At 36.1% G+C, this 129,800-nt stretch overlaps 1 protein-coding gene across 4 annotated transcripts; it reads right to left on the reverse strand.

Moving 5' to 3' along the window:
- Window positions 1-5,322: 5,322 nt before the first annotated feature.
- LOC129943464 (TBC1 domain family member 4) lies at window positions 5,323-114,799 on the reverse strand. Of its 4 annotated transcripts, XM_056052937.1 has the most exons (11): window positions 114,632-114,799; window positions 92,364-92,822; window positions 27,568-27,843; window positions 27,020-27,498; window positions 26,793-26,918; window positions 18,490-19,374; window positions 18,285-18,430; window positions 17,629-18,221; window positions 17,140-17,562; window positions 9,176-9,322; window positions 5,323-9,112 (listed from the first exon to the last, which is right to left on the reverse strand). In XM_056052937.1, exons 1-11 carry the CDS (start codon window positions 114,749-114,751, stop codon window positions 8,252-8,254), a joined length of 4,515 nt encoding a protein of 1,504 aa, XP_055908912.1. In that variant the 5' UTR covers window positions 114,752-114,799; the 3' UTR covers window positions 5,323-8,251. The 4 variants fall into 4 exon arrangements, with proteins under 4 accessions (XP_055908912.1, XP_055908913.1, XP_055908915.1 ...); XM_056052938.1 differs by lacking the exon at window positions 26,793-26,918; XM_056052940.1 differs by lacking the exons at window positions 92,364-92,822; window positions 114,632-114,799 and adding an exon at window positions 62,386-63,115.
- Between the last annotated feature and the right edge of the window lie 15,001 nt (window positions 114,800-129,800).

Raw genomic sequence — 129,800 nt, forward strand, 5'->3', positions numbered from 1 at the left:
AAATTTTTCAAAAACCACCCACAGTTTTGACTTGATTTAAAATCTGGCTAATAGAACAGAATCCTAAACGGGATGACATAGACCCCCCCTCCCATAGTAAAAAATGCTGATTTTTAACCGTTCTTAAGAAATTCGTTATAATATCTTGTCACCATAGTTATCGTACTCTTGCCGTTAAGTGTGAATTATGACTTATAATTTAATATTCAACACTTCTTGGAGATTTGCAATTTTTTTAAAAACTTATTTGAAAAAAGTTTGAAAAAGAGGCTGGGATGCGACCCACACTGATAACTTCCCATCCCGTCTGTCGATTTGTCTTGCTTGAAAGTTTGTAGGTTTTCGTGTTGGTTTACAAAAGTTGTTGGTTAAATTATTCTTAAAAATTTTAAAATTACTAACAAAATTTTTCATATAGGTACAATTGTTTAGTTTGATAATCTTAATTAGATTTTTAGTCGAAAAAAGAATGTTTACTAATTTTAGTAGTATTTCTGAAATTTTTAAAAATTGGATGAATGAAGTTAATTTGAGAGATATCAAGAACCGACCATTAATTTTAACCAAATTTGTGCACGATTTCTTGTAGATTTTTTTTTTAATGAAAAACGGACTGTTTGATTTTAATAAAAAAATCTACTGAATATAGAAAACAATATTTTCTTTGGAATCAAAAAAGTTGAAGACAATATTTTTAATTTTTGAAAAGATATTTGAGTCGAAAGTAAATTTTTACCAAGTTTTATTAATTTTTTTGTACAGGTTTTTATTTTTTGTAAAAAAAAAACTGTCAATTAAATTTTTCTTGAAATTTTACCAAACGTTAAAAACTTTATTTTTCGTGGCATAAAATTTTTTTGAAGATAAAATTATTTTGTCTTAGTAAAATTTTCGAGGTGACAAATTTTTTTTTTCAGTGACACCTACGTCCGTGTATCAGACTTGGTACATTTTGGAATACGATTTGGAAATATTCATGCGCTCTTAATTTTGTTTAAGAAATAAAATGAATCGCCAATAAGTCCCATGTATCATTTTTGATACATAGTACCCGTGGCATGATGGTTAGTGCGTTGTGGAAATCAAGGGCACCCGGCTAACTATAGGGGTTGCCCTAGGGTCCAAGAAATGAAGAAAAAACAGGCCAGCCAAAAAGCCGAAAGAAGTCGAACAGTTCGACAGGCTCCGATACAAAAATTCGTAGATCCCAAATTTTCCTACGCCCAAATGGTGTCAGGGAATGGGAACACGAGACAGGCTCCACCAACGGTTGCCCCAAAGGCCCCTGTGCCTAAGGCACCAGAGGTACAGCCTGACATTGTAGCCTTGTTGTTGAGCATTCAAGGTCAACTAACAGGACTGCAAAGTCAGATAAAGGAGCAAGGCAAAAGGGTAGATCATCTCTACTCTTTGTTGCCTGGCCTGGCGCAATTAAGACCATAATGGGCGCGCTGCCGGAGACGCGCCTAAAAGTCCTAGCTGTGAATGTAAATTCACTGATTAGGATTGAACGAAGAGCCAATATGTTCCAATTGTTGACAGACTACAGTCCCGATGTGTTTATGGCTAGCGAAACTAAGCTAAACCACAAACACAAATTGACTCATAAAAATTACAATATCGTAAGAAGAGACCGGCCCGACTCCACTCAAGGGGGCGTTGTCGCTCTCTTTATACGAAAAGACATTAATTATAAAGTCATATACAACAATGAATTGCGAAAGCTCAAGACGCTAGAAGTTTGCGTTGTATGCATCTCTCTCTCTCAAGGGAAGCGAATGTATATGATTGCGGCTTATGCGGCTGGAGCTCCGCAGGTCACTTACTTTGCATCAGAACTCGAGATTGTTTTTAGAGAACTTAAACTGAGCTTGGAAGAAAACTATTTCATCTTGGCCGGTGATTTGAACGCAAAACATGAAGATTGGGGAAATCAACATAGTAATCCCAGAGGTAATCATCTTTTTAATTTGATGAATCTTTACAGCGTTGAATATGGCGTCGACCTGCTGGCTACTGAAAGGCCATCGTATCCAAGAAGCGGCTAATTTCTGGACCTTTTGCTGTACGACACCAGACTGACAGTTACAGACAAAGTGGGTAATCACCCGCGAAACTGCTTACAGACAGTCGAGTACGACAGTGATCACTGCGGACTGGCTGCTGTAATGCAGATTCCGAACGAACGCGTGGAGTTGGAGGAATACGTTGCAACGTACTCTTACAATTACAGTAAGATGCGTTGGCCTCGTTTCACCAACGCCTTAGCGAGAGAACTTCGTTCGAGTGACATAGCCCCACCAAACAACAGAAACCTGACAAATACAGAAATTGACCAACACATACAACAGATGGACGAAACAATAAAACGAACGATGGAACGGACAATCCCAAAGTACAAAGAACGGGACCAAATGGACGCTTACAGAAACGCGACAATTGACGCACTACGTACGCACAAAAGTGGCTTACTGACAAGACTCAAAAACTTGCACAGACGACTTACAGACCCACGCGACTTGTAGGTTAGAACACTGAAATCGTCAAAAAAATGTCAATCTGTTAATTAAGGAGAACTACAGGTTATCAATTAACAAGTACTGGGACCGCAAGATCCGGTCAGTTAATTCGAGTGACCCTAGTATGTTCCCCAAAATCAACAAGATATTTAGGAAAAAAAACGATAATGACCTTCCGTGTCTTAAACTCCAAAGAACTGAAGAGAACAGAGACGTACTCAGGACAGCGCAAATAGATCCAGAGGAAGCCATCTTTGACGATGACTTTTACATAATTGAAGATCCGAAGGAAAAAGTGGAGGCGGTGGGAGCTGCTTTCCAGCAAGTGTACAAGGTGAATGTTAGCATTCACCCCAACCACGACCTGGAAAACAGAGCCCTACTTAATCACTTTTACCTCCGTAATGATATCACACATTGGCGATCTGAGAACCGCGGTTTCATGCGGTTCAATGACGATTCCTTGGCAAATGCCATAATCGCCGAGCAAACGGGACCAAGTCCCTTGTTAGTGACGAAGGTTGAGCTTCAACTCATCTTCAATTCAATAAAAAATAAAAACTCAGCAGGTGTCGATGGTATATCCAACGTTGTACTAAGACATTTACCGATGGAAGCAATTGACATTTACACCACGCTCTTCAATAATGCACTGAATTATGCATATTATCCAGTGCATTGGAAGACCGCTGTGGTTCATCCTCTCCCGAAAAAGGGAAAGGACAACTACAACCCGTCAAATCTTCGGTCGATAAGTCTTCTTCCGAGCATCAGCAAAGTTTTCGAAAAAATTTACACCAGCGGTCTGATAGGTAGTCTTACAAAGGCAATTGCGTACGACGACGATCTAATTGCGTACAGAACGGCACGAAAGGTTGAGGTTATTGGAATTCTCTTGCAGCGTGATTTCGACAAGATTCAGCGATATTGCGACGACTGGAAACTGAAAATAATTGTCCAGAATCAGAGACAATTCTGTTCCGGACTCCTTTGGCTAGGGCCACGAGGGATACGTGTAAGAATTGGCGCAAGATGGTCATCGTTGATTTTCACGGGCAGCCATTAGCGAGCAAAAGTGTAGTGAAGTACCTCGGTATCTGGTTAGATCAGTATTTATATTTCGACAGACATATAAATGCTGCTCTGACCAGGGCCAGAGGAGCCTTCGCTCTGACGAAACGGCTTTTTTTTAGCAGTCGGCTTGACCCCAGAGTGAAGGTAATTTGCTACATGGCCCTCATACGGCCAATGATCGTGTATGGTTGTCTTGTGTGGTTCAACGTTGCCCCTTCCCAGATGGAGAAGTTTCGGGTGTTCGAGCGGCAGTGTTTACGACGCTGTACCGGCTTATATCGAACAGCCGAATCTTCTTATGTGCATTACTATTCCAACGAGGATAGAATCAACAGAATTGACAATTTCGTGATAAAACTCGTTCGAGGTCACATTGCAAGATGTCTTCGACCAACAATTTAATTTTCGGGGCGTTCTATCCGAACCACGAGTATTTTGAAAGTGCACGCTTGAGCGGCACGGAGTTCCGCTAATCTACCACTACAGACGAAGAACCGTGAATGTATAACTCGTTTACAATCGGGACGTTATGGCACACGACAGAACAGAGTTCCTTCGGTACAGTAGGACTGTTTCTTAATGGGACCGAATTGATAGGGTAAAGCAGTTGAAACCATTTTTGGTGGCTTCAATCGGGAATTAATAGTGCGTAGTCGCGAGGGAGTTTTAAGCGTTGGTCGGCTTATGGAAAACAAATAGTTAGATTTGCTGCTGTGGTTGTTCTAGCTTTAAGTAGTTTATAGGTAGAATAGGTAGTTTAAGGCAGCTTTAAGTTTTATATTAAGGACCTTATTTTAAGTAGTTTTTAAATAAAAATAAAAAAGGACCTTGATATAATTTTTTCTTAAAATTTTCTAATAAATACAAAATAAATAAAACTTAAATTAAAGTAAAATAGATCTTACGGCCAAAAGGCATGAGGAGTTAGTGTTATAGTTAAGCTTAGAGTGTCCGTATGGGACCATTAAGTTAGTTGTAAGTTATGGATAATTAGGCTTGTTTTATGAATTTTGTCTAGCTTTAAGATAGGTTTAAGAATGAACTAATAAAAATGAATTTAAAAAAAAAAAGAAAAAAAAAGTGCTTTCGACTGTCATGCCAAAGGTCTTGGGTTCGATCCCTGCCCATGCCATCTAAAGTCTTTTCACGTTTACTGCCTCTTGCGAGGAATTGACAAATTCTCCACGAGTAACTCTTTTCATGAAAAAGTGCTTTCTGAAATAAGCCGTTCGGATTCGGCATATAAACTGTAGGTCCCCTCCATTCCTAACAACATTACTCGCACATAGGAATGGTTGAGAGTTTTAAGTCACTAGGCCCTACTTCTCAGCAGACTGTTGCGCCACCCAATTTGTTTATTTTTATTAAATGCGATGGGGCAGTTAACCCAAGGCTTCACAACGTATTTAAAAACGATTTCATAGAGTTTACCATTTTATAGATAGTTACCGTTATTTTTTTAACTGAATCATTATTTAAATAATAAAAAAATTACATATTTGTTAAAGTCAATTAAGTTCGATTTATTTTTCTTATTTTCTTTTAAGCAACTTATATTATATGTTTTTTTGAATCTTTAAACTTTTTAAGTTGTAAGTTTGGAAATTAAATTTAAAAAAAAAATAAAAATTAAAAAAAAACTAATTAAACAAAATGAAAAGAATTAACATAATCTCTAGAAACTATTAAGAACTACAACAAAATTTTGTAACTTCATCACATTTGATAACTTTATAGTACACATACACTTAAAATTATTTATTTTGTAATTAACATAATTTATAATTTAAATTTGATATTAAACAAATCGTAGATTAATAAATAAAATATTAATATCATTAAAATTAAAATTAAACAAAAAAGGAAATATCGCAAAAAGCCATATTTGGTTTTATCTGTATGTTTGTTTTGTTTTGTATTTTTAAATGTTTGTTGCTTAAGATTTTATAGACTCTAAAACATGATCTTCAAGATGTTTGACTGAACGTTATTTTCTTTATTGTCCGTACCAATTAATGTATAGTTTTTTTTTGGTATTGTTGTTATCATTACATTATCCGCAGTACTTCAAGTTCAAATTGTTCTAGCAATATGTTTTAGTTTCCATACTAAGCTTATAAGAATCCTTTTACTAACAATAAGAACCAGTTAAAAGCTAAAGATTAAGATTATTTGGAACAATATTTTTGAAACTATAATGTTCTGGGTAACACACTGTAAGGTAAGAGTTTTTATTGTATTTGATTTTGCTTTTGTGTATTAAGTGTTTTATTTGTGCAAAGTGGAAGGAAAACAAAATTAATTGATCTGCAAATGATTGGAATAATAAAAAGTTAATATTATCGAAAAAGAAAACAGACGAAGTCATTCAATAAATTAAAGACGGCAAAATAAAATTGATGATTCTGTAATATTTTAATTAACTTAGTTGTTAAATGAAGTCATAGAATAGAATTCTATTCAAAGGCTCATTTAAAAAAACATAATAGCCAGCGGAAAAGTTTTATATTTGTTTATAAAAAAGATATGCCATTCATAATGTACTACTAACGAGAAAATAGATTTTTTTTTTTTTAATTCACCATAACTAAAGCTACAGCAGACGGAATATAAAAGCCGCACATATTCGCGGTTCTGACAAAAGTTTAAAAAGTACGTGACAAAAGTTTAAAAAATAGCGCAAATAAGGATGTATAGACGATGTGTGGAATCTGTCCCAAATACCGCACAATTGTTTGCGTAAATTTGCTCGCATATTAAGTTACACCAATGAGTGCGCAAATCTTACGGCCATTGTGTGTCGTGTTCAAGCGATATGTGGAAAATCCGGACATTACCCATTTCCGATCATATGAAGGTTTGCGAGAGTATAATAGATTTTTTGACATTGTGATTTGTCTTTAGTGTCGGTAGTTATTGGTTTTGGGTGAATCCATTTCTCGAAGTAAGGGAACTTTATGATTTAGAGGCGCACCTACTCAAGAACTTACTATGGGAGGACGGTGAAGACTATAAGAATTATCTTAGTATGTCGGTCGACAGCTTTGAAGCTGTTCTGTGCCTAGTAAAGATAACTTTGAGTTAATGAATTTGGCCACTCGGCAACAATTTAAACGAAATTTAATTTTAATTTCAAAAAGACTGTGGAAAATGGACGCTCACCACTACATACAACACTAACGTCACATTTGATGACAGGATTTTGATCCGCTCGAAAAATCTAAAATGCGATTGGCCGATCAAGAAAAAAAAAACTTTGGAACAATGCGGAACAACCTAGAACAACTTTCCAAAATTGGAAAATCGAAAAAAGGGGGGCTAACTTCACGCACTCCTGGTTTTCAACGGACTGTTGAGGCACCTAATTTATTTATAATTGCTTTGTTACTTCCATTATTACCGATTACTTTTGGCTCGAGTTGCAAGCTATGGACTTTGATGAGAGGATGGTGCCACAAGTCACACAGCACACCTTTATTGTAGAGTAACTTTGATAATCGTGGTTATCCCAAGAAATGGTCCAATCGATTGGCCGGCCCGTGATTTCGTGTGTTTTAACACTTCTAAACTATTTTCTGTCATTAGTTTATGCCAAAAAGTCCACGTTGTAAAAGCTGAGAGCATACATTGAACATAAGATTCCGGGCTTTTCGCCCGAAATTTCTTATCAAGTAATCGAAAAAGAAATCGAGTTTAATTCACAAAAGTTGATTGCACTTAAGGTCGCTTATAAAGTTAAGTTTAGAAACAAAGTTATTCTGTTTTTGCGGTTTCGCCGCCTTGCCGAAAATCGACGGCAAACCATTTGCGCGAGTGTGGAGCCTGTCACAAAAGGGTGTTCAGAAAATATGCGTCGATAGTCGAAAAAGACTTTAAAAACCGTGAGAACCGAAAACTTTTTCTGTTTTTATATGCCGTCTTCTTGTAGTTTAAGTTGCATTTTAATGTTATGCGCTCGATGTACCAAAGTATAAAAATGCATAAACTTTCTAGTTGCATAAACAATTTGTTTGAACTTTTCAATTAATTATCCTTTATGAAGTTTCTGTATACTTTAGCTTATTTTTGGTAAAAAGGTTATTGATCAAATTATAAGCTTTTCAATAAAATTCAAGTGTAAACGTCTTTTCTAAGTGAGACTCGATTTTATTGATAATTGTTGAAAGTATCTTGATTCATTTAAAAAAAAAATAAAGAAAAAAGTTAAAACCTTTTTGTTTCTAACATTCAATATTAACGCTTGGGTGACGAATTGCAGCCAATTACTACAAACGAAAAATGATAAGTGAAACATATTAATATAATAATATACCGTGGATGTACGTTTTTCTCCCTCCTCTCTTACACTATACAAAAATTAGCACTTCTATGAATTTCGGTGAAAAGCGGGGCGGAATAATCTATGTGTATTCTGTATTGATTTGGTATGGCAATTTAAGATATAAATTTATAATAGGTACATATTTTGATTTGTTTTCTTTTTCTTTTTACTCTTGTCTACAATTTTAAAGTGTATGGATGTTTTGTTTATGTTGTTAATATCATTTTTTTTTGTTGAAATTTTTAACTACTCAAAAACGCGTTGAGTATTTTTAATTTTTTTAAAAAGACTCGCTGTGGAATATTCCCTGAAAGAGTTTTGTTAAAAATCAAAACCGTTAGCTTTGACTTGGTGCTCCTGGTTCAGATCTTGTACTAGAACCATTTGCTTGCGGCGGCGGTGGCGGCGGAGATGTCATTGAGATCGGCTTAAAATGATGTACGGGGCGGAAACTTTTAAGCTGTGTTGTGCCATTAAACCGAACATTAACATCTCCCACCATGCTAAGTGGATGCATTTCTTCGATTTTCATTCCAACATCTTGACGATTGATCAAAGGCGACTTTTGACCAGAACTATTGCTGATGCATATTGATGGTGGTGGACTTATGGGTGTGCCAACACCACTGTCTACCTCAATTGGACTTTTTAAATTACTCACAACACGATCGACATGAGTAGGTAACTTCAGTTCATCGTATCTACTGTGTACCTCAGTAGTCATGTTGTTATCAATAAGTCGATTAGGTCTTTGTTGTTGCTGTTGTTGTTGATTTTGATTGCTGTTTTGATTTAATGAAGCTCCTCCAGCGCGTTGTTGCCTTAGATGTTCATAAGTGTTCTCAAAGAATGGTGTCTTCTTTTTGACAGGTGAGGAACCTTCTTCACGTTCATTGAGTTCTTCGAGAACTTTAAGTGGGAATCCCAAATGACTATTAACCGAAATGGATTTGTTTATTTTGCGGTCTGAAAAGTATGGTCTTCGGCGTTGCTTCTCAATGTCTTCCAATTGTTGTATTATTCTACGAACATCACTTGGCAGATCTAAATCCAGATCATGCTCCACAACATGACCAATAAATCGTCCTAATGTTTGGATTGTCAATTCTAAAGTTTGAACTTGTGACTGGAGTGTAGTAATTTGTGTTTGTTGTGAAGCACGAGTTTTTTCCAGCTGAGCGATACTGGATTGAGCGAACTGATTAAAAGAAAAAGTTTAATAAACAAAAATCAAGGATTTTATAAACGTATAATTTTTTACCTGTAATTGTGTTTCTAAATGTTGGCTTTGAGCTTTTTCGCGATTAAGCATCTCTAGATGATGTTTTGTGGTTGTTATTTCTTCCTGGAGGACGTTGTATTCAACTTTGTATTCAGTAAGTTGCTTACTGATGTCCATGGTAAATATCTAAAAATAGACAAATAAAATAAGATATTTTTTAAAATGATCCTTTTCTTTATTATATAACAGTAACAATGTATTTAATATTTGGGTACTGATGAGAGTGTAAACAGCCATCCACCTTTAAATCAAAATAGATATATACAGTGGTGCTAGAAACATTCCGGATTTTGTTGGTCAAGTTTATTAAGCCATGTTTTACTACCCAAGAATGTACACATTTTTTTTATATTTTCTATAATGTAATAAGATCATACAAGAATTAAAACAAGCTAAAAAAATCCACACAATAAATGATGGTAACAAAAAATTAAATAAATTCAGAAATTGGTCTGCTAAAAACTAACCGGATTTTTGTCACTAGATCTTAAAAATTAATATTTTGATGAGGCATTGACATGATTAAATTGTCGATTATTAGGTTTTTTTTTAGATAAGATTGGTTTTTATTTTAATAACGTAAATTAAAATTTTTTATAAAGTTTACAAACAAAAAACAAAAAGCATGGCTTTACTGCCATCTGCCTAGTTGACAAATCATAAAAAAGATAACATAGCTCAATAATATATTTAAAAACTTTCATTCATAATTCTACTTCTATAGAGAAGAGCTAGCCTGCAAGATAGATATAATTTTTAACTTCCATATTGTTAGTTAAGAGTATAACTTGATTTTGCGTCAATATTTCGCTACCAAAAGCATACCTTCTTATTTCTTTAAGAACTGGACATCTTCCAACAAAGAGTTAAACATCCTTCCTTTCCTTTAAATTGCACAGTGGGCATATAATTGGTATGTCATCTCTATAAGGTCTAAAATTCAGCTGCATAACTCCTCTCAATTTAACCATCATTGAAATTTCGACAATGCTATTATCGTCCCTAAAATAATTCCTCTCTCCCAATTTGTGATTTAGCTGACAGTAGAGATGTCTGTACATAGATCCTGTGGCGTCATTCATAGTATTTCTCTCGTTGTTTTATGTCCACTGAGGAAATGAGCTGGTATAAAGAAGCTTTTAAATCATCCTGACTATTACACAAAAAGTTAAGTTCCATTCCTCATTCTCTGACCAAATTTATCCAATCAGCACACCAACTTGTTTTGGTTCGTATTACTTGAAGCGGTGCTATCATCGGAAGTCTATTATTGCTCATCTTCATAACTCTTAAGATGTAATCGACTTGCATTTTTAGGGTTTCTATAAACATAGGTGATAATCCTGATTCCAACATAATAACATAGTTTGGTGTATTTGATGGCAGTCTAAAAATTCGCTTAATAAAGTATCGGAGAAGTTTCTCAACTGTTTCGTATTGCTTCGTTCCCCAAGTTTATAAAGCGTAAAACATGACAGACTCAGATACCGCTTCAAATATCTTAATTTTGTTGCTATGTGCTATACTTTTGTTAGAAAAACATATTTTCCAAGTTGTAATGATTGGCCCTTTAGCCTTAACTAGTTTCTCTCTTAGATGAACTTTCATGCTCAAATTTTTCGTTAAGTGAGCTCCAATTTATTTTAGTTCCGTGACAACTTTAATGACCTCTCCATTATAGAATCATTTTTCTTTCGCTAAATTGCGGCCTCCTCCTCGTTTAAAAATCAAAATTTTGGACTTATTAAGATTCACCATCAAACTCCGAAGCTGGCAATATTGATACAGGCGATTTATCAGTAACTGCAATGATTCAGGTAATGCTGCCAAAAGAACAATGTCGTCCGCAAACAGCAATGGTTTTGTTATTTGTCCGGTGAAGTCTATGCCACCTGGTAAGAGGCCTGTGAGATCTTCAATAAACAAGGCGAACAGACTCGGACTCAATGTACAGCCTTGTCTGACTCCCGATTGTGTTTTAAACCCTCTCGACAACTCTTCTCCATTTCATACCCTAGCAATTGTATATGCATATGGATTTTGTATAACTCTTCCGAACTTCCATGACATTCCGTTTCTATACGGCTTGTAGATCATATCAATTCAGATTTAAAGTCAACGAAAAACGTATACTATATAATGGATTAAAAACTTTTTCCCGTTCAGCTGCTTTGCATTGTTCTAAAACTCCTTTTCGCTTTTACAAGACGCTAATCTCTTGGATGCAGCTTCGAAGAATGCTGCCTTCTTTAGCTTACATACTGCCTTGAAAGATCTATTAGCCAACAAATATTGATTTTTGAAGTAGCCATCATTTGAATATCTGTATGCTCTAAGCCAGCTAAACGATAACTCCCTTGCCTTTCTACAGTCTACATGAAACCATGGCTCTATGAAGTTCTCCTGGGCTTTGCTGTTGGCAGCTACAGTTGGATACAACTCCTTGATTATTTTATCCAGCTTGGATAGATCACAATTTCTTTGACCCAGCAGTGAGATATCAAGCCTTACTTGATATTTAATCTCCTTTGTCGGTTTCCATTTCAGTTTCGTTAGGGAGTGTATTACCTTGGCTTCTTGAGCTTCTCTGGAAATCAGTGCGAACGTTATGATCATTGGAAAGTGGTCTGAATACGGTACAGTCTCTATTTTAATGTCAATCATATGCTCATTCCATTCGTTGCCTACGAGACTATAGTCTATCACAAAGTTTCCCTGACCACTGACAAAAGTTAATTGACCTTCCATATCTGACAAGCTTGTACCATTTTGTATTCTCAACCTGTACGAGTTACACAGGTCAATAAGCTTTAAGCCTCTTGCGTTGCAGACTAAATCCCTCGATTTACTCTCGATTCCCAGTACACTATTCTCATTTCCAGCTTGACTTCCAGTTCTTGCATTCATGTCCCCCACAGCAAGCATCAATAGCGCTATTTTCAAATCCTCTTCTGAAGAAAGGATGGTATTTTAAAAATGGGGAGGAGGTGTCACTAAGAACGGTTGATAAAATCCTGCTAGACTGTTGTACTCTGGTGATACCAATGGCATTGCAAATTTATTCGTAAATTTGGGTTATTGACACATGCGTTAGGTTAGGTTAAGTGGCTGTCCGTGATAAAGTAGGACACACTTAGAAATGGATACCTGGAAGTTTTTTTTTCCCAATTGAGGCTTTGAAATAGTGTAGTCTATGTACTTTGGTACAGAACCATAGAGGTTCAAAATGATGGAGTGTCCCACATTGTTGTTGGTCCATTGAGATGAGGCGTTGAGTCTTATAGCTGTACTCGCTGCCACTTGTTTGCTAAAAATGTCGAGGGGTGTCAGATGGAGGAGAGTGTCTAAAGCTGCTGAGGGTGTGGTTCTCAATAGACACAGGTACAGACAATGTTAGAGAATTCATTTGAAGTCAGCTGCTGTTTGAACGTAAATTTAGAACCAGGCAATGTAAAGGTTCAGATGATGCAAGGGTAATGCACGTTTCTAGTGTCTGATTGTCCAGCTGCCAAAAAATTACCTTTCATTTAAAACTTTATTAGAATTCAAGTCTACTTATGTCAAAATGTCAGCAGATCATAATTTCTGATTCTCAACACAATTTTATTTAAAGGTTTATGTAAAAGGGCTTCTTGTCATATTGGAATGAATAAGGACTTTTTCTTTACAAAACAAAATTGAACTTATGAGGAATTTGTAACTTGTGTAAGGAGTTTTCTTTTGTAGATAAAAATGTTGTTGGTACTTTCTACACGTAGAAAAAAATTCAAGTAAAGTCCCATGTTAAATGGCTGCCAGCCTTTGAAAGGGTTACCAATTTAAAATATGAAAAAAAAAAATTCAAAGCATTAAGTATATGTAGGTACTACAAATGCAATGAGAACTACACCAACTGCAGCCCCAGAGACTTTGCTCTCGCTAGCTCCTCTCGATATATTCGTGAAAGAACTGGCGGCCAAAAGCTCATTACGTCTAATTCAGTGTAATAACTTTTGACATAGACATTGGCACTTAGACAGACTATTTAAGGCCGTACATAGATTTTAACCCAGTAGCAGTAGTAACAGAAATTCATAAAAGGAATGACTGGATAGAAAACGGGGCAAACAAAAATGATGTATGTCTTTACGGATGGTTCCCAAACGGAGGAGGGATTAGTGCCTGTATCTTTTAACGTAAGCTTCCAAATTACTCCAATGTCTTTCAAGCAGAAGTACTGGCGGTTTCTGTTGCCAAGAAGCAATCAAGGCAATATCTGACACTGTCACAAAGTTAAGATTGGGAGCTTCGTTCACTCAGCGAAACCAACACGGTTAACCTCTGTTAGGTCCTCAGTTCAAGCAATATAGTATCAATGATATACAGGCAAACAGAGCAGGTAAATTGACAAATCCACCAAAGTTTCGTTAGACAGTATCTTGCAGGCGATGTTTAAAAGGCTGATGCCTCTGTAGTTAGCGCAGAAAAGGTGGTCAACTTTCTTATGGATCGTGCAGATAGTGCTTAAATTCCAATCGTCGGGAATGCTTTCTTCCGACCAGATTTTGGTTATGTGTTGGTGCATGCTCCTTACCAGATCAGCTCCCACGTGCTTGAAAAGCTCCGACTATAAACCGTCATCACTGGGAACTTTGTTTAACTTGAGCCTGGTGATTGCAACTCTCATTCAGGTCGGGTGGGTGGAACTCTAGGTCATCAACCAATTGAATTTGTCGGAGGTGCTCGGGATCGTGGGCTTCATTGCCATTGAGTAGCTAGTATAAATGATCTTTCACTACAGTATTTCCCTACTTATCTTTGCAGGCTCCAGGGCGGATAGTGAATCCCGTAGTTTGCCTATTGACTCGTCTATAAAAACTCTGCACCTGTTTCCTATTAAAGCATCCTTAGATTTCCTCGACTCCACGCTGCTCATGGGAATTTTTCTTTCTTATGAGCAAGAGATTCTCATCTCTTCTTTTATTGACAAAGTGCTGAAGGGAGATCCGTGTCCTTCTTTGCTGCCACAGTCTGTATGCCTCCGTTTTGGCTTTGTTTGCCTGAGATAACTCGAATTCAAACCCGAGGTTCCTTGGTGGCAGTTGTGAGAACCCTAGCACTTCTTACGCAGTATTCCTCATTGCCTATTAGCAAAGCTGCCAGAGGGTCTCCGGACACATCTCATTCGTAGTCGGGTTCGTTCTTTGCAAACTCTAAGGATATTTTGCAAAGGCATTACTTCCTGCTGCAGTTTTCCAATGTTGAATCTTCTCCTCGTGGTTGATGTTAGCCTAATAGCTTCCATGGATATTCGCACGTGCAGTTTTGCACCAACTAAATAGTGATCGGAATCTACGAGTATGTTGCGTGCGAACGCTAAGTATGCTAGGAAGTGTCTTCCGTCGATAACAACATAATCGATTTGGTTGCAGTTTGATCGTCGGAGGACCACCAAGTGGATATCAGGACGGGGGAATCTAGTGCTACTCAGCACCATGTTTTTTTCGGCTAGGTAGTTGATAAGTGAATTCAACTTTGATTAAATATTTTAATTAAGACATTGAAAGTCTTTCCAATACACCTATCATATGTTACTTTTTTTACGATGTTTTTCAATAAGTAGTGCCTTTTTTGCTGGTCGGAACGCTATGATAAATTTAGATCCCCACAGATGTTTTTTTAGGACGCAAAAGGGTCCTTAAGAACAAAATTCTTTATGCGCCTATCTGTTTTAGCTTTTGTTTGGCGAGGGCGTCCACCACGATGATCTGCTGCTACTGATTTTCCGCTTCTAATCTTCTTAATAATGTCATAAACCGTTGAAGTTGGAATTTTCAGCATTTCAGCAATTACATTTTTTTTTGTACCGGCTTGATACTTTTCTAACACTTTATAACAAATAGCGCTTGTGTGACGTGTTTTAGCCATTTTATTAATCGATTTAATTTCTATTTAGACAGCTCACAACCTGCTTAGTTTTTTAAAATTAATTATGTTATCCAAATGACAAGAAAAACCGTTACCTAAACATTAAGACCCGAAGTTTTATATAAAATCCGGTTAGTTTTGAGCAGGGATGTTATGGGGTAAAGTTATATACAGTGTCGAGCATAAGTCATGGTACTCAAAGTGCCATGTCATTAAATGCTTTGAAAGAAAAGAAAACTTAAGGACTTAATTTTCATGCATCAAGTTATTTATTATGATAAAACCTTATTCTTTGTTTTACCAATAGAAAAAATTCAAAAACAAATTGTATTTTCTAGCAAAAAATAATAAAACCTTGAAATCTATGAAAAAAGTAGTGGAAAAGTCTAGGTACTTCTGCACTTTACTTGTTTTAAATGTTTAAATTTGTAACGGTCCTGTTGGCTTTGTTTTTTTTTTTTACATGAAGCTTGTAATATGACATGTGTGTGTCAATCAGTACAAAGCGATCGGTCGTGTAGGTTAAGGTTAAAGAAATTTTGTTTTTTAAAACCAAAAAAGCGATAGTTAGAAAAGAATTAACGGTAAATGAGCGTCAAATTATTATTAATTGCCATGAGCAAGTTAAAAGTTATGCGGATATTAATAAAATAGTTGGACGACCCAAATCTACCATACAAAATGTGATTAACCGTTACAATAAAGAAAACCGAATCGAAAATAAAGTCAGGTCTGGTCGTCCGCGCAAGCTTACAGAAAGATATGAACGAAAAATCGCGAGTATAATAAAAAAAGATCCATTCAAAAGTGCTCCAAAGATTGCTACCGATATACAGATTAGTTTAAATGAAACAGTTTCTCCGTGGACAGTTGCAAGATCGCTCCAGAGATCTGGGTTTAAGTCGTGCACACCTCGTAAAAAGCAGTTCGTAAGTGAAATAAATAAAAAGAAAAGACTGGAATTTGCAAAGGATTATAAAAATAAATAAAATGAATTTTGGGACAACGTAATATACTCCGATGAGTCGAAATTCAACATTTTTGGTTCAGATGGGAGGATTATAGTATGGAGAAAACAAGGCGAAGCCTTGAATCCTAAAAACATAATTAAAAATGTGGAACACGGTGACGGTGGTGTAATGGTATAGGGGGTATGTCATCCAGTGGTGTCGGAAATTTGACAATAATTGATGGAATTATGAATAAGGCAGTTTATTTAAACATCTTAAAACAAAACTTACAACAAAGTGCAGAGAAACTTGGGATCGTAGACACATATTACTTCCAACAGGATAACGAGCATACGGCTACAAATGTAAAGTTGTGGTTCTCCTACAACACGCCCCACATGCTAGTTACACCCCCCAAATCTTAACCCAATCGAACATTTATGGGATGTCTTAGAGAAACGACTTCGAAAACACAATATAACGAGCAAAACCCACCTTAAAGAGCTCCCGGTATCAGAATGGCAATTAATAGGGTCAGATGTCACGCGAAAACTTGTGAACTCTATGCCAAATCGTTTAAAAGAGGTTATTTGGCTCAAAGGTTTTCCCACAAAATATTAGGTAATTATATTCTTAACATAAAACATTCGAAACCGAATTAAATTCTTTTGTCCTTCTAGGGTACCAAGACTTTTGCACTATTGTTGTTAGGAACTAATACTTTTATTTTAACTTTTTTGAGATCCTTGAAGGATATTTTTCTGTTTTTCTTGTGTTAATTTGTTAAATAAACTTAAACTAGAATAAATCAAAACATAAATTGAAAATTGTGTCTTCATATCATTTACACAACTCATTTTTCAAGAATACCCACACGGGTACCAAGACTTTTGCTCGACACTGTATTTTATATTTTTTTTACCACCAGATCATTATTTATAACTTAAATATAAAGTATATCAATATTTTTTTGAAATAAATAAAAACAACAAATTCAGTTTGGCTTTTCCTAGTTGATATTAAGAAAGGCGTTATAAAAAAAAAGTGCGGAATATTTCTAGCTTCACTGTACATATTTACACATACCATTCTCATTATTTGTTCCATTGTATCGGCTGTCATCTTGGGAACGACATTCTTTAAATAATCCATTATTTCTTCGAAACCATCTCGTGCCAATAGTTCATCCTTGTGAACACTTAATAGTGCAACAGCAAATTTGAAAATAACTTCAGATGATTCTAAGAAAAGCAAATCAAAAACTCTTGCCACAAATCCCAATGGAAACTGTGAACTGAAAACCGTAAGTATCCATGGAGCTGCGTATAAAGTTGGTGAGACATCATTTTTATCAAGCCATTCATATAGATCTGGCATATGATCTTTGACCAATCTTGATAATTGATACAATTGTAGTTGGAATTTTTTCATATCGGGCAAGTACTTGGTGCGCATTTGTCTACGGAACATAAGATGCTTAAGTAATTGGAACGCATCTGCCTCATCGCACTAAAAAGAGAAACAAAAAATGTAAATGTTAGACTTTATAATATAAATAAATTATAAAATACTTACATGTAAAAGTAATACACCACAAATAAATCCTAGACCTTGGCAATAACCCAATTCTGGATCCAGGATGGAATATGCTTTAAGTAGATTAAAGAGCGACAGTTGACCCACTCCTAAGGGGTCCTTATAGTACTTATGATTGGGAAATGTGCGGCCTAAGTCAATAAATATGGCATGCTGATGCTCTGTGAGATTTTTCAGCAGCGTGTGATAGGGTGTGTTGAAGTTCGGAAACTTCTTTGTATCCACAGGTGCGGTATTCATGGAATGCTGCTCAGCGAGGAAAGTCCAGACATCACCACGTTTTGAACGTGGTACTCCTGTCTTAATGGCTTGCATTAGAACTCTGGGATCTTTTTTATTTGTGATCTTAACTGAATCTCTTTCGATAATCATTTCCCAGCGTTCGATAAGTTGTTTGTCGCATGGCACAATCTCTTCGTAGTCTAATTTAATTTTTTTGATTTCATTTTCATTTTGTCGTGCTTGAAGCATGGCGTTTTCATTTTCCATGCGATTCAGAAGGATTGTCTGACGAATGGCTGTGCGCCAGAGCTCTCGTAATTCTTCTTTGGTACGTTTTCCACTTTTTTGTTCTAAATTATCAATAATAATGTGAATTACTTGAATAGAAAAGCAAAAAATATTTATATACTTACGTATTACTCTCATTGGGGACAAGAACTCAGCTTGAGGATCACCTTCATTAGCTTTTGAAGGAGTAACGACACTATTCAAAATCGCTTGCCGCCATGAACCTTGATGGTTAGAACTTTCCTTTGGGTTGTTGCCCACTTTTCGGAAGCTATAATATTATAATGAATGTAAGTTTTCATAACTTTTAAAAGTAACAACTGAACTTACATATCCATCATTGGTGACTTAAGCTGCTCTGCGTTGGGTTTATTGGGACTTATCGAACCCAGTGTATTCGATCTTGAACGGAATCCCTCTGGTGGTGATTCGCTGGGCTCTTCCTTTGACTCTTTAATGTGGAAATCTCGCAAATTGTGCGGAATATTTATATCATCTTTACTGGCCTTTCTTTTGAGTAAATGGTCGAAAGAACTCGTTAGAGAACGCTTTGCTTTCATAAATATTGTACTCCCACCCAAATACTGATTCAAGAATTCTGAACGATTTTCTGCTGTATCATGGACGTGTCTTTGCTGCCGTGACTCACAATGTGCCCTTAGTAACATCATGAGAAATTGATTTTGCTCTCCTAAACTAGAGCTTGTTTTTTCAGAGCCATAATATTTGGCCCATATAGTGTCCTGTTCGTCGTCACTCAGCGATTCTATTCGACGAAAGATGGCGTTCTGTGTTTTCTTTTCGCTCAGACCTTCTACATCGGAACAAAGTTTATGATACCATAACATTGGACAGTGTTCGCATGAGAACACTTGACTAGCTTCTTTTTTCTTTTGTTCGGAACAAGTTATAAACGCTTGAGATATAGCAGCTACAATATCATCACACACGTGATCGGATTGACATTTAAAAACGTAGCCGATGTAACCATCGTTGTGGCCTTCACGACATATGATGCCGAAGTGATCGGCATGTTTGTTACCTTGGGCGCAGCTAGCCACATCTTTGAAGTCCTTATAGAGTAGAACTTGTTTGCGATCTGGCGAGATTAAACGGAGATCGGATCGCCCAACTAAAAAGACCATAGTGCGATTTTGTTCAACATAAGGTGGTATACAGCCGTAAGAAGCTGAACGGTCTCGTTGTTTGGGAATACTGTAAATAGAGTTAAGTTAGTAATTTTTAAGAAAATAAAAACAAACAAAAAAAAAACAGGGGGGATAGTGAACATTGAGTTAGAGAGGAATTTGGAAACACAAAAGTAAAACAATATTTATCTATGGTATACAAAATTCGCCTCCTTATTCAAAATACTGTTTTTTGGTGAAATTAACTTAAAGTATACTTTCCTCAGCAGTTACATCGTAGAAGTGGAACAAGAATTTTTGATTCAGGGAGAGTAAGTGTCAAAAACTTGGACTATACAACGGTGAAATAGAGGATTAATTGTTTGGGATAAATCAGCCTTCTTGTAGGATCAGCTTATGAAACTCATAATGACCAAAAATTTAAACAAATTTTTAAATTGGTATCGGTTCTAGCGGTAATATATTAACATATGTCAAAACATTTTCTTCACACAAATACATATTTCGAAGCAAGTGATTTTTAGTAATGATTTAGTATTGGATTTACAACTTTCGGTGTTTTATATAATGATCACATATGTTTTTCTGAAATATGTATGTTTCGACTTTGAAATAAGTTTGGGAAGTTTGTTACTTTCGGGGTTACCAGAACATTTAAGATCCATGATTATGGCAATGGAAAGTAGTGATTTAAAAAAAACTGGCTATGCAATTAAAACAAAATTACTTCAAGATTACAAATATTAGAATAAAGATGCAGGTGCAAGCGGCGGAAGTGCTGCAGCTCTGTATAGCAACAGAGGTAAGAAACATGACCATAGACAACGTCGTTTGTACGTTACATATATAACAAAGAAAGTCATGTTGCTTAATTTTGCAAAAACAAATCGAAAATAAATAATTCGAAAAATGGTGGTAAGGGTTCAAGCTGGTTCCTCAGTTCATTTATAGCTCAATGATGATGAAACGGACTGGTTTTTATGCTATCTTAATAAGTTAAGTCATTGGAAGAGGAAATGTTCCTTTACAAGCGTTTTTGAACGAAAAATATTACGAAGTTACAGAATGTTTTATTGGTGCCAGAAATATGTGCAAATTTATTGTCTGTTAGCCACTTGACAAAGAATGGCTTGACTGTCAATTTGTATAATTCAAAATGAGGTTCAGCTAAGGTAGTTCATATTATGTATAACCTTGATATAAGTAAGGATCATAAGATTTTTCAAGCTACAAAGACCGATTTATGGCATAAACCTTTAGGTCATACATATCAAGAAGATCTTCAAACATTGTATTTTGTGTCTTTTCGGTAAACAATCTTAGATTCCTTATCAAAATTCAAGAAGTTCTATGAACGATGTACTACAAATAGAACATTCAGATGTTTGCGGTCCTATGGAACGAGATTCAATTGGTGGTTCAAAGTATTATGTAATTTTTGTTGATGATTTCTCATCAAAAGTATTTGTTTACATTATGAAAATAAAATCAGAAGTTTTTAAATATTTTAAAATTTTCAAAAATGTTTCTGAAAATCAAACTGGAAAAAATATTAAAATATTAAGAACCGATAATGGCTTGGGATATTGCAATGCTGATATGAAAAAAGTTTGCGAAGGAAATGGCATTGTTCACCAAACTTCATCTCCGTACAACCATTAACGGAATGGGAAAGCTCAACGCATGAATAGATGCTTATGTGAGATGGGTCGTACCATGATGGCAGATGCAAATTTAAAGAAATTTTACTGGGCAGACGCTATATGCACTGCTGCGTATTTACTTAATAGAATTCCAAGAAAGAAGATAAATTATAAGATGCCAGAAGAAATTTGGAGTGGCGTAGATAAGAATTTGTCGAATTTGCGCGTTTTTGGATGAATTGCTGAATTGAATTGGTTTAAACGCCCAAATAAAAACGCAAGAAATGGGATTTTAAATCCACAAAGTGTATTATGGTGGGATATTCCGAAACAACTAAAGCCTATAGATTATATGAACCAATCAAGAGACAGCTACTAATTAGTCGTAATGTTACTTTTATAGAAAATGAAATGTATTTCCCAGCAACAGAAAAATTTGAACCATTGAACCAAGAACAAACTGCAAAAATTTCAAGATTTCTTAGGAAATTGTTATGAAAAAGAAGGACATCTTGATTCTCTTAGATAAGATTCAACCAATACATCAAACCCAGATGATATGCCACCTCAACCTGAAGAAATACCAGGATCAAGAGAAAATAAAGAAATAATTATTCGTCGTTCTGAAAGAATTCGAAACCAAACAAAAAGGATTAAATGTGTTAGTTTTGTGTCTGATAACGTTCACTGTGTCAATGACCCAGAAAACTATTATGAAGCCATGAACAGTAAAAATGCAAACAAATGGTCAGAAGCAGCAAAAGATGAAGTTAATCAATTGGAAGAACAAGACATGGACTATAGCAGGAAAGAAAGGCTCTAACAACAAAATGGATTTTTAAGACCAAGCGAGATGAAAAAGTTGAAACATCAAGATCCAAGCAAGACTTGTAGCACGAGGATGTGGACAACGTAGTGGAGTGGATTATCAAGAAACGTATTCATTATTAGATTATGACTCGAAGCGTTATCTTTTATCATTAGCACTGGACAAAGACTTACATATTGATCACTTAGATGCAGTAACAGCTTTTTTGCAAGGTGATCTTGAAGAGGAAATTTATTTAAAAGCTCCAGAGGGTCTCGATATACCAGAAGGTAAAGTCTTACAAATTCACAAGCCAATTTACGGACTTAAACAATCGTCAAGAACGTGGAACAAGAAGTTAAATGAACTGAAGTCAATGTTTTATGCTTTTAACGACGGTTCTAAAGATTTTTTAATTTTTATGGTATACGTAGATGACATTTTTATACCTTTGAAATATAAAGTTTTAAGAAATAAATAAAATAGTACAACATCTTCCAAAAAATTTAAAATTGAAAGTGCTTGGACCAGCAATGTCTTTTTTGGGACTACATTTAGAATACGGTTTTAAGAAAAAAATATCAATGAATCAAAAAAAAAATACATTTTAAAAATGCTTGAACATTTTAGCATGCAATCATGTAATCCAGTTAGTACATCCTTAGATTCTAATGTGAAATTGAGCAAAGAACAAAGCCTATCAACAAAAGAAGAAAAAGAAATGTCTAAAATTCCCTACCAAGAGTTTTCCGAAGATTGTTGTTTGCTGCACAGTTAACTAGTCCAGATATATGTTATGCAGTAAACCTACTCAGTTGTTTCAACAATAACCCCGGACATGAACATTGAAAGGCAGCTAAACGTGTGTTGCGATACCTTAAAGGAACAACTGACTACAAATAAAACTGTTTCAAGTCAGCAGAATTTAATGTAAAAGGTTTCTGTGATGCTGAATATGCCAATGATCCAGATGAGAGCAAGTCAATCGCAGGTTACGTGATTCTCAATCAAGGTGGAGCAATTTCTTGGGGATCTAAAAAGCAAACAACTATACAGCATTATCGACTTGCGAAGCTGAGTATATGACTATTAGGACCCTCAGTGCAATAAGCGTTGTGGTAAAGAGGTCTTGAAGAACAAAAATATTTAATACAAACCTAACTGCAACCAACATTTTTTGTGATAATCGAGGAGCGATTGATCATGCCATGAATGAAGCTTATAGACAATGTACAAATCACATTCAAGTTCGTTATCATTTTGGAAGAGAAGCAATTATTACTAAGCATATCACTTCAAGAACAATAGATACAAACAATATGATTGCATCCATTTTTACTAAACTTTTACCTCTTGCAAAGAATATTAAATTTTCGAAATTAATGGGGATTATTTAGATTTTATCAAATAAAGTTTTAGTGGGAATCTTGCAAATGAAAAATACTTTATATAAAATCTACTGTTCTAATTATATATGATCACGTATGTTTTTCTGAAATATGTATGTTTTGACTTTGAAATAAAATAATTTTTTGTTACTGTTTTTGGTCAACGTATATACATACATACGAAGAACTTGTTTAATTTAAAAAAGGAAAACTCTGGAAATATTCTTCAAGGAGACGAATATTTCATCAATTATTTAACTCTTGTCATTTACGATAATATAATGAACTAGATGAGCATATGTACATATATATTTTTTAAGTGCATTCCAAAAATTATATCCTAAAGCATAAGTAGCAGCGTGTTTAAATCTTTTACATAGCTGTTCAAAACTTACATACATACATACATACATACATATGTAAAAAGTAATCTTAATTATAAATGTGTAAAATGTTTTTAATTTGTTTAAAGTTTATTTTTGACAATAATAGAAATCAAAATCATAGTTTATTAGACAAGTATTTGATTGCGTAATTTTTTTTTTATTTATTTATCTACAAGCCATTTGCTTAACAATCGACAATATAACTATATAATAACAACTAACTAACTAATTATAATAACAATATAAATTTATACGATAATTCAATTTTAAATTTATGTCGAGATAAATAAAAATCAAAAATAACACATACTTTATTGAACGAGGAAATTGCTCGTGATATTGGTTCATTTTTTCCATAATTTTAAACAACTTGTTCTGAACTGCCTAGATGGTATATAAATGGAAATCTGAGAAAGCAAAAACGGACTTTTTATATGATAGCAAAGTATATCTCTCACAAACATTACATCATGAATTTTTCTTCTAGATTCTAGCTTTATAGTCTGGACTAAAATTCCAACGCATTTTACGAAACACAAATTTAGTAAACCACTTTGGACCTGTTCAATCAATCAATGAACTCTATAGCATGGGTTCCCAAATCACATCAGCATATTCGATTGTTGACCTAACTAGTGAGGTATAAAGGGTTAGTAAAATATAAGGATCCGTAAAATCCTTACTATTCCTTTTAATGAAACCAACTAGGGTGTTCGCCTTAGCCACAATGAAATCTATATGCTTTTTTGGAGACAGGAAAGTACAATTTTAAATCATCAGCAAATAGCAGATAGTTACAATTTTGTATTATTTCAACTATATCATTAATATATATTAGGAAAAGTAAAGGGCCAAGATGACTCCCTTGCGGAACGCCGGAGATACATTTTGTACTTCTCGAAACACACATTATAAACGTAAGACTGATGAACGTCTTTAAATTTCAAATTTCAGCTTATTACATTCATATTTACAGGATTTTCTTTCCCGGTTTTCTTTGTTTTTTTTTGCTTCTTTGTTCTACACACTTAGACCAATAGTTGGTCCGTTGTGAAAGCATGTTCTTTTATAACCAATTGGTGCTAGCTATAAAGCGTTTGAGACATTGTAGTAGAAGTCTTCGTCTCCGTGATAGGGCAGGATATGAACGTATTAGGCATGATAACGTCTCCCTTTTACTTTTGCAGTTTCTGCAAAAATTGTTTGCAGCAGCTGCAAGTAGAAAAGCTTATCTTTCTATTAGGCAGTGTCCTGTAAAGCCACCTTAAATGAAGTTATTATTTACAAACAGAAATGAGTTAGTTAGTCAACAGACAAGAGAATCGTCAGTTGTGAGAACGGAATAAGTCCACTTTTTGACACATCTTCTAAGCCAAAAAAAACAAAAAAAATTATTTTGGTTGTCGAAGTTACAGGGGATGAAAAAATGCATAAGAAGCACATAAGAAGTACATTTTTGAGTTGTAGATTTCTTCAAGATTTTCTCGGAATCATTTCACAGCTTTGACAGGTTACTATGAAAACGTTTTAAAATTTTAAAAGTTCTGTTAATGAAATGTAAGATTTTACCTCTTTTAAGGCGAAGTTGCGTTGTGTGACAAAAAAGTCATAAAGATAATGGGGTCATTAGGAAAACCCACGAAAGCAAATAAAAAAAGGTATGTTTTTTTAAACTGTGCGAAAAAGTGTCCGGATCGCGAAAAAATTGTGGTAAAATGTGACGTTATTTTTTCATCAATATTTAGTTTGTTTTTTAATATTAGAGAGTAAACTATTTACAGTTTTTGAAAAACAGTAATTTTTGCTTTTTACATAAATATATTTTTAAAGGTTTTAAAGGTATGTAAGTGTAACATTTAAGCGGTGACGTGGATTTTTTCTAACGAAATTTTCTTTTAGGAAAAAAAATTTAATTTCTACCAGAAATGTCTTGTGACTCCAGCAACAGCAATGTACCATCTACAAGTAAGAGAAAGCGAGGAATAAGGAGAAAACATTTATATTAGCAAAGCGTTAGAACTGGAAGGGTAATTGATGGAAAATCTAATACGGGCCCTCATTGTTCTTGCAAGCTAAGTTTTACGAGAAACATAGACACAGAACAAAGAAAAGAAATACTGCAGAACTTTTACAATAGTCGGCCAAAGAATGAGCAGGACACATATCTTATGGGACTTATATAATGCATGCCAGTGGATCGAAAACGGCCTCGTTCAGGTACCGAAAACCCAGCAACACGACAACATTCCTTTGGTTACAACATAATGGTGTCAAATATTGTTAAAACAAGAATATGCAGACAAGCGTTCTCCATTTTGTTTTTGCCCTTTGTACTATGAACTTAGAGTAGAGGTTTGTGAGGTAAAGGTATGAATTTGAAATTCATGACACTTGGAAAACTAACTACATAGTTGCCTTTGTTAAAATGTATGTCCAAAGAACAAAGTTGACTGCACATCAAGTTACTTATGTTGTCAGAATTTTATTAATATTTGCCCTCAATATGTTCAATTGTTTTAGTTCAAATGTTTCAAAAAGGAACGATAGGTTTATAGGTCTTAGATCTTTAAGGTTAACATGGAAAGGTTTGTATGCTTTGTGTATAAAAACAACTTTGACTTCTCTTCTTGATAATGGAATGTGACACATATTGAAACTAATATTCAAGAAGTTGGTGAGAATAGGTATAAGAATATTAGAATTTTTCTAAAGTTCTACTGGAATTATTCCATTTGAACCTGTGTAGATCGAAGCTGACAAAGCTAGGGTCAGTGTTGCTAACAGAAAGAGAGCTTAAGGAATTTGAATGGCCTTAACCAATTTTCTTTTTGATTTGTGATTGGTACACTACTTTCAAATTTATAAAAGGGTAAATTCATTTCTGATTCTCTTATTTTTCAGATCACTTGTTGAAAATTAAGACCAAGTAAAATTATGGCACTTTTCTGAATAGACCTGTTATCTATTTGTAAAGTAAAAATATGGACTGCTCTTATATTTGTATAAAGAACATATTTATGAATTTCAAAACAGTGATTAGAAAAATATTTTAGTTTAGTTAAAAAAAAAAAACTTATTTAAAAGTGAGCTGAAATTATTATTTTTGAAATAATAAATGTGTTTCTCGACAAACGTCTAAAAAGAATCAAATGCTAAGCATTGAAAATGGTACAAATTAAATAACTTAAAAAAAGCAAACACAACTAATTCATGCAAAAGGAACACACACAAATTTTACAAACAATATTGTCGTTACTCACTTATCCAAAGTCAAATATTGTTCTGGTAGAATTGGAGCCGTTAAAGGCTGAGTTGGAAGTTTATTAACTACTACTACACCACAACCATCACCATCACCACCACCATCGACTTCATCACTACTATTACTTTTTGTTCCAAATATAAATAAGATAATGTTGTTAATATTTATTTTTGCTTTATAATCAAAGTTATTAGTGCCAAAGAAGGCTTAAAAATGTAAACTTACTCTTTTTTAACTGGAAGAACCAGCTGACTATGTCCTCGGGTTAATTTCCTTGGTGATTTATTTTCTTTGTCTTCTTCAATTTTAATTTTCACACCTTCCAAAACCTCAGCTTCGATTTCTACACTACTCTTCAATTCGTTTCCATCACTCTTAACCGAACCCTCATCGGAGGCTTCTTCTTGTGAATCATTTTCACTATTACCCGTTGATGGGGGTTCCTCTTTGGTTACCTCAAATGATCCCTCGTTGCTATTCAGCGACATCTTTCGACTTGTGCCCAGCTGCACGAGGCGGGATCTTTGAGCATCGTACGCTTTAAATTTTGGCAAAGCATCATCGATAAATGTAAACGGGACACGTTTGTGCGAAACTCGGATCTTGCCAACGTACATGACCTCAAAGAAGTGCGTATGATTTGGAGAGATGTCGCCGAGCAGCGAGAGATTAGCTTGAGCCGACGTACTTGTTGGAATGTGAACCTGAATATTAAGAAAAAAGTTATATATTAATATTAGAAAAGTTTTATTTTGGGAATATCGTTTTCTTACTGTTCCAGCTGAATTGCTCAAACCGTGGGTATAACTTTTAGATGATGTCATTTTTGATGACACCAAGTTAGGACTAGCGTCATGTGGAGCATTACGAACAGCTTCGGATAGCTTGAGATTTGTAGCTGGCGTTGAGTGTAGACCATTGCCAAGAGCTTTTTGTAAACTCTGATCACTTCCAGAACCTGAATTTGCTACCAAGGTCTGGGGTATGCTACCGACGGAACCGCCTAATGTGTGCGCTGGATCGCGCATTTGATGCATCAGTTCCGCCATCTAAAAAGAAACAACAAAAAAATAAAGTATGAAAAATACTATAATTTATCGGACTTTTGTCAAAAGTTTGTTTATTAAGGCCAAAATAAAAAAAAGCTCAAACCATTAGCAAGTTATTGTTAAATAAAATATTACATTCTTATTAGTCAAAGACTGCAAAAAATGGTATCCCGTTCAATAATTTTATTGATTTATAATTTATACTTTGAATACCAATAAATGGAAAATATAACCAAGTCGCCTATTTTTGGGGCAAGGCTTCTCATGTTTCCTTATCTTCTACGCGCTTAACCCTTTTGTCATCTAAAACAAGATTGTTTTTAAAGGCAGAATTTATATTTTTAAAGCTTTTAAGAATTGACAATGATTTGCAATTTCTTCGCTCTACAAAAAATAAACACTTAGTAACATAAATAAAAAGATTAACTAATAAATGCTAGAGTCTTGTGCCCCCGTTAAACCGAACAATATGTGTTCATACTCATCGAGTTGCAAAATATTTCGTTTGGAATTATTTTTGTATCCGAAATATTGTGATAAAACATATAAAAATAAATCAAAAATTATTGCGAAAGAATTAAGTGTTTATGGGGTGTTTCGAAATAACATACACTCCGTGTCAACTAAATACGCACACACATTTTGAAGGTACTTTGTACATCTGTGGCAAAAGTAAAAGTCGGCGTTAAAGCAAGTCGTTTAACTTTTTTAGGAGTAATACAAAATTCTCGACATTTTTAACGAAATACACTTAAGAAAAAACCGATAATAGTTTATCGAAATATTAATAAGGCGGAAAAGCAAGGGTATCACGAAGTTTTTTCAGACGAAAAGTTGGGTGTAAAAAGTTGTTTAAAGCTTTATCATAGCCGTGAGATGTTGTAAGGATATGAATACCCTTATAATGATTAAACTAAGTGGAACAGGATTAGAAAGGAAATTGAAATGACTGGGAAATCCTGAGTATTTTAAAGCATTCCACATTCCTGCAGTGCGACCGAAAAACGAATCTCTGTACTTTACGTCAAAAATTGAGCTTAAGGTTAAAATGATGAGTATTCCTAGAAGTACGGGTATTAAGGTTGAATTGTTTGAATGGAGAAGTGCAACCGGCTATTTTACTAGAGCATTGTTTATAAAAACAACAATAAAAGAATGGTGGGCGTGAGGCCTTGCGGCGGTGTTCAAGAGAAGCAAATGTCTCGGTAAGAAAACGATCTTCAAACATTTTTAGATTTCTATCTAAAAGATTTAAGTCAGTTATTGGGGCACCAGCCCAAATGTGAAAATTGCATCGGAGTTTTGAACGAATAAAAGCTTTGCAAATTATGGCCAGATCAAAAGGAGTAAACAACTTCTTGCATCGTCTGATAAAACCTTACTAAAAAATGCTACACTTTCACAAACAACTTATTCAAACAATTTAGAAATGCAAGGAAGCTTTGCAATGGGCCTGTAGTTTTTTATATCCACCTTGTTACCTTTCTTGAAAATTGGTGTTAGAAATTACTTCTTCCATATACTTAGAAATTTGCCTATTTTTTGAATAAGAACAAAAGGGTACAAACAAAAGGGTAAGAACAAAAGTACTCTGTAGCACGGTGACTACAGCTAATTTGCGAAGATGAGTGAAAATGATGAAAATATATTTCATCAAATTTTTGAGGGCTATTAGCGAATGACTCACGGAAATTCGTTGCGATAGCGTTACAGATATCAACAGTTTTATCTAACGAAAGGTTCTTGTAAGTGAAGTTAACTGGATAGCCATCTGATTTTTTCTTTAAGTTTACAAGTTTCCAAAATTTTTGAGGTGCCCATATCAGTAACATAACAAGTGTATACAAAATTAGAAAGAGACTTAAATTCATTAAAGAATTCAACATAAACAGAGAAGTTGATTGGAGACAGAGTTTTGAGATAAGTTTCCCATGCCTTATTTCTTTTGTTACGAAGTATACGCAATTCTTTCGTGTACCAAGAGTGGTTAAAGTTAGTATTTCTTGATTTCTTAAAGGTAGAATTTTTCTAAACAATTGTTAAGGATTTTTTAAAACTGCTTTGCCAATATTAGAAAATGCTAAAATATTAATAATTCCAGAAATGGTTAAATCTTCAGACAAAAACTGGAAAAAAGCTGTTCTGAAGTCAAAATTATACAAGCAATCAAAGGAATTACTGTGTTCAGTAAGGAGATTACTTAAGTCAAGAAAAATGTCCAAGGGGGGTGATATTTATCAATGTTAGTAATTCCTGATCTAGATTCTAGAACAAGAGTGCTAATAGCGTCAGAAGAAAGTACTAAATCAAGAATTCGTTTTTATGAGTTTTTAATACAGCTTGTTTGCTGTAAGTCAGAAAGAAGCATTTTATCGAGAAAAGATAGTTCCAATTGTGTAGAAGAAGGAGAGGCTTCAAGGCAGGATTCGTCTTCGGATGGAATCCAGTCACCTAGAAGTAACATAGGTGTCAGCGCAGGACAAACTGATAACAAATCCTAATGCTAAGTAGAATTCGCTATAAACAGACTCTAAGATTATTGAAGGAATATAAACGTTTAAAATGAAAAAAGTCTTAGCCTGTACCAAATTGGTAATTCAAATGGAACATATTTTGATTTACCAATATGACGATCATTTCTGTAAACTTCGAACTCTTGGCTGAAAAGTTCTGTTTCGGAAAAGCTTGAATTAAGCCAAGTTTCTGTCAAAACGAATATGTCATGTGAAAATGATTTGGATTTGAGAAAAATATCTAGCAGTCTTACTACGAAGTCCCCTTACATTTTAGTAGAAGAGGGCAAGCCTGTTGAGTTTTTTGGCTTGGTTTTCAAAGAAACACCTCGTTATTGACTTTTGCGACAGGAAGAGCGTCGGAGACAAAACGAAGCCCTGAGGCACACCAGAGTTTATTTTGTGGATTTCTATTAGATGCGAACCCGTCTAATACTACTTAAATTGAACGGTCCGAAAGGTAATTTCTAACCCAACAAAGAAAAGATGCATCAATATCAAAAGCACGCAATTTCGATAAGAGAGCTTGATTCCAAACTCTATCTTATTTTCTACAAAACGATGTAAGGATTTGTTCCATTGTTCTGTGAGAAAAAACATGAGATCACGATTTGCAAGCATTAAAGAAAACCTCTTCAAAACAAAAGGAGGTATACTATCCGGGCTTTAAGTACCCTACTGTAGGAGTACGAGAGAAGATATGCCACCAAAATTGAATTATCAAGCAACTGTATTGCCCAGAATTGGCTTTATCTATTGAGCTTCTGAAAATGCAAATGGATGTAATGTGAGACCATGTATAGTAACCCTTCTAGAAGCTTACAACACACACTTCTCGCCACATGAATAGGACACCCCTTAGGTTGTTTTGTCTATCGTCCATAGTTCCCAAACAAACATGCTAGAGACCTACGTTTTTTTTTTTTATCTTAAGATCAGTTAATTGTTTTTATTTCACCTGAAAAAAGACTTAATGCTAAGGATTTAAGCATTAATGAAAAATTATTGATCAAAAACAGGAAAACTGCGAGGTCCAAATTTCGCACCACTTGAATAGGATACTTTAACTAAAAACCATATTAGATGATTACTATTCTTTTTATTACGAACGTTACTTTAATTGGAGGTAACTGGAGTATTTTATTTAACAAACAAAAATGTTTTAATAGTGTGTTACGCCACCTTTCTGCACCAAACCTTCACACATCCTGTTTGGAAGGGATGCATTCAAACTGTCCAAATAATTTAGCGAAATCGAGCTCCAAACCAATCCGATGGCTTGGGTTAGTTCGGATATAGTTGAATATTATTTTCCCGATCCATATACTTGACGTGTCATCCCCAAACATTTTCTATGATATTCAAGTCCGGTGAGTAAGGCGGCCAGCTTAAAAGCTCCACATTCTGGCTCTGTATGTATGATTTAACTACCCGGGCTGTATGCATTGGCGCATTATCATGTTGATAAATCCAGAGCAGAGGTCCAAAAAGGGTTTAAAAGTATGGAAAGGCCTCTTTCAATATACCACTGTAAGACAACGCAGTCATTGTTGTTGACACAAAATGTACTTTGCAGGTGCCATAATAGGAAATAGCTCCCCAAACCATTACACTCCAACTCTGCTATCCAATCCGACCAGAGAAGGAGTTTCTTTGCGGAGGTCATGCAAATAGTAGCTATATCCATCGGGACCTTCCAAATTAATTTGTTTTTCGTCGGAGAAGACCACTCGAAAAACTGAGGCTTTGCTTCTTTCAAACTGGGTTAAGGGGTGGTTTCTTCTTGATTTTAAGTCTTTTTATGTGTTTAACTTCGAAATAACACGACGCATGGTTGTTAGACTTGCTTTTTACACCACATTTTTCCTGATTTTTGCCAAAGAGTCGTGAGAATTTGACGTTTTTCTGAACCTGCGTCCTTATATGCTTTGATTTGTCCTTTTTCCGCCTCGGTCAACACATTTTTGTTCGACCCATTTTACGTTTTTTTTTTTAAATTAAATAATCGAAATTTACAACGATCAACGAAAAATACAACTCCGCGTGACAAAGATAACGATTAAACTAAATGCATGGCCTATTCAAGTGGCGCTTAAATATTGATTTAATTTAGACGAAAGTTAACAGTAGAAAAAAAATATATCGGCTTTTTTCCAGAACTTGCAATTTGTCAAAGAGAAAGAAGAAAAGAATTGCAAAAAACTAACGGGCAAAGTAGCATTATTTTATCATTTCCCTTTTGAGTTATAAGCAAAGTAAATGATGAGTGTACAGTACATAGGTCATATTACAATATTTGAATGTAAAATCCTGCTTCAATTACAAAAGAGCGGAGGTCTTTTAAAGGTAAGTGTTTTCAGTTTCACTAATTAAAAAAATATATTTACATAGTAAATTTCATGTTAGAATCAACGTATGCTTACAAACAAGTTTAATGCTTAAATGATGCTCACTCTATAAACATTAATATATTGACATGGTTTGCCCCCTAAATTTTATTTTCAAGGCCGTTGTGTTGGTCATTTAATACAAAAATCATCTAAACCTCGCTGATCTCTCTGTTATGTGTATTCATTCTATCAATAAATTCTACACAAATAACAGGTATAGCACCCCTTGGTCTTCATTTATTACCATAAGTTTTGTGTGTTTTTCTTAGCTTAGCTTCGTATATACAAAAACGACCTTAAGATTATACACGTTTGATCCATCAGAATTAAATATGGGCTTTTTAATAAAATTTAAATATTCGACTCACCCATAATTAACCTCGAAATCGTTATAAATAAGACCTAGAATTTAACTATAAACAAACAATAATTAAAATTAACTACAACTTTAACATTCTTAAGCTTAAAGTTGTAAGTGATTAACCCCTTTTTTTCCGGCTTCCTGGATAGTAATTTTATCATTGAAAGATTAAATTAGAAAAATTAAGTATTTATTTTTTAACCTAATTCTGTTTACATTTAAACGGAAAAGAAATACATTTCTCTGACAGTCTTGTCTTCACGTCGTAGTTGTCAGGTTCAAGATCTTATTTATTTTTAATTCGTAAATTTTTTGTTTGATGAAATGAAAGGTCTGCCAAAAAATTATAATACTCATAACTTTCATTTGTTTATTTACGTTTCACTTGTTGACTTGAAAGATTGCCATTTTGAGTTTAGTTTGAGAAGCGATTGATTATTGAAAATTGAATGTTGGTAACATTTAACCCTAATTAGTAGGCCCATTAGTATGTGGCTCCAATATTAAGTTGTGACTGGTTTAATTTAGTTATATTTGCACGTTGTTGCAGTCACTAAAATACAGGTTGATCGACTGTGTAGCAATGACCTTACAACGTTGATTGGTTGGTTGTTTGGGAGCATCACACCGTTCTATCGTTAACGGTGGCGTGCCGTAGCACAGTGGACCGTTTCATACATGCAAAATTAAAAAAATCCAAAATTGCTTGAATGAATATCATAATAAATAAATACATTTTATTTTTGTTTTTAGTCTAACTTAATTAAAATTATAAACTAAACCCAAAAATACTATTTTACTTAAATAAAATTAAAATTTAAACAATATTTTCCACACTACACATTCGCGTAGTACGGCTTAAGAACAAATATCTCTATTTGACAGTACGGCCGAAGTTGAGCTCGAGGGTATACTGATGTTTAGGCGAAGTAAATGAACTAACGATGATATTATCACCGACATCGTTTATGTTTTCGTTCCGCAAGAGGTTGCTGATGACCTACATACCGAGAATACTAAGATAAGATGTTCAGATGCCATCCATGGATAATCAGCTTTATCGCTACGAGACAGCACTGAATATTTTTTACTTACTTACTTAAGGTGGCGTACAGTCCGGGCGGACCTGGGCCTCGACCAACATGCGTCTCTAGCCAGCTCGGTCCCTAGCTAGCTATCTCCAGTTTCACACGCCAAGTTGGTTGAGGTCTTCACTCACCTGCGTGCGCCACCTGAGTGAGGGTCTTCCTCTACTGCGCCGTCCCTCGGGATTGGATTCGAAGACCTTCCGGGCTAGAGCGTTGATGTCCATTCGCTCTACATGACCTAGGCATCTAAGCCGTTTGACCTTAATTCTGCTAATTAGGTCAGTGTCGCTGTACAGCCCGTACAGGTCGTCGTTCTCCATCTACGCATACGACACCAAAAATCACCCGAATAATTTTTCTCTCGAAGCATCTTAAAACGTTCTCATCTTTCTTTGACAGGGTCTAGGCCTCAGGGCCATAAATGAGAACCGGAATGATGAGAAGCAGCGATTTGCGATTTCTTCGTTTGATTTCCGCGCTGGTGTCGTTGTCTGTGTTTATAGCGGTGCCTAGGTAGACAAAGTCCTTAACTACCTCAAAGTTATAGCTGTCCATGGTGACGTTTTTCCCAAAAAGTCGTTATTCAATGTTCTTTTTTGATGACAGCATATATTTGGTCTTGCCCTCGTTGACCACTAAACCCATCTTCTTCATCCGTCGCAATGCTCAAAAACGCTCCACTGACATCACGCTTTGATCTTCCAATTATGTCAATATCATCTGCGTATCCGAGTAATTGGATGGACCTTTGGAAGATTGTGCCTCTATTGTTGACGGTTGAGTTTTGCACAATTCTTTCCAGAACGATATTAAAGAAGTCACATGACAGTGCATCGCCTTGTCTAAAACCTTTTTTGACATCAAATGCATCGGTGAGATCTTTTCCCACCTTGATGAGCTGCGTGCATTCTCCATCGTCATTCTGCACAAACGGACAATTTTGACAGGGATGCTAAAACAAGCCATTGCTCTGTAGAGCTCTTCCCGATGGATGCTGTCATACCCGGCTTTAAAATCGATAAAGAGATAGTGGGTAACGATTTGTATGCCTCTTGTTTCGCCGCGTCTCTTACCGGCATTCGTCGTCAAACCAGGCACTTCAGGAGCGACATCTCTGATGTCTGTAAGGCAATGTTGCCACTGGTTTTCAATGCTTAATGCAGGCAGCATAGGACTCCTTAAGACGTTGAAGTAATCCGTATCCGAGGCTTGTTGATGCTTCACAACTAAGGTATTTTTTACGTGGCCAGGAAGTCACCCCGACGGCACAACCGACAACCTGGAGGGCTAGATATTTAGTATTACTCCAAGGACCGGGAGCCGAATAAAACCACTCCTTATAGGCCTGGGCTCCAAATAAGATGTAGATGCCCTATAAGGTGTTCACTAAGTAGTACAACCTTACGAGAATTCCTCCGCTGCCATCTGGATAAGGAGAGGTGCCTTAGTGGAAACACCTCTCCCCCCTCTCTGGTTTGAGTTTTCGAAGCATTAAACTCTACGCAGTTTTTTGTAACCATTGTACAATGCTGTTTAGGCCGGAATTTAATGAGCTTATCATATTTTTGTGTGCGGTAGTTTCACATCCGAAGAAGTAGGCTTAGATGAGATAAAATAAATTGAGAAAGAGTGTTGGAGATAGAACAGAGCTCTGGGTCACACCAGCATTTATTTTGTGGTTTTCAGACTTGAACTTATCTAATAAACGGTGATTTTTTAAGAGCTTGAGAACTTTAAAAAAAAAAAACGCATCAAATTTGCAAAATCTCATCGATTCTTTATTTGAAACGTTAGATTGGTCCATGACATTTACTTTTTGAAGATAATTTCATTTAAATGTTGACCGCGGCTGCGTCTTAGGTGGTCCATTCGGAAAGTCTAATTTTGGGTAACTTTTTCGAGCATTTCGGCCGGAATAGCCCGAATATCTTTGGAAATTTTGTCTTCCAAAGATGGAATAGTTGCTGGCTTATTTGTGTAGACTTTAGACTTGACGTAGCCCCACAAAAAATAGTCTAAAGGCGTCAAATCGCATCTTGATCTTGGTGGCCAACTTACCGGCCCATTCCTTGAGATGAATTGTTCTCCACATGTCAACCAAGTTCAGTTCTTCCATTTTTGGCAACAAAAAGTTTGTTAGCATTGAACGATAGCGATCGCCATTCACCGTAACGTTGCGTCCAACAGCATCTTTGAAAAAATACGGTCCAATGATTACACCAGCGTACAAACCACACCAAACAGTGCATTTTTCGGGATGCATGGGCAGTTCTTGAACGGCTTCTGGTTGCTCTTCACTCCAAATGCGGCAATTTTGCTTATTTACGTAGCCATTCAACCAGAAATGAGCCTCATCGCTGAACAAAACTTGTCGATAAAAAAGCGGATCTTCTGCCAACTTTTCTAGGGCCCATTCACTGAAAATTAGACGAGCTGTATTTTATATGGTTTTACACCAAGATCTTTGCGTAAAATCTTCCATGTGGTCGAATAACACAAACCCAATTGCTGCGAACGGCGACGAATCGACATTTCACGGTCTTCAGCAACACTCTCAGAAACAGACGCAATATTCTCTTCTGTACGCACTGTACGCATTCGTGTGGTTGGTTTAATGTCCAATAAAGTAAACTGAGTGCGAAACTTGGTCACAATCGCATTAATTGTTTGCTCACTTGGTCGATTATGTAGACCATAAATCGGACGTAAAGCGCGAAACACATTTCGAACCGAACACTGATTTTGGTAATAAAATTCAATGATTTGCAAGCGTTGCTCGTTAGTAAGTCTATTCATGATGAAATGTCAAAGCATACTGAGCATCTTTCTCTTTGACACCATGTCTGAAATCCCGCGTGATCTGTCAAATACTAATGCATGAAAATCCTAACCTCAAAAAAATCACCCTTTAATACTTTTATTTATCGATCCGAAAGGTAATTACTAAACCAATAAAGGCGGGATTCATGAAAACCGAAAGCATGCATTTTCGATAAGAGAGCCTGATGCCAAACCCTATGAAATGCTTTTGAAATATCAAGAGCAATAATCTTACTTTCTCCAAAACGATCTAAAGATTTGCTCCACTGTTCGGTGAAATGTACCATAAGATCACCAGTGGTCCTATTGCTGCTAAGAAGCTTTCAATCTTTGCGATATTTATTGATCTGATATTTAATCAGCGTTTCCATGACCTTAGAGAGAAGGAACGTAAGTTCAGTCGGTCGGTTATTAGAGGTTGAGGAAGATTTGTATTTTTTGGACATGGGCTGGAAAAATCCTGTTTTCCATTCTCTCGAAACGAGACCTGTAGAGCAGGACAGGTGAAAAAGCTTACGCAGTGGTTGTGAACGTTGAAGAACACCTCTTCAGAATAAAAGCGGGGATACTATATGGATCAGTGGATTTATGTGTGTTAGGATCTCTAAGGATTCTTGCGACAGTACATGTACTTGGTAAACTATTGCTAATGCAAGATGCTGCAAATATCAGGTGGTATAAAATCACCACAAGCCAGAACACGAAAAGTATCTGGTCTGCACTAGATACAAAGAGCTGAAGGTGCTTGATATCTCTAAGAAGAGCGCATATAAGCGATCATTGCTATAACCGTGAAATCCGGCTAGGCGTATTCTCAAATGACTTTTGCAGGGGCTGTATGGATGAGGAACTGTAGGAAACTGCTCGTCTGTACATGTCCTGTTCTAGCCCAAAACGCAAGACTTACCCACGAGAATTCTTCTATAACGATCTAAATTATATTAAGATAAGCTGTCTTTCACGTTTCGTAAGGAACTTATTGAGCTTAGAAGAAGGCCTTAAGTTCCATGTGGTATCACAATGGTTTAAGCGTGTAGTACTCCATCATGGACAGCCACATTAACCTAAAGTAAGCATTCATATCACAATGGTTTAAGCGTGTAGTACTCCATCATGGACAGCCACATTAACCTAAAGTAAGCATTCAAATTGTATCTGTTATTACATACTTTTGCACTTTTAAGTAGTTACTTATAATAAAAATGTTATTTATGACTTCGATGCCCTTATATTTCCAAAATTGTTCTTGGCAAAATTATCTTACTTGGACTTTTCTAGTGAGTGGAAAGTTGTTGTATTATAAAACTACACCAACTTTACAAAAATTATATTTACATTTTTTACATCAACGACTTATAAAACGGTCCACTGTGTCGTTGTCGGTCACGATGATGGTTAATTAATGTTGTTTTTTTCTTTAATTCATTACAATAATATTAATTACAGCAAAACGAAGAGTAGCTACATAGTGTATTTATTATAATTATATTATTGTTGCAATTAGATTTCGTTTAGACTATAGAGTTAAACACGATTATGATATACATTTATATAACATGTTTGTATATAAAATCGATTATGAAAATGGTTAGAAGCTGCTTATTAGTATTTATTATCAATCATTATTAAAGGTATATGTCATCAGTCATAGGTGTCTGATGACAGTGACATTAAAAATTACATAACAAGAACATGTCTCTTCTCTGATAACATTATAAATACGCATAATATCTATAATATCAAGATTTCCAATTGCAACTTGACCATTTTGAATTTAATTTTCGAACGCACCCTTTCACTATAATCATCGAACTGTCATTATCAATTTATTCAGAAAACTCAACATTTTCCATCATGCTAAAGTACACTCACGGGTAATGTCTGCATATTATAAACATTGGGCAGGTTCAGACGACATAAGGGACTTGAAAGTTAGGCAAGTTTCAAGTATCTGATTGGCCAGCTGACTAAAATTGACCTTCCAATTAAGGCCAATTTATTGGAAAGTTGACTGGAAAGTTAGTGAAGAAAAGTCTCCCTAACTATTAAGTCAAGTCCACTTCTATCAAAATGACAGTTGATTATGTATTTTTTATTCAACTGAAAGCTGAACTTCAAATAACTTCATCCATATTTTTTTCGTCGTTGATAATTTTCGTCAAGTTACTGTGAATGACGACCATTTTAGCGCCATGATTAGACCCTTGTTGGGGAAGATATGGACTTGGGAGACATGTGCTTTCATCGGAATGGTGCCACACAACACATCTTGCAGTCGATTTATTGAAGATATGGACCAACTGACTAGACGTCTTCTTCGTACGGTTTAACGTATTTAGACTGTTTCTCCGTTTGGGCTGCGTTAAGTCATTGGTTTATGCGAATAAGCCCACGATATTGAAAGGCCTCAGAGCCAATGTTGAACAAAAAAATGGCGGGCGTAATGTGAGGAGGAGTCATCGAAAATTGCTTCCAACGAATGGACTGCTGTAAACGTGCCAGCGGTTGCCATATGAACGAAGTCGGGTTCTAATCCATAATTGTTGATAGTACTTTAAGTCAATAATTAAATTTTTGAAATATGTAAAATTGTTTGCGTTTTATAAAAAAAAAGGGCAAACCATTTTCAGCAACAAATTTTATTAACAGAGCAAGGAAATTCTTGTTCTTGATATTGACCTGCAGTTGTTGGAAAACGAAAGAAATTGGTTGAATTACAGAAAATATTATCAGCAATACAAAGTCAGATTTTAATGGAATCTAGCATTCTATAATTCCGTGTTTTCAACTCCCAGAAATGCATACTTGATTTTGAAGGTATGTTTGATTCTATTGGGTCTGATGAAACATTTGAATTAAAAAGCATTCGCCGATTAATGAAATCTGAATCTGAAGGTGAATTATTTCTGCGAGTTGATAGTTCAACCACGGATTAAGAGTTCCATATAAATTTCTTTGCAAAACTCTTGCCACAACTTTAGGTTGATCGAATGATGAAAATAACAATTGCTTCTGCCAATACAAGTAGTAAAAAAAAAATTGGGTGACGCAACAGTCCGTTGAGCACTAGGGCCTAGTTACAACCTCAACCGTTTCTGTGTGCGAATACTGTTGTCAGGGATGGAGGGGACCTACAGTTTAAAGACGAATTTTTAGAAAATTTGCGTACAATTTCCTGTAGATTTTATTTTTTTTATGAAAAAGCGGACTGTTGGATTTTTATAAAAAAAGCTACTGAATATCGAAAACAATATTTTCTGTGAAATAAAAAAGTTTGAAGACAATATTTTTAATTTTTGAAGAGCTATTTGAGTCGTTAGTAAATTTTTAACAACTTTTAGTATTATTTTGTTTTTAGGTTTTTATTTTTTGTGAGAAAACTGTCAAAAAGATTTTTCTAAAAGATAAAAGTAGTTGGAAGCCATAATCTCAAATTTTTAAAAAGATATTTGAGTCGAAAATCAATTTTTAACAACTTTGAGTAATATGTTTATTTAGGTTGTTATTTTTTGTAAAAAAACTGTCAATTCGATTTTTCTCAAAATGTTACTGAATATTGACAACAATATTTTTTTAAAAGATAAAAGTAGTTTAAAGCCAATATCTACAATTTTTGGAAAGATATTTGAGTCGAGAATCAATTTTTACTAACTTTTGTTAAATTTTATTTTAAGCTTTTTTATTTTTCAATTTTTACCAACTTTTGTTAAATTTTGTTTTAAGTTTTTATGTTTTGCAAAAAATACTGTCAATTTGATTTTTCCCAAAATTTTATTGAATATTGACAACAATATCTTTTAAAAGATAAAAGTAGTTTAAAACCAATATCTCAAAGTTTTGAGAAGATATTTGAGTCGAAAATCAATTTTATACATTTTTTTGTTTAGGTTTTTATTTTTTTTTTGTAAAAAAACTGTCAATTCGATTTTTCTCAAAATTTTACCAGATGTTAAAAAAACGTTATTTTTGTGGCACAAAATTGTTTCGAAGATGAAATCAGTTTTTATTCATACGATTTTCGAAGTGAACAAATTTTTTATTTCAGTTTTCTTTTATTTATTGTTTATTGTTAATTGGATTTTTTCCAAAAATATGTTGGTTTGGTATCACGTAACAATATATTATATACAATTTAATTTAAATCTCGTTTTTGGTTCCTAAGATATTTAGGCTTAACCAAAATGTTCACCTTTTTTTAAACCGCTATGGTAAAAAACCGCCGACGCAATTTTCTTGAGAGCCCTTTCTGCATCTTTCTGCCTTATTATTATCTGTATAAAAAAATTATTTGAAGTCGATATCTCTTCTGATTCTTGAGCTATGGTCAACGAAAAAAAAGTCGCGAACGAACGGACACACGCACGCACAGACATCTTTCTAAAAATATTTTATTTCGACTCTAGGGACCTTCGTCCCTCCGAGAAATGTCAAAATGTTCAATTTGGCAAATCGGACCCATTACAATAACTTCCTATGGGAAGTTAATAAAATTAGGTAGCGAAACAGTCTATTGAGAACAAGGTCCTATTGCCTTACCAGTCTCAACAATTCCTGTGTGCAAGTAATGGCCTGCAGTTTTAAGCCGAAACCGAAAAACTAATTTGAGAAAGAATTACTTTTGGAGGATTGGTCAATTCGTGCAAGAGGTTTTACCTGTGATTGAACCAAGTATTATTATGATGTTGAATTCAGTCACAAAAGTTATCATTGCATTAAAATACCTAAAAGCGTTTTCGAGTTTTATCAAATCAATCAATAAAAAAAGTTTTCAAGAATTTTTTTGCAAAAGTCAATATTAAAAACTATAAACAATGGGAAGTTTATGTTTTTTTTTTTAATCATTTGCCGACCCTTTTACAAACGCTATAACAATGCTGCATTGATAAAGCATTGTTCTGTTTCCAATATTATAAAAATCGAAGTTCAAAACCTTCATTAGCCCATTAAATATGTAGATATAAATTGGCACACCCAATTGCATCGCATACCTATTTTATACGAATACAATTTTCTAAATATAAACAAAAGCATGGCACTCATCGTTCCATACAATGAATGTTCATTGAAGTACAAGTCTTTGTACACATGTACATATATTCTTTTCACCAAATAATGTCATCAACAGAAGTCGTAATGTAAAATGTATAGATGGTATGTACTCGTATAGACAAGATACAATAATTTTATATCTATACCTAAAGATATATTTGGGCATCTTGAAATAATGGGAAGACATTACTTAATCGATTTGCATGCACCTTTTATTGTATCTACATTTCGACATTTAAATTTAAAATAAAGAAAACAAAGAAAAACTAACAAAATATTTTATGTACATAAACAATATATTACACATGCACCTGCCCTAGTAGCCAACAGATTTCTTGACAATTTCTTTAATGTGAGTGTTACCAAATTATTTATCATTCAATAACCAAGTGATCATAGAATCATCCAAATGCAATTGAAAATAGTGCACACGATTGGGTCGCGTGTAAAATGATTTTTCTTCGGTTGATAAACATTTCAAAAATTGTGAAAGGAGAAACATTTTAAAATAAAAAACCTACAAAAATTGAAATGAAGTCTGAGTTCAACATCTTGTTTGGAAGGCTATTCTAAATTTGTAGATACATTATTGAAGGAGTTGGATGGCTACAATGGGAAGTCTGTCAAAAAATAAAAAAAAACTTTCAGCTGTTCACAAGAACCTAACAAACTTGCAATCTTTAAAAACGATATAGTTTTCAGTTTATTTAAATAGTAAAATCAAATTTTAAAAAGAGGCTGGGATGGGACCCACACTGATAACTTCCCATCACGTCTGTCGATTTGTCTTGCTTAAAAGTTTGTAGGTTTTCCTGTTGGGTTAAAAATGTTGTTAGTTGAATTATTCTTACAAATTTTTAAATCATCAACAACATTTTTCATATAAAGAAATAGTTTAGTTTGAAAATCTAGTTTTCTTAAATAGATTTTTAGACGAAAACAAATGTTTACCAATTTAAGTAGCTTTTCTTCTATTTTTTGTAGATTTTATTTTTATATAAAAAAACGGACTGTTGGATTCTTATAAAAAAAATTATTAAATATCGAAAAGAATTTTTTTTGTGAGATAAAATATGTTTCAAGCCAATATTTTTAATTATTGAAAAGCTATTTGAGTCGAAAGTAAATTTTTACCATGTTTTATTATTGTTTTTTTTTTAAACTGTTTTTTTGTGAGGTTCTTATTTTTTGTAAAAAAACTGTCAATTCGATTTTTCTCAAATTTTTTCAAAATGTTAAAAACAATATTTCCTATAAGTTAAAAGATGTTTAAGTCGAATAAATTTTTACCAACTTTTGTTAAATTTTCTTTTAAGTTTTTATTTTTGTAAAAATAATTGTCCATTCGATTTTTTTAAAATTTTACCGATGTTGAGTACAATATTTTTTAAAAGGTTAAAGTAGTTTAAAACCAATATCTCAAAAATTTGAAAAAAAACGCGAACGAATAAGTTGAGTGCTTAGTACATTTATTAATGATTTTTTGACTTAAGTAATTTTTTTAAAACAACTTTTAGAATTTTTCATTTACTAAGTTTTCTAAGAAGTTCTTAGGTCGTTTGTCTGTAGGAAAATATCTTAAGTTAACATAAACGATTTTACTTTTTTGTTTATTAATATCAAATATAAAAAGAACTTTATATATTTTACTAAAATCATATATGCTTTAAAATAAATCGACACATAAGACGACGTTGTTTTACCTTTTGAAAAACCCTACGAATTAAACTTAAGCTATTTTCCAAAAGGTCACAACTTTTTTGTTTTAAAAGATTTATCAACGAGGGTAAAAAAAACTAGTTTGTGGACAGAATACATTAGGTAAGGTTAAATTAAAGAAGTCAGTCTAAAATGTTTTACTCTTCTTAGGCTTACATCTTGTAAAAGATGCGTGACAGCAGCAAGTAATTGCTCAAATTACTATGTGATGTTATCTAGAGTTTTGCCTATTACGGTACTCTTTATTGACAGTTTATGAAACAAGCCTCTTCGTTGGAAGATTTAGACTTTGAAGTTGTAGTCGAGAAATAATTTGTTCACACAAAAATGATGGATTTTATAAATATTGAACAATTTTTTGAATTTTTGGAGCTGTGCCCATCCACTTTACAGACGATTTTTCGGAAAGTTCTTGGGGTTGGGGCTTACTAAATCCAACTCGTGCAAGAATTGAAGCCGATCCCGATTTTTAGAAGAAAATTTAGCTCAGCGAAGAATTTTTTTTTGGTTGAAAAGGTACGTTAATAAACTAAACTGTCGTATTTGGAGTGTTCATAATCCCTAGGCGCTCGCTCTGTGATCTTCTCAAAACAAAAACATTGTTTGGTGTGGCCTATGTACTGAGGGAATCATTGGTTCACATTTATTCAAAAATGAAGCCAACCATAATGTAACAGTCAATGGGGATTGGGAAAAGCTATAGAGCTATGATGACTTTTTTCCGGTCTGAATGCGAGCGATGTTGATGTGGACGACTAATTGTTCCAACAAAACGGCTGGCGCTACCTGCCATACAACCAAAGAGACAATCAAATAATTAAAGAAATCTTTTGGCAAGCGTATTATTCCCGTGGTCGTTGGCAAACGGCCCAAATTTCACCAAAAATTGGTCTCTCAGATAGAATGTCGTTGGCCATTCATAGTCGACTCTCTGGACTGTTATTTACAGTTAGCGAGTTGGAAGGAACGCTTGAGATGAAAAGCAGCCGGCTCGGAAGGTATTCCAGTGGAAGTAAGAAAGAAAGTATCGTTATTTGATGAAGAAAACTACCGTTTTAAATGCAATTTAAACGCTATTAATAGAGCATGAGCGTCTTGTTAGTTGCATTGAGACCGGAAACATTCTAAAGGAGTTTCAGGTTGGATTTATACCAGGATATTCAGCCATAGATAAAATTTGTATATTCAGGAGTTTGGCAGAGAATTTCTTGGAAAAAGCTGTATGTATTTATATCGATTTAGAAAAGCTGTATGTATTTATATCGATTTGTATCAGCTCTTGATACAATCGATCGAGCATCGAGGTGCACTATTTCTATGAGCTGTATAGTCTTGGGTTATCATTGAAGTTTGGTCGCGTTCCCGAAAACTTATGTAACCAGGCGGCAGTATGGCTAGGTGACTGGTTCGTAAGCTCATCGGGATTGCGACAAAGTTGTACATTAAACCCTACTTTGATTGCATTATTCATAGACCTGCTTGGTGAGGTGGATTTCAAAGGGATGCGGATTAAGGCACTGCTTTTCTCAGATTATAAAGTCATATTTGCGCGTTCTACATAAACTCGGTAGCTCATGATTAACAGAGTTTATTGTATTGCCAGCAATGGAATTTAATAGTTAATATCGATAAATCGAAGGTTAGGGATATTAAAGTGGTGGTGGACGTAATGCATCCATCAAACGAAAAATTAATATTGAATGTGTTCGTGACTACAAATACCTTGGCTTACTGTTAATATTTTAATGTATTTTAATTTTTTTTATTATATTTGAATTTCAATATGGAAAAACACGCAAGATACAATTATAAGTTTATTAAATGATTTCAATGATTCCAAGATTTCTGATTTCTTTTGAACCCTCTTAGAATTAAGTTTGTATTGTTGGGGGGTTTTACATTAGAGAGGATCAGCAGACGACATAAGCAAACTTAAATTTAAGGCAAGTTACTAGTATGTCCAGTACCCGTGGGATGATGTTTAGTGCGTTGGACTGTCATGCAAGGGGCCTTGGGTTGATCCCTGCCTGTTCCACCTTAATTTAAAAAAAAAATAATTTTCGCGGGTATTGCCTCTTGCGAGGAATTGACAAATCCTTCAAGAGTATTTCTTGTCATGAAAAAGTGCTTTCTCAAATTAGCCGTTCGGATTCGGCCTAAAATTGTAGGTTCCTTCCATTCCTGACAACAGAAATCGCACACAGGAATGGTTGAGAGATGTAAGTCACTAGGCCCTGGTTCCCAACGGACTGTTGCGCCACCAATTTATTTATTTATTAACTAGTATGTGCTTGGCCAACTGTCAAAAAATGTCCTTCCAATTAAGGCAACTTCATTGGAAAGTTGACTGGAAAGTTAGTCAAGAAAAATCTCGCTTAAGGCTCAACTATAATAGGCATAAGCTAGCATATGCGCGCATAAGTAAACGTGCGAATACAAAGAATCTCAATACGAGTGAACATAATGGAGTCTAGCTCCGTTTCGTTCAATTTTTCTCAGTTTCGTTAACTTAAGGACACTTAAGCAAGAGCGATCCCAGTCGCTCGCCGCATAAGTAAAATCTGACATTTAGATACGTGAGCAAAATTGCATTATGGCTATGCAGTAATTTCGCAAACTTAAGTGAATTATCGTTGGGTTTTTGACATATGCTTATGTTTGCTTATGCCTATTATAGTTGGGCCTTTACTATTGAGTCCAGTACATTTATGTCAAAACGACAGCTGATAATGTTTTATCATTCAACTGAAAACTGAACTTTATTGCATTGTAATTTATTTATTTTTTTGCACAATTCTATTTAATGTTTTCTGTAAAGGAATTCCTTGCCAAATTGGAAAATGAATAAGTAATATTTATTTACAATACAAAATACAATACGATGGAAGTGTAACTTGTCCAATAGGCTTTTCACACCAAACCGAAAACACGGTTTTTGGCGAAATTATCGGTTTTCGCCGATAACCTACATCGAAAACTCAAGTTTTTCCATAAATTTTTGGCAAACCAAAATTTTTCGTTAACCACAAGTTTTATATAAAACCTCTCGAAAACTAGTTGCAATTCAAAATTGAACTAAACAAACAAACCTTTCGAAAAATTCAGCGCTCAAATTAATGTAACCAAAACAGTTGATGGCTGCTGTCAAAACAAATATTTCATTTTGAAATAAATTTGATTCTGGTAAGTAATATTATTTACACATTTTCGTTACAAAATAAGAATCATTGCTTTTTGGTTTTTAGTGACAGAATATGGAAAATTTGCCGAAATCGAGACTATTTCCGGCACTCCCGGTTCTTTTATGATCCTCCAAAGTTTCAAACGCTCTTTGTTAAGCTAGGAACCGGAATTCATTTTGGCTATTGGCCGGACGACCCCAAGGAAGAGGAAGAGTTGCTCATAGTTCGTAATGACGTTTCCAAGGATGCGTCCCCGAACTCGTCGCTTTCTCTTACTACCTGGAAAAAGACTTTGCGGTAACTCCGCTCAATCACAAGGGTTTGGAAAGAATTGAAAAAGGCGATAAATTAATTTGTGGAGGAGAATAACTATGAAATAAAATTTCTGGTGGAGGCTCAGTCGCAGCGAGCTAGGAAAATTTTAGCCAAAACATTCCACAATGTGGGAATCGTTGTTCCAGTGAATAAAACCACAACAGTGGGCTATCGCCCCTTAATGGACAGCGATTCTAACATCAAGAAGATCCTCAGTGCTTTGATCTTTCTGCTCCGGCTATAAGGCCCTACACGAAATCGTTCAGAATATTCTCAACCCCGCCTTTAAGTTGCTCGAACGGCTACAGTAAATGGCGATTCTGAAGGCACATTTGGCCAATAGAAGCAATAGTCATAAGCTCAGTATTTTGGATTGAATTGTTGTGAAAGAAGAAGAAATGTTTTAAACAAAATTAATTTTTATTGTAAAGATTTGTTTTTTGTTAGTTCGATAGTAAATTTTCTACACAAATAGCTTCTCCTTAGTGAATTGTTCGGACCGGTTGAACTGAACAAGAAGCAGCCAAGCGAGCTTGTAGTTCTTGTTGGTGCATGTCGTGAGCCCATTCCACCCGTCCCCAGAACTTCAGTTGAAACTCTTCTTCGAGCCGAGCTAGTATTACAGCCTTCCATGCGCTGATATGCCGCTCTATCACAGCACTAAAGGGTGTCGTTGGCAAAAAAAAATCCTTATTAGAATGTTTGCACTTCAAGAATTTTCAAACAATTGAATCTTGAGAGAAGTCATACCATATAGAACATCTTTACTGTTTGAAAGGAAGTACTTGGATATTTTCATTTTATCCGCATCCGAGACGGTTTGTGGACACATACTTGGAGTTTTTTATATGTTCGTATCGAACCGTTTGTTAAACCACTCAATGACGGGATACCTATAGTTCTTTTGGAGCTCGTATAGATCTTTGTCTTCCTGGAAATCAACTTGACAAGAACCTCCATAAGACTTAAGTTTTTATCTTGCATTTCTAGATCGTTTAGTTCATTGCAGAGTTTATCGAAAGTTCTGCGGCTCGTTTTGAAATGTTGTTTGAAATACTCATCATCGTTTACTAACATTTCACAAATAGTTTGAGAAGAACAAAACTTTTTACCCACATATTTTTTCATCAATACAAAATTTGACATTTAATTGTCAAATGAAAGCGTGTAAACGTTCGGTGTGAACGAACGAACCCAAAACCGGGTTTTCGGCAAAAAGTTTTCGAAAACCCGGTTTCGGGTTTGGTGTGAAAAGGCTGTAAGGAGTGTTTTGTAAACTGTAATGTTTTCGGTGATCTCTACACTACCAGCTGAAGGTAGGGGTTAGAAAAGTAAAGTTTCCAGTTTGACATTTAAATAAACTACTACTTTATTGTCCAATTATGATATTATTATCTGTAACAGTGCTGGTTCTAAGGTTATCAAAAGTTTAATTATTGTCAAAATCTACAAATCGGACCTATACAAATATTTTTAAATTTGAAGCTAAAAATAATAATGTTATATTAGAGTTATTTGATATCCTTGAAATTGAAAAATTTTCAATCTATTCAATATTGTATGTACCATGCACAAATGTACCTATCCACAAGTCAAAAAAACTACACATCCAAATCCCAACCAGACAAACTAGCGTCGTCGTGGACTCTTCGCTGCGAACAAAAATGTTCTTTGTCATCTTTTTGGCATTAGATTAATAGCATTTGGGTTAAGAGTTTAACCCGCTATTTCTTTTTGTCTGAACTTATATATGTACATACATATTTATGCACATTTTCTAAAAATTTAATTTTCGAAAATAGAATATACATACATTTGTATATAACTTAACAAATCACGTTTTGAACAGCTGATTTTCTCCAAATAAATATGACGTAGCATTTTTTAGAAATTTTCAATTACGTCATTGTTACAAAAATAATAAAAATGTATAATACAAAATAAATTAAAAACAAAATACAAAGTAAAATTGTTAATTTCGAAAAAAAGAGAGAACCATTTCGTTTAGTCGAAATAAATCATTAACCAGCGCGTGTTTGTTTGAGTAAAATATTTGCCAGCATAATGGAAATTTACGTTAAGTAGTTTCTGATTTTCAAATTGTATCTGTCAGATACGACCTAGGCCACCCGGTTATAATTTTATGATTTCAAACCAAGCGCCTGTTCGCCGCATGAGTAAATATCTATTATTATTAGTATTAAGAACCTCTTAAATATAAGCAACAATACAAAGAACTTTATTTTTAAAATATCAAAAAGCAAATATCCATTAAAAATAACGACACAACAACAAAGAAAATACTATTTCAGATTAAATAAAACAAAATTTGTTTGTTGTTTGTTTAAGATCGAAACTTTTTATTGATTTGTTTATTTAAATTAAATCAATGTCACATAAGTCTTAAATTTTTGTTTGTAACTTATTTTGAAGGTATGCATATTGTAGTTGAATTTTTTCGTAATCGTGTAAGTTACAATATTTATTTTAAATGATAAAAAGTTGTTTTGAAAAAAAAATCTATAGTGAACGTGTTCAATTTCTAGGTCACGTATAGTTGAACAAACAAAATAAAAAGAGAATTGTAAGAATGTAAGCACGCAGTTTATTGGACGCATCCCAAAACAACACAAATATAAATGTATTACACAAAAAACAAGTTGTTGTTTTGCAGTAATTTTAAAAACAATTCATGAAAATACAATCATATTAAATATACTTTGTATAAGTTTAGAATCTTATTGACCTTGAGTATTTTTTTTATTACAGTAACAGTAAATATTTGAAAAATTTAAATTCATAATTTTGTTAATTTCCATTTCATTAATTAATTCCAACAACAATTGGACTTTTATTTATTGATGTTTTATTTTTTCGGATAACGATTTGTCTACAAGAACTATAAAAACAAAAAAATTGTATTTTTAGTTTCTTTGTCAAAATTATAGAAGTGTTGTTTATTTGTGACACATAGCAACTACAGATATAGCCAACGTTTTAGTTGATGATCTGGATTGTCCAATATCTTTGTCTGAACTCGATTCTTCACTCCATTAGATTAAAAACAATAAAGCTCCTGGCAAAGATGAAATTCCAGTAGAGTTCTACACAGTTCAACTCAAGAATTGACTTGTATCATACCTTAACAGATTATATAGCGATTCTTATGTGCCACACAAACTAAACAAAGCAGTTATTTTTGCAATTCACAAGAGCGGTAATGTCACTTTACCGGAAAACTACAGAGGAATTTTTATTTTAAGCACTTTGAGAAAGATTCTTACTTCGATTCCATACGAATGGCTTACCAAATGGTTCGAAGAAAAAACCTTTTAATTTTAAGTATGTTCCAAGCTGGCTTTCGGTCGGGCTTCTCAACCATGGATCAAATATTTGCTTTGACAAGCCTTGCTAGAAAATCCATTGATAAAAAAAAAAACTATACGATTGTTTCGTAGATTTTAAGGTTTGAAACAACTGCAGGTGTTCCACAGGGCTGTATTCTAAGCACATTACTTTTTGCTTTGTTTGTTGACGACATTTGTGATATACTTCCAGGAGGGATATCGTTTGCTGATATACAAATTAAAGTTCTGTTATATGTTGATGACTTAGTACTACTCCCGATTTGCTTCTTGTTTTATTATTCCGTTTTAAACGTAAGCATTTGTAAGTAAGTTTAATAATTTATTTGAAATAAACTGAATTACAAGTCCTCACTTTGTTTTAAGACCTTTAAAAGAGATATGGGAATGAAAAAAAAACTCTAAATTTTAGAAATGAAGAAAACTTGTCATCTTAGAAAATTTCAAATAAGCTTAATTGCTCCAAAACGATGGTTTTCAATGCCATAAAATATGTTGAAAACCACAAAACCACTGAATTCGTGGCACAACGGAGAAAAACCATCGACGCCCACGTTGGGTTAATTGTTTGGTGAAGACCCAAATGCACTTTCAGCACGCTCTATTAGAGAACGATAGTGTGAGAGCCAACTATATGGAAGATCGGCCAGAAAAAAGCACTGCTTTCATTGAAAAATCAAAAGGCTAGGTTAGCTTTTGCCAGAGAACATGAGAACTGGACCATCTGACAGTGGAAAAAAATGTTGTGGAGTGACGAAACGAAGATCAATAGAGTCGGTTCCGATTGAAACAATATGTTCTACGACCAAAAAAGGAAGCATTCAACCCTAAGTACACAACTGTCACCCTTAAACATGGAGGTTAAAGTATCATGCTATGGGGTTGCAAACCGTCCGTTATATCGCATAGAAGGTATAATGAATGCCCAAAGCTACATAAACACCCTTGAAGACGTTTTTCTGCCCTATGCAGATGGGGAATTGCCCGTGACGTGGAAATTTATGCAGGGCAATGACCCTAAGCGATGTTCAAATGGTAGACATGTGCATTCAAGAGGACACAACCGTCCACAGGTTTTTTCTCAATACTCAAATTTGTCTATCAACTCCTACCCTCACCTCCCACCGGTGAACATCGGGTGCCTAGTACATCAACTGGAGATTGGGTTCTAACAATAGGGGAAAGTTGTTGTGGGCAGCAAACGACAGAGAGGGGAGATGTGTTTTTACTAAGGCACCTCTCCTTATCCAGGCGGCAGAACTTTCCGAGGGGCCAACATTGACTGGGACCATTAACTCGTTGTAGCCAAGGTACGGCTACGGATATCCTGATCCAAGCCAAAACAAGAAAGTACTGTGAGAAGATTCGACGTTAGACGGCTACAATCGCAAGAGACTGCCATGTCCTTTTCCGACCGAGTCTCTAATAATCTCTAAAGGAGTCCTTTGCTGCCTGCATTAAGCATTCAAAACCAGTGGCAACATTGCCTTGCAGCTATCAGAGATGCCGCCTCTGAAGTGCTAGGTTTCGAACGGCCAACACAGCGAAACCCTGGTTTGACGAATGGACGAAGGTTCACAAATTTTACCAAAAGGTAACAAAAACCTTCCAAGGGTACCAGCTACAAACCAAAAGCCTGTAAGGACGATCAGGGTTCGTAGTAGAACCGCATTCGATGCTGAGAATATGGAAAGACCACTTCTCAAAATTATATAACGGCGATGAAGAACCGAATTCCGCTTTAAGGGAGATAGAACCACTCAACCTAGGCGACGCAGATCAACAATTTCGCCTACCCGACCTCGACGAAGTGAAGATAAAGATAGCTACTCGTATATCTGAACTTAAGTCAAACAAAGCTGTTGGAACTGAAGCAGCAGGCAATGACTTGGTAGGGAGACGGCAACAACTCATCTGCAAAATATGGTCGGAAGAAAGTATGCCCGATGAGTTTAATCTCAGCATAGTTTGCCGGATACATAAAAAAGAGACCCTCTAAATTGAGCCAAGTAAAGATCAGCCTCTTTAACATTGCATATAAGATCCTTTCTGCCGTATTATGTGAACGTCTGAAGCCGTTCGTCAACAACCTGATAGGTCCTTATCAGTGTGCTTCAGACCAGGAAAGTCCACTATAGACCAAATATTCACACTACGGCAGATCTTGGAAAAAACTCAGGAGCTTCAAACCGATACCCACCATCTATTTATCAATTTAAAAGCCGCGTATGACAACATCCATCGGGAAAAGCTCTAGTTTTGGCATCCCCGTCAAACTTATCCGTTAGTGCAGAATGATGCAGAATTCACGCTGCTCTATCAAGGTCGGAAAAGATCTCACCGATGCATTTGATGTCAAAAAGATTTTAGACAAGGCGATGCACTGTCATGCGACTTCTTCAATATCTTTCTGGAAAGGCACAATCTTCTAAAGGTCCATCAAATTACTCGGATACGCAGATGATATTGGCATAATTGGAAGATCAAAGCGTGATGTCAGTGGAGCGTTTTTGAGCAATGCCATGGAAGCGAAGTAGATGGGTTTAGTGGTCAATGAGGGCAAGACCAAGTACATGCTATCATCAAAAGGCAATTGAGAAGTAAAGTCCTCTCTCGAGCATCTAAAATCACCATCTATAAGACACTCATCATCCCGGTTCTCAATTCTGGCACTGAGGCTTGGACCCTGCCAAAGAAAGATGAGAGCGTCGAGAGAAAAATTCTTCGGGTGATTTTTGGTCCTGTACGCATAAATGGAGAATGGAGGAGAAGATATATCGACGAACTGTACGGGCTGTACAGCGACACTGACCTAGTTAGCAGAATTAAAGTCCAACGGCTTAGATGGCTAGGTCATGTAAAGCGAATGGACATCAACGCTCCAGCCCGGAAGGTCTTCGAATCCAATCATGAGGGACGGCGCAGTAGAGGAAGACCGCGACTCAGGTGGCGCACCCAGGTGGGTGAAGACCTCAACTAACTTGGCGTGCGAAACTGGAGACAGCTAGCTAGGGACCGAGCTGGCTGGAGACGCATGTTAGTTGAGGCGGTGTTAGGCAGTTATAAAAAATAAAGGTTTCCCAACAAAAAATTGAAATAAGACTTCAAATTTGAACTAAAAATTAATTGTTCCTAATTAGTTCGCCAGGTAATTTTGTATTTTTTTTTCAAAACTTTTTGAATTTAATTTTATATTTTTTATTATTTTTTTTAATTAATTAATATATATACTAATATATAAATGTCAGAAAAAAGATTAAAACTTTTAACAGCGAAGAATTTTAATAAAAATTTGGAGTACACAAAATGTTTAAAATCGTTCTTAATTAGTTATTTAATAAGCTCTAAATAACTCCGTACTTTCAATTATTCAGAAGCAAATTAAAAAAAGTTAAATTCTTTGGTTGCCTCCAAATAGCTCACCAACCTGCTCAGCAAGCGAATTCAAAACTTAATTTTACCTGTGGTGATACCAAATAAGTATGATTTTGAAAAAAAAATCATAAAACGGTTTTTGTAACTGGTATTTGGTAAAATTTTAAGAAAAATCGAAGTAATGGTTTTTTACCAAAAATATCGAATATCTGGTTAAAATTAGAGTTATTGCCTTAAAACTAATTTCATCTTTTTAAAAGTGCTTTAATAAATACTAATGGACATTTTTCAGTGAATCTAGAAAATTTGGACAGTAAATCCGAAAGTAATTGTATTTTTTTTAGAACAAATTTAGGAAAGATATTACGATAGAATTTATTGATTCACTATTCTTAGTTTAGTCATCACTGTATAATCCATTTTCGTTTGATTCATATTAAAATGTTTAAATTTTACTCTGCTATAACGTTTTTCAACTTCTGTCTTTCTTATTTTTTAATATAAATAAAAAAGTGATCGTTTTTATTTAGCACACCATTTAGATTGACTGCCCCAATTTTGCATTAAAAAATAGTCCGAAAATCGATTTAGATGTTCTCTCTCTGTTGTTTTTAGAATTCCTCTTTGATTTTTGTTTTTCTTTGTATTCAAATACAATTTAGAAGAAATATTTCAAGGTTCAATTTTAAGATCAATAAACTATAATATTCAAATAGTTATTCGATTTTAAAACATTCAAAATGTAAACATTGACGCAGTCACTGCATAGCATATTCAAGGTGGTATGCATTTTAACGCTTCCTGTTTTCGTTAGTTGAACACACCCCTTTTCGGAAGTACTAATTTAAATTTTTAGTTTATTTTTATTAATTTGAAACAAGAGCTTTTTTTGTATATTTTTATAAAGAGTGTTTTTTTGTTTATGTGTGGTTTTCAAGAAGAAATTAAATTCGTATATTACAAGAAGACGAAATAATGCGCTCACCAAAATTGTGTTTCAATTAATGTATTTCCTCGATGAGTGGCGTGAACGGAACCATTTGCTTAAATTGTTCATTACTAAGTCTATTTCTTATTAAATGGAAAATCACAATGCGCATAAATTAAGTGACAGCTGTCAAAAAGACCAACTCCGAAAAAAATTGGCTGCGTTCAATCTCAGACAGATAGGGTATCCGGATACCTTTTTGTTAATGTTTGACGTGTAAAATAACAGCTGATCAAACACAGCTGGAATTTCAAAAAAGGAATCCAAAGGTATCCAAGAATTTCTGGGGTATGTAGGTATATCTGACAGAACAGCTGATTCAACACATGGTTTAATTTCAAGAAACTTGAAAATTGATTTCAGCTTTTTGTATTTGCTGGTAAATAAAAAGATACAAAATGTTAGCTGGTAGGTACAGAGGATTTTCTGTACATAATAGACGATGAAGAAGCTATTTGCCTCCGAATTTTAGAAGATAATTGTGATATATTTTTTGAACTTCAAAATTAACTTATTTTGTTTTCGTTTTGTAGATGACCAATTTGCTAGGTCTTGTGTCCAGTCTAATATTCACCATTTGGAAGCTGTAACTAGAATACAAAGATTTATTCTTTGCAAAAAATGTATACAATTTAATGTTAAAGAATATGTTGTGCTTTAACTTAGCCTTCAAAGTCCGGTTTTCGGTTGTCTTTACCATTTTTAAAGTTGCATATTTCTAAAACTTAATGTGATACAAAAATCATATTTAAGGCCAGAATCAAATTCAGGACAATATTACTCTTTAAAAAGTATTGTTTCAAGTCGCAATATTTATGTTGGTCGGACATGGTCAGTTTGTTTGTAAGCCAATTTAAAAAAAAAATTCAAGATTGGTCTGAAAAATGTAATGTATGTAAAAAATACAATTTTAGTAACGATTAAACTGGCTTTATATTCTAATCCGACGACATGTTTTGTTAATAAATACGTTTAGTTGTAAAATAAACAAAAACATTCCATTCATAATAAATTTATTTAATTCTTGAATAATTAAAAATTTAATAATTTTATGTGCATATGGACACACAAAATGTTACCACATATTTTAAATCAGAGATTCTTGACATTGATTTTTAATACAATTTAAATAAATTATGTTTTTCGGTGGTATACAAATTTTTTGTGAAATGATTAAACATTAATGGATAAACTTGTTTTTAAAGATTCTAGTATTTTCTTCAGCTAAATACAGTGGAACTTCCATCAGTCGAATTCTCAAAATGAAAGAAAAAAATGTGAGTTATAGAAAAACAAAAGTTTTTTCGTTTCGTGAAGTTTCAACATTTTTTTTTTGTTTTTCTCTGTTGTTCAATACGGTGGAAAGTGCACTTGGCGTTAACCCATATTTTATGGCTACGATTTTCTTTTTGACACCACTCTCAACCTCATTTATGAATTTCAGCTTTTGTTTAAAAGGAAGATGATTTAATTTTCTTGCTGAAATTTTGAATTCGTGAATTGCTGCTTTTTCAACTAAAATAAAATAAACAAAACTAGGAACTTTTGCGCATAAAAGCTAGTTAACCCGTTCAAGACCGAATTTCAAATGAAAAACACATAAACTCTGAATAGCCATCCCTCTTCTTCAAAAAAAAAAATACAGAAATTAATCACAGTAGACTCAAGTATTTTTCAAAAATTTGAAACAAAGGGGGTTTCCCAAATAAGAGCAAGGAATTTAGAATGTATATACTAAACAAATGTCTAAAAGAACTATAGTAGCCTTAGTAAATTTCGAAAAAGGGGTTAAATTAAGTGGGATCTCCCCATAGGAGAAAAAGTTCGAGTTAAAGAGACTATTTGGCATCAAACAGAATCTAAAAAATTCGATTTATAGAGATTGGAGTGCAAAATTCATGAAAATAAGGTTGAAAAATCATAGTTTTCAATAAAATTTTGAGTTATAGAGAAATTCGACTTAAGGAAGTTTGACTGTAAGTGTCAAGCGATTACTTAAAATTTGTTTGTTTTTTTGTTTTGTTGTGTCATTGCTCATAAAATTAGATAAACCTTAAGATACTAACCACCTAATTTTGTTCTTGAATGTTTTGAAGACTAAAAGTTTTAGGTCTAAATTTTGCATGACTTGTCTTTCAACGTCATAACTTTTTTTAACAATTCACTTTGGAACACAAACTAACGGTTGGTATACATATATCTGGAAAATTGTCAGACCTACAATTTTAAGAGATAAGTAAACATACAACGTAATTGCCGACTTATTGTAAGACAATAAAAAAAGAGGCTACAAAATTTGTCATCCGTGCCAGTGGGTTGTACTGTACCTTTTCTGCCGAGTTCATCTGCCTTACAATTTCTTGGAATGTCTCTATGGCCTGGCCCGGTGAATATTAAACTTATGTTCCATCTGCATTAGAGATGGTCGACAGATATCGACTGTTTTTAGTTTGTAGTCACAGAGTTCTAGAGATTTCTTGTCTATTGCGTTTTCAATTTAATTTTTTGTCTAAAATAAGACCCAGGTACTTAGACTCGTCTGAGAACTTTAATTGTATACATTTAATATAGGGAGGGTTAACATTTGGAAATTTGTTTTTCGAAAATAGGACTAAATCGGTTTTATGTGGGTGGACACTGAACACCCAGTCCACGACGATCAGCCCAAATCATTAGTTTATCTACGGCACTTTATAAGAGTTTTTTTAGGGTATAACTTATTTTCCTAAAAAAAATCATTTGCACTTATTGTTTGCCTTATCCTTGGGAAAAATCTGATTTATTCTTACTTTTTTTGGCCCCGAAAAAAACGCATGAAAATAATTGTATCTATATCTTGAATTATAAACTTCGTTTATTCTTTTAACAAATGGAAATATTATAAACTTTAAATACATGTGATCATTTCCCTTACATCACAGCAAAAATCGGTACAATCGTTTCATGAGGTCCATTTGTACCCCAGAATGTTTTCGATACATTTTTTTCGACATCGAGCTCAACCTTACAAACTTTAACCTGTTCCCTAAGTGTCAATAACAGAAAGCAGTATCGACCAGTCCATGTTCAAAATCAAAACAAAGAGAGGCTGGGATGCGACCCACACTGATAGCTTCCCATTGCGTCTGTCGATTTGTCTTACTTCAAAGTTTATATGTAGGTTTTCATGGTGGGTTAGTGTAGTTTTAAAATCGAGTTTTGTTAAATAGATTTTTAGTCGAAAACAATTTTTTACCAATTTAAGTAGCATGCCTTAAATTTTTACGAATTGGATGAATGAAATTAATTTGAGAGATATAAAGAACCGAGCATCAATTTTTACCAAATTTGCGTACTATTTTTTTGTAGATTTTATTTTTTTATAAAAAACAACTTTTGGATTTTTATAAAAAAAACTACTCAATATCGAAAAGAATATTTTCTGTGTAATAACAAAGTTTGAAGACAATATTTTAAAGTTTTGAAAAGCTATTTGAGTCGAAAGCAAATATTTACCACCTTTGAGTAATGTTTTTTTTAGGATTTTATTTTTTATAAAATAACTGTCAGTTCGATTCTTTTAAATAAAATTCCGAGTGTTGAAAACAAAATTTTTTATAAGTGAAAATAATTTGGAAGACATAGTCATAAAGTTTCGAAAAGATATTTGAGCCGAAAATCAATTTCTACCAACTTTTATTGTTTATTTTAAGTTTTTATTGTTGTTTAAAAAAAAACTGTCCATTCGATTTTTCTCAAAATTGTACAGAATGTTGAAAACAATATTTTTTAAAAGATAAAAGTAGATTAAAGCCAATTTTTCAAAGTTTTAAAAATGTGTCAAAACTGTCACTTAGATTTTTTTCAAAATTTTACTGAATGTTGACAACAATATTTCTTTTAAGTTAAAATTAGTTGGAAGCCTTACTGTCAAATTTTTGAATCGAAAATCCATTTCTACCAATTTTTCTTAAATTTTTTGTAAGAAAAACTGTCAGTTAGATTTATTTCAAAATTCTATTAGATGTCAAAAACATTTTTCTTCGTTTCGCAAAATTGTTTTGGGGATAAAATCGTATTTTAGTCATAAAATTTTCGAGGTGACAATTTTTTTTTTTCAGTTTTTGTGATTTATAAAAAAAAACCGTTTATTAGATTTTTTTCAGAAAATATACTTGTTTAGTATCACTTTACAATATATTATATAAAATTTAATTCAAATCTCTGGTGTTTTTGGTTCATGAGATATTTAGGGTTAACCAAAATGTTCACCTTTTTTTAACTGATATGGTAAAAAAACCGCCAACACAATTGTCTTGAGAGCCCTTTCTGAATCTTTCTGTCTTTTTCCTGTATAACAAATTTTATTTGAAGTCGATATCTCTTCTTGTGCTTGAGCTATGGACTACTGAGCTATGGTCGCGAACGTACGGACGTACGAACGTAACGGACGCGCAGACATCTTTCTAAAAATCTTTTATTTTGACTCTAGGCACCAGGCAATTTTCAATTTGACAAATCGGACCCATTACAGTAACTTCCTATGGGAAGTTAACAAGTTTTTCAGTATCAATTGGTTTCGGTATCAACACAACAAAAAAACACTTCCTGTTCTCAAAATAACTCTATGATGTGATAATAATGAGCTACAACAAAGCCAAAGGTGCAGGAGTTGATGTTTTCGATCAAAAGTCAAAAACAACAATTGCTCATGGTTCTATTTCACACTTTATTAGAAGTAGCGACTTCCATACTTTTTCGCAATTTTAACTTACCAAGGAAAAACAAAAATTTATTTAGAAACGATAAGTCCATCGAACTGGCCGAGGAGCCGATGGAGTGGGAACTGAGTGACCGTTCACAACCTGCAACACGAAAAACAAAATAAAGGGTGATTTTTTTGAGGTTAGGATTTTCATGCATTAGTATTTGACAGATCACGCGGGATTTCAGACATGGTGTCAAAGAGAAAGATGCTCAGTATGCTTTGACATTTCATCATGAATAGACTTACTAACGAGCAACGCTTGCAAATCATTGAATTTTATTACCAAAATCAGTGTTCGGTTCGAAATGTGTTTCGCGCTTTACGTCCGATTTATGGTCTACATAATCGACCAAGTGAGCAAACAATTAATGCGATTGTGACCAAGTTTCGCACTCAGTTTACTTTATTGGACATTAAACCAACCACACGAATGCGTACAGTGCGTACAGAAGAGAATATTGCGTCTGTTTCTGAGAGTGTTGCTGAAGACCGTGAAATGTCGATTCGTCGCCTTTCGCAGCAATTGGGTTTGTGTTATTCGACCACATGGAAGATTTTACGCAAAGATCTTGGTGTAAAACCGTATAAAATACAGCTCGTGCAAGAACTGAAGCCGAACGATCTGCCACAACGTCGAATTTTCAGTGAATGGGCCCTAGAAAAGTTGGCAGAAAATCCGCTTTTTTGTCGACAAATTTTGTTCAGCGATGAGGCTCATTTCTGGTTGAAAAGCTACGTAAATAAGCAAAATTGCCGCATTTGGAGTGAAGAGCAACCAGAAGCCGTTCAAGAACTGCCCATGCATCCCGAAAAATGCACTGTTTGGTGTGGTTTGTACGCTGGTGGAATCATTGGACCGTATTTTCTTTCAAAGATGCTGTTGGACGCAACGTTACGGTGAATGGCGATCGCTATCGTTCAATGCTAACAAACTTTTTGTTGCCCAAAATGGAAGAACTGAACTTGGTTGACATGTGGTTTCAACAAGATGGCGCTACATGCCACACAGCTCGCGATTCTATGGCCATTTTGAGGGAAAACTTCGGAGAACAATTCATCTCAAGGAATGGACCGGTAAGTTGGCCACCAAGATCATGCGATTTGACGCCTTTAGACTATTTTTTGTGGGGCTACGTCAAGTCTAAAGTCTACACAAATAAGCCAGCAACTATTTCAGCTTTGGAAGACAACATTTCCGAAGAAATTCGGGCTATTCCGGCCGAAATGCTCGAAAAAGTTACCCAAAATTGGACTTTCCGAATGGACCACCTAAGACCTAAAGAATCGATGAGATTTTGCAAATTTTATGCGTTTTTTTTTTTTTAAAGTTCTCAAGCTCTTAAAAAATCACCGTTTACTTTAGATACCCTTCGCCTTATTGAAATATGTCTCGCAAATAATCCTCGCTACCTCGCAAAGGGAATAGAATGTGAACACAAGACTTCTGGAATGACAGTTCAACGCACTAACCATCATGCCACGGGTGATACCATCATACTTAGATATTTTATAGTGGAGGAGTACAAATAAACCCCATGAATCATTTCCAGACAAAAATCGCAACCAAATCTTTAAAAGGAGAGTGATCATAAAAACACACAAAATTATTAGAAAATTGAAATTTTCGTTCACTGATTATTAATTCCATAGAAATACAATTTTAAACAAAAAAGTAATCGGTGTTCAAACATGCTCTGGGGTACTTTTGGGTCCCATGACGTAAAGGGAGGTTAAAAATGCATCTGATAATTTGAATATTACGTTTTTTATTTTAAAACTTTTGTGATAAAATTCCACTTTTCTTATTTTGGCCACCAAAATTCAAAATTCCAAACATTCAAATTCAAAATTCATCAGCGGTATTAAAATTATCAAATTAGTATTTTCAAAACAATACTTCTCACACTAAAACAAAAAAAAATATAACCACACTGATCACGAATCTAAAACTTTATACATACGGTCTTGCGATTGTAAAGTGCTGATGCATCGCTAAGCGAAGCCGTTAACAAATTATCCCGATGAAAGGGTACTGTAAACATGATTCCAAGGGGTAAAAGTCGACACTTTAGATTTTCTTTTATAAAATTTTCTTTTTTTCTTTTCTATGAAATTATTTTACGACAATTTTTTACCCACTATAAAACTTCACATAATAATTATTTTTGTTTTAAATAATTATGTAACTTGTAATTTTTGATACAAGATTCTTAAACGACCTTGAAATTTCATTCACACTTTTTGATCACTTGTTTGTCGTTTTGTGGTTTTGTCACTTCACTAAATTACAGAAACTTCAGTACGTTTACTAAATATTTTTTTTATTTTTCAAGTATAAATTTTTGAAAACCGTTTTGTACCGAAAGGAAATATCAAATACAATAAAAAGAAAACGTGTGCATTTAAAAGAACAATCTTAGACAAACTAAAATCGAATTGGTCAATTTTGAAAAACCGCACGTCTTCAACACTTTTAGAAGCAAGAGTCGCAGGCATTCTCCGAAAACAAACCAACAATTTTGTTGTTGTTTCTTTTATATAAAAATAAAAACATTACTAAAATATATATCTTAACCTACATACACTACACATTGTACTATTTATTTATAAAAACAAAAAAACATATATACCATTTAAAATTTATGTACAGTATATTCCTCGAATTTTTGTTTGAAATTTATTTGTTTGTTTTTATTTTGGTTTTGGTTTTGTGTTTTTGATCGAGCGGGCGGCGCGCCGGACGTTATTATTTTTATTGACGCTGATGTTGATATTGATGTTGATGATCGGCAAAGTGAAGAACACCAGATTCAAGATCAATTTGAGGGAAATTCATTTTCGATTGACTCGAGATTGAGACTCAAAGCCAAAGTCAATTAAATCGTCCGTCCTATATTATGGCGGTGTTCGTCGCCCGGTGCTCTATGTCCAACAACACTTAACACTACAAACTGGGGAAATAAAAATCAAAAATTTTATTAAAATTGAAGGACACGGTACCGCCGCGTTATTGCCATCACAAATTTATATCAAAACCGCATACAATCCAATTGGTCGCGAGTTGTTAACGTTTGGCGTAGAACTTGTGTACATAGCAAATTGATTTGTTTTCATTTAACAATTTTTATTTTTTGTTATATTTTATTAAAAAGAATTGAATGTTGATCATTAAAATAATAACAATTATAATAATTGGAATTTGAAATAAAATCACGGAGAGAAATTTCAATGGAATCTGCGCTCGCGCACGATTACAGATCTTTCATCTTTTTGGCTGAAACTTGGGACTTAGTATGTGTTGTACACTTGTAGCGATACTCGAAGTGACTAAATGATAGCAGCTGGGTGCTGTGCTGAGGTAGCTAAGCGTCTCGTCGCGTTGATGAGCGAACGAACGAACGAATGAATATACTTTTTAAAAACAAAAACAAATTAATAGATTTAGATATACTTTCTCATTAGCTTGTGGTTGGCGTTTGGTGATATGTGACTTAGGGGACATGATTTTTGCCATTAAGACTGAAGATTGAAGAGTAGCCGGGGATCGATTGTTCGATGGTTTGTGGGGACAGGGATGCCAATGGTATTGGGATAGGGTTAGAAAAAGTAGCGTAAGTTTTTCTTTTCTTAGTATTAAAGCTTAAATGAGTTTAGTAATTTTTTGGCACGATAACTTTGGCGAAAAGATATAATAACGGTTTTTGGTTAGTTCTAAATACAAGCATTTTTTATTATCAGAGAAGGGGTCTATCTCCCCTCGTTTAGGCAGGAGGAGCAATTTCATAAAATTTGACTTGAAATAAAGGGTTTTTCATTAAGGGCGAGGAGATGTTGAAAATGGAATAACACAAGCTGTGTGTAAGGTAAGTTACGAAGCACCAACAAGCCTCAGATACGGACGGATTTACTGTTGACAACCCAAGCAAACGAAGTAAGGACAACGAATTTCGGATCTGCACGTGGAATTTTAGGTCGCTTAACAGACTACGTGCAGCCGAACAATTAGCGGAAGCCCTAAACTGCTGCAATGCAGATATTATCGCCATCCAAGAAGTGCAATGGGATGGACCGGGCAAACGCAAACTAAAAGACTGCGATGTATACTACGGCGACTGCTACCAAGGTGTGGATTTGTTGTTGGAACTAGACTATGGCAAAAAGTCTTTAGTTTCAACAGTGTGAGCAAGCGCATCACGACAATCCGTTTCAAGGCTAAATTCGGCAACATAAGCCTAATATGCGCGCATGCCCCAACAGAGGAGAAAGATGAAGTCACTAAATACATATTCTTCGATCTCTTGGACAAGACATAAGAGCAGTGCCCTGGCGATGACATTAAAATTGTCTTAGGAGATTTTAATTCCAAGCTAGGAAGAGAAGACATATTTGGTGGCATAATCGGGAGATACAGCCTACACGACACCACCTCCGACAACGGATTCAGGCTGGTTGATTTCGCTGCGGGGCGGGAAGTTCTGGTAACTAGTACGCAGTTCACACATCTTAATATTCACAAGGGGACATGGAAATCTCCTGATCAATCAACCGTCAACCAGATTGACCACATTGCGATCGACGCACGACACTTCTCCAGTATCCAGGATATCCGAACATTCCGAGGGCCAACATTGACTCGGACCACTACCTCGTTGTAGCCAAGGTACGGCTACGGATATCCCGATCCAAGCCAAAACAAGGAAGTACTGTGAGAAGATTCGACGTTAGACGGCTACAATCGCAAGAGACTGCCATGATGTTTTCCGATCAAGTCCCTAATAACTTCTTAAGGAATCCTATGCTGCCTGCATTAAGCATTGAAAACCAGTGGCAACATTGCCTTGCAGCAATCAGAGATGACGCTCCTGAAGTGCTGGGTTTCACACGGCCACAACAGCAAAATAACTGGTTTGACGACGAATGCCGGCAAGTGAAACAACAGGCATGCTCGCGAGCTCTACGAGCAGAAGAGGAGAGAGGAACACCAGCTTTTTAGATGGGAAAAAAGAAAGCAAGAAAAGCGCGCGATCGAGGAGATAGAGGGATGTCACAACAGGAATGAGGTTCGTAAATTTTACCAAAGGGTAAAAAAACCTCCCAAGGGTACCAGCCACGAACCGAAGCCTGTAAGGACGATCAGGAGAAAATCGTAGTAGAACCGCAGGCTTTGTTGAGAATATGGAAAGACCACTTCTCCAAAATATATAACGGCGATGACGAACCGAATTCAGCTGTAAGGGAGATAAAACCACTCAACCTAGGCGACGAAGATCAACAATTCCGCTTACCCGACCTCGACGAAGTGAAGATAGATATATCTAAACTGAAGTCAAAAAAAGCTGCTTGAGCTGACGGCATCGCTGCCGAACTATTCAAAGCAGCAGGCGATGACTTGGTAGGGAGCATGCACCAACTCATCTGCAAAATATGGTCGGAAGAAAGCATGCCCGATGAGTGGAATCTTAGCATAGTTTGCCCGATACATAAGAAAGGAGACCCTCTAAACTGCGCCAACTACAGAGTCATTAGTTTCCTTAACATTGCATTTAAGATCCTTTCTGCCGTATTATGTGAACGTCTGAAGCCGTTCGTCAAAAACCTGATAGGTCCTTATCAGTGTGACTTCAGACCAGGAAAGTCCACTATCGACCAAATATTCACACTACGGCAGATCTTGGAAAAAACGCAGGAGCTTCAAATCGATACACACCATCTCTTTATCGATTTTAAAGCCGCGTATGACAGCATCTATAGGGAAGAGCTCTACCGAGCAATGTCTAGTTTTGGCATTCTTGTCAAACTTATCCGTTTGTGCAGAATGACGATGGAGGACACCGATGCATTTGATGTCAAAAAAGGTTTTAGATAAGACGATGCACTGTCATGCGACTTCTTCAATATCTTCTGGAAAGAATTGTGCAAAATTCAACCGTCAGCACTAGAGGCACAATCTTCCAAAGGTCCATCCAATTACTCGGATACGCAGATGATATTGACATAATTGGAAGATCAAAGCGTGATGTCAGTGGAGCGTTTTTGAACATTGCGACGGAATTGAAGAAGATGGGTTTAGTGGTCTATGAGGGCAAGACCAAGTATATGCTGTCATCAAAAAAGGACATTGAACAACGACGTCTTCGACAAAACGTCACCATGGACAGCTATAACTTCGAAGTAGTTAACGAGTTTGTCTACATAGGCACCGCTATAAACACAGACAACGACTTCAGCGCTGAAATCAAACGAAGAATAACTCTTGTAAATCGCTGCCTTTTTGGGCTTAGAAGTCAATTAAGAGGTAAAGTCCTCTCTCGAGCATCTAAAATCACCATCTATAAGACACTCATCATCCCAGTTCTCATTTATGGTGCGGAGGGCTGGACCCTATCAAAAAAGGATAAGAGCATCTTAGGATGCTTCGAAAAAAAATTCTTCGGGTGATTTTTGGTCCCTTATGCATAGATGGAGAATGGAGGAGAAGATATAACGACGAACTGTACAGCGGCACTGACCTAGTTAACAGAATTTAAGTCCAACGGCTTAGATGGCTAGGTCATGTAGAGCGAATGGACATCAACACTCCAGTCCGGAAGGTCTTCGTATTCAATTCTGAGGGACGGCGGCGCAGTAGAGGAAGACCGAGGCTCGGGTGGCACACGCAGGTGGGTGAAGACCTCAACCAACTTGGCATACGAAACTGGAGACAGCTAGTTAGGGACCGGCCTGGCTGGAGACGCATGTTGCTTGAGGCCCAGTTCCACCCGGACTGTTGCACTACCTTAAGTAAGTAAGTATGTATGCCAAGTGGTGAATATGATATCATTCAAATACCCACCTCGGCTTCTTACGGTGGCACGGATCCAAGTGGTCCAATTTTCAATGACTCTTCCGCATAGATCCGACAACAATTTGTTCACCTGTAGGGCATCGATCGATTGGGGTTTGTTTGCATAGAACTGCGACTTCAAGAAACCATCTAGGAAAAAATCTAATGGGTTCATATGACATGACCTTGTTGGCCAATTTTCATCACTTATTTGGGAGATAAACTTACCCTTTACCCTCAAATCGTTCACACAAATTGTCAATCGTGGCACGTAGCGTCGTTTTGCTGGAATCACATGTCGTCGAGTTCCATTTGGGCCAACGGCGGCGGGTCGCCCCAAAATCTACCCGTGCCAATTAAAAAACTTTTTTATAATATAATTGTTTTAAATCCAGTTTCCTTAAATGCAAACATTTTTTTCCAATTTTTTCAAAAACTATAAAACATAGAAACGAATAGTTCTTTAACGGCTTATACAAAATTTAGACAGTGCAGCTAATTGTATCTGAGTTAGGAACTGTCGTAAATATAAAGTTTATACGAGTAGTAGAAGTTAAACACGTGTAAATTGCTTTAGGAAAAAATGGTGAAAATGATTTACAATCCGGTCAGAACGGGACCTTGACCGGCTTACTACATACCCGTCTTATAGTTTTAGGGCTTAGTTTAACTAAGACAGTCCTCATGGGGCTTTAAAATAGTTTAAAGAATTAATAAATACAAATGAATTAAAACAAAAATCGGATCTTAGATTTTGAGAAAACTTTAAGTTTAAAATAGAAAATCTATAATACTATTTTACGATATTAACAACCCGTGGTGAGGAATTTCCCAAACCGATCAAAAGAATATCCAGAGACATAAACACATTAGGTACATTGTTTTCAAAAAGATTGCATGTTTATTATTCATTGTTAGGTTTTATCGTTGTTTTGGATGATGTGAACCTAAAGATATTTTATATTTTAAAGCACAAACAAAACATAAAACTCAAATTAAACATGAAACTCGTATATTACAAGAATAGAAATATAAGATATTTGCATTGACATTCAATTAAATATTCTGGTATATTTGTAAATATAATTTGCAGAGTGGTCAACGTCAACTTAGCGAGTAGCGCAGCTCAGCCCAGCGCAGCGGTTGAATTTGATAACAATAAATTTTGCATTAATAATGTTATCACGTGCAGGTGCAGGGTTTTAAATTATGCAGTAAGATTCAGATTCTCTTTGGATTTTCTAGACTTATCGTTGTTTCAATTTCAGGGGCTTGGAGGCGCATATAATTGTCAACAAAGCATTCTACTCGTATGTACATAATGTATGCTAAAAGTTCAACAACCGTTATAAGATTCTCGTTAATTGCGTGGGTGGTTAATCAATAAGGAATGGGAAACGTCAATATGTAGTTCATTTATTCACATTGAGTTGTTTCAAATAAATGAAATTAGTGTTTTATATGACTATGTTAATAGTAAGTTATGATAACTTGTAACTTTGGAAAAAAATGCTATTAACGGCTGAGAATATGGAAAGTCACTTTTCCAAATTATGTTACGGCGATGATGAATCGAATTCCGCAATAAGAAAAATAGAACCACACAACCTAGGCGACCTAAAACAACATTTCCGCATACCCGACCTCGAAAAAGTGAAGATAGCTATATCGAAATTGTAGTCCAACAAACCTGCTGAAGTTAACAGCATCGCTGCCGAATTGTAGACTGATTTGGTAGGGAGCACGCACTAACTCATTTGCAAATATGGTTAGAAGAAAGCATGCCCGATGATTGGAATCTCAGCATAGTTTGTCCAATACACAAGAAAAGAGACTCTTTTAACTCCGCCAACTGCAGAGGCATCAGTCTCCTAAACATTGTATATAAGACTTTTCTACTTCATCAACAACCTGATATCTGTGTGGTTCCAGACCAGAAAAATCGACCAAATATTCACATTACGGCAGATCTTGGGGAAAACAGGAACTTTAAATCGATACACACCATTTTATAGGGTAGAACTTTACAGAGCAATGTCTAATTTTAGCATCCCTGTCAAACTTATCCGTTTGTGCAGAATGACGATGTAGAATGCACGCTGCTCTATCAAGGTCGGAATGGATTTCACCCTCGCATTTAATGTCAAGGTTTTAGCCTGCTAATTTTTCGATGTCGTTTTCGTTTAGGAAAAAATTGTGCAAAAACTCGATTGTCAACACTAGAGGCACAATCTTTCAAAAGTCCATCTAATTAGTCGGATACGCCGAGGAAGTTCAAAGCATGATGCCAATGGTGCATGTTTAATCATTGTGACGGAATCGGAGAAATGGGTTAAGTGGTCAATGAATGCAAGACCAAGTATATGTTTCATCAAAAAATGAGTAAAGACATTGCACGACGACGTCTTTAACTTTGAGTTGGTTGAGGACTTTGTCTACCTAATGAGCGCTGTTCACCGAAAATGGACTGTTTCAACGACTAACATAGATGGCTGGGTCATGTAAAGCAAATGGACTAGGGATCGAGCTGACTGGTTCAGATCCGTCCAGACTGTAGCGCCACATTATGTAAGTAAGTAGATTTTAGGCGTGTGGTTTTCAATCAATTCATTTTGACAGATGTATCTTGTTTTATGCTTACTTTGGTTTACCATTTTATCATCAATGGATATGCTCCTGAAAAATGTTTGCAAATTGCGAAAATTTTCTACCAAATAATAGTTCGATTCGCTTGAAGAATCGCCCAACAGAGTCGGTAATTCGAGCAAACATGTATCGGTTGAATGGGGAACGCTATAGAAGCATGAATAATGACTTTTTGGTACCTGAATTGGGGGGAAGTTGATGGGTTAACCTTTGGTCATAATAGGACGGCGGCGCGCTAATTGCCATACAGCCAACGAAACAATGAATATATTGAAGGAAGCTTTTGGAAGTTACTTATTTACGCAGATAAACTCGACAACATTTACGTCTTGGAAGAGAAAAGGTGGGAGCAAAAGGTGGTCGAGGTTGCTCTGTTATTAGAACTTAAGATTAAACTTTTATCTTTATAATAAGGCTTTTATTTTCTTATTTACAAAATTGGTGAAGCTAAAATTAAAGCGTGTGGTATTGTCAAAGTTATAAAGTACGAAGCTGAAGTTTAAGTTTTTTCTCTTCATCTTTAACAATCAATTAAAATAATTTATTTATTCAACAAATACAGCACAAAATTGACAGATGTTTTTTTTTGTGACAGCTTCGCTATTGTCGACGTCTATAAAGGACGTTCTTTGCGCGTTTTCAATGACAGCTTCAAGCTTCACCCATTGTCTTCAGGTGGTTACTCTATAACATAACTGCATAGAACAAATCATTTTAAAAAAGTAATATTTCTATTTATAGCAGTTTTATAGTACGAAGAAGAAATTCGTAGTGAACAGGATATCTAATTAGAAACAATTCGTATCTTTTCATAACATTTTTTTTGTTTTCAGATATTTAAGTATTTTGTTACTTAACTCTTTGCATTAGAATTTCGAGCCATCTCCGCTCCTCGGAATCAAGAACTTACCTGGAGTACACTAGGTGTAAAATCTTCAAAGCTGCTTCAATGTTCGATTTAATAAAATCAGAGTTGGTGTTATTTTTTAGTGCAACATTTTATTTAAAGTCCGATAAAAGAAGTTTAATTGTTAAGGATTGTACTTTTCGATAATTATTTAAAAATAGTGATGCATCCGCCCCCAATATATTTTTGTGTGATAAAAGCGGCATGTCACTTATATGTTGGTACTTTCATATCACACATATTCATCGGCATGATTATTAAGTCGGTTCTTAAGAGTGCCTAGGTATCTTACAGCTATGGGGGTCTCATTGAATGTGTAGCGAAATACTTGATTAAATAATTTGAGTTATAAATTTGGGGGGAAAAGGCAAGCATTGCGAAAACGAACTTGGATTCAAAAACTAATTAAACAAGGCAAGACATACAAGTAAATTGAAAAACTGGTAGAAAACAATGATATAAAATGCAACTATTTACAAAAACAGGATGAAAAACGAGGCAAAAAGCTGATTCTTTCGGAGACTACCGTGCGACAAGTTACGAGGTGTTCTAAAAATTGATTAACAGTGACAGCCGTGAAAACCCGTTAATGTATATGCGCAGCCACAAAACTCATATAGCCTTCACTAGACCTTCTCTGCACTTGCCCTGTTCTTTCACTAAGATGCAGACTTTATCTGGGAGGCTACCTTTTTAATAATCCCAGTGAACTAGCTATTAAGGATATTAAATATCTTCTTCGATTTATAAGAAGCTGGTTCAACTAGTAAAAAGTAATTCTCTAGATTTATGTGGTATCACAATGGGCCTTTTTTCTTTTAGCCTAAGTGTGTGGATTCTGAAACTTTAACCTAACCTAACCTGATGAGGCCTATTTTGACTTAAACGGCAATGTAAACAAGCAAAATTGCTGTACTTGGAGTGAATTAAATACAGAAATGTTTTATGAGACGGGACTGCAGTTTCATCAAGGTTAATTGGCTGGCCATACTTCTTTGAAAAAAAAAACACTTCAACACTAAACGGGAACCGCTGTTAAAAGATGTTGAATGAGTTGATTTAACCAGAACTGCGCCGCCGAAGACTTATTTCATTGAAAATGATTTGGTTCCAGCAATAAGGAGTAACCGCACATACAGCCAGACCAGTTATGGTTGAGCTAGAACGAGAATTCGCAAACAAAGTTATTTCCATGAAATTCACTTCAAAACTTATCCTGACTGCACTTGAATTTTTGTATGGAGTTATGACAAACAGCAGGTGCACACAATGAAACTTAGTCTTCCATAATGATAATAATTGAGGCGATCCTAACTTCAACCCTTCAAGTGCCGTATATTTGTTGTTGGTGGAGGTCATTTACGTTCTATTATCTTTAAAAACAACTCACTAGTTAAGAAGGACGTGTCACTTAAATAGATATTCTAGCAAGAAAACCACCCGAAACATACCAGTAAGTTGGCAAAGGAATGGTTTCGGGCCAATGGAATTGAGGTTATAGGGTGGCCAGCTCAATCTCCTGACCTCAATCCCATTGAAAACCTGTGGGAAGATATTAAGCAGTTTGGCATGCTAGACCTATTGAAGACCTTATAGATTCCATGAAAAGGCGTTGTTAAGCTGTCATCAAAAATCTACTACTATTAAATATTAAAAATATTGGTACTTTTTGAAAAATTTAATTTTTTACTATCACTCTTCTATTTCATTGCTCTTCAATTGTATAATTTGTTAAAAGAAAAGAAATCTATTTGCGGAAGTATCAATTGGTGTGCTTCTATTTATGAACATAGTAAGAAATGGTACTTCTCTTTCGCAATGCATTCATTGTTAAACAGAGTCGAAAGTACAAAAAAATTAAACCAAAAATTTAATTCTATATTAAGAACAAAGGCAAATTACATTTAACAAATATAAAGATCGCCTAAAAAAGTATGCAGAAAGATATCCTCAATGAAATTAGTAAACAAAAGGAAGCATTCTTCAAGAAAAAAATAAACGATAGCAGCTTTAATCCAAAACAGCAATGTAACATCATTAACAATCTTTTAGGAAAACAAAATAGCGGCAGTGAACTTAATCGCAGAGAGTTTTCAGAAAATATGGTTTTAGAAAGCGTTGCAGATATTGCAAATATTTTTAATTTGTTTTTCAAAGATGTAGGTAAACTTATACACCAATTTTCTCAAACACCGAAAATATTTGTCTAGAACATCCAAATGATAATTTAGTTTGAGCTTCTTTTTTAGTGCGGTTACCGAAAATAAAGTATCTCATGTGATTGCTAACTTGAAATCAAAAACTTCCTTTGGAATAGATGACTTAAGCAGCATAGTAATAAAAAAACTGCAATTTTTATCCCGATACATTAAAAAAGTGACAAAACAGACACTAAAAAATACAGAACAATTTCGTTACTATCTGTTTTGTTAAAAATGTTTGAAAAATTAATAAAAGAATGGAATCATGAAGTCTACCGAAAATGACTCTCTTGGAAAGCATCGATAATGAACTCGATAAATCAAATAAATCTGGTGCTCTGTTTCTTAATTTGACGAAAGCATTTTACTAAGTCGACTACAAACTTCTTTTAAACAAACTTTACAGATATGGATTCACAAGTAACATTTAAATTTAAATTGGTTCTCATACTATCTTCAAAACAGGTCTCAGCAAGTGCGAATCGATACAACTATGAGTGATTCGATCACTAGTGCATGTGTAGGCGTCCCCCAAGTATCAGTGCCCGGGCCTTTACTTTTTATTATTTATATAAATTCAATTGTTCAGTTGCCTTTGAATAAAAACCTCAATGAATAGCGATCTATCTATTTTGGCAAACTGGTTTAAGTATCACCAGATGGTGCTGTGTAGCAAATCCAAGTACATTGTTTTGAAAAAACTCTTTCTCATGCGAAAAATAGTACCAGTAAACCTGCTAACATCTATCATTTATGCATTAGCTACCTCTCGGTTAGAATATGGTATTTCCTGCTGGGGTAGTGCATTTATCAGCAATCTTCAGCCTTTAATCACAGTTCAGAAGATCATTAAAGTAATGCTTTCCAAACCTGGATGGGAACCACCATTTCCGTTGTTCGGCATCTTTATGTTTATAAGGTATTGACTATTGAGACTGTTCTATCTGCGGGGTGGTCACAATACAGTAAGAATAAATGCCATAAATCGCTCGTTGAGATCATCTCTACTGTCTACTGTATGCAACAACAATGGTTCATGCCATAGGTTCTTAAAAAATCTTAGAATTTGGCTCTTTTCTAAATCAGATGTGGAAGACTTAATGCGTGTAGTAGCTTGACCTCTTTACCACGACAACCTTTACCATAAAAAAGATAGTTTTACATGCTTTATTTAAATAAATTGCCATCCATAATTTGAAATTCATATCTAATATTTATATAAAATTCTCCTTTCACATTGAGGATCTTTGCGTTATCATTGCCATCTTACCAATCAGTCACTTCGTTATGTATTCAACAAATCAAAATGCATCTGATTTAATAGACACTGAATTGAATCGTGTATTCCAATACAATACTGTAGAAATGGCAGCGATTGTTGCTCTCAATGTCCCACTAATGAATGAAGAAAAAAGAACCATTTATGGCCACATGCTCGATGATTCTGCAGGACAAGGTGTTTTCTGAATTCTGGTGGATGTACCAGGTGGAACTAGCAAAACATTCCTCATTTCGCTAATTCTTGCTTAAATACGATCAAATAATTGAATCGAATTGGCTATTGCATCTTCTGGCATTGCGGCAACTTTATTGGATGGAGGCAGAACAGCTCATTCAGTATTTAAACTGCCACTAAATATTTAAAATAACCCAGACTCGGTGCAAATTAAAAAGACAATCATCCATGACCACAGTGCTGAAACAGTGTTAAATTATCATCTGGGATAAATGCCCTGTGGTACACAAACATTCGCTTGAGGCGTTGAACTTGACATTAAAAGATATAAAAACAGCGACAGACTATTTGGCGGCACTCTGTTACTCCTTTCAGGTGATTCCAAACAGAGACTTCCCGTTATTCCGCGTTCAACGTACGCTGATGAGATCAACATGTGCTTAAAATCATCGCCACTGTGGCGTAATGTTGAAAAAGTTCAGGATCTGTCCGCTAAAACATTCACAAAACAACGGTTAGATATATGCGACGAAAAAGTTACTACCGATGAAACTTACTTACTTACTAGTTGTAATTAAAAAATTAATGAAAAATATGCCATAATTCTTAATGGAAAATCCCGAGGTGAAAATATATTATTTCAGCGAATCCCTATTATAGCCAATTCAATTCAAAGGCCTTCAATTTCCAATTAGATTAGCATTTGCAATGACTATCAATAAGTCTCAAGACCAAACGATGTCTGTCTGCGGCTTAGATTTGAGCATTTCATGTTTTTCACACGGTCAATTATACGTGGTCCCGAGTGGGCAAACCATCCAGTTTGCTTATATTGCCGAAAGATAGGATCACAAAAAGTATTGTGCACTCTATTCCATAAAGGGATTGATATTGTTCTTTTGTGGTATAGCCATGATTAGCGATATGTATATAATTTTAAGGAATTGATTTAATTAAACAAAATTTTTTGGTGGTTTGTTATGATCAATATATTGTCACCGTACTGGACACCTTGCTCTGCCTAACACCTCTTCACATATTTAGCAAACAAATAGCTACAAGCTCTGCTATTCGCCTAAAAAGCTTAGTCGCAGTGCACTAACAACAACATTGGCCACCCCGTAATTCTAAGGTATTTAGAATCAATTCCAATGCACACAGACTACACCATCCTCTAACTGCAATTCGACAGAAATTTCCAGATTTCTATACCTCCCAGATCTTTTTGGAGGATGAGTCAATCCATTTTTACACAGATGGGTCAAAAACAAAAGAAGGGGTTGGTGAAGGTGTGTACTCTGAACGACTGAAATTAAGTCTCTCATTCCGCCTTCCCAATCATTGTATCGTGTTCCAGGCGGAACTTTTGGCGATTAAAGAAGTCTTGTCTTGGCTCAAAGAAAACGTGATATCAACATCTGATATCCGTATTATCTCTGATAGCCAGGCCGCTATCAAATCTCTGGACTCTGTCTCTACAAACTTTATAACAGTCTATAACTGTCGATCATCTCTTATGGAGATGGCGCAACAGTTTAATATTCACCTTTGCTGGGTGACGGGCCAGACACATTCCAGGTAACTGTAAGGCAGATGAACTCGCCAGGAACGGTACAGTACAGCCCATCCTACCACGTTTGTCAAGAATTGGCACACCAATCGCTACCTGTAAACTGCTGCTAATGCAAGAGGCTGTGAGGAGGGCAGGCACCAGGTGGAACAACATCACCACGTGCCAAGTCACAAAAAACATCTGGCCAACACTGGATTTAAAACGTTCAAGGTGCTTGCTCTCTCTAAGCAGATCGCATATAAACTCGATAATAGGTGCCATAACCGGACACTGTCTAATAGGAAAGCACGCCACGAGACTAGGCGTATTCTCAAATAACTTTTGCAGAAGCTGTATGGACGAGGAAGAGGAAGAAACGGTTCTTCATCTTCTCTGCACATGCCCTGTTCTGGCTCGAAAACCCAAGAATTACCTAGGAGAATTCTTCTTTGACGATCTAAACGATCTTAATCATATCGGGATAATAAGCCTCTAACGTTTCGTTAGGCACTCAAGCTAATTCCATTGAGCTTAGGAGGAAGCCTCAAGATTCATGTGATAACACAATGGGCCATTAAACTGGCCTAAGTGTTTCCGTTTCCATCTTGGACAGCCACTTTAACCTAACCTAACCTAACCTAACCTAACCTAACCTCACTCTCTTACAGCAATAACTTCGACGCGGTTTTTCATCTTAATTAAAAGTACATCTAATGAAAACGCACTCTTCACTGGTATCAGTACCACAAAGTGCATGATACCATTTCATTTTAGAATTCATCTCCAAAGACTATTTTGTCTTTCATAGTTTTAATAATTATTTTTATAAAACATTATGTATTCAATAATTTTAAATATGAAATGGAAATAAATCTAAATCTAAATCAACGTTTGTATTTTTACCAAATCAAAATCAAAGGTATTCGTATATACAATTCCACCTACTGCTAGAAGATGTCTCAACAATATCAGTTAGATAATTAATTTGACATCATCTTTGCAGTTTGGTTTTCGTATTATAAATTGGGTTAGATTTAATGGGTTAAAATAAAATGTGGTTATGTAAAAAAAGGAAATAATTTTTCTTTTAAATTATAATCAGGTCGATAACTAATTAGAATTCATAATGCAACGTATATAGTGTTCATAAGAACCTGAACACAAAATCATTGTATCTTCGTGGGTAACCTACTTTAGTGTGATTAAATTAAAGTAACCACACGTCAAAGGATTTATTTCTTATCATTTAACCAATGCACACATTAATTTAAATAAATACAAAATAAAATGTGTTTAGCTACCCCCTACATGAGAGCTTAAAATCACCCATACCATAAATTTATACGCAAATATTATCGGTCCAGGATAAAGGGTGTTTTGTATAGAGCTGAATAATTTTCATTTGGTAACAATGGTATTACAAAATTCTCATTTTCTTTAAAGTTATTTTTTAGGGATGAAAAAGCAGGTATGGTCTTATCTGCGTTGATACTTCTTCACTAACTATACAAAAATCAGCCTGGCTAAGGGCCCAATTAAACAAAAAAAATCTCATTCTCTAAAAGAGTATCCGGATACCTGGCGACCTCCGGATTAACTAGCCTCATCTATATATACGAATCTCTGTACCGAAGGACCTCTCTTTCTTCGCAGCTCGTGGGACCAAATATGAATAATAGCATAGAAGAAAAAAAAATGATGAGACCGGGCGGCAGTTTGGCGTCAAAGCCTGTTGCCGTATCTCCTGCGGCCAACACAGAGAAGGGAGTAGTGGCAATTAGTGGACCCTCCTCTGCTGTTGGCAGCAACGAGAGTAGGAAGGTAACAATACCTAATTCCAGTAGTGACAGGGTTGTGAATAATGGCCCTACCACTACTACTGAAAGTACATCCAGAAATGGAAAGGGAAAACTCCCGAAAAGTCTATACAAACAAAGGCGGCAAGCTGCGAGAATCCTTAAGACCTCTGGTGCATCATTGGAGGCTGAAAGAATACCGCAGCATATCGCTCTCGTTGAATGGGCAAACAATGTTCTTGGTGCAACAATGACCAGAGTAAAGACTTTACGTCTAAACGCCAAAGATCTCTTGAGGGGGCCATACCGACACCAAAACGGCCTCGTGTTCACAACACTAGCACTCCCCTCAATTCCATCAGGAAACAAGCCAGTTTTATTAACGTCACAAAGGGCAAAGTCTTGGTTGTGGTCATTGACAAGAGCGATGATGATGGCACAATATTGGCTGATCGTTGGCAGCTGGTCAAGGTTAAGCTCTCGGGTAGCTTTTTGAGAGACCACTTCCTTCCATAAGCCATGGGGACTGGCATCGCGGCCATGTCAAACTCATGGTTGGTGGCAATCAGAGGTCTGGTGACTTATACAAGCTTGCTGTCAGTCGGTTAGGTGAAGTTTGGCCAGGTGCAAGGCTCGAGGTTGTCGCTAAGGAAGACATTCCTAGCCGACCTAGAGCCCGCATTTGGATTCCAATCGAACCTCCTGGTATCGAGGACATTCTCGAGATGATCTAATTTTGGAATCCATCCCTTCCGACTCATAACTGGAAGATCGCCAAGCTAGAAGAAGTTCAGGGTCTTTATAGGAGTGCCACTGTGGTACTCAATAAAGAATTGGCTCCTCTAGCCTTGACCAATGGTTCTCTAAATTATGGTTTCATACCATCAAAATTGGAATATACAAAAAAGATGATGTTATCGCGAATAACGGGCCTCCTGCAACAACCGAAGGTGAACTCGCGGTTGGTGGGCCTGGGAACGTCGTCTTCTTTCCCAACAAAGTTTGACGATGCACCCATGCCCTCTCCATTCACGAGTTCACCCTCTAAAAAAGTCGAAAACAGTCCATCCTTAAAGGAGACTTAGGACGACCCAAACCTGATTCTTCTAAACGAGGACGAACTCTTGGGTTCATCCTCATACTCAGATGATTAAAACAAAAACGTGGTGGAGGTTGATCTACCTAAATGTAGCTAAAATGCTTCAAGTAGTACAGATTCATCTCCAACACTCCATAAAGGCCTCAGCCTGACTTCTTCTCCGCCTGGAAAGAAACGGGAAGACGTGGTCCTGATCCAAGAGCCATGTGATTGTGGGATCCGTTTTTCGAGGACTGAGGACTCCTGGGTGCTACACACTGTTTAAGGACTAGGGACGCAACCTGGTTCCAGCTTAGGAGGAAGACTCAAGATTCATGTGGTATCACAATGGGCCAATGACGCGAGATTAATAAGGATGTTTTTTTTTTTTAAAAAAAGCTTTCCATAGTAGAAAATACAACATCCGCAGTAGAATCAGCTCAGATAAAAGTTAAAGTGAAATAGAAAGATAATCTACGTCTGCGGGACGTATGGCGCGGGGAAAAATTGTTATATCTTTTCAATTATAAGCCGTATTACATTAGTTTTTTATATTTTCTCAGGACTAGGTCAGAGCTTGCATGGTGCATCTTAAAATTCACGCTGAAGATGCATTAGGGCCAGTAATGACTATGTTATACGTCTGGGAGACGTATGATTATCTTTTATGAAACTTTTGTGCACTGAACAAAAGTATATGGGGAAAAAAACTTTTTTTCTCAAAAATTACTAAAACTATTTTTTATAGTTAGCTTACCCCTCAATGAACTAATTTACCAAATATTAAGACTCAAAGTCAACTCAAAGGTTTCTTTAAAAAATAAAGAATTTTGTTAGTTCTGTTTTCAAAGGTGGTTCAGATTTTTTATAAATTTTGCTCAAATTTTACGTCTTTTGTACTTAATTATTGATTCATTTTACTTAAAATAATCCAAATAAAATGAATTAAACTACAAAATAATGATGAAAAATCAATTGTCATTTAATAAGTGCCATACGTCTCTAAGACGTATGATTATCTTTCACGCACTAAAAAATATGATTATCTTTCTAGGGTTAATGAACATAGTCTTTACTAATGATTCTCTTCACACAGCTTCAGAAAAAAAAAAACAAAACAAGAACAATTCAACATGTTCTCTAAGCAAAATAGTTACCTTAATTTCGGCTCATGTTTTTATTCCTTTAAAAACATTAGGAAATCAGCTAACATACCTTCCTCCACCTTGGAAAAGACACTCATTATCTATATACATTATCATCTAAATTCACAACTATCTATGCTTTACCGTGAACCTATTAATTCTATCAAGCCTTTAAGAACATTTTACAACGACTAATTCTTCTTGCAGAATCATCGAACTGAAAGTAAACAACAAAGAAACCAACGTTATTCAAGACATTCTTCCAGACGCTGCGGATAGTTACCTAGCCGAGGTCACAGAATTGACAAAAGCTCTTTCTACGTCACAAACCTGAACTGAAAAGACATTGATCTTCATCGACAGTTTAAGTACCTTTGCAGGAATAAAAAGTGCAACCAATAACTGTTCCACTCTCAATTACATACGAAAAATCCTTCATAATAACAGAAACATAACTCTACCATGGATCCTAGTTCAGCAAAAGAAACTACTCGTTATCATTATTTAAAAGAACTGATAAATATCGTTCAAATCATCCTAAAAGTTTTCAATAAATAAAATGAAGAGCTCTAGAAGTTCTGGTGTAGAGAACAATACTTTCTTCGAAACATCACGCAACTCATCTTCGAATTCCTTACATAAAACTCTTTCCACAGAAGAATACATAACTTAATTCCTTATTAGAGTAGGAAAAACTATATTTTTAAGGCCTCACTATTTTTAAAATAACCCTCTAGAAGAATGCGAATATTGTAGAGAGATCCTATCAGTTTGACACACCGATTGTCAGATTGCTCGCCAAACTAAAGACACCGACTGCATAGAACTTAAGAAGAAACAGCTACCCGAAACACTTGATCCATCTGGTGTCTTATCCTGCCACTGTGCTCATTAAAGCTTACACAACAATTTTAGACATTTAAAAAATTTACAAAAATACTATAGTTCATCTTTAATTTTCATTTTGAGAACATCATTTTTTTCTAAACGATTTGAATGGCAATCCAAATTGAGCAAAGACCAAGTGACAGCTGTCAAAAAGAACAACTTCGAATAAAGTATTGCCAGATTAAAAAAATACCAGTTCTTAAAACAATCAAGCGATAAAGCTATCTGTTAAATGAAAACAATTTCTCTATCGTATTTTAAATTATTTTGCATCTCCCAAAAACAAACACCCGGATTTTTCTAAAATTAAATGCTCTCAAAGCTGATTTATATTTGAGAAAGACTTCAAGACTTCAATCCTTTGCAGAGTCATTAAAAACTGATGCAACTGATGTATAAAAATACTTGACTTCAATTCAACCATTTATACATAACTTTATTGCAAAGTTGTACTGTTATACAAACATATATAGAATCCTTTTAGGGCAAGGAAAGAAAACCAAACGAGTGCTCCAAAAATGGGACATCGCCGCCCCACACATCGATTTGATTTGAAGCAAGTGCTCGAAGACAATTAAGTTGTATAAAAGACGAATGACTTTCATTTTTGCCTTCCAATAAAAAAAACGTCTCACAAGTCATACAAGAAGCGAAGACATAGTTAATTCGCATTGAATAAGTAGCACTGATCTCTTGAGATATTTTATTTTAACTGAAAGTGAAAGGTGTTGGAAAAGGTACCCTCATAGATGCATTGGTATAATGTATTGACGGACGCGACGGACGGACGTCCGGAATGCAGTGTATTGTTAACTTTGATTATAAATGACACATGTGTTCACATGCGAATATAGTACAGTATCTATAAAGCCTGTATGTTATCTTATGACTTGGCTAGGCTTGCATTGTTCATTCATGTGAATAGACGAAATGGAGATTTGAAAAAGATATTTGTGTCTTTTTTTCATGAGCTTTCTACGGACAGATGCACTGAACTTTGTGTTTTTACTATGGATGCTTAATTTATGCCAAAGTTACGGATAAGTTAACATAAGAAATCATTAAAGACTACTCAGGAAAAGAAGCGTTAAGAAAGTTGTGATTCTTTTAATGTCTGAGGCACATACTATTAGTACATTAATACGCTTGGCGTGATGGTTAGTGCGTAGGCCTGTCATGCCAGAAGTCTTGGGTTCAAGTTCTGCCTGTGTCATCTGAAGTTGAACGAGGCATTGACAAATCCTCTAACAGTAATTTTTGTCATGAAGAGTGGTTTCTCAAATTAGCCATTTGGATTTGACTAAAAAGTGTACGTGCCCTCTATCCCTGACAACATTACTTGCAAACAGGAATGATTGAGAGTTATAAGTCACTTCGTGCCTCGCTCTCAATGGCCACCCAATTAATTTTTTAGTACAATTTTAAGAAAGTTTAACCAAAATTGTACTATGTACAGGGACGGTAAAAATAATAGTAGTACAACTAAAATTGTCCTGTGTAATGGAGAAGTCAGCTTAAAGGAACCGCCGCCTTATCAAAAACGGAAGCGGAAATTATGGCTCCAAGTGAAGGTACCAAGGAAAAACTGTATCATGAAATCCGTTCGTAATACAAAATTGTATGAGATTTTCCACTACGAACGGATTTCATGATACAATTTTTAGGGATTCGTACAAATTTCCGATTATGATGGGATTCATGATAGGGCTGATTATACGTATGTATAATATGTATGTACATGTATATGTATATGTAATGTATTGAATAAAGAAAAGACTTGTTGATAGTTCAAAGTATGCGAATAGAATAGAATTTTATTAAGAATAATGAAGTATTCAGTAAAGCTTACATGATACTCGATAAGGTGATTTCGATATGTTTTACAGAGTGTATTATTACTACAGTAGATTTCTTTTAGGCATTTACTCATATATATATAACACGCTCCCCCTAAAGTTTTTTATAATACAAATTATATGTTTGCTAGTCTGATGAAAAATATAAAAATTAACTGAATCATAACAATTATAAAATTTGAATTAAAAGTAAATTAACTATTCATATTTCTATGGCAAACAGGCAATTAAGGAGACTTTCAACTAACTTTACGATTTCTGTACGAGCGCAATTTTCTTTGTCTTTCATGATGGCCCGAATCCGAAGTGCTTCGAGTTGCATTTGGAATCCAGTCCGGATCATTAGCCTTAGAATCGTGGCTAGATGACGGTGACGATTGCAATTCATTACCTGAACCCTCATCAGAAACACTGATCACAGTCGCATTTGCCTTAACATCTTCATATAGAGGTTTATCTGTATCAATAGATTGATCACGAATTTGATCCAAATGACGATTTATTTCTTTATTGTTGTGTGTGTAGACACAAGTATACGTACGTGGACCCATTTTTTGTTTAATCTTTGCTGGCAACCATGATGCATTGTTAGGATCTTTGTAATTTCTAATCATAACTTTTTGACCTTTATTAAAAGTTACATTTCGTTTGCCTTTGAAATATTTTATTTGTTTGTTTTGCTTGCTTTCAACTACCTCACTAACGGTTGGTGGTCGCAAATTACTGAAGCGTGTACGCAAAGTGCGTCCAAAAAATAATTTCGCTGGCGTTTCATATTATGCGATGAATTCATTGACTTTGCACTGTTTACACTAGCAATGAATGACTTTTTGAACGTTTTTACAAAATTCTCAGCCTGGCCATTTGTTGCGGCATGACCTGGGGAAGTGAAAATGTGTTCAATATTGTTACGTGTGGTAAAGTCATTGAATTCGGCAGACTTGAATTGAGTTCCATTGTCGCTAACAATTTTGTCTGGAATTCCATAGCGACTAAACAACTCGCGCAATTTACCAATAGTAAAGGCAGATGTGATTATTTTTGTTTTAAAAACTTCAGCCCATTTCGTGTGTGAATCTACCACGATTAAAAAATAATGGTTAAGCTTTGGTCCAGCAAAGTCGATATGAATTCGACTCCAAACTGAGTCTGTTGGTACCCATGGTATTAGCTCGGCTTTGGGTGGACTTGCCTGCAATTGTTGACACGGAACACATTTTTTTATTAAATTTTCAATTTCAGAATCAATTTTTGGCCACCATACGTATGATCTTGCCAATGATTTGGTTTTGACTACTCCCATATGGGATGCATGTAATTCATTAAGAATATACTGCCGAAGTTTTGTTGGCACCACCGTTCGAAACCCCCACATGATGCATCCATATTGGACGGTAAGTTCAAGTGATTTGCTTTTGAACACATCAAAATTGGAATCCAATTTGTCAATAGTGGTGCTTTCGATAGCTTCCAAAAGTTTACTGAGAATGGGGTCGCGTCTCGTTTCAATGGCAATATTTTTAAAATTTATTCGTAAAGCATTATCTTTTTCAATCAAATCTATATAGTTTGCATCATTATATTTTTCAATGTACGATAGCTGAGGTAAACGTGATAAACTGTCAGCCTCATTATCGATGCCCTTTACATATTTAATTTCATAATTGAAACCACTCAATATCAGGGCCCAGCGCTGCATGCGAGCTGCGGCCATCAAAGGTAAACCGTGTGTTTCACCAAAAATAGATAATAGGGGTTTATGATCTGTTGAGATGGTGAAAAAGTTTCCCAATAAATATTGTTTCAATTTAGTGACAGAGAAAAATATGGCTAATGCTTCTTTTTCAATGACGGAGTAATTCAATTCACTTTTGGATAAGGATCTCGAAATGAAAGCAACGGGTTTGAGCCCATCCGGAAACCGGTGTGATAAGACTCCTGCCACAGAATGTTTGCATGCATCAGTCGTTAGAACGATTGGAAGTTTTGGATTGAAATGAGTCATCACTTGCTCTGACGAAATGTCATGTTTTATTAAATCGTATGCCTTTTCACAATCTGTGTTCCATATGAATTGAACGTCTTTCCGAAGCAAAATGTACAACGGATTCATTTTATTTGAAAAATCTTTTATGAAGCGTGAGTAGTAATTAGCCATGCCAATAAATGCTCTCAATTCATGAATATCTTTAGGAATAGGTGCATCCAAAATAGACGCAAATCTTTCTCTGTTCTTATGCAGACCATTTTTATCAATGGTAAAACCAAGATAAGAAATTTGTTTTTGAAAGAAAATGCATTTAACTGCATTCAATCTCAAACCAGCATCGGCCATTTTTTTTAAAACCGATTTTAAATTAAAGAGATGGTCTTTGAAATCTCTTCCAGTGACTGTGATATCATCTTGATATACAACTACGCCATTGATACCCCTTAGTAAATTTTCCATGTGCATTTGAAAAATAGCAGCTGCCGGCTTTACGCCAAAAGGTAATCTTTTCATTTTAAATGTACCAATATGAGTACTCCAAGCACACAATAGAGATGATGTTTCATCCAAACACAATTGATTATAGGCAGCACTCATGTCTAATTTACTAAATAATTCTCCACCTTGTAACGATGTGAAGATTTCCTCGATCAGAGGCAATGGGTATTTAACATCAACAAGAAACTTGTTAATTGTAGTTTTGTAGTCACCACAAACACGTAATTTGCCATCTGGTTTAGGAACGGGAACTAACGGTGTTCCCCACTTCGCAGTTTCAATTTGTTCAAGAACGCCGTTTGCAACTAAATCTCTCAGATTTTGTTCAATTTCAGACTTCCAAGCAATTGGAATTGGTCGTGGCTTACAAAATACCGGCTTGGCTTGACTATCAATTTGCAATGAAATTTCACAAACATTATATTTGCCCAATTGGCCATCGAAAAGTTCTGAAAATTGACTTTTAATTTGGTCTACAATTACGGACAAACTTCGATTCTCTGGAGATTGAATCGAGTGAACAAGGTTCTCATGATTTTGATCCATTTGCACTAGCAAAAATTTAAATGCACGTAGAAAATTTCTACCTAATAAAGGTGGTGCGTTTGCATCGGTCACTACAACTGTAATACGTTTGCTGGTGTCCCCATAAGTAATACTTGCTAAACACTCACCAATTATATGAATTTCATTTCCACCGTAAGTTCTATATGGGATCTTACAAGCCGTTAGCGGATACTGTGATAAATGCTTCTCGTAGAAAGTCTTCGGAACAAATGTGCGCGGTGCCCCCGTATCACATGCAATGTCCATCATTGTGCCACTGAACTTGACCTTCAAACAATACATGCCGCTAGATTCATCATCATTTAAACTGTATAAAGAAAAATCAAAAAATAGAATTTACATATGGGTTTGAATTAGAAGAATTAATAAAATTGAAATTTTTCTTGTTATTTTCCTGTTTGGAGCGGCAAACGCTACTTAAATGACCCTTCTTTGAACAGGTATGGCACGTAGCTTCCTTGTATGGACATGTAGTGGCCTCATGTGTCTTCCATCCACATCGAGTACAGGCGGTTTTCTTGCCAGGCGGTTGTACTGGTGTTTTACGGTTGTTGTTGTTGTTGCATTTGTTGCGAGGTTTTTGTCCTTTTTTTGAACTCATGTAGTTAACTTCGGAATCCGTGTTAACTTTCATCGCAAATTTCGTTTCAAATATCATCGCTTTTTTAAGAGCATCGGCCAATGACAAATTTTCGTCTTCTTCACATATACGTGTGAAAATTTTCTCGGGCAATTGAGTAATAAACTTGTCTTTTACCATCACATCCAAATTGTTGCCATATTTACATTGCAGAGCCAGCTTCTTGATACGAGCATACCATGTTGACACACTTTCGTTTTCGCTGCGAATGGCGTCATGGAAATTTTTACGTTCATGATATACAATAGTTGGAGGTGTGAAGTGAGATTCCAAAATGTCGCACAGCTCACTCAAATCTATATTCACTGGCGTCTTTGGATCACATAGACTGCGTAAAAGTTCATATGCTGAAGATCCAATTGATTTTAATAAAATCGCTTTTTTTGCTTTTTCGTCGGTGCAATTTATTTCGGTGAAGTGAATGTCCAAACGCTCTTTCCAAATGCCCCATTTGTCTTCGCTTGGATTAAATTCACTGATGGTCGTCGAATGGACTACGGTGCTTTTTTCGTTGGCCATTGAAAATATTCGCAAAACGTGTTTCAACGTTTTAGATTTTGAACCGATTAAAATTTTGTTTTTAAATAAAAACTAATCGAAATTCGATGCTTGCTTTTCTATTACAATGATTTTTTTTTTATAATATAAAATTTCTTGTCGCCAATTTTGTAATGTATTGAATAAAGAAAAGACTTGTTGATAGTTCAAAGTATGCGAATAGAATAGAATTTTATTAAGAATAATGAAGTATTCAGTAAAGCTTACATGATACTCGATAAGGTGATTTCGATATGTTTTACAGAGTGTATTATTACTACAGTAGATTTCTTTTAGGCATTTACTCATATATATATAACAGTATAGATTGGGCTATTTTATTTCATTTCTTGAATACCGTTGTTACCATTATACTCTTGTTTAGACTTATTCTACTTCTTTTCATCAAATTATCAAATCAAAGAATCATAGTTTGCTTATAGATTTTGTATGTACAGAGGCATTATCCCAGATACCACATAAAAGGCATAGTTTGAAGTAATATCTCTGTACCGTTTCAAACACCCAAAGAACACATAACCAAAAAGGCTAATGAAAGAGGCAGCTTTCTACACAATTTCCTTGAAGAAAACCAAATAAATTACAAAGTGAAGCTTTATAGCCCTGTAACACCAAGTTACCCTCGTTTAAATTCCTACTTAGATCTTTGCATCGTGGATGTACGATTGCAAATACCAACGGCCCACAACAATAAAATGCCGCTATTGCTGTAATATAGCGATCATAATGCAATAGTTATGCAAATGAAACTAGCTGACAACTTGATGTCTAGCTTCGCAACACGACACGAAGACCCTAAATTCAATATTAGGCAGACTGTTTGGTGCCGGGTTCAGCGTTGCGCCACCACAAAATATAGGAACTGCACTGCCTTTTCGAACACTCCTAGCAATAGGAATCTAACGAACGAGGAGTGTGGTTTCTATATCAGGAATCTCAATACAGTGGTATTACAAGCTATGGAGTAGTCAGTTCCGAAAATTAAATCAAAGAACAGTATGGAATGTTATTTAAACCGTGACATAAATACACTACGAAAACATAAAAGTTTTTTAATTACACAATTAAACAGAATACGTCGCCAGTTTCAAGAGAATGTCCAAAGTGCAGAGCTAGTGAGATTAAAATCCCTCTTGAGAAATGTAAAAGTTTTGTTACGCCATCAGTTCGAAAAAAGTATCAACAAGTATTGGAATCAATTTTGCTGAAAGTATTATAAAATCTGATTCAAGAAACACGTTTCCAGAAATAAAACAGATTTACAAACAATGTAATAATGTTAAAATACCATTATCATCGCAGACACTACTTTCTCAAGTTGGAATTGACAGTCAACAATGCCCAATCATTGATGAATCTTTTATCGTAGATGTTGAAACGATAAGATTTTAGAATAGCGAAATACCGACACTCCTAAGATTTACTGATAATCTTGAGGCAAATGAACTTACAGTAGAACGGACCATGCACTACTTCATAACACAAGACGAACTGACACAAATATTTCGTAAACTTAATAATAAAAAATCAAGCGGTTTAGATAACATTTCGAACTTTGTACTTAAAACATATTCCAATCAAAATCATACGCCAATATTGCGTTATATTTAATAACTTGCGAAATAACTGCTACTTCCCAAGTTGTTGGAAAACTTCGAAGGTACTTCCAATAATAAAAAAGAAAAAGGGATCTTTCTGATCCTTCTAGCTATAAGCCAATAAATCTCCTGCCTAATATCGGGAAGATTTTTGAAATAGTTATTTGTAAGTCCATCCAGTTCGTGTGCGAAGAAAAGGAGTTAGTACGCGAAGCCAATTTGGCTTCAAGAGAAATCACTCAGCTGTGCACGCAGTTACAAAACTGATTTCAGATGTTAACTGGAATCTGAACGCAAAGAGATGTACAGTACAGCTGCCTGCTTAGTAGATATCGAAAAAGCCATCGACACGGTTTGGAACAACCAGCTTTTATTTAAACTTATAAGGTACGAATTTCCACCCTATCTTGTTAAAGTAATTTCGTCTATGGTGACACATAAGAAATTTGTTGTAACCGATAGACAAAACACTACAACCAAGGTTTTTAGTATCATCATTGGTTGCCACAGGGCACTGTGTCAGCACCTCAATTGTTTAGTTTATATGTTTCTGACATATTAAGTGAAATCGATGACTATATAGCTTTTGCTGACGATACTACTTTGTATGCAAGTAGATCAAGAATTGCAGATATTCAAACAGAACTGCAAAGAATTGTGATAAGCTGCAATCATTCTGCTCCAAGTGAAAGCTTAAAATAAACAACACTAAGTGTGAAACCATACTGTTCCGCAGCTAAATAAGAAGCGGAAATTCAGATTTGAGACGAAATTGGATAAACCTAAAAATAATAAACTCGGAGGGTCTCCCTATGGAATGAAAGACTGTTGTGAAGTACCTGGGTGTTTATTTGGACAAATTTGTATACTATCATGATCATAATAACAATCAATTGAAAAAGGCAAGAGCGGCATTTATGTCGCTTAATAGCCTTTTCTTCTCCAACCATCTGACATCCGATGGGAAGATTATTATTATTTATATAAGTATTATATATTTATAAGTCCAATTCTGACTTACGCGAGTGCAGTATGGTGGAAAATCCGTCGTATATGGAAAAGCTTCGCATGTTCGAGAGAAAATGCCTTAGAACTTGCATGCAAACGTACAGAAGCCCACATTCTGACTTTCGGCATTACGTTTCGAACAAGAAACTTTTGGATGCTTCCGGTGTGTCCTGAATTGACAATGTCATTCTGAATCTTGTGAGGAATCATTTTGAGAGGTCGGTAAACGTTATTGAGGACGTTCTTGTTTCTGAGTTATTCTATTTTAACCCCGAATACTTCAAAAATACACCTACGAGTGGATTTATACCTCCCGAGGCTTTATTCTTTCTGGATGAACATGGCTATTTGTCCGACTCAATGAACGAACCGATAATATACCATATGGCAAGAAGAGCTACATATAAAAGAATACAATTTGAACCTTCTGAGTTAGTAAGTGGAAATACGGACCTAAGATACTGCGTAAGCATACCTCAAAGAGATGAAAATAAAATGCACGACTGGGTCGCACGAACTTGCTCCTGTACGCAAAGAGTCTGTTTAAAAAATTACTTTTATGAGATTTAAAAATATACCTGTAAAATAAGTTTTTCTTCAAAAATATAAATGCCATTTAATTTTTCAAAAAAAACCGCACGATCTTTGTATATGAAAAACATAGTACTCTCATAAGCAGAAACTTTTAGGGCGACCAGATACCGAGTCGTTGGCGTGGCGTTAGTATCGAAAGTTGAGAAATTCAGCGGGAGCGAAAAAAAAATATTATTTCTATTCCCGTAATCAGCCAGCAGAATAAGGGAGATAATTATTTTCGACCGAAAAGTCTACACAATTTCCTTCATTCTATTTGAGTCTGTCCATGCATATGTTTTCACATAAAGAGCTTCCTTATCAACTTTGGTAAATTTGTTTTTATGTTTTTTAAAACGAGTAAAACAAAATGGCTTAATATTGTATCTAATAAGGTGATGAAACAAACTTTTGCATTCTTACGTCAGCTGTTTAGGATCTTTTACCGATATTTGTTTTTATTTACATTCATAAGTCTGCTTTTACTTGTGTACGATCTTTGTATATGAAAAATGGTTTCTTTTATCTATAAAGCTACAATGCGATTCATATAGATTCAACTTGTTCCTTAAAAGCTTTTTTCCTTTAGATAGCTTTATTGTAATTTCATATTAGAAGAACCAGGATGGAAAATAAATAAGATAAGAAAGAGGCAGACCATGAATGTTTAAATTGTAAAGCGATCGCCTATTGGTTGTGTAGTTAGGTAGCATGTAGATGTCTAAAACGACTATAAAATAGTTCACTTGGCGTGCTTAGCTTTATGCTTAGATAGATAAGGACATGTTTATGATGATAATGAAGGAATGCTATTGGTGGCTAGAAGGTACATACTACATTCCTTCTTAAGTTTTCAGCGCAAACATGGAGTTATTACGTTTAGTCTATCTTTTTTAACTAAAGTTTTAAAAAACAAGCATACGAACAAGTACAAGAAATTTCTGTTCATGTGTTGTTTACAGTCAGGCTCTTGTGGGCTTTAGATTTTAGTTAAGAGGTGACACGTAAGCAGTAGTTGTAGAAGTTGTACGTAATACCTTTATAAATAGGTACAATGTGTATGCGTTGAAAAAGTGATTCTAATAGAAAATACATATACTCTTTCTGGCCAGTTTCTTTAACTTGTAGGTGAAGGCCAGTAAATCATGATGTGTGAAACAACCTTATTCGTAAAGAATAATATTTTAAAATCACATATACAAAGTTACCAAGATAATATTTCTTGATAGACTCTTTAAAATAGATTCTTGATTAAATATATCATATAAATGTGTACCAAATGCATTAATTTGGATGAAAGATAGGAATGTAATTACAATTTTGTCAAAATATTGCGCTCTTTCGGGCTCATGCACAGTTAAAATAATTTAAAAAAAAAATTTTAACATTCAAAATTTTACCTGAAAAATATGTTTGTCTTCAAAAATTTAAATGCCATTTTATTTATCAAAAAACAGTTGATTTTTTAAATTTTTATTTTGAAAATCGTTAGAGCGGTTTTTTTTTAAATTAATTTTTTATGTATAAAATTTTCCAATTTTCCAAGTTAAAAAATAAAATTTTAGAGAAAATTAAAAAAAAATCTATCGGTTTGTTTTTGAGAAAATTCGAATTTTCGTTTTTTGACCAAAAAAATTGTATGGGGGCCACTGTTAGTTTTGATCTTAAAAAAAAAATGAAAAAAACGCCTAAAGCGAATTTGCTCAAAACCTTAACTTCCAAGTTTGAACTCAATCGACCCAATGGTTTAGGCTGTAGGAGCGTGGACAGACAGACAAACCGACCGGACGGAATCGCGGGACCCACTTTTTTCGACTTCTCTAACATCGTAATATCATGTTTGATTAAAATCTCGAGTTGGAAATTTTGCACGAATGCAAAACTTGCCATATAGTTCCTATATGTCGCAAGTAAAAATTTCGATCGTTATAATCGAAAAAGATAATGGTGGCTTGACTGGGATGTTGCAGACGCGTAGTCCCTTTTACCAAAACGTTCTGATATATGGTTTCTGATCAGTCGAGGAGGCAAGCTAGATAATTGGAAACAATCGTCGATCGTGATTATATCTCAAAAGGTTATAGTTCATATACCAGTACACCTTCTAGGTTAGTTAGTTTTTTAAGTATTTAAAGTATTTTTAAGAAAAAAATTAAAAAATAAAGATTTCAAAAGGTTTTTCATTGGCTTCAGAAGCTATAATATTGGGAATTTCAGCGTGAAAGTTTCAAATGTCCCCTTAAGTTTCGTCAAAATTTAGCGAGAGCTATACCAGTCGCCAATCGCTGATTAAATCTGGCAGCTCCATAAAATAAAGTACATTTTGAATCAATTGAATTATTTAGGAGGAGGAATTTGTGATTTTATAACAAGGGCGATCCAATTTATTTCAATAAATTGCTTTATTATTTGGCAAGTTTATAATTCTATGATTTTCGATATTTTCATATTCGCAGAAATGTAAATAAAAAAATTTATAAAAAATTGTGGTTTTTCCTCTCAAAACTTTGAGAATGTAATATTTAGGATTCGATTTATAAATCAATCTCTATCGCACAATTTAAATATATTTATGTAGTTCAAGAAAATAAGGCTAAAAAAGGTATCAACGTCGGAGGAAGAAATAATAAGCTGGAAATTAGCTTAAAGAGGGGGGGCGTTGCTTAGACGTGTGGTTTTCAATGCTGCCAATACTTTTTTCGGAGTTATAGAATTACTCCTAAACTACAGTTGTAAATCATGCAAAATCCTTCACATTAAAGAACACTGTCCAGCTTCAGCTATTAAACATTAACTGAAACAAATATACAATTTTTATTTTGACTTACCTCATCAATAGATTCACATTCGAATAAGTGAATGTGCAGAAGAGGATCTCGTGGATCCTTAATCAGGTAAACAAGTCCCGTCAAAGGTCCGTTGAATTCCATAATAGCTGCACTCTTGACAGCGCCATTTCCATTGCAGTCAGCTGCATTCGAAGTACCAGAACCTCCTCCTGCCGGCACATTGCCAGAAGTAGCACTCGAGTTGCACACTGATGACGATGATGATGATGACGACGACGAGGATGTTGATGACAATGACGAAGAAGAGGATAAACTTGTGGCACTACTCAAAGCGTGTTTAATGCCATTCGTGTTCTGTTTGACTTGAGAGTATCCGGTTCGTCCGTTACGATGAATAATGCGACACATGCCAACAACATGCTTTAATGGATGGCCAAATTGAAGTTCAAAATCTGAATTATAAGACTCGAGTGTCCCATTTTCAACACCAACCGAGAGCTGAAAAAATTAATAAAAAAAAAATATAAATAAATGTATTAAATTTATTTAAATCTAAATATAAAAAATAATACACCTCCATGTCAAGGACACACTATTTACATATAATGAAGCTTTTGTTAAGGATGTTGTTTGTTTATTATGTGGTACACCACAATATGAACAAAAGGAACAAAGAAATTAGAATAAAATGTTGACGAAACCAAGACCAGAATCCAAGGACACCCAAAGAGATAATAATTTTATGGTAGGTTTGTTGTGAATTATTTATTTTTATTTAAGAGAAGCTCTTGGGCTCTTTTTAGGCTTTAGATCTGCTTCTGGCAAGTGGGTTTAAGATGAAATTTTCACTTACATAAGCAGAGAACAACATTATGAATATTCGCAAAATACTCAAGCATCGTGCCATAAGTTCAGTTGGAAGCATAAAACAACATAACACTAGAACTATATAATAGTTTTTTTTATTCATTAGTGTTTCATTTATTAAGCCATAATATTAGTTACTTACTTCAGGTGGAGCTACAGTCCTATTTGAACTAGGGCCTCATCTAACAATCTTTTTTATTTAGATCGGTCACTAGCTAGATGTAGATGTCTTCAGTTGCGCACTCCAAGTTCGGTGAGGTCACTTTCCACCACCCGATCAGCGGTCTTTTTCTGTTGGAGTGGATTTAAAGACTTTCCGGGTTGAAGAATTGGTTTCCATACGCCCTACTATCCCCCTCAGTTGTTTAACTTGTATCCTTCTTGCTAGACCTACGTCGCTGTACAGCCCGTACATCTCATCGTTGCATCTTCTCCTTCACTCCCCTTCGATGCATACGGGACCATAAATCACACGAAGAACTTTTCTCTCGATACGACCAAAGGTGCTTTCATCCGCTTTTGTCGTAGTTCATGCTTCTGCACCGTATAGAAGGACGGGGATGATGATATAGCGATGATATAGTCTTTATTACTCAATTGATTTCTTAGCCCAATGACAAAGCGGTTAGCAAGAATTATTCATTGATTGATCCCAGCGCGGGTGTTGCTCCCTGTGTTAATAGCGGAGCATAGGTAGACAAAGTCCTTAATTATGCCAAAGTTACGTCTTTCGATAGGGAAGGTTTTAACTTTGACGTCATGCTGAGTTCTTCCGATTATGTCAATGTCATCAGCATATGCTACAAACTGGACAGACTTTTAAAATATAGTGCTTCTAGTGTTGACGTGGGAGCATTGCACTATTTAAATTTTCAAGGAATTTTTGACATCCAACAGGTTCTGTTAAGATGCTTCCAACCTTTATGTCAATATGGTGCTCTTCTTTTTTTCCTAGGATTTGTAGTAATACGAATATTTGATCGACTGTTGAATTTCCTGGTTTAAACTACACTGGTAAGGACCTACCAGGTTGTTGACGGTGCGTTTATGACGTTCACATATTACGGCAATGAAGATTTTGTAAACGATGTTAGGCAGACTGATTTCTCTATAGTTGGTGCAGTATCGGGCAAACAATACTGAAGTTCCATTCATCAAGCATGCTTTCAATCATATCTTACAGATAAATTGGTGTATGCTCCTAACCCAGCATTGTTCCCAATGCTTTGAAGAGCTCGGCATTCAAGACATCTGCTCTAGCGGCTTTGTTATAATTCAGGTTAGATATGGAAATCTTTACTTCGTCTAAGTCGGGAAGACGGTATTGTTGGCTTTCGTCGTCTATATTGAAGGGATCATCCTGCCTGACAGTGGCCAGCATTGTTCCCAATGCTTTGAAGAGCTCGGCATTCAAGACATCTGCTCTAGCGGCTTTGTTATAATTCAGGTTAGATATGAAAATCTTTACTTCGTCTAAGTCGGGAAGACGGTATTGTTGGCTTTCGTCGTCTATATTGAAGGGATCATCCTGCCTGACAGTGGAACTCGGTTCTTCGTAGCCATTATACAATCTACAGATATAGTCGTTTCTTCGGTTCGAGGTTTATATACTGATCAGTGTGATTTTACCTCTTCATAAAGCTTTCGAACTCCATTTCTGCTTTTGAACCTCTCTACATCTTCGACCGGAATGTTATGGGCGTATCATACAACGCCGTTTAAGTTCCACATTCGAAAAACAAGGATGTAAATCTAGAAACAAATAGGAAACTAGGGAGATGTCATCAGCGAAACAGTTTAATGGATAAGAAGTGGCAGACAAGAAATCTTATACGAGGAAGTGAGTCGGAGACAAAACGGAGCCCTGGGGAATACCTGCATTCTTCTTATATAATAAGCGCACACTCAAGGGGATACAACTTTCCTTATTATGAAGAGACATAGTGTGACACTAGAAAAAGAAGAGGTGCTAATTGGTTTTGGACTGGGAAAGACAGAGTGTGGTAAGGCATTCCACATTCGCCAAGTACAGCTAAAGAACAAATCTCAGTATTGATGAACAATTCTAGAAGGTCGAGTATTTCGGTTAAACTGTTTAAGGGGAGGAATGCGGGCTAATTTTCTATAGCATAAGAAATCTTACGACGAATGTTCAAGCGAAGTCAATTAACTAATGATGATATTATCACCGATCAATCTCAATGCTCTACGTTTAATACTGTCCAAGAGGCTTTGGAAAATTGCAGGAACACCATCCCAGAGATAGAAATTATACTCAAGCTATGGACCTATGGATATAAGTCTTATAAATAACACAAATTTCTTACATCGCCTTAGGAAACCTAAACATCTTTCGCCATTTGGCGTCATCGCGTATGTGATTGTTCCACAAGAGATGGTTGGTGATACACAAACCGAGGTTGTAGATATATGTGCTGTATCTTGCCAATGGTTGATACCGATTGAATATCGCAAACAATATATACAAGTTAAAGTGGGTTGACAGCAAGGCCCTTCTTTATCAATATCGGTTGAATACATATTGTGGTATCCTTTCATCACTACAATCTACGGGAGTAGCCGACCAAGTCGCAGAATGAGAATTATCAAGATGTCAGCACCATTCGCACTCAGTAATAACAAAAAGTGTAACGCTGCAAAAATATGGTTTGACAAGGACTGCGTAAGGCTCCGTGAAAAAACATTTCGTTTCTTAAAACTATTCAGATCTACTAACGCCGATTTTTTTAAAAACCAGTACTTACATTTTAATAAGGAATATAAACAGCTTTGTTCCAAAAAAAAAAAGATTGAATATCTTCAAACTACTGCAAAAAACTTAGTGCTCTGCAAGGACTCTAAAACATTTTGGAACAATGTGAGGGAATTACGAGGGCGTAAACATACTCCTTCAAATAATAATGCTTTCGGAGCTAGGGTTTTGTCAGATTACTTTAAAGGATTGTTATCAGCAGATGAGTCTTTGTTATCGTTTAGTTACGCCATGCCAACCAACCATATTCCTGAACTTGATGACCCGGTATCCTTGATTGAACTAGAAAGTGTTTTGAAAACAATGAAGAACAAAAAACCACCGGGTGCTGATTCAATCAACTTTATAATGATGCTTGCATACTCATTTGCTTTAACAAAGCCATTATTTACGCTATTTTCAAGGGAGGTGAAAGGAGTCTTGCAGAAAACTATAGAGCATATCTATTCTCAACTCTTTAAGGAAAATCTTAAACTCTATTCTTTTCGAGAGGCTTACGTGATGGATAGAGACAAACAACCGCTTAAGTATCTTCCAAGCTGGGTTTCGATCCGGTTTTATCCGGTTTATCAACGGTAGACCAAATTTTTGCACTAACAAGCATAGCAAGACAACATTTGAAGAAAAAGAAAAAGCTTTACAGCTGCTTCATTGACTTCAAAGCTGCTTTTGATAGAGTCAAACGACAAGCATTGATTTTCAAACTATCTTCTCTTGGCCTTTCGCAAAAACGTTTTACTTTTTTATTCTTACTTTCTGAGTTCAACGAAAGCCTCAGTATGGGATGGCAACAACTTATCCGAAAGTTTTGAGACAGCGGTGGGAGTTCCCCAAGGATGTATTCTAAGCCACATTTTGTTTGCACTTTATATTGATGCGGTTTGTGAAATCTTACCGGGAGGAGTAATATTTGGCAAATCTTTGGTTAAATATTTATTGTATGCAGATGATCTGGTACTTTTGGCGGATCATCCATTTTCTTTACAACTGCAAATCAATAGACTTAAAGAATATTGCGAAACTTGGGGCTTACGGATCAATACTAGAAAAACTAAGGTTATGATTTTTGAATCTAGGCGGCATGCACGACGTGCTTAAGAATAATGGAACATTAACAACGGGCATATTGAAATTGTGAGTGAGTTTAATTATCTAGGTATATTACTGACCTATAACCTAAACTGGAGCACATGCGAAAGAGAAGACCAGGGAGGCCAAACTGGCCCCTAAGCCTGATGTGGCCCAATTTTTTTAGCAACCAACTTATCGACCTCTCATCAAAGTACAGAGTCTTCAATGCAACAATAAATACTTGCTTATGTTACGGTGTCCAAGCCTTTGGATACGCTCAAATAGGGGAATTTGAGACTTTACAAAGATACTTTGTTATGTTTAAAGACTTTTACGCTATACATGTCGAAACGGCATTCCGACCATTTGGCTAAGGTTATGAAAAGATAAAATGGGCTTCATAAGTCGATCTTGATAAGACTGCTATGTACAAATGCATCTCTATTCAGAGAATGGAACGCGCTTGCTGCAGGAATTGATATAGTACTCTCCTAAGGGAAAATAATGTAGAGGAATGGCAAAATATGTTCGCGGTTTTGATAGCTAAAATTGATGACAAATTTTATTTGGAACACCTGCAAAGTGCATCCTCATCGGCAAGCAGAAACATATACAAGCGCTTAAACCATCAATTGTCATCAACTTCAAACTATTTTTCTAAAGAAATGACTTCGGAAGCTATCGGCACCATTTTTAAAGCTAGAGTCGAGATCCTTAATCTCAACTTTGTCCCCCATAGATCGGACCGCTCACAATAGAAGAGACGTGGAGGATATAAATGATTTCATAGCAGTTTGTCCAATATTACAAAAAATACGACGCCTATATTTCCAAGTGATTTTTTTGTCTATGGACCAACTTATTGACATTCTTAACAGGCTTTGGCTTATAGAAGTAGTTTTTGAGTGGTCATGTATGGCGATTGCGAATTTAATATTTTGTGTGTTTTCAATCACGTCAAAATTGACTTGCTTGATGCCAAAATCTATCAAATGCTTTTGAATTATCAAAATGCCTACACAATAAACTGTTATATAAATAAGCATGTCTCATATCAATTCTCAAGTCTCCAAAGCCCCGTGATAAAAAAAGAACTAAATCACAAACATATCTGAACTGAGCACATATTTACATTCAAAACAAAATAAAAACGTTCTAGCTATCTACTCGTACATATCTGGTATCAATTACTTAGTTCAACAATAAAACGAAAACAAAACGTGCCATTTTCTTCAAGTTTAATAACCATATAGTTTGTTTAACTATACACTCCTTTACCTCAGCTCGTCTCATTGGAATATATCAACAAATAAAATAAAGAGAAAAACAGCTTCAGAACAAATATAAATAATAAGAAAAAATACAATCAAATGAAAGCATCAATTCAATGAATCTGTATAGTGATGCCAAATTAATCATGCTTGCCCTTAGATCCTCACAAAGTGTGGTTGGTGGGAATTACCATATTTATACAACCTTACGTCATATGCTTTGACGCAAGTCGTTAGCCTTGGGGGCAAACAATCGTTTAGAGAAAATTATAGGTAGGCAGGAAGGTATGTACTGAGCTTGTATCCAGAGCCAGAGTAGGAAATAAACTATATATAACTATGGACGTACCTTGCATGCTTTCATATATTTTATCCCCAGACCTTTAATTGCAGCAACTGCTTCTTTTCTGATTTAACTCCATGAAATGAAGTGATTTCGGCACTTAGGTAAGTTAGCTGGCAAATTAATCGATTTTCTGTTATGTATTTGTTTTTTTTTTTTATAATTAACGCTTTAAAAGGGTTAAAAGACGACAACCCTTACAAGTAATTTTTTTAACAAAATGGACATTTGTATAACGGAGAATGAGTTGATTGTTTTCGATTTCAGCAAGGAAATGATTACTTATAAGGTAAGACTTGACATGGACTGAAAATCTTCTGTGGTAGGTCTAATATCCCTAAAGGCTTTTATATTATTTGTATGGGCTAAAATAATGTTAAAGGTTAAGATACTCGGTCTGAAGTTTTTGGGATAAACAAACGGCTAGCTGACGGGTCTATATTTGTTTATAATTTGTTAATAATTTTTTTTAATTCTTTGTAAAATGTATTCCGCCAGTTCCCGTGGCTAGATGGTGAGTGCGTTAGACTATCACACAATGTCGATCTGAAAACCGCGGTTTCATGCAGTTCAATGACTCTTTGGCAAATACCATAATCGCCGAGCAAACGCAACTAAGCCCCTTATTAGTGACGAAGGTTGAGCTTCAGGTCATCTCCAACTCAATAAAAAACAAAAATAAGATGGTGCCGATGGTATATTCAACGTTGTACTAAGACATTTACCCATGGAGGCAATTGAAACCACGCTCTTCAAGAATGCATATTATCCAGTGCATTGGAAGACTGCTGTGGTTCAACCTTTCCAGAATATGGGAAAGGACAATTCTAACCCGTCAAATCTTCAGTCGATAAGTCTTCTTCCGAGCATCAGCAAAGTTTTCGAAAAGATCATCAATAGGGCTCTGACTAAGTGGGCTGCAAATGACAACATAATTCCGGATAAACAGTTCGGGTTCAAGGCGGGTCATGACACAATTCATGCTGCGTCTAAACTCGTTTCTGATATCCAATTGAATAAATCAATCCTACAATGCACAGGTGCTGTTCTGTTTGATTTGCAAAAGGCCTTTGACACCGTATGGTTAGAGGGTCTTTACGAGTACCTAAAACTGAACAGGCTTGGTATAAGCAAGCCATTGTTGTATATACTTTATGATATGCTTAACGGTAGAAAGTTTGTTGTCAAAAGTGGCAATGTAACTTCTACCACAACATTCTCAATTAAAAATGGTCTTCAACAGAGAGCGGTGAATTCTCTTCAGCATTTACACCAGCGATCTGGTAGGTAGTCTTACGAAGGCAATTGCGTACGCCAACGATCTAATTGCGTAAAAAACGGCCCGAAAGGTTAAGGTTATTAGAATTCTCTTGCAGCATGATTTCGACAAAATTCAGCGATATTGCGACCATTGGAAGCTAAAAATAAATGTCCAGAAGTCGGAGACAATTCTGTTCCGGACTCTGTTGGCTAGGGCCACGAGGGATACGTGTAAGAATTGGCGCAAGATGGTCATCTTTGATCTTTACGGGCTTTAGCGCGCAAAAGTATAGTGAAGTACCTCGGTATCTGGTTAGATCAGTATTTATATTTCTACGGACATATAAATGCTGCTTTGACCAGGGCCAGAGGAGCCTTCGCTCTGACGAATCGGCTGTTTTATAGCATTTGGCTTGATCCCAGAGTGAAGGTTATTTGCTACATGGCCCTCGATGATCGTTTATGGTTGTCCTGTGTGGTTCAACGGTGCCCCTTCCCAGATGGAGAAGTTTTGGGTGTTCGAGCGGCTTATATCGAACAGCCGAATCTTCTTATGTGCATTACTATTCCAACGAGGTCCTACACAACGGGGCTCGAATCAACAGAATTGACAATTTCGTGATAAAACACGTTCGAGGTCACATTGCGTCTTCGACCAACAATTTAATTTTCGTGGAGGTCTATCCGAACGACGAGTATTTTGAGAGTGCACGATTGAGCAGCTTCATTCCACCAGAATCTTGTATCAGACCGCATCTATCTACGAAAAGGAATGTCTAAGATAGATGCGGTCTGATACAGGATAGATTGGCAGTTCCACTAATCTACCACTTCAGACGAAGAACCGTGGATAGGCGACTCCTGCACAATCGGGACGTCATGGCACAAGGCGGAGCAGAGCTCCATCGGTTCACTAGGGCTGTGTCCGAACGACCCACTTGAATGAGGAGGTTTTTATTTAAGAATGGAATAATTCTATGTAGTGAAGGTGATATGAAGTCTAAAGAAAGTTAGCAGCTGGGCCACAAGCAGTGGACATAAAGAAATATTGAAGTGAAGTCTTTAAGACCAAAACCAAAATATGTAGGGGTCATTATAGATCCCAATCTAAACTGGAAAGTAATCATAGAAGTACGGGTTAAGAAGGCGTGCATTACCTTTTACACCCGTAGAAACACTTTTGATAAAAAGTGGAGACTTCAATTGACATGAAATGGACCCTTTATCTATTGCTTTTTTTCGTACCGTCGAACTTCAATAGCTCAAACTTCGATAACTCGAATTTTGTTTAATTAAAATAATGTGGCATTTGCTTGTATATCTTAAATAAAAGACTTCACGGGCGGGATGAAAATGTCATCACTGCTAAAGACAAAATCCATGACTTTACAAACAAAATTGAATTTTGGTCATCGTCTCTTAATCAAAACCACTTAGATTCATTTTCTTCGACACAATCTTTTGTTTAAGAATTCGGATATGAGATACATAAATATCAAGTAATTTATACCTGGTATGAAAATAGTGTTAGAAAAGTTGATAGAAAAAATGTGTCATTACTTCTCACTGGAATTGATATCGAAGAATATTGGGCCAAGGTGAATCTTTAATCCATTTTTAAATGCAGCTGTAAATGAGGCAAAATTGGCAAAAGCTCAAGGAAAGTCTGCTGGATCTATCTGCCGATGGAATGCTGCAATTTGAATTTAAGTCTTTTTGGATTAACATTAGAGGTTTTGAAGTGTTTGATTTCATTTGCGAGTTGACATTTGCATCAATGGCCAAAATTAAAAGTAAGGAAAGAAATCGCTTAAATTTGGAAAACGATTTAATTCTCAATGTAGCAAAAACAGATCCACGTTGTGAGAAATTGATTTGTGAAAAACAACCTCAACCCTCGCATTAAGAATAACTTTATGTTAATTTCATACAAATTTTTAACAGGGATTTTATCTCATAAGTTATTTTTATTTTTTGTTTATTTGACATATGTAAATTAATATTTTCTTTAATTATCATTTTTCTTAATAAACCTTTTTAACTTTATTGGTTTGTTTAACTGCAGCATTTTCTCAATCTTTTGGATTTCCTCGTAAGAATTCACGACCCACACGTTGAAAAACACTGTTCTAGACCCTATGGGCATATGGCAACACTAACGAACTAGTTCCAGTGGACATTATTTGGGATGGACGACTTCTGCACCTCTGCCTTGAACTTCAGTTAAGATTTTAAAGCCAGCTTTCCTGCCAAAAAGGATTGGGACGATGGCAGGGTTACGAAAGATTTCGATATCACTATCTTTACTGAAGTGTCAAAGATGTTGGATCGGGAATCTTCTTTGAGTCCTTAAGTGTCTCTATGTCTTTTCGGCTACCTGATTGTGCCAGTGTGTATCAAGTTGAATTACTGGAACTACTTGTTCCAACAATGTTGGGATGAGCATCTACATCAAAATTAGTGCTACTCTTACTTGGGTTCAATGTCATAGTGGCATTGATGAAAATGCTGATGAGTTGGCCCAGCAAGGATCGACCCTTCATAGCTGACCTGCGGAAAAGGTAAATATTCTGACAGAATCAAACTGCAGGTGGAACAGTCTACTGGACTGTACTATGTCCAAAAGGATTAAAATACCAACTAACAACCGTTCCGTTGTTATAGGTATTTCCATTCCGTTCTATCGAACTTTTATACATACCCAGGCATGATATTGCCATGTCAATGCAATTTGCCGATAGGAGAGCATGCATGTAAAGCTGGGGATCCCTCACAATACCCACTGCCGTAGATGCGGAGACCAACATGAAAGAAAAACTGTGATTCACTTTCTCTGCAAATATCCTGCCCTGGCCAGTTCTAGAATGTTAAGCTTCGGAAGAGCATTCCTTAAACATTTTGAAACACTTTCCGTGTAGACAACCAAGGTTCTAAATAGTATCGCAAATTTTTACTTTATAAATCAGTCAAATCTTTTATTTTTCAGCACATAGTTTATACATTTTTGCAAACAAATCACACTGGAAAGTGCCGTGTTGGTAACGAGTTTATGATACCAACACGGCACTTTCCAGCGCTAATTGAGTCCGGCAGCAAGGGCTACTTGTGACTGCCATCTCTGCCTTTTTTTCTATGTAGTGATTTGTTTGCAAACATGTATAAACTATTTGTTTTGAGTGGTGTTTCTGGTTTTTGCTTTAATGACAGAGGTCGAAACTGGTAATGAAAATGTTGTATGAATTAATGAGACAGACTTAGGAGCATCCTTAAAAGGCTTTCGAAAATAATTCCACGCATCCAAAACCAAAATATTTGATTTGAAGTTCGCAGATATGAAAGAAAAAATTCGAGGTAAAGTGTTGTTGATGAATATAATCGCCATATTCGTGGTGTCGATTTTATACACTGCCGGTCATAAGATTAGAATCAGGCATTTTCGAAAAGTAAAACAGACATTTCTCCCCTTACATGATGGACTTAAAAAAAAAACAACTATGGCAAATGAGGGACTATTTTGTTGAAAACAAAATATAAAATTTGGGTATAGGAGAGATTTAGCTTACGATACTTTTATGACAAATTGTTAATTGAGTCAAGAATATGCGAAAATAAATAGGGTCATTAGATTAGAAGCAGTGAATAAATCGACGTTGTTTTGTGAAGTGCATACATTTTTGTTGTTTTGAAAAACGGTAAAATTCATAAATGAATTGTTCTTGATTGAGTGTTAATAGAAAAGGTCTTTAATTCTTTGCTATAATTCGAAAAAAAATTCGAAATGATCATTGTCAGCAATCATTTAAAAAACTATCGTCTTTCTCGAAAAATTATAAAAAAAACACTTCAAATTCCGCTTTATCGGCAGCTAGAACTAGGGAGAAATGTTAAGGCCAACTTATCCACTGTTAAATGCACAATTCACCATGCTAAACACTTAAAGCACCTGAAGTTTAAGAAAAAAACCACCACTAAATGATGCAAGGAAGAAGCAACGCTTGTGTTTCGAGAAAGATCACATGAGCTGGGATGTGCAAAATGGAATGACCGCAAATGATTGCCAGAAGGTTATTTTTTTCCGACCGAAAATTTAACCTAGATGGGCCAAATGATTATAATTATTATTATTTTCATCACCTGAGGAGAAAGTATAGTGATTTTAAACCGTCACCATAGCAAAAAAAGCAGGCTTTATCGTCTGGTGCTCAATTTTATTGTATGGCGCTATAGACTTGGTAGTCCAAGATACCAAATGGCTAGAAAAACATACAAAGCCTTCCTATAATCAGTATTCCCCATTATTATCGAGCTTTTTGGACCAATTCCATGGATTTTTCAGCAGGAGAACGCTCCCATACACACAGCCCGAGAGGTAAAATGCCTAATTGCAAACCAAAACTTTCACTTGCTGCTTTGGCCACCATATATCTCGGACCTTCACTAATTGAAAATGTGTGAGACTAGTTTACACGTAAGATACATGAGGGAGGAAAGCAATACGATGACAAGGAAGAGCTTATTGATGGTATCAAATTGGACTGGAGTCAGATTTGTCTCGTCTACTTGGAATCTCTTTATAAATCCGTAAAATATAGAATTTTTAAAGTTATTTTGGAGGTTGGTGGTATCACACTTTATAAAAATCCTAATAAAAGCTAAAAAACATAACAAAAATATAAACACTTGCATTTTATTTCCATTTATTTGATGTGCTTCTAATCTGATGACCCGATTTATTTTTCTATATTCTTGACTCAATTAACAATTTTCCATAAAAGTTCCGTTGGTTAAATCTCTCCTGTACCCAAATTTTATATTTTGTTGTGAACGAAATAGTCACTCATTTACCATAGTTGTTTTTGGTAATCCATCATGTAACGACTAACGGGAGAAATGACGATTTAACTTCTCGAAAATGCCTACATCTAACCTTAGGACCGGCAAGCAGTGTAGATAGCATCATTAAAATCTATAAGATAAAACTGAGGAGCAAACGTTGTAAGATGCGCCTATTTTTATCAATATCTAGACCTTACCATTACAAACACAAAGCTTTTTTAGAAAAAAAAGAATTCCCCACAAAGAACATCACGGAATCGGTAGATTTTCGATTGGAAATAGCAGAAACTCTATCTAAGATAGGAGGTCCAACGAGTTCCTTACAACGAAGATCCAAATTCAATTCAACTCCACGAGAGTTGAAAATGACTAAACAGGGAACTGGTCTTAGTGAGGAGTCAAACAAATTAGATGTACATTTTCAAAGAATGCTGGATTCATACTGGACTTGCTGCGATATACGCCAGGCATTCTTTTAGTAGATTACCACTAGATTTCGCCAGAAAATACCATCATAAAATCTTTTCATAACTGTTTTCTCTTAAAATCGCAAATGGATTTAATATTTTAATACTCTTTAACTATTAAGTATGGAGCTCTAATTTCTTACTTACTTAGGCGCTACAGTCCAGGGCGGACCTGGGCCTCAACCAACAAGCGTCTCCAGCCAGTTCAGTCCCTAGCTAGCTGTCTCCAGTTTCACACGCCAAGTTGGTTGACCACCTGGGTCACCTGGGTGCGCCGTCCCTCTGGATTGGATTCGAAGGCCTTCCGGGCTGTAGCGTTGATGTCCATTCGCTCTACATGACCTAGCCACCTAAGCCTTACTTACTTACTTAAGGTGACGCTACAGTCCGGGCGAACCTGGGCCTCAACCAACATGCGTTGGTTGAAGTCCTCTCCCAACTGGGTGCACAACCTGAGTCTGGATCTTCCTCAACTACGCCGTCCCCCGGGATTGGATTCTAAGACCTTCCGGGCTGGAACGTTGATGTCCATCCGCTCTACATGACCTAGCCATCTAAGCCGTTGGACTTTAATTCTGCTAACTAGGTCAGTGTCGCTGTACAGCCCGTACAGTTCGTCGTTATATCTTCTCCTCCATTCTCCATCTTTGCGTACGGGACCAAAAATCACCCGAAGAATTTTTCTCTCGAAGCATCCTAAGACGCTCTCATCATTTTTTGACAGGGTCCAGGCCTCAGCGCCATAAATGAAAACCGGGATGATGAGTGTCTTATACATACCTAGACAAACCATATATATGGTGTGTCTATGGTCTTATGAATGGTGATTTTAGATGCTCGAGGGAGGACTTTACTTCTCAATTGGCTTCTTAGTCCAAAGAAGCAGCGATTTGCAAGAGTTATTCTTCGTTTATTCTTCTCAAAAGCGCTCCACTGACATCACGCTTTGATCTTCCAATTATGTCAATATCATCTGCGTATTCGAGTAGTAGGATGGCCCTTTGGAAGATTGTGTCTCTAGTGTTGACGGTTGAGTTTCGCACAATTCTTTCCATCGTCATTCTGCACAAACGAATAAGTTTGACAAGGATGCCAAAACAAGACGTTGCTCTATAGAGCTCTTCCCTATGGGTGCTGTCATACGCGGCTTTAAAATCGATAAAGAGATGGTGGGTATCGATTTGAAGCTCCTGGGTTTTTTCCAAGATCTGCCATAGTGTGAATATTTGGTCGATAGTGGACTTTCCTGGTCTGAAGCCACACTTATAAGGACCAATCAGGTTGTTGAAGAATGGCTTCAGACGTTCACATAATACGGCAGCAAGGATCTTATACGCAATTTTAAGGAGACTGATGCCTCTGTAGTTGGCGCAATTTAGAGGGTCTCCTTCACACACACACTATCCTGAGATTCCACTCATTGGGCATGCTTTCTTCCGACCATATTTTGCAGATAAGTTGGTGCATGCTCCCTACAAAGTCATCGCCTGCTGCTTTGAATAGTTCGGCAGCGATGCCGTCAGCCCCAGTAGCTTTGTTTGACTTCAGTTTAGATATAGCTATCTTCACTTCGTCGAGTACGGGTAGGCGGAATTGTTGATCTGCGTCGCCTACGTTGAGTGGTTCTATCTCCCTTACAGCGGAATTCGGTTCGTCATCGGCGTTATATAATTTGGATTCTCAACATCGAGTGAGGTTCTACTACGATGTTCCCCTGATCATCTTTACAGGCTTCAATTCGTGATTGGCACTCTACTCTAATTTCTTAACCTAATAAATAACATGAGATATGCAAGAGCACTATTAGGCTTTGCTCGTTAAAACATTAAACGCAAATGAACGCAGGTCGAAATAGTTCGGAGCTGAAAAAATAGCCGCTGCGCTGGCATAAAACAAAAACAGAGACACATTTTTGCATGTTAAAACCGCACTCTATATTTTTTTTAATTTAAATACGTATGTCCTGACCTTGTTCTAGATAATTAAAAGAAGGTTTCTTTAGTTGCTCTGATTGCATTGCACGCGCAAGTGACTCTTATGTCTTGTTTTTGATCTCAAGAGGAGCACCTTCTCACAGGTATGTGAAGAGAGATGCCTTACGGAAAACAGTGTACAATTTTGCGAGTCTGAAAGAAATCAACGCATAAACATAATCATAAAAATAAAAGTCATTCAAAATTTAAGGATTTAAAGCCATTTCTTTGTCTATCATTATTTATACTTTTATGAACTATCGCTATGCACAAATTTTAAGGTATATTGCTTTAATATCAAATAATCTCAACCATGCCAGGGTACTCGATGATGGAATATTTTAAGAACAATCTAAGTGTGCTTAAACTTAAAATATTAAGGGTGCACAATAACCCTTCAATGAGCACCAAAATAATTTAAACAAGATTTAACAGTTTAAAGCCGCATCGGAACAGCATATTTGAGAAAGCACTTTTCATGGAAAGAATTACATTTTGAAGATTCGTCGATTCCTCGCAAGGAATGCACTCAAGCTCACTAGCCTGATAGCCTTACTCACTAGCCATCACACCACCATCCTTGTTCTACAGATATCACTCGTAAAAGTAACTTAATTTAAACGTGTAACCAACATTTCATAAAATTCACAATATTTTTAGAGATAAATTTTGTCAAAATTTTATGAATATATTCCACTGTATAGCTTGGAAACGACTTATCGATTTTTTTGCAACCATACTGAGGGAATTTCCAAATGGGAAAAACTAAAGAAAACTGCCGGCCAGATTGTACCTACACAATGTACATATAGCTATAGTTTGATGAAAGTAGTCGGAAGAAAAGTTACAATAATTGTTGGATAATAAGAATAGAGATAGAGAGGTAGATTTTATTCAAAGCTTTGTAATTAGCATCCCAGTTAAGTTTATGCAACATGAATTACCTGTATTTGTGTTATTTCGTTCTTTCTATCTGCACGACAAAGAATTCAAAAGATAATAATCTAATGATGATGATGGTAGGAAAACATCTCGGAAAGAATGTATGAATATTTTAATCGTAGGTAGTGCGGTACAAACTTTTTGATTGTTTTCATATAAATATTTACTTTTTTATTCTTGGAATTGAAACTGTTGTTGATTTATTATTTTAAAAATCTTAAAAAGTTATCAAAGCTGATTAAGATGAAATGTTTATGAATTCAGTGAACTAACCTGTGGCAACGATATGGAATGGAAGTGGCAGATTATGAAACAGGATGAATTATGAATATTAATGTGCATAATTAAACAAGGCTCGTGGTGGTATTGATGTAAACAAAAGCCTAACCGAAACCATATAAACCGCGGTTATCTTGGAATAACGTTGGGAAGTACGACAACTGTCTGAGTCCAAAGCAAGATGAAACAGTTTAGTTTAAACTATGATGCCTGACTTACTTAAGGTGGAGCAACAGTTCTGTATTAACTAGGGACCCACCCAATAAACTTATCCATCTAGCTCAGTTCCTAGTAAAATGTCTTCGGAGCATTGGTTTCCATGCGCTCTACGTGACCCAGACATCTCAGTCGTTGGAATTTTATCCTTCTGGCTTAATCTAAGTCGCTGTACAGCCCGTACAGCTTGTCGTTCTCTCTCCCTTCTATGCATACAAGACCGTACTTTACTACTAAATTAATTTCTTATCCCAAAGAGTAGCAAGAGTAATTCTTCGTTAGATTTTAGCGCTAGTGTCGTTGTCTGTGTTCATAGCACAGCCTATGTAAGCAAAGTCCTAACTACATTCAAGTTACGTCTGTCGGTGGTGACGTTTTCCTTTTTCTTAATGACATGTACCTTGTTTTGCCCAGACTGGGAGCTCTGTACTGTTCTTTCAAGGACGATGTTAAAGAAATCGCATGACAACGCACCACCGTGTCTACAGCCTTTTTTGACATCGAAAGGTTCAGTTTAGCTGTTTCCAACCTTTATGATGCAGCGTGAATTCTACATGGTCATCCTGCAAAACGGACGAGCAGGGATGCCAAAACTAGTCATGACTTTATACAGCTCGTCCTGAAGATGCTGTCATATGCGGAATTGAAATCAATGGAAAGATGGCGAGTTTGGGTTTCGACTGTGGACTTTCCTGGTCTTAAACTATAGTGATAAGGACCTATGAGGTTGTTTACGATGGGCCTTAGACGTTCACATATTACGGTAAGCGATGTTCAGTATACTGATTTCTCTGTAGTTGGAGCAGCTGAGTGTTTAATATTTTTAGTATGGGGTAAATAATACTGAGGCATTTACCAAGCATGCTTTCTTCCGACCAAATTTTACAAATAAGTTGGTACATGCTCCTACTCAAATTATCTGCAGCTGCTTTAAGGACTTCGGCATCCAAGCTATCTGCTCTAGCGGCTTGGTTAGAGTTCATCTTAGATATAGCAACCCTTATTACGTCTAAGTCAAGATTGTTGGCTTACGTCATTTATATTGAATAGATCATTCTGCTTTAGGATTCGGTTCGTCTGACCTGGGTACAATATAAAGAACATGTATTACATACGTCCAAAACTTGAGTATAACTCTCATCTCTGGGACGGTGCTTCTACTTGTCTACGACCCTTCTTTCTAACCCTGAACTCTTTTCCTTGTGCTTACATCTTTGTCTCTGGCAAGTTAACGATATTTTAAACCTTTTGATGGTTATGATTGATTGATTTGATGGCAAAAACTAACATTGTCAAGATTTTAAATATCACATCACTAAGTATAGCCAAGACCCAAGTCTCAAACAATTTTTCATTTAGATCGACGAATTTAGAGATAAACTTGAAAGTTTTATAAACCTTAAATCTCCCCTGAAATTTATATATATATTTATTATTTATCAACAAGTTGCGGAAGAAAGTAATCCAACTATTTCGAACTTGAGAGAAACAGAAATAAAATAAAGGAGCTGATTTTGGAAAAAAAGAAGTCGAATTAAATGGCAAGCTTCGAGATTTTCAGATAATAAGATAGTTTAACCGTCTAAACAACATGCTAACATAAACTGATTTTTTTGCTGAACGCGAATGTTTTTTAACCATAAACAAATCTTTACAAGATCTCATGTTACGAAAGGAATATTTATAGTACGGTTTGACCAAAATATTTGGAACTAAAGAAAATAGATGTCAGTGAAAAGGCCTCACAAAAATTTGCAAAAATGGCATATCAAACTTTATGAAACAAAATCGACGCATATAAATTTAGCAAACGAAAACTACTGTTTCAATTTATATAAATAGTACAGACGTACCTTAATTCCAAATAACTTGAAATAACTTTGGATGCAAAGTTTAAATGATAAGAGCGGCGAATCAAAAATAAAAGGCGAGATGTAAACTTGAAATTTAGAAGACTATACTGGTTACATAAACACATACCAAACTCGTTTGGACTTATGGCATCTAACTATTGGGCTGTACAAAGTAAAAAAAACCTGGTCCCATCCAATAATTTCAAAACAAAATTATTCATGCATGCTTGGTATATAAGAAATAGTTATCTTCATCGTCTTCGTGACCGCTAAAATTAAATGGTTACAGAAATCATGGTGATGGTCTTATAAGCTATGGGAAAGTATTACAACTTTAAACTTCCCATATAGTGCATTTTAAATTAAGAAAGACAAATTATTTGTGAATCTTTCCTAATTAACAGCTGAATTTAGATTCCATTGGTACAGATGTTCAAATGGTAGACATGTGCATTCAAGAGGACTCAAGCGTCCATAGGTTTTTCTCAAAACCCACCTCTGTCTATCAGATCCTACTCTCACCTGCCCATGGTAAACATCGGGTGCCTAGTACCTCAACTGGAGATTGGGTTCCAATCCCTGGTTTTCAAGAAACCACCAACAAGGATGACGAATGTCGGTAGGCAAATGCAGCCAAACAACAGGCACCCAAAGCGGCGCTGCATAAAAGGACGATAGCTGCTCATGAGCTATTAAGCAAAAGAGGCGAGAGGAGCACCGACTTCTCAGAAGGAAAAATAGAGGGCATTAGAACGTGCGGTCGGAGATATTCAGAGGTTTAAAAGCAGGAATGAAGTTCCAAAGTTTTATGAACAGGTGAAACGAAATTCACAGGTACAAAAACCTAGAACCGAAGGCTGCAAAGACAAAAGTGGAAATATCATAGTGGAACAGCAGTCAATGCTGAGGATATGGAAGGACCACTTCTGCAGACTGTATAACGGCGACGACGAACTGAATTCCGCTGTCAGGCAGGATGATCCATTCAACATAGACGACGAAAGCCAACAATCCCGTCCTCCCGACTTAGACGAAGTAAAGTTTGCCATATCTAAGCTGAAGTCTAATAAAGCCGCTGGAGCGGATGGCTTGAATGCCGAGCTCTTTAAAGCAGCTGGAGATAAGTTTCACCAACTGATCTGTAAGATATGGTCAGTATTGTTTGCCCGATCCTGAAAAAAGGAGACCATCTAAACTACTATACAGTCTACTTAACATAGCCTATAAAATCTTCTCTGCTGTAATATTTGAACGTCTAAAGCCCATCGTCAACAACCTGATAGGTCCTTATCAGTGTGGTCTTAGACCAGGAAAGTCCACAGTCCATCAAATATTCACATTACGGCATATCCTGGAAAAAACCCAAGAACACCAAATCGACACCCACCATCTTTTCATCGTTTTCAAGGCCGCATATGACAGCATCTACAGGGACGAGGTGCATAGACCCATTTCTAGTTTTGCATCCCTGCCAAACTCGACCGTTTGTGCAGGATGACCATGGAGAATTCACGCTGCTTCATAAAGGTTGGAAACAACTTAACAGAACCTTTCGATGTTGAAAAAGGTTTTAGTCATGCGATTTTTTTAACATCGTACTTGAAAGAATAGGGCAGAGCTCACACGTCAATACTAGAGGCACTATCTTTCAAAAGTCTGTCCAATTACTAGCATATGCTGATGACATTGACATAATCAAAAGAACTCAGCGTGTTGTCAAGAGGCTTTAGGACGTCTTGACGTCTTGGTCAAAACGTCACCATCCACAGACGTAACTTTGGGGTAGTCAAGGACTTCGTCCACCTAGGCTCCGCTGTAAACGCAGAAAACAACACCAACATCTGTTTCTTTGGGCTAGGAAAGCAATTGAGTGAAAAAGTCCTCTCTCGAAGGATCAAAGTGTGTAAGTGTAAGACCCTTATGATCCCCGTCCTGCTATAAGGTGCAGAAGCATGGACTATGACAAAAGGGGATGAAAGCACCTTGGGTCGTTTCGAGATAAAAGTTCTTCGTGTGCTCTATGGTCCCGTATGAATTAAAGGGGAGAGTATGAGAAGATGCTGTACGGTCGGTAGAGCGACGTAGACTTATCCAGAAGGGTAAAAGTTAAACGAATAAGATGTCTGGGTCACGTAGAGCGCATGGAAATCAATGCTCCGACCCGGAAAGTCTTCGAATCCATACCCACAGGACAGCGCAGTAGAGGAAGATCGCGGATCAGGTGGCGCGCACAAGTGGAAAGTGACCTCACCAAACTTGGAGCGCGAAACTGGAAATATCTAGCCAGGGACCGAGCTAGATGGAGAAGTTTGTTGGGTGACACCATAGTTCACACAGTACTGTAGGGTCACCTTAAGTAAGTAAGATTTGATAGTTAGGGGGATTTTTCTTGACTAAGTTTCCAGTCAACTTTCCATTCAAATTGCCTTAATTGAAAGGTAATTTTTTGGCAGCTAGCCAATCAGATATTAGAAACTTGTCTAACTTTCAAGTCCCTTAGGTCGTATAAACCTGCCTATTGTCTCGGAAACTGTCATTGTAACACTAATATAAACATTCGCATGTTTGGTATATTTACCAGCCTATTAAAAGGTTACCAATCTTAAAAATATGACAAAAATTCAAAAAAAATATATGTATAGGTACTAGGTACAAGTGCCATGCACCAACTGCAGCCCTAGAGACATTGCTCTTGCTTGCAATTCTCCCCTAGAAAGATCAATAAAGCTTTCAGATTGCCGCAATGACTTTCAACCAGAAGTACTATCGGTTTCTGAAGACACTAAGGATCTTTCTTCCAACAATTTGGAACACAAATGCAAAGCCATATTTATCGACAGTCAAGCAGCAATTAAGGCCATATCTGTCACTGACACAAAGTCAAGACTGGTATAGTAATTCCGTAGGGAGCTTCGTTTACTCAGCGAAACCAACACAGTTACGCTCTGCTGGGTCCCAGAACACTGCGACATTGAAAAGGCAAATAAATAGACCAAAAACAGATCAATGCTCAGTCAAAGCCATATTGTAACAATGATATATAGACCAATAGACCAGGTTAATAAACTTATTCACCAAAACAGCAGGTGGACAGCTATTGAAACATGAGTTTCTACGAATCTATGGCCAAAGAGTTCAAAAGGTAAAACAAAATTCCTTTTGGCAACTAAGTAGGCCTCAGCTATCCTTACTAATAGGTATCCTAACGGGTCACAACTTAATGGGCACCCATATGAACAGAATGGGTGTCTATTCATCTCATTTATATAGAGGATGTGAAAGACGGAGGTAGATACCTTCCACAAGCCTACTCAAAAGAAGAATAACAATATTAGTAAATTATATTTATAATGACTTATGCGACGTCTCTTCTTAAATTTTCCCAGAAATCAGGATGGTTTAGGGAGGCGCCCTCAATCTAAAGCCTGAGATAAAGTGACTTCACCAAACTTGGAGTGCGCAACTGAAGACCTCGAACAAAGGACTGAGCTTGGGTAGCACCGTCAATCTAAAGCATTCTCAATTTTAAGCCTGACATAAAGTGACTTCACCAAAATTGGGGCGCACAATTAAAGATCTCGAGCTAAGGACTGAGCTTTGAAGCTAAATGAAGAATTTTGTTTAGTGAGGGCCTACCTAGTCCGCAGAGTTCGTAATGTAATGTCGAATCAAATGACTTTAAAATGTATGCAGTTACATAAATCTAAAGAGTATAACTGAAGTTCCAGATATTTCAGAAAACACTTGAAAGATACCCTAAAGCCTAATTAGAATTATATATGTTCATTGTTCCTGAGTAATTTTCCTATTTAATTTAAAGTTAAATAACCTATTTCCTCATTCCAACATGTACAATTACAAGCTCTCACTTAAAGCAACACTCCAACTCCAGTTGAAATATACATCAAATAAGTGTATAGCTACAACTCCAGTTAAATGACAACTCCATGGTTTTTGCGGCATGACATCATTTTACTGTCACAATTTAGGTTTCGCCTCCTGCGCCTTAGGGAAGAGAAATTAATTTGCCAAATAACAAGAGGGATTTTCTAGATTGAAAATGTGCCAAAATGGTTCTGAAAAAAATAACTTTTTTTTGAGATGATACGATACTTATTTTAATTAGGAAGTTATTCGTATAATTTATGTAACTTACCCGAGTATAGTTCTCCATTGAACGTATATCATTTATTGTCCAAGGCAACATTGCTGCCGAGTACCGAGGATCCACCGAAGCAGATCCTCGATACGTCAAGGTTATTAGACGTGTTTTCATTTCAGTATTAGCTCCGTTTACACCTGAATTAAGTTTATTTTTATTTTATTTTTAAGTTATTAAGTTAAGTTAAGTTATTGGAAGTTTAAACAAATGAACACAATTAACTTATTTTTTTTACATTTTTTTATTATTTAAAACCTAGGAAATGAATTTCAATTGCTTTGAATAGAAGAACAAGAGGCAGTGCTATTTTCCAATTCCCAACAAGATGAGAAAGTTCTTCCAAAGTGGTTCGGCTATGTACCCTTGTACAGTACACAAGAACTTATACAACTCCGGTGAAGACAAAAATAAAAATCAATAAGAGAAGAGACACTTTTAGCTGTAAAATTTCTAACTACCAAGTTTCAGCTTTTCTGATTTATATATTTATTTATAAAAGAAAAAATCACGAAATTCACATTTTCACGAAACGAAGGATGGAATTTTCACTTCAAGGAGAACGAACATCAACAGAAAATCGATAGAATTTTCACAGGACAACGGCGGACATGGAGAAAATCAAATGTAAAATTACACTCAAACTCAATGTTGTTTTGGTGGAGTGGCTGAATTCAGAATAGAAAAATTCAATTTATTTGGACTTAATAAACAAATTCATATTTTAATCGATAAGTTAATAACTTCCTTAAAGGATGTAATTTGATTTGAATAAATTTAATATTCATTTAACTTGATTTTGATTGAATGAATGGCAATGGCAAAAGAAAACTCGAACTCACGAATTCGCGTCCAATTTGATTGCAAGAAGGATGACAATGAAATGTTTCAGTCAGTCCACTCCATATCCACGGACATGAATCCGAATGCAACATCCAGAGCAACATTCCTGCGCATTACAAAAATTGAAGGAACCAAAACCGAAACCGTTTGTTTTGGTTGCTAGAATTTTGAAAGTTTTCAAATGTTGCGAATAATTTTGTGTGTACCTCTATGTTTTTCTTTTTGTTGTGGTGATAGACGTGATGCGATGAGATGCGATGTAAATGTTTGTTTTGCGACGACGTGTTTAGTGACAGCTGACAGCTAATGTTGGTGGTTTTCACAGCGCCATCTATAGGGAAATTAATTTGGTTTTTGTATGCAATAAACTGTTCGGCGGTTATATTTGAAATATTATTTTTTAGTTTCTTATGAATTTGTTGTTTTCCTCTTGAAGTACTAAAATTGTATTGAACAGTTAATCATGGAATAATTAATCTTGATGGAACTTATTACTAACTATAATTAAATAATATGAATGTACCTGTTTATACTTAGCATTATTCGTGTTTTTTTTTGTTTTGGGAAGGGAGTACGCTTCATTGCAAAATTGAAGATTTAAAACAACAACAACGGGTTAGTAAACGAAAATAAGTCACTAGTCAGCAAAAATAATTCCGTGGAGATAGATTTTTGGATTATGAAATGTAGGAGACAGTTACTAGCTTATTTACTAAAGGCGGACCTACAAGCATGTGTGCGCTAGAGCCTCACTCAACAAACTTATCCATCTAGCTCGGTCCCTAGCTTTATGTCTTCAGTTGTACACTCAACAAGTATTTGTATAGACATTATATTATAAATACTGAATCAAATATAAAACATAATTCGAAATCTTTTTGAATATTTCTGAACTCTAAAACAATTGTTTATCTTTTCCTCAATGTATGGAATACTATGAAATTAAATCTAATGATATTCAGGGGCAGCAAACGAGAGAGGGGGGGAGAGGTGTTTCCACTAAGGCACCTCTCCTTATCCAGGCGGCAGCGGACGAATTCTCGAGATAGAATCAACGGTGGCGTCTACAGTTCCAGTAAGGTCGAACTACTTAGTGAACACCTTATAGGGCTTCTTCGACATATTCGGAGCCCAGGCCTATAAGGAGCGGTTCATCCGGCTCTCCTTCCTTGGAGTTAAACTAAGGATCTGGCCCTCCAGGTTGGGGGTTGTGCCGTCGGGGTGACTTCCTGGCCACGTAAAAACATCATAGTTTCGAAGCAACAACAAGCCTCGGATACGGACGGATTCACTGTTGACAACCCACGCAAACGAAATAAGGACAACGAACTTCGGATATGTACGTGGAATGTTAGGTCCCTTAACAGACCACGTGCAGCCGAACAATTAGCGGAAGCCCTAAACTGCTGCAAGCCAGATATTACAGCCATCCAAGAAGTGCGATGGGATGGACCGGGCAAACGCAAACTAAAAGACTGCGATATCTACTACGGCTACTGCTACCGAGAACAAAGACAGCGTCTATTTGGGTGTGGATTTGTTGTTGGAACTAGGCTCAGGCAAAAAGTCTTGAGTTTCAACAGTGTGAGCGAGCGCATCACGACAATCCGCATCAAGGCTAAATTCGGCAACATAAGCCTAATATGCGCGCATGCCCCAACAGAGGAGAAAGATGAAGACACCAAAGACATATTCTTCGAGCTCTTGGACAAGACATATGAGCAGTGCCCTGGCTATGACATTAAAATTGTCTTAGGAGATTTTAATGCCAAGCTAGGAAGAGAAGACATCTTTGGTGGCATAATCGGGAGATACAGCCTGCACGACACCACCTCCGACAACGGATTCAGGCTGGTCGATTTCGCTGCGGGGCGAGACGTTCTGGTAGCTAGTACGCAGTTCACGCATCTCAATATCCACATGGGGACATGGAAATCTCCTGATCAATCAACCGTCAACCAGATTGACCACATTGCGATCGACGCACGACACTTCTCCAGTATACAGGATATCCGAACATTCCGAGAGGCCAACATTGACTCGGACCACTACCTCGTTGTAGCCAAGGTACGGCTACGGATATCCCGATCCAAGCCAAAACAAGGAAGTACTGTGCGAAGATTCGACGTTAGACGGCTACAATCGCAAGAGACTGCCATGTCCTTTTCCGATCGAGTCTCTAATAACCTCCTAAGGAGTCCTATGCTTCCTGCATTCAGCATTGAAAACCAGTGGCAACATTGCCTTGCAGCCATCAGAGATGCCGCCTCTGAAGTGCTAGGTTTCACACGGCCACCACAGCGAAACCCCTGGTTTGACGACGAATGCCGGCAAGCTCACGCAACGAAACAAGAGGCATACAAAACGGCGCTGCACAAAAGGACGAGAGCTGCTCGCGAGCTCTACGAGCAGAAGAGGAGAGGGGAACACCGGCTTCTTAGACGGAAAAAAAGAGAGCATGAGAAGCGCGCGATCGAGGAGATAGAGGGATGTCACAAAAGTAATGAGGTTCGTAAATTTTACCAAAAGGTAAAAAAAACCTCCCAAGGGTACCAGCCACGAACTGAAGCCTGTAAAGACGATCAGGGGAACATCGTAGTAGAACCACTCAACCTCGGCGACGCAGATCAACAATTCCGCCTACCCGACCTTGACGAAGTGAAGATAGCTATATCTAAACTTAAGTCAATCAAAGCTGCTGGAGCTGACGGCATCACCGCCGAACTATTCAAAGCAGCAGGCGATGACTTGGTAGGGAGCATGCACCAACTCATCTGCAAAATATGGTCGGAAGAAAGCATGCCCGAGGAGTGGAATCTCAGCATAGTGTGCCCGATACATAAGAAAGGAGACCCTCTAAACTGCGCCAACTACAGAGGCATCAGTCTCCTTAACATTGCGTATAAGATCCTCTCTGCCGTATTATGTGAACGTCTGAAGCCATTCGTCAACAACCTGATTGGTCCTTATCAGTGTGGCTTCAGAATAGGAAAGTCCACTATCGACCAAATATTCACACTACGGCAGATCTTGGAAAAAACCCAGGAGCTTCAAATCGATACCCACCATCTCTTTATCGATTTTAAAGCCGCGTATGACAGCATCTATAGGGAAGAGCTCTACAGAGCAATGTCTAGTTTTGGCATCCCTGTCAAACTTATCCGTTTGTGCAGAATGACGATGGAGAATGCACGCTGCTCTATCAAGGTCGGAAAAGATCTTACCGATGCATTTGATGTCAACAAAGGTTTTAGACAAGGCGATGCACTGTCATGCGACTTCTTCAACATCGTTTTGGAAAGAATTGTGCAAAACTCAACCGTCAACACTAGAGGCACAATCTTCCAAAGATCCATCCAATTACTCGGATACGCAGATGATATTGACATAATTGGAAGATCAAAGCGTGATGTCAGTGGAGCGTTTTTGAGCATTGCGACGGAAGCGAAGAAGATGGGTTTAGTGGTCAATGAGGGCAAGACCAAGTATATGCTGTCATCAAAAAAGGACACTGAACGACGACGTATTGGACAAAACGTCACCATGGACAGCTATAACTTTGAGGTAGTTAAGGACTTTGTCTACCTAGGCACCGCTATTAATGCAGACAACAACACCAGCGGTGAAATCAAACGAAGAATAACTCTTGCAAATCGCTGCTTCTTTGGACTTAGAAGGCAATTGACAAGTAAAGTCCTCTCTCGAGCATGTAAAATCACCATCTATAAGACACTCATCATCCCGGTTCTCATTTATGGCGCTGAGGCCTGGACCCTGTCAAAGAAAGATGAGAGCGTCTTAGGATGCTTCGAGAGAAAAATTCTTCGGGTGATTTTTGGTCCCGTACGCATAGATGGAGAATGGAGGAGAACATAGAACGACGAACTGTACGGGCTGTACAGCGAAACTGATCTAGTTAGCAGAATTAAAGTCCAACGGCTTAGATGGCTAGGTCATGAAGAGCGGATGGACATCAACGCTCCAGCCCGGAAGGTCTTGGAATCCAATCCCGAGGGACGGCGCAGTAGAGGAAGACCGCGACTCAGGTGGCGCACCCAGGTGGGAGAGGACCTCAACCAACTTGGCGTGCGAAACTGGAGACAGCTAGCTAGGGACCGAGCTGGCTGGAGACGCTTGTTGGTTGAGGCCCAGGTCCGCCCCGGACTGTAGCGCCACCTTAAGTAAGTAAGTAAGATATTCAGTCCTTATGTGACCTATTTGCTCGATTCTTTCAAACTTCTTATAATTGTGATATTTTAAAAAATATTAGCATCTCGTATCCTGATAAAACTCCTTTGATTGATTTTAAACTACACAGTTTTTCAGAGCGAGATGTTTTAGATAGCTTGAAAGAAATTGATGTGTCAAAAATAACCTGGTTTTGTTATGATTCCTCCTATTCTTTTGTCAAAATGTTCTTATTCACTTTGTAGTGTATTAACCCTTATTTTTAATAAATCTTTACCAGCTGGTGTTTTCTTAATGAATGGAAAATATCTTATATAGATCCCATTTATAAGAGTGGTCTTAAGCACTTAGTGAAGAACTATAGACTAATATCAAAACTTTCAGTTATTCCCAAACTTTTTGAAAAAATGGTCACCCAAAGACTTTATTTTGCTGTCTAGAATTTCTTGTCTCAAAAACAACATGGTAGATCAACGTGTACTAATTTAAGTCTATTTGAAAATTATTGTTTCAATCATGTTGAAAAGGGTAGACAATTTGATGTCCTGTATACTGATTTTGTTAAAGCCTTTGACAGCGTGCATCATGGTCTTCTCATACAAAAGCTTAAGTTGTTAGGATTGAATGCTTCATTTTTACGTTGGTTAGATTCATACCTTTCTGATAGAAAACAAGCTGTTAAATAGATGATTGTGTTTCAAATCCTATAGACGTGGTGTCGAGTCTTCCACAAGGCAGTCATTTAGGTCCACTTCTTTTTATAATCTTTATAAATGTTAAATTTTGTAACTGCTTGATGTTCACCGATGATGTGAACGTTTAGACAGCAACATCTTCACTTGAAGATGCAACTACAATCATCTTCAGCTGAATTACTCGAAGTGTAAAATTTTTAGTATAATCTAAGTCTTCATCCCTTATTGACTTTGAATATAAATTCTATGATGTTAGCCTTCTGATAGTAATTGAAGTAAATGATCTTGGGGTGATTTTTGATTCAATGACTTTAGATCGCATGTTGATTACATGGTATCTAAAGGTAATTCACTTTTAGGTTTCTTGAAGGGGAACTCCAAATATATTAAGGATCCCTATACTTTGAAGATCTTATTTATGTCTATTGTTCTACCTGTTTTAGAATATTGTTGTAAATAATACTTTGAGAATAGAAAGAGTTCGGAAAAAATTCACTCGTTATGCACTTCGAAAACTTAACAGGGTTGGGCCTTTACCAGATTATAAATCAAGGTGCGCTCTTATTGCCTTAAGAACGCTTAAATGTCGGGGACAAGTCCAAGGTGTTTCGTTTATTAAAACCCTAGAAAGATAAACTGCGCATCAGAAGCGCCCGTAAAATATATATATTGCTTTATTCTTTCAACCGACGCGACGTTTGAAAAAGCTTGTGCTTTTGAGCCAACTCATTCGTCGATCAATACTAGTGATAGACGGTTGTTCCGTTTCGGTAAGTACTTCAGATTTTTGGATATGGTAACGCGTTGAGCTCGAGAGGCGCAGGTTTATCTCCTTTGTTACTTTCATGCAATTTTTGTGATATTGTTTTGTTGTTACTTTAAACTTATATTTTACTTGTGTATGGGTTTTAGGAAAATTTTATTATCATGGCGTCTAAAACAATGTTAGAAGATGAAGAAATTGTTTATATTTTGAATCAAGAAAACGAATTTTTAAATGATGTAATCGAGGATGATGTGCAAAGTTAAACTGACGACGAGTACGTAGATGAGGTTAAAGAAGAAAACTTAGATGAAACCTCAACATCTGAACACCACAAACATGACCACCGAATAAGTATTCTGGCTCAAAGAGTAATCAGAGGTAATAATAGACACGTTTGGGCTACTTGTAAAGGCCAAAGTCATGGAAGAACATCTGCTATCAATATAGTTCGTTCTAATAGAGGTCCCACTCGAATGTATCGAAATATTTTGGAAATGTTGAAATATCTATTAAACCTAGTGATAATATGACTTCTTCGGCATTTAGAGATACAAATCCTACTGAACTCAAAGCATTTATTGGTATACTTACTCTCATTGCTGCAATGAAAGATAACCATTTATCTACAGTCGTACTCATCGTCAGCAAGATACGTTTATTCCTGTTTGGAAGGTTTACTTACTTACTTAAGGTGGCACTACAGTCCGGGGCGGACCTGGGCCTCAACCAACATGCGTCTCCAGCCATTCTCAGTCCCTAGCTAGCTGTCTCCAGTTTCGCACGCCAAGTTGGTTGAGGTCTTCTCCCACCTGGGTGCGCCACCTGAGTCGCGGTCTTCCTCTACTGCACCGTCCCTCAGAATTGGATTCGAAGACCTTCCGGGCTGGAGCGTTGATGTCCATCCGCTCTACATGACCTAGCCATCTAAGCCGTTGGACTTTGATTCTGCTAAATAGGTCAGTGTCGCTGTACAGTCCGTCCAGTTCGTCGTTCTATGTTCTCCTCCATTCTCCATCTATGCGTATGGGACCGAAAATCACCCAAAGAATTTTTCTCTCGAAGCATCCTAAGACGCTCTCATCTTTCTTTGACAGGGTCCAGGCCTCAGTACCATAAATGAGAACCGGCATGATGAGCGTCTTATAAATGGTGATTTTAGATGCTCGAGAGGAGAGGACTTTACTTCTCAATTGCCTTCTAAGTCCAAAGAAGCAGCGATTTGCAAGAGTTATTCTTCGTTTGATTTCAGCGCTGGTGTCGTTGTCTGTATTAATAGCGGTGCCTAGGTAGACAAAGTCCTTAACTACCTCAAAGTTATAGCTGTCCATAGTGACGTTTTGTCCAAAACATCGTTGTTCAGTGTCCTTTTTTGATGACAGCATATACTTGGTCTTGCCCTCATTGACCACTAAACCCATCTTCTTCGCTTCCGTCGCAATGCTCAAAAACGCTCCACTGACATCACGCTTTGATCTTCCAATTATGTCAATATCATCTGCGTATTCTTTCCAGAACGATGTTGAAAAAGTCGCATGGCAGTGCATCGAACTGTCTAAAACCTTTTTTGGCATCAAATGCATCGGCGAGATCTTTTCCGACCTTGATAGCGCAGCGTGCATTCTCCATCGTCATTCTGCACAAACGGATAAGTTTGATAGGGATGCCAAAACTAGACATTGCTCGGTAGAGCTCTTCCCTATAGATGCTGTCATACGCGGCTTTAAAATCGATAAAGAGATGTTGGGTATCGATTTGAAGCTCCTGGGTTTTTTCCAAGATCTGCCGTAGTGTGAATATTTGGTCGATAGTGGACTTTCCTGGTCTGAAGCCACACTGATAAGGACCTATCAGCTTGTTGACGAATGGCTTCAGACATTCACATAATACGGCAGAGAGGATCTTATACGCAATGTTAAGGAGACTGATGCCTCTATAGTTAGCGCAGTTTAGAGGGTCTCCTTTCTTATGTATCGGGCACACTATGCTGAGATGCCACTCATCTGGCATGCTTTCTTCCGACCATATTTTGCAGATAAGTTGGTGCATGCTCCGTACCAAGTCATCGCCTGCTGCTTTGAATAGTTCGGCAGCGATGCCGTCAGCTCCAGCAGCTTTGTTTGACTTAAGGTTAGATATAGCTATCTTCACTTCGTCAAGGTCATGTAGGCGGAATTGTTGATCTGCGTCGCCGAGGTTGAGTGGTTCTATCTCCCTTACAGCGGAATTCGGTTCGTCGTCGCCGTTATATAATTTGGATAAGTGATCTTTTCATATTCTCAGAATCGACTGCGGTTCTACTACGATGTTCCCCTGATCGTCTTTATAGGCTTCGTTTTATGGCTGGTACCCTTGGGAGGTTTTTTTTTACCTTTTGGTAAAATTTACGAACCTCCTCGTATTAGAGACTCGATCGGAAAAGGACATGGCAGTCTCTTGCGATTTTAGCCGTCTAACGTCGAATCTTCTCACAGTACTATCTTGTTTTGGCTTGGATCGGGATATCCGTAGCCGTACCTTGGCTACAACGAGGTAGTGGTCCGAGTCAATGTTGGCCTCTCGGAATGTTCGGATATCCTGGATACTGGAGAAGTGTCGTGCGTCGATCGCAATGTGGTCAATCTGGTTGACGGTTGATTGATCAGAAGATTTCCATGTCTCTTTGTGGATATTAAGATGCGTGAACTGCGTACTACGTACGTTTGGAAGGTTTGGGTTTTATTTATTGCTCAATGCAAAAGTAATTACTCCCCTGGAAGCAATGTCACTGTTTATGAGCAATTGCTTGGATTCCGTGGTAGATGCCCATTCAGAATGTATATACCTAACAAACCAAGTAAATATAGAATAAAAATCCCATTGATGTGTGATAGTGGAACTTGTTACATGCTGAACTCTATGCCATACATCGGAAGAGCAACCACTACAAATGGTTTACCGCAAGGAGAGAATTACTTGAGGAAACTATCAAGACCAATTCATGGCACAAACCGCAAAATTACGTGTGACAATTGATTCACGTCCATCCCTGCCACAAAATCAATGCTACTTGCACCCTATAAATTGACAATAGTAGGCGCGGTAAGGTCAAACAAACGGGAGATCTCCGAGCAGTTGAAAAACACCAGTTCTCGGCAAGGGAACGGCTATGTTTGCCTTTGATGGATATTTAACACTAGTTTCTTACAAGCCTATGCCGTCAAAAATGGTGTACTTTGTCTTCATGTAATGAAGGTCCCATTATACATTTTTCAACTGGCAAACCTGAGATGATAATGTTCTACAATTAAACTAAAGGCGGCGTCCATACGTTTGATCAGATGTTTTCTTCTATGTCATGTTCTAGAAAGACAAACAGATGACCAATGTTTTATGGCATTTTAAACATAGCCTTTGTCAATTCTTACATAATTTACAAGCATAATATTTTGCTTAACGGAGGAAGACCATTGAATCGTTGAGAGTATATGAAGAAGCTTAGCTCTGACCTGTCAGCACCGTGGATGAGATCCAGATTGGAAGTCATTGCTTTGAACAGACGTTTGAAGGAAAATATTCAAAAAATCTTGCCACAAACCAGTCGAGAGGGTTCTGAAGAAGCAGCTAAAGTTCGGCGTTACTGTAGCCTATGTACTGTAAAGAAAAAAAGAATGTATAAGATGACATGTATCAAATGTAGGAAGACAGTATGTGGTGAACATAAAAAAGATGTTTGCAACAACTGTCTTTATTATTTATTAGTTTTTTATTTTTGACTGAATGCTATTCCTGAGACTGATACTAATTGTAATTCTTCAAAATAAATTTATGTTTTACGTTTTTTTTTATGTTTTTAAGGGTTTTGTTATATTCTAACAATGAAATGAAGGAATACAAAAAAAATGTATTTAATTAAAAAAAAACAGCTTTGTTTTTTAATCGTGCGCCTCGCAAGCGCATGTTTATCTTTACAGTTGTACTAAAAAAAAAGATTATCTTTCTAGGTTAAGGATGTTACTGATAACATAATTCCATTCCATGTTCCATCACGAGTTTTTCGCGACATAAATGTATTTTTTTATCCTCCTCTTCATAGGACTAATTATGGTCTAAATGAATCAATAACGCGTTCGCTGTATCTATTTAATATGGTTTATAATGAAATTGACCTTTGTATGAATTGAGATTGTTTTAAGAAAAAAAATCTTGAAAAATGTTATTGATTAATTAATTAATTAATTAATCGGTAAGGTCACTTTCCACTTATGCGCGCCACCTGATCCGCGGTTTTTCTCTATGGCGCTGTCTTGTGGGTGTGGATTCGAAGTCTTGGTCGGAGAATTGGTTTCCATGAGCTCTACGTGACACATCTCAGTCGTTGAACTTTTATCCTTGTGGCTAAGTCTACGTCGCTGTATAGCCCGTACAGCTCATCGTTCCATCCATCTTCTCCTCTACTCGCCTTCTATGTATACGGGAGCGTAGATCACGAGAAGAACGTTTCTCTCGAAACGAACAAAGGCGCTTTAATCCGCTTTTGTCATAGTCTATGCTTTTGTAGAGTAAAGCAGGACGAGGATAATAGGGGTCTTATATAGCGACACTTTGGTAGCTCGAGAGAGGGCTTTGCTACTCAATTGCTTTCTTAACCAAAAAAAATAGCACTGGTGTTGTTTTCTGTGTCCATAGCGGAGTCTAGTTAGACAAAGCACTTAACTGCCTCAAAGTTACGTCTATCGATGGTGATGTTTTGAGCGAGACGTCACGTCAATATTGTAAGTTATTTCTTGATGACAGCATGTAAATTGTTTTGCCCTCATTAACTGCTTAACTCATTTTTGCCACCTCTGCCTCAATACTCACAAAGGACCCCTTGATATCGAGCCAAGTTCTTCGATTATGTCAGTGCCATCAGCTTATGCCAGTAATAGGATATTCTTTCAAGGACTTTGCCAAAATGTTCATCTTAATTGGTTCTGGTGGCGTCTGCAGATACCTTGATCTGTTTTTATTTTTAACATCCTTCTTCCAAGATTTTTTTACTATGCCTGTAACCCACTTTTTTCCTTTAAGATACTGTCGAAAATATAGGGATTGACCCGTACGAAACTTCGATTGTGGACGACTGTGAAGTTTTTCTGCTGGAGATATTCCCATTTCTTCCGGTGTGGTTAGAAAAGTGGATAAGAATGTGTCGAGTGCATCATCGCCCGTCGTATCTCAAGTCATGATTTTTAGAAAAGCCGGTTTGAAAGTTCTTAACATCCTTTCTGTCAACCCGTTGGACTCGGGTTTGAATGGAGCTGAAGTCATGTGCCGAATTGAATAATCTTGAAAGAACGATAACTTTTGGTAAGAACTCTAAGGCAAATATGGAAAGTAAAGCGTGAATGGTTGCCTGGGAAGTTGTTGAAGACATTCGAATGACAAATGGAAATTTCGAATTCGAATCTTCCACAATTAACCACAGAGAATTTTGAAAAGGCCCAGCAAAGTCTATGTGAATGCGTTCCCAAATGTTCTCTGATGTCGTCCAACTGAAATACTCCTTTGGAGACCGGTTTGCATTCGATTGACAAGCAATGCACTTAGCTACTGTTGACTCAATGATGTCATCAACCTTGGGTCACCAACAGTATCGGTGGGCCATTTGTTTCATCCGAGTTACCCCCCAATGACCTTGATGTAGAAGTGATAGCACTTTAGGTTGCAGTGCAGAAGGTATAACCACCCTTTGACTTTGGCTCTGAAAGAGAAGAATGTTAGCAGAAATAGTAAGACAAAGCCTTCGACGAAAAGAAGGAAGTAAACTATTTTTAACGGCAGGGAAACGTCTTGGCCAACCCTGTTGTATGTATTCGATGACTTTGCGAATATCGGTATCATTTTTTGAAAATTTTGCGATGACATATGAATTGATTGGAAAATCTTCAAAGACTAAAACACTGTCATCCACTTGGTGGCACGATTTTTCCGACTTATCAAATTCCTCATCAGGGCCCGCAGGTAATCGTGATAAGCAATCAGCATTTATATGCTTTGTTTAGAAAAATTGTATAGTCATATGCGGCAATCTTTTACTAGGGCTGAAAATAGTGACTAGCTCAAATTGACGACCATATAAGTATTGTTGAAATTTAGTCAAGCCGAATATTATCGATAGAACCTCCTTTTTGATCTGGTTATAACCTTTTTGAGATGTATCCAATTTTTTGAGTCAAACGCGACTGGTTTCTCTGAACCATCTGGGTAAATGTGTGAAATGACTGCCCCAATGCCATGCGAAGAAGCATCGGTAGCCAGAGTGATAGGTAGATCATCTTGAAAAAGTGTTAATCGTGACGCATTTGAAATGTTTTCTTTAAAAATCTTGAAAGAATTTTGTTGCTCCTTTCCCCACTTAAAATCTTCGTCTTTAGCTCTAAGTTTGTTGAGCGGTGCAGCTATTTGAGCAAAATGATATATTAATTTGTTGTAATAGTTTATCTTACCAATAAAAGCTTCAGATCCTTTAGATCTTTTGACTCAGGCAAATTGATGATGGCTTTGATTCGGGTTTCCGATGGACGAATACCTGTTGCATTAATTATATGTCTAAGGTATTCCACCTCTGTCTTCGCAAACTGACATTTTGCTAGTCGACATCGCAAAACCATGATTTTCTAATCGTTCCAGAAAAATCTAGAGGTTCTTTAGTGCTCTTCATTTGTACGTCCCGACACGATAACATCGTCTAGGTATAAGACGCAGACATCCAAATTGACAATTAGTTGGTCCATATCGCTGAAAGATAGCAGTTGAGCTGGAAGTACCCAAAGGTAACCTTTGATACTCAAACAATCCAAATTCGGTACTAATTGCAAAGTGTGGCAATTATCTTTGGTACAGACAAAAGCGCAATCTCATTCAAGACCTCTTAAATCGGCAATCCATTCTGCACATGTTTGAAAAGGAAAAATTTGTTGCTTCAAGAATTAACATCTCGAAGCAAGCACGTCCAGTTTGGATTCAAAATGTTTAGTTAGTTTTGCAGAAAGGTTTTTGAATGTGAGTCTACTTGCATCCTATATTCATGTTGATAAAAAGTGTGGCTTTTTTAAGTTGTCATCTTCCAAAAAATTTGCAGTAAAGTGCTGTTGGAGTTGAAAAAGATTACTTTCCCAAGATTCTTTTTCGTGGTCAAATTAATGGAACTGGGTTATTGTGGGTTTACTACTGGATGGGCAATTATTCATCAAACGCTCCAATGAATCTTGATTGTTAAGAATTTCTCTCAACGCTGCCTCCTATTTAAAATCCTCGCCGCCACTTGATATGTTTTTAGAAATATTTTGTAGGGTTCATAAATTCAGGAACTTTATTTAATTCAACGACTTAAAGTATAAAAGGGTATATTTACAATTTTAGTTTTCTTATATGGTACAAAATACGCTGGAAAACAAATCTCCATTTCACAACATATTTTGACTTATTGTCATTACTTGAATTTGCATGTGCAATTATATGATGTTAAGTACAGGGTGCCACAATTTCAAATGTCCATCAAAAACCCAACCACAATCTTTCGGTCTGAAATTGACGCAGCATGCATCAGTTGAATGAAGCCACATAGAGCTTCAAAAGGGCATTCAATTCATGGATGTAATCCATTTAATCATTGAACCTGCCAACTGAATTTGCGTCTGATCAACTTTGTGCATATCGGCAAGTAATGTTACCAAAACATCGGTATCATATGCTCTCACCAATATATAAAAGTGATTTTCATCTTTGAGTCATGGACTTTCATCGTCATGTTATATATTAAACATGAACTTGAAGTGCGCTACATAATTAAGTTTTGACATTATATTCATGTTTAGTGTTAAGCATCACCCGATCCTTACTACCAACCTATGCAAAGTGAATTTCAGGTTTATACTAATTACTAATTTGTACCTTACTTAGTTCGGAGATTTTTTAGAGGGCATCAAAGACGATAAATTAGCGAAGTATAAATCGCTCATTCTGGATGAAGCACTGGCAGGCAGGTTTCTTGTCGGAGTTAAAAGCGATAAACTTCAGGAAAGGCTTCTTCGTGGTGACTCATCAACCTTCGAAAAAGTGTGTCAGCAAGCATTGAATGTAGAGGCTTCACACAACGCATCACACGCCATTCAACCTATGTCACAAAATGTTATCTATAACAACAAAAAGCCTTTACTACGACATACAAATTCAAATATACGTCATGATAAAACTCCACGTGCAGCGGCGCCTAGTTCTCACAACTCTTCTAACAAAACAAGTTCCAGCAGTCATTTGCTGCATATTAACAGCAAGCAGAATTGTTTTCATTGTGGGAGCAGTGCCCATAAAGAGGATCAGTGTCCTGCTAAAGAATGGAAATGTTTTGCCTGTAACAAAAGAGGCTACATAGGTATAGCAAGTGCCGTTTTCGAGCGAATGCGAAGAGCGTTAATAGCGTGAATATTTGCAATAAATCTGAAGAGGTAACAATTTCGCGAGCCAAACATTTCTGTCGTAAGTAATCAAGCACAATTTTTGAGTAAAATTAAGTCTAGATTTCCTAAATAACTCTACCAGAACTAGTACATCCGATTGTGGGGTATGAGGCAAAAATTGTTTTAAAAAGTGTCCAAACACCAATTTTTTTCATGGCGCTTATCAGGTACCTTATAAGTTGCCTGAAAAAGTA

The sequence above is a fragment of the Eupeodes corollae genome, chromosome 1, assembly GCF_945859685.1.
Source record: "Eupeodes corollae chromosome 1, idEupCoro1.1, whole genome shotgun sequence".
NCBI classification, from domain to species: Eukaryota; Metazoa; Arthropoda; class Insecta; order Diptera; family Syrphidae; genus Eupeodes; species Eupeodes corollae.

Bases quoted from the DNA above. Each gene is read 5' to 3' on its own strand.
- LOC129943464 (XM_056052937.1), bottom strand. From the start codon at position 114,751: ATGAAAACACGTCTAATAACCTTGACGTATCGAGGATCTGCTTCGGTG. The intron at 27,844-92,363 runs GTAAGTCAAAAT...GTTTCTTTTTAG, and splicing joins AATGTGAATCTATTGATGAG to ATGGCGGAACTGATGCATCA. The intron at 27,499-27,567 runs GTAAGAAAACGA...CTTAATATTCAG, and splicing joins TGAGCAATTCAGCTGGAACA to GTTCACATTCCAACAAGTAC.